The following is a 144,179-nucleotide window of genomic DNA, read 5'->3' on the forward strand; positions in this document are numbered from 1 at the left end:
TCAGGTCACATTACAACATTGTATGTGTTCATGTCACATTATAACAGTTTATGTGTTCATGTCACATTATATCAGTTTATGTATTCACGTCACATTATATCAGTTTATGTGTTCAGATCACATTACAACATTTTATGTGTTCACGTCACATTACAACAGTTCGTGCATTCAGGTCATATTATAAAAGTTCGTGCATTCAGATCACTTTACAACAGTTTATGTATTCAGGTCACATTACACATGTTTATGTATTCAGGTCACATTATAACAGTTCATGCATTCAGATCACATTACAAAAGTTCGTGCATTCAGCTCATATTATAAACGTTCATGCATTCAGATCACTTTACAACAGTTTATGTATTCAGGTCACATTACACCTGTTTATGTGTTCAGGTCACATTACAACAGTTTATGTGTTCACGTCACATTACAACAGTTTGTGCATTCAAGTAATATTATAACAGTTCATGCATTCAGGTAATATTATAACAGTTCATGCATTCAGATCACTTTACAACAGTTTATGTATTCAGGTCACATTACACCTGTTTATGTGTTCAGGTCACATTACAACAGTTTATGTGTTCACGTCACATTACAACAGTTTATGTGTTCAGGTCACATTATAACAGTTCATGCATTCAGATCACATTACAACAGTTTATGTGTTCAGGTCACATTACAACATTGTATGTGTTCATGTCACATTATAACAGTTTATGTGTTCATGTCACATTATATCAGTTTATGTATTCACGTCACATTATATCAGTTTATGTGTTCAGATCACATTACAACAGTTTATGTGTTCACGTCACATTACAACAGTTCGTGCATTCAGGTCATATTATAAAAGTTCGTGCATTCAGATCACTTTACAACAGTTTATGTATTCAGGTCACATTACACCTGTTTATGTATTCAGGTCACATTATAACAGTTCATGCATTCAGATCACATTACAAAAGTTCGTGCATTCAGCTCATATTATAAACGTTCATGCATTCAGATCACTTTACAACAGTTTATGTAATCAGGTCACATTACACCTGTTTATGTGTTCAGGTCACATTACAACAGTTTATGTTTTCACGTCACATTACAACAGTTTGTGCATTCAGGTAATATTATAACAGTTTATGTGTTCAGGTCACATTACAACAGTTTATGTGTTCAGGTCACATTACAACAGTTTATGTGTTCACGTCACATTACAACAGTTTATGTGTTCAGGTCACATTACAACAGTTTATGTGTTCAGGTCACATTATAACAGTTTATGTGTTCAGGTCACATTACAACAGTTTATGTGTTCAGGTCACATTATAACAGTTTATGTGTTCAGGTCACATTACAACAGTTTATGTGTTCAGGTCACATTACAACAGTTTATGTGTTCAGGTTACATTACAACAGTTTATGTGTTCAGGTCACATTATAACAGTTTATGTTTTCACGTCACATTATAGCAGTTTATGTGTTCAGGTCACATTACAAAAGTTTATGTGTTCACGTCACACTACAACAGTTCGTGCATTCAGGTAATATTATAACAGTTCAGGCATTCAGGTCACATTACAACAATTTATGTATTCAGGTCAAATTACACCTGTTTATGTATTCACTTCACATTATAACAGTTTATGTGTTCAGGTCACATTACAACAGTTTGTGCATTCAGGTAATATTATAACAGTTCATGCATTCAGGTCACATTACAACAGTTTATGTTTTCACGTCACATTACAACAGTTTATGTGTTCAGGTCACATTACAACAGTTTATGTGTTCACGTCACATTAAAACAGTTCGTGCATTCAGGTAATATTATAAGAGTTCAGGCATTCAGGTCACATTACAACAATGTATGTATTCAGGTCAAATTACACCTGTTTATGTATTCACTTCACATTATAACAGTTTATGTGTTCAGGTCACATTACAACAGTTTATGTGTTCACGTCACATTACAACAGTTTATGTGTTCACGTCACATTACAACAGTTTACGTATTCAGGTCACATTACACCTGTTTATGTGTTCACGTCACATTACAACAGTTTATGTGTTCACGTCACATTACAACAGTTTGTGCATTCAGGTAATATTATAACAGTTCATGCATTCAGGTCACATTACAACAGTTTTTGTATTCACTTCACATTATAACAGTTTATGTGTTCACGTCACATTACAACAGTTTATGTATTCAGGTCACATTACACCTGTTTATGTGTTCAGGTCACATTACAACAGTTTATGTGTTCACGTCACATTACAACAGTTTGTGCATTCAGGTAAGATTATAACAGTTCATGCATTCAGGTCATATTATAAAAGTTCATGCATTCAGATCACTTTACAACAGTTTATGTATTCAGGTCACATTACACCTGTTTATGTATTCAGGTCACATTATAACAGTTTATGTGTTCAGGTCACATTATAACAGTTTATGTGTTCAGGTCACATTACAACAGTTTATGTGTTCAGGTCACATTACAACAGTTTATGTGTTCAGGTCACATTACAACAGTTTATGTGTTCAGGTCACATTATAACAGTTTATGTGTTCAGGTCACATTACAACAGTTTATGTGTTCAGGTCTCATTACAACAGTTTATGTGTTCAGGTCACATTACAACAGTTTATGTGTTCAGGTCACATTATAACAGTTTATGTTTTCACGTCACATTACAACAGTTCGTGCATTCAGGTAATATTATAACAGTTTATGTGTTCACGTCACATTACAACAGTTCGGGCATTCAGGTAATATTATAACAGTTTATGTGTTCACGTCACATTACAACAGTTCGGGCATTCAGGTAATATTATAACAGTTCAGGCATTAAGGTCACATTACAACAATTTATGTATTCAGGTCAAATTACACCTGTTTATGTATTCACTTCACATTATAACAGTTTATATGTTCAGGTCACATTACAACAGTTTATGTGTTCACGTCACATTACAACAGTTTATGTGTTCACGTCACATTACAACAGTTTATGTATTCAGGTCACATTACACCTGTTTATGTGTTCACGTCACATTACAACAGTTTATGTGTTCACGTCACATTACAACAGTTTGTGCATTCAGGTAATATTATAACAGTTCATGCATTCAGGTCACATTACAACAGTTTATGTATTCAGGTCACATTACACCTGTTTATGTGTTCAGGTCACATTACAACAGTTTATGTGTTCACGTCACATTACAACAGTTTATGTGTTCACGTCACATTACAACAGTTTATGTGTTCAGGTCACATTACAACAGTTTATGTGTTCAGGTCACATTATAACAGTTTATGTGTTCAGGTCACATTACAACAGTTTATGTGTTCAGGTCACATTACAACAGTTTGTGTGTTCAGGTCACATTACAACAGTTTATGTGTTCAGGTCACATTACAACAGTTTATGTGTTCAGGTCACATTATAACAGTTTATGTGTTCAGGTCACATTATAACAGTTTATGTGTTCAGGTCACATTATAACAGTTTATGTGTTCAGGTCACATTACAACAGTTTATGTGTTCAGGTCACATTACAACAGTTTATGTATTCACGTCACATTATAGCAGTTTATGTGTTGAGGTCACATTACAAAAGTTTATGTGTTCACGTCACATTACAACAGTTCGTGCATTCAGGTAATATTATAAGAGTTCAGGCATTCAGGTCACATTACAACAATTTATGTATTCAGGTCAAATTACACCTGTTTAGGTATTCACTTCACATTACAACAGTTTATGTGTTCAGGTCACATTACAACAGTTTATGTGTTCAGGTCACATTATAACAGTTCATGCATTCAGATCACATTACAACAGTTTATGTGTTCAGGTCACATTACAACATTGTATGTGTTCATGTCACATTATAACAGTTTATGTGTTCATGTCACATTATATCAGTTTATGTATTCACGTCACATTATATCAGTTTATGTGTTCAGATCACATTACAACAGTTTATGTGTTCACGTCACATTACAACAGTTCGTGCATTCAGGTCATATTATAAAAGTTCGTGCATTCAGATCACTTTACAACAGTTTATGTATTCAGGTCACATTACACCTGTTTATGTATTCAGGTCACATTATAACAGTTCATGCATTCAGATCACATTACAAAAGTTCGTGCATTCAGCTCATATTATAAACGTTCATGCATTCAGATCACTTTACAACAGTTTATGTAATCAGGTCACATTACACCTGTTTATGTGTTCAGGTCACATTACAACAGTTTATGTTTTCACGTCACATTACAACAGTTTGTGCATTCAGGTAATATTATAACAGTTTATGTGTTCAGGTCACATTACAACAGTTTATGTGTTCAGGTCACATTACAACAGTTTATGTGTTCACGTCACATTACAACAGTTTATGTGTTCAGGTCACATTACAACAGTTTATGTGTTCAGGTCACATTATAACAGTTTATGTGTTCAGGTCACATTACAACAGTTTATGTGTTCAGGTCACATTATAACAGTTTATGTGTTCAGGTCACATTACAACAGTTTATGTGTTCAGGTCACATTACAACAGTTTATGTGTTCAGGTTACATTACAACAGTTTATGTGTTCAGGTCACATTATAACAGTTTATGTTTTCACGTCACATTATAGCAGTTTATGTGTTCAGGTCACATTACAAAAGTTTATGTGTTCACGTCACACTACAACAGTTCGTGCATTCAGGTAATATTATAACAGTTCAGGCATTCAGGTCACATTACAACAATTTATGTATTCAGGTCAAATTAAACCTGTTTATGTATTCACTTCACATTATAACAGTTTATGTGTTCAGGTCACATTACAACAGTTTGTGCATTCAGGTAATATTATAACAGTTCATGCATTCAGGTCACATTACAACAGTTTATGTTTTCACGTCACATTACAACAGTTTATGTGTTCAGGTCACATTACAACAGTTTATGTGTTCACGTCACATTAAAACAGTTCGTGCATTCAGGTAATATTATAAGAGTTCAGGCATTCAGGTCACATTACAACAATGTATGTATTCAGGTCAAATTACACCTGTTTATGTATTCACTTCACATTATAACAGTTTATGTGTTCAGGTCACATTACAACAGTTTATGTGTTCACGTCACATTACAACAGTTTATGTGTTCACGTCACATTACAACAGTTTACGTATTCAGGTCACATTACACCTGTTTATGTGTTCACGTCACATTACAACAGTTTATGTGTTCACGTCACATTACAACAGTTTGTGCATTCAGGTAATATTATAACAGATCATGCATTCAGGTCACATTACAACAGTTTTTGTATTCACTTAACATTATAACAGTTTATGTGTTCACGTCACATTACAACAGTTTATGTATTCAGGTCACATTACACCTGTTTATGTGTTCAGGTCACATTACAACAGTTTATGTGTTCACGTCACATTACAACAGTTTGTGCATTCAGGTAAGATTATAACAGTTCATGCATTCAGGTCATATTATAAAAGTTCATGCATTCAGATCACTTTACAACAGTTTATTTATTCAGGTCACATTACACCTGTTTATGTATTCAGGTCACATTATAACAGTTTATGTGTTCAGGTCACATTATAACAGTTTATGTGTTCAGGTCACATTACAACAGTTTATGTGTTCAGGTCACATTACAACAGTTTATGTGTTCAGGTCACATTACAACAGTTTATGTGTTCAGGTCACATTATAACAGTTTATGTGTTCAGGTCACATTACAACAGTTTATGTGTTCAGGTCTCATTACAACAGTTTATGTGTTCAGGTCACATTACAACAGTTTATGTGTTCAGGTCACATTATAACAGTTTATGTTTTCACGTCACATTACAACAGTTCGTGCATTCAGGTAATATTATAACAGTTTATGTGTTCACGTCACATTACAACAGTTCGTGCATTCAGGTAATATTATAACAGTTTATGTGTTCACGTCACATTACAACAGTTCGGGCATTCAGGTAATATTATAACAGTTCAGGCATTAAGGTCACATTACAACAATTTATGTATTCAGGTCAAATTACACCTGTTTATGTATTCACTTCACATTATAACAGTTTATATGTTCAGGTCACATTACAACAGTTTATGTGTTCACGTCACATTACAACAGTTTATGTGTTCACGTCACATTACAACAGTTTATGTATTCAGGTCACATTACACCTGTTTATGTGTTCACGTCACATTACAACCGTTTATGTGTTCACGTCACATTACAACAGTTTGTGCATTCAGGTAATATTATAACAGTTCATGCATTCAGGTCACATTACAACAGTTTATGTATTCAGGTCACATTACACCTGTTTATGTGTTCAGGTCACATTACAACAGTTTATGTGTTCACGTCACATTACAACAGTTTATGTGTTCACGTCACATTACAACAGTTTATGTGTTCAGGTCACATTACAACAGTTTATGTGTTCAGGTCACATTATAACAGTTTATGTGTTCAGGTCACATTACAACAGTTTATGTGTTCAGGTCACATTACAACAGTTTGTGTGTTCAGGTCACATTACAACAGTTTATGTGTTCAGGTCACATTACAACAGTTTATGTGTTCAGGTCACATTATAACAGTTTATGTGTTCAGGTCACATTATAACAGTTTATGTGTTCAGGTCACATTATAACAGTTTATGTGTTCAGGTCACATTACAACAGTTTATGTGTTCAGGTCACATTACAACAGTTTATGTATTCACGTCACATTATAGCAGTTTATGTGTTGAGGTCACATTACAAAAGTTTATGTGTTCACGTCACATTACAACAGTTCGTGCATTCAGGTAATATTATAAGAGTTCAGGCATTCAGGTCACATTACAACAATTTATGTATTCAGGTCAAATTACACCTGTTTAGGTATTCACTTCACATTACAACAGTTTATGTGTTCAGGTCACATTACAACAGTTTATGTGTTCACGTCACATTACAACAGTTTATGTGTTCACGTCACATTACAACAGTTTATGTATTCAGGTCACATTACACCTGTTTATGTGTTCACGTCACATTACAACAGTTTATGTGTTCACGTCACATTACAACAGTTTATGTGTTCAGGTCACATTACAACAGTTTATGTGTTCAGGTCACATTATAACAGTGTATGTGTTCACGTCACATTACAACAGTTTATGTGTTCAGGTCACATTATAACAGTTTATGTGTTCAGGTCACATTACAACAGTTTATGTGTTCAGGCCACATTATAACAGTTTATGTGTTCAGGTCACATTACAACAGTTTATGTGTTCAGGTCACATTACAACAGTTTATGTGTTCAGGTCACATTACAACAGTTTATGTGTTCAGGTCACATTATAACAGTTTATGTGTTCAGGTCACATTATAACAGTTTATGTGTTCACGTCACATTACAACAGTTTATTTGTTCAGGTCACATTACAACAGTTTATGTGTTCAGGTCACATTACAATAGTTTATGTGTTCAGGTCACATTATAACAGTTTATGTGTTCAGGTCACATTAAAACAGTTTATGTGTTCAGGTCACATTATAGCAGTTTATGTGTTCAGGTCACATTACAAAAGTTTATGTGTTCACGTCACATTACAACAGTTCGTGCATTCAGGTAATATTATAACAGTTCAGGCATTCAGGTCACATTACAACAATTTATGTATTCAGGTCAAATTACACCTGTTTATGTATTCACTTCACATTATAACAGTTTATGTGTTCAGGTCACATTACAACAGTTTATGTGTTCACGTCACATTACAACAGTTTATGTGTTCACGTCACATTACAACAGTTTATGTATTCAGGTCACATTACACCTGTTTATGTGTTCACGTCACATTACAACAGTTTATGTGTTCACGTCACATTACAACAGTTTGTGCATTCAGGTAATATTATAACAGTTCATACATTCAGGTCACATTACAACAGTTTTTGTATTCACTTCACATTATAACAGTTTATGTGTTCACGTCACATTACAACAGTTTATGTGTTCAGGTCACATTACACCTGTTTATGTGTTCAGGTCACATTACAACAGTTTATGTGTTCACGTCACATTACAACAGTTTATGTATTCAGGCCACATTATAACAGTTTATGTATTCAGGTCACATTACACCTGTTTATGTGTTCAGGTCACATTACAACAGTTTATGTGTTCACGTCACATTACAACAGTTTGTGCATTCAGGTAATATTATAACAGTTCATGCATTCAGGTCACATTACAACAGTTTATGTATTCAGGTCACATTACACCTGTTTATGTGTTCAGGTCACATTACAACAGTTTATGTGTTCACGTCACATTACAACAGTTTGTGCATTCAGGTAATATTATAACAGTTCATGCATTCAGGTCACATTACAACAGTTTATGTATTCAGGTCACATTACACCTGTTTATGTGTTCAGGTCACATTACAACAGTTTATGTGTTCACGTCACATTACAACAGTTTATGTGTTCAGGTCACATTATAACAGTTTATGTGTTCAGGTCACATTACAACAGTTTATGTGTTCAGGTCACATTATAACAGTTTATGTGTTCAGGTCACATTATAACAGTTTATGTGTTCAGGTCACATTACAACAGTTTATGTGTTCAGGTAACATTATAACAGTTTATGTGTTCAGATCACATTACACCTGTTTATGTGTTCACGTCACATTACAACAGTTTATGTGTTCAGGTCACATTATAACAGTTTATGTGTTCAGGTCACATTATAACAGTTTATGTGTTCAGGTCACATTATAACAGTTTATGTGTTCACGTCACATTACAACAGTTTACGTGTTCAGGTCACATTATAACAGTTTATGTGTTCAGGTCACATTACAACAGTTTATGTGTTCAGGTCACATTACAACAGTTTATGTGTTCAGGTCACATTACAACAGTTTATGTGTTCAGGTCACATTACAACAGTTTATGTGTTCAGGTCACATTACAACAGTTTATGTGTTCAGGTCACATTATAACAGTTTATGTGTTCAGGTCACATTACAACAGTTTATGTGTTCAGGTCACATTACAACAGTTTATGTGTTCAGGTCACATTACAACAGTTTATGTGTTCAGGTCACATTACAACAGTTTATGTGTTCAGGTCACATTACAACAGTTTATGTGTTCAGGTCACACTACAACAGTTTATGTGTTCAGGTCACATTACAACAGTTTATGTGTTCAGGTCACATTACAACAGTTTATGTGTTCAGGTCACATTACAACAGTTTATGTGTTCAGGTCACATTACAACAGTATATGTGTTCAGGTCACATTACAACAGTTTATGTGTTCAGGTCACATTACAACAGTTTATGTGTTCAGGTCACATTATAACAGTTTATGTGTTCAGGTCACATTATAACAGTTTATGTGTTCAGGTCACATTATAACAGTTTATGTGTTCAGGTCACATTACAACATTTCGTGCATTCAGGTCATATTATAATAGTTCATGCATTCAGGTCACGGTACAACAGTTCATGTATCCAGGTCATATTATAACAGTTCATGTGTTCAGGTCACATTACAACATTCATGTATTCAGGTCACATTATAACATTCATGTATTCAGGTCACATTATAACATTCATGTATTCAGGTCACATTACAACAGTTCATGCATTCAGGTCATATTATAATAGTTCATGTATTCAGGTCACATTACAACAGTTCATGCATTCGGCTAAATTTCAGTGAAAACGAAAAATAACTGAACAAACATTCAACCCTTTATATCTTGCCGTTGTACAAAATTTAACCCAAATCTGTACAATAATTTCTGTAAAATAGGCAGAAAACTCGTAAAAAAATGGCTACCAGTCTACCATTTTGAATTGAATCAGTAACCCACCATTGAATGAAATCGGTCAAAGGTCAACCAAATCAAAAATAAATTGAAGTGCACATGTCTCCCATTATGACATATCTTTGTATCAGCTTTGAAGAAAATCGGTCCGGGCGTCTTTGAGAAATGACGACGGGTGCACGGACGGACGCACGGACGAACGGACAAAAAATCGCTGACAGACTCAGCACTTAAACATTGTGAATGATAAAACATGTCGGAGGTATTTGCCGAGAAAACACGTGTAGTTATTTTCAATCGGCCATAAATAATTCATACTTACATCGTAGGCAAGGGGTCGTCTTTGTTAAGTTGTCATGCACGGAACTAAGATCGCGCGAGATCCAGTTAAGAGGGCGTTTTTTAAAATTAAAGTGGCAACAGAACGATAGTGTACTTCGCCAGTAGATATTTCTTTGTAGGCTGTTGCTCTGTTCTAGGATTGCATTATATGACAAAAAATAGCAATATATTACCCTTCCGAAATGCAATGGGCTGCCGTCAGCACCCATTCCGGATGAATCAACGTTGCCCCGCAAAAATGGTAGTCCTGAATCTTCAGTTGTGCTGCCCATGGCCAGCTGTGGGGATTTGCTGGCACCCCGCCAACGATTGCCGTACTCGGATCTGCTGGCGCTCTCGGTGTTATTGCTTGTATCCCACACGACGCAGTCTGTGGAAAAAGTATTACTAGTAAACAAAAACTTAGTAATGTACAACTGAACCACAACAGTGATAACCTCCGGATACGGGGGTCATCTACGTGGAATAACTTGACGATATGTACAGAGACGCAGCTTACATTTGCTGTTTCTTTCAATTATCAAAATATTAAAGTGTCAATTATTCACGGAAGCCATTATATTGTTGTAAACAAGCATCTTATCTTGGCATTCTCACGAGAGCTGCTCTGAAGTGAATCCGGTTACCTTCACCGTGACATTGATGTGTTAGAATCGGGGAGAAACGTAATATTGTTTACTTACCACGATCGTGGTTGAAATAGCTAAAAATAAAACTGTGTTTAATTAGTACAACTTGAAACAAACAAACAAACACAAATTCAAACAAAACAAATACTATGATCGTAAGTCCATTTTCTCAAAAAAACTTCATAGATTTAAAACGTTCTTGTGTGTATAGGTATTTATGTGAACAAACTAATGTGTGTAATACAAAAATCGGGCATATACATCCAGTTTTAAAAAAAAAACAAGGAAGTTCATGCTGTACTCTCCCGTGGGAACACTCGAGCCTACCCCTCCCCGGACAGTCCACTAGGAGCATAGACGGTATGTGAACAGACTAAAATTTGTCAACTAATGGGTTATATATTTATTTGAACTTGACATACGTCATGACCACCACGGTTTGTCGCCGACAAAACACATTTCCAGCTCGATAGACAGTTGATTGCATTGAACCAAAGCATTCATTGTTTACGGTTTGTCGCGATGGTAACAGTCTCACAACACAACATGGATTAACGCCATACAGCGGAGACTCACCCAACATGGAAGTGACGACAGCCACTAAAACGGTTACGTCATTTATCAACATCTTGGCTCACAGGGGCTGGATTTAGACAAAATAGCTAGTAAAACCTCGACAATTAGCCCGTCACAGTACAGTCACAGTATACAAATAGTAGTATGCTAATATGACCTTATTGAACTACATGTATTATTACTTTATGGGTGTCAATAATATAAGATCATATGTGAGATTACGCCCAGAGTGTGGGTTTAGAACTACGACATAAGATTTGACACAGCAACAAAATGAATTCAAACAACAGACATGTTTGCATCGGTCACATTACGATAAAAACTCCGTTTTCGACATTGTGAATGAGCGATATAACAAGGGTGTATCAAAACTGGAATCATATACGTGTACTTATGTTACGTGACATGAAAGAAGTGTCGCATTATTATTATTACTGCATTATACTAAAATATGTTAACAAATTCCCACTTCCAGTCCGGTTAGACTTAAAATACACCACGAATATTCACTTTTGAGATATAATTTGTGGTATGTGTTGGTTCTTCGATATTTCAGCTTCGTCGTTCTGTACCTCGTTTAGTAATTCGAACTTCCCAGATTGCGTAAAAACGGATAATTTCACGAATTCGGCACCGAAAATGCCTTGGCTTAATTATTTGCTGGGGACGGCCGCTTAGGTATGTGCTCTGTAACTTGCAGCACATGAACCTGAAAGCGTGTTTATTTATCCTTGACTATTCTCTCTCCAAAGTGAATTACATCACGAATGTGTGTAATAAAACTAAATTCACGTCCTAAATTCATAAAGGTGTGTGTCATTTAATGCCTCACTGGTCACTGCGTGTCCCGGAATTTATTGGGTCGCTATCGCCGAGGTAAAAAGTCTCTCACCCCTTGGTTATTATCACCGTTTTCGTCGCTGGAGGGATTCACTTCACAAATTTTAGTTCCCGGGCACCTCTAATAATTGACGATGGTAACAATCATGGTAGATTGGCCTCGAACTTCACCGCTCGAAGAGGCAAAGGCGCCAAGTCTCGATTTTTCATAGACGCAGGTCGTTTAGATCGGACGGTTACTTTTATTTCAAGTTTGTTGTTGTTTTGGGTGAATATAGAACATGTTTAAACCCACAAATGGAGCAAATCCCAAAGATAATACACTAAATGAGGCATTCCTAGCCAACAAAACTATAAAGATTACTTGGTTTAAGAAAATAGTAACAGTGTTAAAAAATGTCAATAAGAATGATTTAATTCACACAGACAAGATTTATCAGCACCTTGGAAATAAATCAACTCAATGAAAAAGTGCATAATATGTACCTGTTACTGTAACAATGGAAAAGTGACATCATTAATGACAATAAAAAAACAATAACTCAAAGAATAAACTCAGAATATATAGATTGTTTAAAAGCAATATTGAAACTGAAAATTATCTCATTGATCTAAAAACAACAGAATTGTGTGAAACTATGATAAAATTTAGACTCAGTAACCACACTTTTAAGATAGAAACAGGTCGTCATAACAAGAATCCATTAAATAACAGAATATGAGGGGTCTGAAACACAAATGAAATAGAGGTTGAGAAACATTTTGTGTTAACATGTCCTCAGTACTGCACCCAAAGAGATAAATGTCTCATGGCTTGGAAAAATAATGCTTTCTTTTGTCCCGGTTATGTGATAGATATTTTGAGTGTGTATGTATTAATTATAGTACACATGCAAGTTAACATATGTGTGTGAATTTGTATTGATGGTGGGAATTTCCAAGCCAGTTTATAAAATTGCGAACAAATATTTTCGTAAATAACACTTAACGCGAAAGGCGTTTTCTCGTTAGTGTGTATCATTTATGCATATAATTACATATTCATATAATACTTTGAATCATTTTAATTATACATGGTATTCCCATATTAACCCCGGTTTTTAATGACGCATACAACATTAGATTCTCAATTCGATGAAAAGATAAGTTCTGCCACTTACCGCGAAAGCCAATCATCGCGAAAGCCAATCATCGCGAAGCTACTAGTAAAAGAAAAAAATACGCCCCACTACATGTTGAGACTTTGTGATGAAATACCATCCTTTTACGTTGGCGGTGTCAATTTCATAGCTCGTGATGACGGGCCTCAAAGACAACATAAGTGCTACATCTCCGTTTTAACGTCTATTTCATTGAAATCAGTGTGTCTAGATTGTGATTTAATTAGCTATCTTAAAATTCGATTACACGTGACAAAACTCCATATTGCCCCGTATTTCTGTCTTGACTAATCAGTGATGTAGCATATTGTGATGATTGTCTTATAAGTACAAAGTACTATAGTAGTTTATGGCGTCATATCAATCACTATCCCCATTGTGTAAATTATACAAAGTGGGTCTTATTACTGCCAGCCAGTTGACCCTTCGAAATTAAAAATAGTGGTAATAAGTTTAAGAGGTTATCGCCCAATATCGGCGATAGATGTGATCGTATACAAGCGAGTGTTATTTATTTTATTTATTTTAAATAATTAATTTAAATATCATTTTTTGTTGTTTTGGAATGTTTATTTGACGTTTCATCGGGGGACGTTTTCCCATGATTGGATTTGGCTGTGGTCAGAGCCTTGCGAGCGCAACAAAACTACACGAAATATAAGTATCGAAGCTTTGATGAATCGATTCACCCATGAATCGTGTAGCCCTACGTATAGTGTTGCGTTTATCAGAATGTACTACTGACAATATTTCTATTGCGATCAAGGCCCTCTATAGTTGAGATCAGTTTATTTATTTCCGTGCTATTTTTGACGCAGAGGACGAATGTCGTGGTAGCTGATTGGCCTCGCCGCCTGTATGTGTACAGATGAAGTATATTGACAGTTGTCTGATGTTTATACGGCATCAAAATAGCCCCATGACGTGTGGCTTAAATTTGATGTTTTTGGCGGAACAGCCACTATATGAATTCGGGAGCTGATCTGTGTATGCAAACAAATGTGGTTTCAGGTTCACTTTTGTATTACTGTTCATCATTTGTTCACTGTATCATTTTATCATTTGTTCATTGTCTCATTTTTACCATTTGTTCACTGTATCCTTTTATCATTTGTTCACTGTATCATTTTATCATTTGTTCATTGTCTTATTTTTACATTTTTTCACTGTATCCTTTTATCATTTGCTCACTGTAACATTTTATCATTGTCTCATTTTTATCATTTGTTCACTGTATAATATTATCATTTGTTCACTGTGTCATTTTTATCTTTTGTTTACTATATCATTTTATCATTTATTCACTGTATCATGTTTATCATTTGTTCACTGTATCATATCATCATTTGTTCTTTGTATAATTGTTATCATTTGTTCACTGTATCATTTGTTCACAGTACCATTTTATCATTTGTTCACTGTATCATTTTAACATTTGTTCACTGCATAATGTGTCCACTGTATCATTTTTATCATTTGTTCATTGTATCACTTCATCACTAGTTCACTGTATCATTTTATCATTTGTTCACAGTAACATTTTATCATTTGTTCACTGTATCATTTTATCATTTGTTCACTGCATAATGTGTTCACTGTATCATTTTTATCATTTGTTCATTTTATCACTTTATCATTTGTTCACTGTATCATTTTATCATTTGTTCACTGTATCATATTATCTTTTGTTCACTGCATCATTTTATCATTTGTTCACTGTATCATGTGTTCACTGTATCATGTGATTACTGTATCATTTTATCATGTGTTCACTGTATCATTTTTATCATTTGTTCATAGTATCACTTTATCATTTGTTCACTGCATCATTTTATCATTTGTTCACTGTATCATGTGTTCACTGTATCATTTGTTCACTGTATCATTTTTATCATTTGTTCGCTGTTTATTAAATAATTTTAAAATTGATTTTATGCACCTTTACCTTTGTCTGTTTATTTTGTATATAGTTCACCGAAGTGCCACTGTTAATTTGATTTGATGTATGTTTAATTCTTTTAAAATAGCGCTCTCACTCAGCAATAATTAGATGAGTGGTTGGTCAAAAGTTTTATGAGTCTGGTGCATCTATTGACTAAGTTTGTTGTACATAGATGCAAATGAGTATAGGAACCATTAATGCTGTAGGGTGTACTGGGAGGGGTGGAGGATTTCATGTTTGTAATGACTGGATGTAATGTGCTATCTCGTTGTTTTCTGGATGCAGCCTGATATTTGTTGCTTTCTTGCTTGGTTGGTTGTTCAACTATGGCTAAATTTTGTGTGGTGCGTAGAAGATGTGTTTATTGGTTGTTGAATCATGGCTTAGACACCCTGCAGCTTGAAATGGTATTGTCCAAATCAAAAAAAAACATGGCATCAAAATGAGTTCTGTGTATCTATTACTATTGTAGATCCTGAGAACTAGCCACTGAATATGATGTCGGGAATAAATGGTATTCTAAACAAGCTTTATTAGTTATTGCTGGCAATATTCGAATACGAATTGGGAGCAAACTGTGACACCAAATCTAGTCGTTGTATTATGCTTCTAAAATATTTTTTTTTCAAATGTCTTGAAACAGATTCAAGTATAAGGATATGGATTGTAAAATATTAAGATGAAATAGTGTTCAACAAATTAGTTTGTATATGGTAAATTGATTTTAAAGAATTCAGTGAAAATATTATACAATAAAATAAATTAAATAGAAATATTATGTGTACTTTTGTATGTGGAAACTTGGCTGGCCCACTCAAAATTATAAAGATGTGAGGTCGGCAGTTCTTTGGTTTTTTTTATTTTTTTTATTTGTGAAAGAAAATTGTATTATAAAGGCTGCAAACAATAAAACAGTTCACCAAAATGTCTCTTCTCTTGAAATTACAAGGTTTAGTGACTACTTCTTATTGTTTTAAATATTAGAATTTCTTTTATATGAGAAGGTTCTTCTGTAAAAATGTAATGAATTAGTTTTAATATTTTATTAGACTGCACCCCCCCCCCCGCGGGTACAAGTTATAAGTCCTGCCGCAATATGTTTTAAAACAATTTAAAACTTTTCTGTCATAAGATTGAGTGTGGTTCAGTTATCCATTGTACTAGCATAATCTAGAAATTGTGTTAAATTTGTGTTCAATATAAATTTGTTTAACTGCAACCTTGCCTTTTCAGTATTCTGTGATGTAGCGCCCTCTAGCCATTTTATTAGATTTAGTGTATAGCGCCACTTAGTGGCAGAATTTTCTCCGTCCGCTTCAGTTGTGTTTCTCTGGTTGTTCGATATTTTTCTTCTCTCCATACACTTCCCTTTTTTCCCGTCCCCATAGCAATGTTCTTTTTAGTCTAGGTAATTTCTTACCTCCATGTTTTGGTCTGGGATACTTTGAAGTCTTTTTTTGGAGCTAATTTTGTATTAAAGTATCTCCTGTCTGTCAAACAATTTGTGTGTGTGTGATTTAATTATCCGTTGTGTAAGCATATTATAATAATTACTGATGGACAAGCTCCTAATAAACATTGTAAATATTCCATTACCGATTCCGTACCAATAATTTGAAAAGAATAACACATTTTGCCGATAGAACAGATTTGTGTAGATTATTTTATGTTCTGAATGTAATATAGGAAATGAAATAGTGGTTATAAGTCATGCTTCGACTTTTAACATTGTTTTCATATAATCTTCAAAATATGAAACCTGGATTTAAATATACAAGATGAGAAATAATACAAGTACAAACCCTGGACATATACAAAAAAAATATTAGCATATCAGGGAGACGTGCGACGAACGCAGATGGTATGCAAATATAAAAGTACTCTTAATAATGTCTGATGTTTTGGTTAGCATAAATCGCTAAGTTTTGATGTTTGGCCAAGTTACTCAAAATAGATAGAGGCATTTTCTGCAATGAACAAAATTCTAATTTGTAATACCAAACTATAATACATGTATTTTAAAATGCAAAATCTGTTATATTTAATGACAGTTTATATATAACATAAATATGAAGTAATATATATTTCATTTTAATATATTTATAATACACACACAATTAAATGCAAGACAATTGTCAGTTGTGATGTACATTTCATAGATATGAAATATGGGAAGGTGCTTCTACCAATTAGGAACATGATAAAAAAAACTTTTAAAAATACAATTAAAATACTGTATTTTAACAAACGGTTAATCGAAAACAAAATCGTTATATTGGCTTATTTAATTATTGTACAACAACATGAGATAGCTATTTTCATAGTTGAGTATTTTTTGCCTTGATATGTGATTTGTATAGCCTTTACTCGTGACACTGTGCATGGTATTTCAAATTTACATATTCAACTGCCTGATACAAGAATACGACAAACGTAATATACAGTACGTAATATCCTTGGTGACTTCATCAATAATGTCTTAATGATAACAATATGTAAAACACTTACAAAAGTTAATTAATTTCAATTTAGAAAAAAAAACAGAGTATTAATTATGGAGTGAAAAGGTTCAATTCAACTTAAATCAATTTCATTGGAGTAACGCTTACAGATTTGAAGCAGTTTCCTAAAGGCCATACGTCGTAGAGTGCGCTCACCATATTGAAAATATCTGTTGTATCGTCCGCCTGCCCAACGGTGTTGTTCCTTTTTGACATTCTTCCCTCCCCATATCACATGTTTTTATTAATGTTTTTGTGCTAGGCGACAGTTTCTGACTTTGAATGTCACTGTTGTCTCTCCTGATTTTGTTTGTGTACATGTGTATGTGCAAGTGCAAGTGCAAATGCTGACACATAGTGCATTTTGCCACAGAAATCATTTCCTGTTTGGGACTACATGACGGGGCTGTGCGGCCATCTTCCTATCAAATGGTAATTTAATTTTATCCTGGCGTCAACCAGGCTCGGTCAAATACAAGCACCTGCAGACCTTAACCAAGGCTCCCCAAAGTGGCATTCGTTAGTGAATGAATCTCGGCCAGTGGAATTGGCCTTCCCATTGAGTCTGTGCCACACTCACCCAGGGTAGGGGTCGACCCTTTTGATGTTCAGCCTAAGGTAGGATTTGAACTCGGGTCTACCGATCATGTGTCTGATGCAACAACCACTAGGATACCAGTGACAAATTTACTGACCAATAGAAAGCTTTGTAACAAATTACTGCCAAAAAACGTTTTGAATTTTGCATTTCTGATCATGTCTTCATCTTTGGCTTCATTTCTGCCGATACATGTTGTAGTGACACCATGAGTTCTGAGGTATAACACCTGCTCCTCCATAACATTCAATAGTGGTGACAACACTATCACCACGCTCGATGGTCACAAGGCTGGTAAAGCATGATAACATAATGATTCACCATTTCCAGTGCGACCAACAAAGAAAACATCAGACTCGGAACTAATTATAGCTAGAATAACTTTAGTCTGAATATCTGTGAGTTGTATTATGTTTGGATATCGTCAATGTATTGCCTCGACATCCCAGTCAACACCGAATTCCTGTTATGTACGTAAAAGCATGAGGTCATCATCGTTTTAGTTGAACTTACGCCGACTTAACTTTCTAGCGAAAACACGAAAATGTGTATACTGACTGTCTTTAATGATATGGGAAGATTTAGAGCGCATTTGGTGCAAGAGGTCTTCTGCGTCTCAAACTCTTCCTTCTTTTAAATTGATGATCGCAAATACAAGTAGGTTGACATGGGAGCTTGAAAAAATAGTCAAACAAATAAATTACGATGTAGCAATAGTGACACGTTGACATTGCGACGACGCGGCAATTCGAGAGGCGCATATTATTGGATTTCGTTTCTTCTCCATGAAAATCAAATCAATTCAGCATTACGTTATTACTTATCATTTACTCAAATCTCCAACTTAGTCTGACCTTTAAGAAAAATAGACATTTAACGATACTATCTGTATACATGTATTGATAATATTATAGTTGTGTGTTATATGTGGTGTGGATTGTTTTTCTTTGATTGTATGAATTTAAAGTCTATGTTATCCACTTAAATTCAAGCTCATGATCTACCGCGGTATAAGAAAATGATGAGTTGAATTACAACTCGTTTCCTTTATTGGATTAGATATATTTTTCAATATAATGGTTTCAAACGTGAACTTGACAGTTGTAATTTGTTGGTCGATCATTATCTTCTCTATGGAATCTTGGGTTAGATATCTAGGAACTATTTTGTTGTCCGAACACTAATATCTTTTTAAATGATCAACAGAAATTCGAGACATCCCCAATTGTAACAAATAAAGAAGCACATGTAACATGCATGTAGCTAAGTAGGCTGGGGAAGATTGACGAGTTGATATCGCTGACATGATTAGATCGGTCGCTGAGTAACACTACAACGTAGCGAGCGGCGTTTATCACAACTCTGAGCTGTACTTATTATCGCTCCCTCAATCGTCAGCATAGCAAAGTGAAGGTGGCACACAGCAATAATGTCCGGATCATGTCCACAGCAAAATATTGTCAACGTGGAAACACACAAATATAAGTATGTGATTATAGACCGCCCCGACTGATTCTGCACACACCGTATTACTTGGTCGTTGTTGGTGTATTAAATAACACTACAATTTACGCTAATAATGTAGCGGTATACTGTACATAATTAAACGTGCCCAAAAACTAGCGTAGAAAATCAACTGATTAATTTGAAGGATGTTATTACTTGTGGGAGATTCACGGACAAGGAACTTTTCTTGTTTATTTCATCTTATAAATATATGTCGTGCAATGTTCACGTGGACATTGTCTTATCGATGCCGCTCATTATTCGCGTTTTTTATCGCCGCCCATCTAACGATCTGTATACGGAAGAGATATTACATGACACACTTAATTGGCCATGCGTTTCAGAAATTCTCTTTGTTTTACACATATAAAAAAAATAATGTTTTTAAAAAATGCACGAATTCCCCTTGAATCATCGATGAATATGCAACGTAATGAAGAAAAGTAAAACAAAAAAAAAAAAAAAAAAAAATTGAATAACACGTTCTAGCAAAAACCAGTTGCAATCGTGACAGTCAAGAGGATTAAACGTTGTGGCATACAACTAAAGATGAACCTAATCGCGACTTGGAAAGTTCACTTTTAGGTACCTGGAATATAAAATGTCAAGGTGTATGGCAAGATTATATTGACACTTGTACCACCACTAAATGCAATAAACAACCCTATTCTTGTAACTACGATCGCCCCTATTTGTAACAACGATCAATAATATTTGTAATATGAACCCTATTTGTTACTACAGCCAGCCATTTTTGTAATACTAACTTTTTTTGTAATAACGACCAACCCCATTTTCAATCATGATGACGGTCAACCATATTTGTAATAACGGTCAACCCTCTTTCGCTGAAAATGAATATCTTAGACTACTGGAAAAGGAACAATTATTTGTCACAGCGCAAATTGTCACGTTAAATGCAGTTGTGATTAGATTGAAGTAAGAACGGCTACGTACAACAAGTCTTGTATTAAACTGAACGAAGTCCAAACAACGTGAGTTGGAGTCCCGCAAGGTCGCCCTGTCTTTGACACAATGACCTAGTTCAGCTCACAAGGGCTTGACGATTTATTCGTCTCAATGCATAGACGTCTATGGGGCCGATCGACTATGTCCCGGTACAGGACCTTGGCCTTGCTCACAATAATAGAAATTATGGAATTAAAACAGTTTAGTAATGTAAAGCAAGCATATGTTATTAAATTTAATCATCACGCTCCAAAACCACGAAAATCACTAATATTTGTTTCCGGCCGATCAGCTTGCACTATATATACGATAAAGGAGGAAACAAAATGTGCACACATTTTTCTAGCTGCCGAAAATCATACCTCAAAATACAAAATACCTTGTCCAAACCAGTTACGAGTTCTTATAAGACACTGGACTATCGAAAAATGTTGTCCGATTACATATAAATCATATATTTTTCCAGATTTTACGCATATATGGCGAAATTTGACAATTTATATTCTCTGTGATACCAGCCTTCAGATTGTGCCAATCTTAATTCCATAATTTATATTACTAGGTATTTTGAGCAAGGACAAAGTCCTGTACCAGGACATAGTCGATCGGCCCCATAGATGTCCACGCATTGAGACGAATAGATCGTCAAGCCCCTGTGGTTCAACTGCACTGCTTAACTGATCAACGTATACTGAGTTGTGACATAACTGAATATCATACATGGTCAATCTATTTGAACAAATGAATATAATCAAATATTAACTAATCAATCGCGCGTTTCTACTGCGGTATTCAACAAATGATGAACACATGGCATACAGTGGCGTCCACATGGGGAGCCAGTGACGCAGGTTGCTCGTGCGCATGCTCGTAATTCTTCGTGTCTTGTCAGTCCGCTATCCTGCATCTCTATGGTGTGACATCTGATTGGCGGGTATATGGCTGGAACTAACGAATATTGTGATCGGTTATACACAAGGAAGATGACGAATAGAGCCAAATTTCTGCTATGATGAACGAAATGACAAAGATAGTAGCGGAAGGGAGAGGTACACAGCAAAACTTGGTGTGGTTGTTTGTCAGTTGAACTATACAATTTTCTAAAAATACACGAAACAAACACAAAAACCACTACGTGGTTACAAACGGACAAGTACAGATCAGCAGGTTGAATCTATGAACGTCATACTTGCCCGGCGTTCCTGTCAACCGGGCCAGCTACATTACATAACGCTCGTCGCTAGAGGGCGCCACAGTTTGAAAAATGCATTTTCTATTTTTTCGAACCACATGATGATCCACCTCATGGTTGGTGCATCCGACTCATGAACAGACCTGCTTTCAAATTGTACCAGAGTTGACGTTGAACACTGATATGGCCCGACCCACAACCCGATAGATTGTGACAACAATGGATCGACCAAATCCACTGAGACCGAGATTTATTCATAAATGCATCCGACTCCGCGAGAACTTGTCGAGGTTGGCAGCCCGGGTTGGCAGGTGGCTGGGTTTGACCAGGTCTGGTTGGTATGAGAATAACCTTTACAATTGACGTAATTCATATATGAAAGGAAGAACTTCCTGTCACTTATTTTTGCACTAACAAAATACCCTCTTGCAATAAAGGTTGTCAACAACATATTTATAATATATTTAGTAGTACATTGTATTCGTTGTGCAACCGGAGCAAATGTCAAAGATCAGCCGAACAGTCAGGAATTACATATCACGTAGAATGTACCCATGTACACATCTATCCCATCTTTGTACTCAGGTCGAATCGCATGAAAACTCCAGTGGACAGTTCATCTACTTCAACTGCACAAATGGCCGCCATTTTTTTATCAAGCATGCTTCATTGAAATAAAATAGCCGGCCAATGAAGTGAGTATAGCAGTAAATTTAATAATCTCCTTCAAATAAACTACTGAAATTATATGGACATGACATCAAAACAAATAGTATCTGATCTTTCAAACAGGTGTTTTATTCAAAAAAAAAATATTGCGCATATCTTACTTTTCAAGCTTTTTATATAATTGTATGCAATATGGTATGGAAATGTAAACTCAATACTGCTTTTAGAAACCGACATATGGAGAAGCAATAAAATATATACCCCGGATGTTGAGAAAAGTGCAACATTAGTTTATATTTGTAGACACCAATTATTGTAAATTTAAATAAACTCATTAATCATTAAAATCTGACACAAAAAGCCGATTGTACGTTTTCCTTTTATTAATACAACTGGTTCTAGTCATTGCAAATATATTGAATGGTTACGATTTCACCTGAGTTGTTAAGAATCAAACATATACGAAACTTTCGTACATTGAAAATGACCTTATCAGTCTACTAGAATTTTCATTTACAATCATGTTGGTCACTTTCTGTCCGATTTCTTTTTTTTTCGTGTGGTGCCGAATGTAAATAGATTAATAAAAAAATACAAGTTACAACGAAAATTCTTTTATTTTACATTTAGGTAAAAAAAAACAGAGATTTTATCCAGCTTTATTTCCTAATGAGGTATTTTGGCAGTTATAATACTATAAAGAGCTTGTGGTTAAATGTGGTAAAACTGTTACACGGGTGATCTCATGGAGCAACAGTGTCACTGTAGACCACTAGGGTTCATAAAAAAAAAACTCGAATATAACTCCAAATGATATATGGCGGATGTACAATATGTTCCCTTTTTGACGTCACTTCCGAAGGTCCTTACATCTTTCTCTGATTGCTTCATTTGTATGATGGCATAGAACAATTGCGTTGCACTTGATCTAGGACTGCGTTACGTCACGTGTTTTTCAGTCAAATTTATCATACACAATTTATCACACTAGCAAGATTAAGTAAATCCACGTCATTGACGTATCAGGATGCAAATATTTTCATTATAATAATCGAAATCAGTCAGAAACGAGTAATAATTAATCCTCGATATTGAACTAATGCACCGTCACAGATAAATAAATAAATAAATAAATACATGTTCACTCTGTATAATATGTTTGTCAATAATCACCCACTGTTTTATGCGATGGTAATTGGGAGATAGTCTTAAATATATTTGTCAGAATATGTCGTGAAGCATCTATATTGTCCGCTCATTGTTCAATAATTCAAGGCCCATCTTTTAGTCAGCAAAAATAGGCTAGAAAGTAACCAGAAAGCAAATCTTGTCTGAGATACAATTCTGAAAATTATTTTTATTAAATACGATAGGTTTGTTGGTGTCACGTCGTTATACCGTTGTTAGTGGATTCTATTTCCGATTCGACGGTAAACATAGGATTGTCCAAGCCATCGTTGTCACCCAGGGTTTGCATTTCGTAGCCGTTTTTCACCACCATTTCAACATCCTTTTCCGAAAAGACAGATTTGACATCGCTAGTTACCTCTTCCTTATCCTCAGAGCTGTTTTTACATCTACACTTTGCTTTGCATTTACCGCATCCAACCATGCACTTTTTAATCACCGAGTCATATGGTTCTAGAGAACGCATGAATTTGGGTAAGAAGTCCCATGTACGCATAAACTTTGGAAGACAACAGGGGCATTTAGCCTGAAGAATTTTGATTGTGATGACGACGAAGGCGATTGTGCCAACTATGATAAGAAATATACCAACGTATATATCACCAGCTATGGAAAGAAGGAGCACGGTTATCGGCAATGCGAGGAAAACTATTAACAAGTACGCTAAGGAAAACCATCTGTATACAGCCGTTGTATTACCGAGAAACTTAGCACCTCCGATGGGAGGCCGGCGCATAAAAGGAATAGGATAAAAAATCACTATTGCAGTTAAATTGAAGAATAAGTGACATAATGCTATCTGGACACCTTCTTCGAAATCTTGTGAATCGGAGCTTGCAAATGCAGCGAGTAAGCTCGTGAATGTTGTCCCGAGATTCGCTCCCAGTGTCAACGGATACATTCTGGCCAGTGTTATAACACGCATGCCCACGAGCGGAGTCAACATGGATGTGAAAACAGAACTACTTTGCAGTAGCATTGTGAAAAAAGCGCCAAGCAATATGGCGACGTATCCGGTCAACCACGAAAGATACCCTGGGAAATTTGCATTTAAAAGCCTTTTGGTTGCGTTGGCGGCGCTGCCGCGCAGCATTGATCCAAGCACTTTCACGATGCCGAGCAAACATCCCATGAGAAGTATTAATGACATAACCAATAGAATGACCCCAATAATTTGATCAGCAAGGTCGCAGTGGGCAAACAGGAAATCACCTGAAATTCAAACATACCGACATTGCATTAGGCGTTTTCGAAAAGCAAATACATATATTTATTAAAGCGGGGAGTCGTTACCTGCGCATGCGCCAGATGACCATAGCGTGTCATTGTTTACAAACAAGCGTCTCCCCATGAGCCTTTGCATTTTAGCGTGTGTTCTCACACTCGCTTGGAACTCAATTCCCGCGCGTGCGCAGGTGACGTTCCTTTCCTTCTCTCTGTTGTCAAAATTTTGTTTTTGAAAAGCAAAGTTTGACAGAAATGCGACAACCTTTTACGTCATGCATGAATATTTAGTAATTCGATATACTCACATCTCTCAATGTATATTGTGTAGTTGTACACTTCTACAACCCCAGTGTAATTAGTACCATTGACCGATGCGAACACGGTTGTATTGTAATACACGTCTTCACACTCACACCATCTATCGACCAAGCTTTTTTCACCGGGTTCCAGTAATCCTAAGGCGATTCCTTCTAAAACTTCCATGTCGATCTAATTTTCAAACGAGAACGAGACTTAATAAAAACAATATTTTCCTGGGTGATGCCTTTTAGGACGGAATTCACAATCTGTGATTTGGGCTTACAGGGACCAAACTATACAGGCAAGGGGCTATACTTTTCATGTAAGTATATACACGGCTGTCGTCATCGTTGGTGCGAGTGACAGTCTGCAGTAAAATAGCAGCGCCATTGATTAAGCGTGATGGCTTAAATAGGAAGTGAATACACAGTAGTTTTTAAGGCGCAACACAAATTTGCTTTGTCAAGGTTAAATAAATGTTGTAGCTGCTCACCTGTATGATTTTGTTCACGACTGGGTCGGTGATCTTCACCCTATCATCAGACCCAAAAGACTCTAGATTGGAGCCCTCAACGATTGCTGAAGTCAGATTGTAGAGGTAACCAGTTGCCAATTCAAGAGGGAGCAATACCAAAACAGCCAACCAGTTAAAACAATCGTGAACGGTAGCCCCAGCGAAGGATAACCTGAATGTGTCTCGGTCTCCTGCCTGTCCTCCGGCAACGATTGTGTTGGTAACCGATGTGCCAAGATTGGCTCCCATCACCATGGGAATGGCCTCTTCGACTTCAATCACTGTGAAAAAAAACAAGAACAAAAACACAGTGATTGTTAATTTGTGACTGGCTTACATGTGCATGTATCTTCATTTTCATCACCATAGTTTACTATACTTACTGTTGGCTGCTACCATGGCAACAATAATAGATGTCGTGGCGCTGGAGCTCTGAAGCAGCACCGTAACCAACATGCCAACCATCAACCCCGTGATTGGGTTCTCCAATAATGTAGCATCTGAGAGAGCCGCACCTGCTGCCGAGCCTCCAATAAGCGTGAAAGCGTCGCCCATTAATGCCAAGGAGACGATGAAGAAGTAGACGAAAACGAATATCAGAAATGGTTTTAGTATCCACCCAATCAAAATGCGTTTCACTTTACCACAAGTTGTTAACTCTGTTAAAGATAATAGGTGTGAAAAACGTGTTAAAAACTTTTTAAATATTTTACTAGTGAAAGCACAAGATGCAATCTGAGTCCTTTGTTAGACTCATAAACCTTCCTTAAACCAACTTAGTCAAACATTTATTTAACTTACCAGACCATTTCGGTTGATTTGACTGTAAGTCAGGTAGTAAGCTCCATGGATCAACTTCTTCCTCTTCTTTCTCCGTGCCATCATCTTCGATTTGTTCTCCATTGCCATCCTCCAGAATTACGGTATTGCTTTCCAACTCTGTAGGTACATCGGGAATTTCCGTTTCTCCAGCCCCACAAGCACCATTACACACTACTTCATCTGACTTTGAAGAAGAACTCACTCCGTTGAGATGTTTATAGTCTTTCCCGTCGTCTACAAGGTGTTTACAAAGTGCACTCACTCCGTTGAGATGTTTATAATTTCCCCCGTCGTCTCCAATGTGTTTATAATGTCCCTCCATCTTTTTTTTTTCAATTTCCTGTGTGAACCGAACGCAAGAAAATCGTTACTATAAGCGATCACCGTTAAAGCAGGCATCACAGATAAAACACAACGCGCTTGTGTCTAATCTCCCTTTGGACAGTTTCGTTACGAGGAAATTTAGTGTCGTCAATCACTTAAAATGCACATCAGTATACATAAATGTACTATTATTCCATGTCCCAACTACATTCATCGAATCTATAAATCGGGTAGCTAGTTAATGTACGTAATATGTTGAGACCCGTGTAAGAGCCCCCCCGCCCCATAAATTATATTGCAACTATGTCAGATGAATACATTGTTCAGGTAAAAAGAACAACTAAAGGTGAATTCCCTAGAACTATTCCACGAGGTATGCAAATGAGTCAAGTCACCACTCTACTTAACATCATGTTGTGGTATATTACATCTCACCGCACTGCACTAGGTCATATGACATTACATTACATTACATTACATTACATTACATTACATTACATTACAGTTATATTAATATTAGCAAACAAGTATATCCATGCATTTAATTTCACATATATACAATGGTAAGATTTATTACTGTCATAATTTATCGAATTACTAATCATGGGTAATGAGTTCGCGTGAAACCATCACAGCCAATGTTGATGAAAATAATGTGGTGCTGCGTAAGTCTCGCATCGTTGGTTTGTACCAAAACGCTAAGATAATGCCAACGATTTCATTTTTAAGTTATACTGGTCCCAAATTAGTTAATAGTATTTGTACATGCATGGTAATTATTTTGGATACATACGCCTCTTGTGAACAGTTCATAGACAGATACAAAAAATACCCCCTCCCCTACGAAAATTTATTTCTAGTCATCTCATATTATCGATAGGCGATGTAACATGAAACATTTACTAGTTTTGGTCATAGTTGTTTGGCGATCCCTCAGTTCAGTATTCGGTTTATCTTGCGACCCAAAAGTCCGTACCATCGTATTTTACCGATTAAGTATGTCACAAACAGTGCGGCTGCTCGTTACTGTGTCGTGGTGGCAATACGTTCGGAGTGACTCAAATTCACTATGTATAAACTAACGTTTCCAAAGTCATGATTGTTTGCGTGTGGTGCGAGCTCGAGAACCATGCATATCATATAAAAAAGTGAAGAAATAGTTTAAAAAACGATACAGAGAAAAAACTGCTATATTTAAAAGCCACGTGTATGTGGAAATGAGCGGGTCTGTCTACGATTAAAAAACGCGTCACAACGCGCTTAGCCATGCTTAGATAATGTGTGTCTTTGTTTTTCACGTGTTTTTTGTCGATTTTTTAAATACTTAACTAGCATATTAGATAATGTACAAGTAATGTTACGACAGTCAATAAATTGATTTCTATTGAATAATGTACGCACAATTCAAATTTCACCATTAAACATAAGGTAGATAGTGTTACCTGATGACAGTATATTATTTTATTCTACAGTCTGGTAAATGCTTTCAAGGCGCTCGTTTACTGTCCTGCCGAGTTACAATGTGGTACACAGCTGTGAGATCAGATGTTTGCGACGATGATATGTCAACTATACAGACAGCAATGAATTGCAAACTTTTGGATGTCCGAGGGATTGTTAGCAGTCATATGTCTTCATCACGGAACAAGCAATTGCAGGGCTCGCTAACTTCAACGGAAAATTCACTTAGCGTATTCAATGAGCGTGGTCAAATGATCTGATCGTCCAACCCGGCGACGACTCTTTATCCGCTGTGACTATTAACATGCCGGTGTCTCTAGTAATAATTCAACCTTAGTGTCCACGTGAACGGCGTGTGGTTGAATGACATATTGGGCGGGAGATTGAATTCAATTGAAACGTTTGAAGTCCATTCTAAGGAAGAATACATATATACCGAGGTCAATCGCACCACTATATTTAGACGTATTTAAAATGTGTGTCAACTTTAAATTAGACATATCCCGTCCATGATTTTACTCCTGACCTAGTGGACTCAAAAATGATCGCTCTCAGATATCTCGTCAAGGCGAAACAGACAATAACTTTTTTTTTTCAACTGGAAGGCGCACTGCAGAAACAAATTTTAACATGACAACACTGCTGAAATGGCTACAGAAGACTCGCAGCAGCATTCACTACGCAGTTTTACTCGGAAATACTCGATTTGTTAACGTAATTTCAATTTTCATCATTGGTTAAGGCCGGGTCAAACCGCCCGAACTTTGTTGGAGCGTTCCTGGAGCTGTGAAAAAATGTCATCACCGCTCGTTACCGTTCACCACCGTTTAACAGAGGTTGGCCCCCGTTAAGACAACGCCGTATACGCTCGGCCGCCGCTGATGGTCCCTTCTACCGCTCCGAAAGTTTTGAGCTGCACAAAATATTGCGAGCGGTGAGAAGCGGGCAATTTTCCGCTCCGGCAAAGTTCACCACCGCTCTAACAACGCTCAGTAAAGTTTTGCACCAATAGACGTAAGTTCGTGGACGCTGGGGTCCGCTAGGCAAACCTTGAACGCTGGACCACCGCTGCTTCGCCAGCTTTGCCCGGGCGGTATGCCGCTAAACCAACTTTAAAACCCCGCCGAGCCAACGCACGCATGCGCGAAACGCCGCTCTATCAACGCTCGCGTCAATGCTAAACCAACGCTCGCTGCCGATAAACCAACGCTAAAGGAACGCCGGCTTCAGCGGCGCACCTCTAAGGCAACGCCCGTGTTTTCGATTTTTTCCCATTTTGTGCGCGGTGACGAGCGTTGTCTAAATTCCGCCCCCTCTCTACCGTTGAAGGAACGCTCCAACAATGTTCGGGTGGTGTGACCGGGCGTTTAGTGATACCCTCGGTCGTTGCTTTTAGGAGTAATGCAGTCGGAATATCGTATGAATAAACCGCTTTCATTTTTAAATGACACCTACAATAACATACGAACATCATAGCGCGTTACAGTGTACGCTACCACGATGATGACTGTCTTGTTTTAAACAGTGAACAACTTGAGAGAGCAATATTGTAGTTAACAGTGCCACAGTCGCGACGCTACGAATTTCGTATAAACAAACAATGCATATTACACGCGTTGTACACATCGCGTGGTATCCAGCCCAACACACCGCGAACCGACGAATGTAGTATTAAGAACGAGTTTTGTAATCTGAGAAAATAGAGGTTGGATGAGTGGTAAGTATAATTTTGCTCAACGAATCAGATATGGAAATCTTGCCATAAATGGTAAGCGAAACTTTCTCTTGAAACTGTTTAATGATGATTGTTTGAAGTCTCGAGAGGGCGTGGTCTCACGTACACTGTATTCCGACCATTTATTTACACTTCGGTATTTCAATATAGCTTTATGTCTATTGCAATGCAACTTTTTAAAACAAATATACGGACGTTTGAATATAGATGTTAAATACAAATTCAATCTTTTTACCCACCTTAGTTAGCTCAAAGTGTTGGCCATTATGTGTTTCCGGGAGGTGGGGTGTTACAACGAGGTTTCCTTTTCTCATTTGGTGATGAAGTCCGATGATTTGAAGAACTTTGCTCACCAACATTTTGCTCAATGTTTATCTACCCCGAGACAATAATTAGTGAAACAGTACCATGCAATTTTGCAGAAAGATTAACAGGGAGTGGTATATTTCACTAAATTGTGGAGATAAAAAAAATCGGCGATCGATGGCGCAAATTTACTGTACCCATTGTTTGGGACGTAAACGGCTGTGGCAGTGTAGCCAAATATTACCGACGTGGTCAAACAAAATGCGATGTTTTAAGTCAAAGTACGGATTGAAACAAACCAGCTCAACTGAGGACATTTAAAGGTAATAAACTTGAAAGGAAACTTGCGAGGATCTAAAACAGCATGGAATGTGACAACAAACTGGATTGCCTTACAACCATAGTAGATATTAATAGACCATTTTCCGTTCACCGAGATCTCGCATATTGCGTGAAAGGTGCGAACCGAAAATCACAAAATTCGAACGATTTGATTTTGAGTTTATGTTTCCTTTTTTATAGCTCAATGTCGTAATAGCGATCCTTGCGTTGAGATACCCTCACATTAACCATCATCAAGTGTGGATAGCACATTATTAAGCTGGGAAATACCCATCAATATTTTCGCGTTTGACGCGAAGCACGGAAGCAACTACGACGCTATGATTTTTGTTTGTCCTGTTTTTTCGTTCGATTTCACGCATAACCCGGGATCTCGCAGTCAACAATAATTGTATTATTTAAACAAATTTGCATGATACATCTCGAAGATCCAAACATATATTGTTTTACGCTGACAAAATATTGAAGGTACTGTCATAGTATGTATGTTGAACATTGAATTGAAAATAATCGCAATCTGTGAATTCATGATCACATCATCAAATTCATGTTATTTTAGCAAATATTCAACTTATTATTATATTATATTCTTACAGTGCACGTTGTATTTGTTCAGATTCTAATAGCATAATGTTTACCTAATGTTTACCATTCCCCGGCAACATGGTTCATACATACGTTATTTCAACCGCCCTTACCCCATTGGGCCCCAAATTCGTCTCGCATACACACATACTAATTTCTCGATGTTCAAAACTCGTCACATGAATGAGTAATGCAACATATATACGACTATTATTCGGAAAATAAATACCTTCTAATGAAAAGCTTAACGCTGGAAGACAGATGGTTTACGCAGACTATGGATAGATACAGTTGGGTTATGCTAGCACTGTTCACAATATGTACTTGCTGGTCGTAGTCTATGGCAGTTGCAAGGCAATATATCTAAGCAGTTGCGGCAGCTGAAGTCGACCGCCGACAGTATCGGTAATAACAGTAGCTAGGTGTGTGCCGATATGAGAGGCAGTCACTGACTGAGCCAACTGGTACGGAAATGGAAAACTACCCGCAAATGTGACGCATGTCAAATTCTTATCGAATGCATTCGACTTTTAATCACAGTGATAGGTAGTTAGCTAACGTTTGAATTAGAGTTCGGACTCATTTTGTCTGAAAGATAATCTCTTCCGACAAAGGACCTGTCAATAAATCGCACCACTGGGTGCAGCACAATTGTGCATGTGGACTCCATGAGGGATACTTTGGGTGGGCGGTGAAGTGATTCACGGGCCTCGAACCTGCATTTGCATAACGCAAGATAAACTTGTTTGTTATGTTTTAATTGCGGTAACGAACAAGCATGATAATTGTAATCGTGCAGTTTATTGTCAATATATTTTTCGTCATGACAATATAATAACACTAAAATAAAATAAAATAAAATAAAATAAAAAAAATGAAAACAAATCTTCATTATTCCCCATTTGTTTCGTGCCTGTCCGAACTGAGGAATTGTGGGTTTGACGGATTTCCTTCTAATGCAAGATCATATACAGTTTCCAGGGCCACGTTACGATTCGTATCACCTTAATTGATGTGTTGGTGGTGTAACAAAACAAAATTAACCGATACCCCGCCCTTATTATATATTAGACTCTTCGTCTCATATTGCTGATGAATTAAGAACAGTAATTACAGGTGACTAACTAAAATTTGACAATATGTGCTTATATTTAAATTTGAATTATTTTGATAAAATATGATGATTTGGTCTGTGTATATGGAAGTGCCGCCTAATTCTGAAATGGTCTCATTGAAAGCATTGAACTATATTCTCATGTGATTACGAATCTTTCAAGACAAAGCAGGAAGACGACGATTTGTGTAAGCGGCACAGAATGACCCGAGTCTTGTAGCGCCCTCTATGATCACATTAAGCTCACTGTGTTACATAGATCGCAATATGATGACTGTTAGTTCTCACTACATTTGTATAAACATTACATGCCTACAACATAACAAATACTTTAGTGGATGTGACGATAAATGCATCAGATACAAATATAATATTATGAGTAAAATGCTTCTAAACTATTGAATTTCCGATGATCATTTCTGAACACCCACCACCAGCCATGGATCTTGACAACATAGAAACAGTCACGCTTACTCTGGCGCCAGTGTTCTACATACATTACGCATCCTACTAAAACTCATGCTTCCATTCCTTCCAGAAAACAAAACGAAGCAATATACAATTCTTTGAATACCTATCACAATGTACGGACGAATATAATATATCATATTTCAAATCTATTGATCAGAACGAATATTAAATGTGCTCATATGTTAGTTCATATCTAACCGCAGTTCAAAGTTGCATTTGCATTTGGCATGATCTCGCCCCCCCCCCCTTTGCAACGTAGGCATCACAGGGACAAAAATGAATGCAAATAAAATAACATGCAAATGATATGGTGTTTTTATATCAATGGAAATTATGTTCGATTTTGTTGATTAGTCATCATGGCCATGTTTCTGTCAAATACAGGTTAGTAACAGCGCTCCATTATTTCAGAATTTGTTGCCATACCAACTGATTTTACCATTTTCATGGTGATCGCGAAAATCAGAGGGAGTTGATCTGCTTATGAGACATAGTGGGAAGGCAGTTTTAATGTGGGGCCGAAAGTTCCATATTATTTAAGCTCATAACATTTGTTCGACGTAGTTTAATGTATCCAGCGTTTGTAAATCGTATATTAATAAGTCAGTCTGTATTAAAGAAGGTCAATAAAAGGCATGCGACTAATTTGAAAGTTTAAACTTAGGTTTATTCACTTACCGATAATTTCTGTCTCAATCGGGTAAACGTAGCAGCACTGAGAAATTATTATTGAAGAAGACGTATGACGTTCTCTTGTACCTGCCGGCGGCTGGAAACTCTCAGATATGATCATGTCTATTTGCTTCGGCGTGCGTATATATATATACACATACCTACCCTGAAACCATCAATCATAACATCAGCGTGGCGTGTGTTGTGTCAACATGTGTCTCACACGGTGTCACTCATCCCAATCACGTTAGAGACCCCTGAATCGTATTAAGTGAGTCCAGAATATCGACCTTGAGTTCATGTTTCTAGCACAGTATAAAATGTGCCTACCTTTCATACATATTCTTTCACACAATGAGTAGGTAGGAATAGTATATGACATATAAAATAAATCAACTTGAATTGAATTGAATTGAATTAAAAAAAGTCGAAAACTGTTCTGCGCATCAACAAAATAATGTTTGGGTTCCACATATTCAAGTGTGTATTATGCATACCTTCAGGAGGCATGTATTGGTGGTTGTGTCACTGGATACATATACTTAACGCCAAAATTATAAATGTATCGAAAGTAAAGCAACTATCACAACTTTTAACTATATATTCTCATACTACTAAGGGGCTTGGAAGCACTGACACACGTAGTAACGTGTCCACGCCAAGTATGGAGAGCAAAAAAATGTGATAGATGGTGATAACCTGACGATATTTCGAAATAAATCATGAGGTTATAGATTCGTCATTGCAAATTGCTCAAGGTTATAGCATCAAATATACATATGTGAGGGGGTTCATTATTCGAGCAAAGGCACCATTGAAAAACGTACGCACTTCTAGCGTAACCTTCACCGACACTTCAGTTGCTGCTGTCGATTTTCGTTCATGTGTGTCTATTCTTATTTGTCAAGTCCAGACTTTATTACTTGGAAATTCATATTTTGGTGTTTCAGAAAGGCAGCGGCTTCTGAACAAAGCTACCTGTTTCTAAATCAAATTGACAACTTCCAAACTTTGCAACGAGACTACTGTATTCACCTGTTTACCACGATGGACGTAATGGTAACGACTTATTCTCATGAACCGTTCACCACAGAAAACGCCACCAAGTGGTGGCATTCGTACTTGCGACGGAGGGAGAGGGTGGATACAGTTACGAGGAATTTTGGCAGCGCAGTACATATTATTGTTGATTGTAAATCGCGTGTCACGCGCTTACCATGTGGACATAATGAATCGACTATCATGACGAGTAATTCAGCAGAACAAAGACGGCCAGTAACAAGACCCAATTTTAAATCTCAATGAGTTATACAAAATCTGACCCTGTTTGTTATTCCGAGAAAAAAAAATCTGCCGAAAAGAATGCATGCGGTGTCTTTTCTCCTGGGTCAAATTGTAGTTGTGATTGTAACTGACAATGACAATAAATTGTACTGTGAGGCTTACTGTGTGGTGAGCAACACGTGAAAGAAGGTTGCACCGTAGAGCAAACAGGTTCGAGCCATATTAGCATTCTAAGACTTCTAATTTACTAGTAAGCAACTTGACTTGACTGATATGCAAGTATGATGAAATTATTTGCACGTATCTGTTAATCGACTTAATTAGCTGATTACTAGCGAGTGGCTGTGTTATGTCTGTCATCGTTTAGGCCCATGCAAGGTTCTGGACGGAACTTGGTTCAGTGATTTGGAACTAATTACGATATAACCGTCGCTATTCGGACTACTATTTCTGACAGTTACTAATATAGTGAACGATTAATCAAAAAATATGACGTGTTCAGTACTTAGTGTGATTGGCTGTATGATTGAAGGCCACGCCTTAGAGTCTTTTAACTGCTTTGTAATTGGTTAAGGTTTTGAAAGTGAATAAAGAGAGTTTAGTTGGTCTTGGCGAGTACACGAGGAGAGACTCAGTCTGAGGCAGTCTAAGGTAGTCTTGACGCAGTCTAGAGTCTAGTCTAGGAGAGTCTTGGGTCAGCCTTGCGATAGACTTGGGAACTTTTCCCCAGGGCGCTGTGTCTTATAAACTGCTCGACTGACCGACTAAGACGAGAGTTGAAACGTATTTTGTTGTGTGCGTCTATTTGACTGTAAGGTTTAAACGACTTTCCCGATCCCGTACCTCAAGGGGACGTGTATAGGGACAGAGACAAGATTCCCCCCTGACACGTGTGGAGAACCCAGAGGAGAAGAATTTTCCCCCTGATACAAGTGTCATGGAACAATAATTAATTCGGGAGGTTATTGTAATGCGATTTTAATATTTCAAAGTTATGATGCGTGTACATTGCGGCCATTAGATATAACACAGCAGGGTAGTATGCAACAGTTTTACATATACACCTTGTTTACATAATGACACATTTACAAACGATACCTCGACTTACTAACTCTTTCTAAGACAAGTGATGTTTTTACAGTTTATAGATAATTATATGCAATCGTTCTGAAAACTCTAGAATAGTGGAGTTCCCCATCAACAAGTCGGAGTTTTTAAGGTTCGGACCATTGGCGGATACAGAAATTCGGTAAGGGGGGGGGGCTCCTATTGACGTGGGCTGGGTTTGTTAATTGATTTGTCATTTTTTTTGCGAGCTGAAGTATTATTTGCGATTCGGCATGCATTCGTTTGACTGGACTGTGATATTTTCTCTCAGAAATTGAGACTTTATAAACAAAATAGTATACTTTGGTAACGGTGAAAGCACGTATTGTTTTAGGGAAATAAATACTCTGGACTGACAAAGTATGGGCGGTAATTGTTTTTGACATTCAACGCTATGGCGGTCACGACGTGGTCTAATACTTCATAGATACATCACATCATTATTGTATTCACATGCTAAGTTTATTGTCTTGTGATACTCTCACACTCTAACGCTGTCGACGTTGTGTTCACCGTTATATATCAACGATGAAACCGGCCTGAAATGATCAGGATCTAACGCTATTAGGAAATTCATAAATGTTGTGTTACAGACAGGGAACATATTTCTAAAAACTAAGGTTGCTTCTCTGTGTCTTGCAAACGGCGGTTGGTATTCAGGATAATAAAAATAAGTAACATATTTTAGTGGACAACTAAATTTAACTCAACGGTAGAGATTAAATGTAACACACGAATTGACAACATCGTCAGCCACTGGTACTTTTTTGTTATATTCTAAGGCTTGTGTGTATTCTAAATGGCAAAACTAACCTGCTTGCCCGTATATAATATCCACTGTATGGTGTGGATTTATATAACGTGAGTGAGTATAATTATATAGACAACTCCGCTTATTTGAAGAACCCGTGTATTAGTACATATCTACCAAACTGTGTCTCTTGCGGTGACTTGTCAATCACGATAGCCATCGAGTTATTCATAGCGCCATCAAGCGGTGATATGTATTACTTGCTGGATGAGTTGATATCTACCGGGTTTGTACAAATGGTTCAAAATAAAGTAGAACGTCTGTGCTATGCGTATCGCTGATTGTAAATCACGTGACATGTGCTGACCATGTGGACTACACGAATCGTACATCGACTGTATCACAATATCTGTGATCATTTCAAATGTTGAACTGGTCTAGCGTAAATGCCCAGCGGTGTTTCGAATGTATGACATGTTTTACCATGACAAGTATTGGTAATATAGACAGCGCACGTTTTGATGTTGCATGAGACAATAAGAAATAATGTGAGTGCAACATGACAAGCGTTTGACTCGACCTTATCACCAAAACAAGGCTCTTGATGTGGCCTCGTATTGGTCGGACTACGTGAAAGCCATAATATCGCAGTATCAGAGTGCAACCGACGAACAAGGACGCTATTTTGGATCGATTTAATTAATGCTCAATAAACGTGTCTCGCAACCATATCAAATTTTACATCTTAATGAAGGATCAGTACAATTGGGTAGTTCCAATCATGGTCTAATGTGTTATTTCGCCGAGTTCTCCTCCGAGAAACAACTGAGCAAATTACATTCAGCGTCTTTAGAACTCAATCATATTCTGAAAGACGAAACGTTGTACAGTTGAGCTAATATTTAAGCCGTACTCCGATCCCGTCTTCTTATTGAGACAAATATGCTGATATTGTAAGTGTAATGGATTACAAAGATCGCTATTATGGAGAGATTTTAAAATATCAGTTCAATGACTTGGTGTTTGAAATGCAATTGGCTTTCCGCTTAATGTTATGATTAATATGTTTATTACGACACTTTCGATCAAGTAACCAATTTCTGGCGAGTTAATGTCTCAAATTGTATAGGTTTTTAGTCATCAGGAGAACATGTGATTTTGCTGTAGTAATTTTTTCGGTGGCTGTTCCCTTGAATTTCGCCCAATTTCGCCGCATATATTCGATAAATACAATATTCACTGTGATTTATTGACGTCGCTAACTGATAATAAATGTTCGATTCCACACCACAAATCATGAAAGCTTATTTAAGACAAATTACATGACGGTAATTTATATTACGATTAAATTGACGTGAGATCAAGATTGGGTCGCCTCCAATCTTACTAATTACTGCTTACTGCCAAATAATGATACATTGACACGATATATTCACGTCAATTATATAATTGATGCATGTCAGCGGAAGGTCTGGTTATTTCTGGATTCTCGTGAAGCCCGGATTCGCGTTACTTGGTTCGGTTTACAGTTTGTTCGTCCCCATTATAAAACATTCTACAGAACAACCCTTATAGAGTCTTCCCGTACAATCGAGTAATTTCATTTCAACATTCATGACTGACTAAACCTTAGATTCAGCGTTGTTCAACAAAGTTCAATTGCTTGTTTAAACATTGATTATATACTTTATTACGGTCCCCTTCGTCAACAATGAACGTCTTGACGAACGTCTACCAAGGGCGCGCGTATCTATGTGACTTTCGCAGTAAGCCTCATGCAGTGCGCGGACAAGCGGGACCCGTCTAAATCTGAGGGAAAAGTGACAACATCTGCTGCGAAATCATATTATTTTGCCAACAGCTCATGAAGACCAACCGTAAAACCATGCGATCTTAGTAAGTTGCCTCGTTGCTACTGTTTTTTTTTCAAATAGTACCAATATCACTTAGCAAAATACACGCGATATCAAGGGTATTGCCGTCACGGTTCTACCGGTAATGAAGGTTGTTCATCTACTAGTAGTCAGGCTAGTGTGCCCTATATTCATGAAAGTTGTTCTCTAGGTGTTGAGTTAAAGAGCCTTCAGTTAGTGCGTGGTTGTGAACCCTCCATTGATTCTAGTCAGGATGACATTGTTGAATTTGTACAGATCAGAAGTTAGCTGGAAAAAGTCCATTATGTAGGCTTATAGTTCCGAATTGCATAATAAGTGTGATTCCACATTAGAGCATGCTAGGAAGTTAGTGAGTACAAGTGAGGAGTTGATCACAGGTCGTAGCAATCGGGCAAGGTTTGTGATGAACAAGGTGCTAAAGTATAGAGAGTTTCAGTCACCTCATGTTGATAGAGTACGAGTGTGCACCCAATTAGTTATACCATTGTGTTACCATGATTAAGTACTAGCAGTTGCTCATGAGTCAGTTATGGCAGGTCATTTGGATGCTACGAAGACTACATGTAGAATAGCAACTCAGTTTTATTTGCCTGGTAAGCAGGATGATGATATTAGATATTGCAGGTCATGTGATATATGTCATAAGACCACTCCTAGGGGTCGTATTAGCAAGGTACCATTAGTTCCATTTCAAATTATAGCTATGGATCTGATTGGTCTGATCAGTCATAGGTACATTTTAAGTGTTGTAGACTATGCTTCACGATACTCTGAGGCTGTAGTGTTAAAGAAAATTACTTCAGAAGTGGTTGCTGATGCTTTAGTCAGTATATATATATATATAGTCGGGTTGGTGTACCCGAAGAAGTTTTAACTGATTTAAGGACACAGTTTGTATCTGACATTATGAAGGAATCGATTAGAATGTTGTCTATTATACAATTAGTAACTACTCCATATCATCCAGCATTTAATGGTTCGGTTGAGCGGTTTAATGCTACTTTGAAAAGCGTGTTAAAACGCAAGTGTCAAGAACGGCCCAAGGATTGGGATAGGTATCTTGACCCAGTATTGTTTGCCTATAGAGAAGCTGCTAAGAAATATTTAGGGTTTTCACTCTTCGATCTTATTTATGGCAGAACAATGAGGGCCCAATAATGATTTTAAGAGAGTTGTGAACAAAGGAGGCCACAGCTTAAGAGGTTGAAACTACATACCAGTATGTCCCTGGTTTGCGAAATCGCCTTGAAGAGACATGTGAATTGGCTCAAGCTGAGTTAGCCAAGGCAAAATTTAGATACAAAAAGTATTATGGTAGGAAAGCCAACCTGATGACAAAGTGTTAGTGTTACTTCCCACTGACCACAATAAGTTGTTGATGCAATGGCAGGGATCATTTGTAAATAAGGAGAAGGTGGGTATGATGGATTACCAATTGGATGTGAAAAACAAGGTGAAAATTTACCATACTAACTTGTTGAAAGCATATTATGAAAGGGACAAAATGAATCACAATAACGTGGTTACAGGTGTGACGAACTGTTTGTGCACTGCAGTTGTTTAATCTAATATTGCCGACAGTACTGGGTAATAGTGATGTATTGGAGACTGTGTCATTCAGTGCAAGGAAACAATTGTTGATTGTCATGTTGGTCATGAGTTGAATGTCGACCAACATAGAGAGATTGGTGGAGTTATGAGAGAATGTTGTTATATTCTCACTGATTGTCCTGGAAATTGGTGAGCATGATATTAAATTAGTAACATCTGAGCCGGTTAGGTCAAAACCATACCTTTTACCATTCGCAATGACAGACGTTAAGAGCATGTTAGTGATGGGTATAATTGAAACATCAAATTCACCTTGTGCCTCACCCATTTTTTTGTAAATAAGACAAGATAAGGTTAGGTTTTGCATCGATTCGCATCAATCGCAAACTCAATCGAATCACAGTGTTCGATGCAGAACCAATGCCATCATCTAAAGACCCATTTTCACGATTAAAAGGGGGTCAGTACTGGCAGATCCTTATGAGTGAGGGGGGGGGGGCTAAAGAAAAGACAGAGTAAGTGGAGTAAGTGATAATTGCCTTGTCGCCTCCCTCCCCACTTGAGCACCGAATTTATTATAAATGTATTTCACTCCTACAGCGCCATAACTCACAAAATAGTCACAATCTTGTTTGCCGACGAAGCGGTGTTTCAATAGTTTATAACTCGGCACTCACACTATATATATATATTGTGTCAATGTGTCTATGTGAGATCGACAGAATGCATGCAATATAACTTCCACGTCTTTAGGGAGATATTACTACAATTGTCCTTTGGTAGGAATAACCCCCGGCCCACATCGATTGTGTTTGCATGATGTATATCAACAATTTTGATTTATATGTTATAATCTAGTTATTATCAATAATTTATTGTCAATATAATATTTTAGGGTACGTCATGACAGACAGCCAATGACGGACACTCAGTTAAGGAATTCTTTTTAGAATTGACGCCAGATAAAATCATATAAATATAGGGGTCCCCGATATGAACATCTACTGAGATGGACGACCGATGGGCCGAGTAGGATAGACCGATTACCCGTGACATCGACAGCCAGTGTTGAAAACGTCTTCAAAGCCGAATTCATGTGAGTAGGTCACTTTCACCGGGAAAACATAGATACGGATAGATTGCTACTGGTTAGATCCGGCCATCACATATTTCTGGGATGATCCTGTGTAATGATAGCATACATTATTAGTTCTCACAAGTGGTAGAATAGAATAGAATAGAATAGAATAGAATAGAATAGAATAGAATAGAATAGAATAGAATAGAATAGAATAGAATAGAATAGAATCATATTCTTCATCACGTGGCGGCGAACTTTAAATCAACTACCGGATTGTTTTGTACAACCTGATTCGGGTCACATAAAACTCACCACCCTATGTTTTCATATAGTAGTGATTTACACAACACTATAGTGCGGTATTTGTACTATGGGAATTGAATATTAACACGTGCAGTCCACATGATTGGAAATATGGCGTGGTAACATAAATTATGTCAAATAAATCATATTTTACCACGTGGCATATTTCAGTTTTACTAGCCATGGTTAACCACAGGTGCGAGCATTTCAGTTATTCTAGTACAGTTTACGTTCAGTGACAATCGTGTTGCTAACATGAAATTATCAACAGAAAGCGAGTACTCTACGAAGTTCAATGAAGCCATGGATGCTACCAATGTCGACAGAAATAACTTTCCATACGTAAATACGGACGAGGAAGCATACTGCGCCAAGTTCCCAGTTGTTTCCGTTGAACCGAACAATGAAACGGAGGACACCTACGACACGCCAGTGGATACTGGGAAGAAGAAACAGGATGAAATCGACCCCTGGAGTTTGGTGCCACATATAGAATCGAACCAACCAAAATGGTCTGGTGAGTTGAATGACCTGGAGGATTTAACCTTCAGTCTGTGGTAAATAAGGCCATTTACCAACTGTAACATGTAGTTTTTATTTTTTTAAATTCGGGATTAAATTCATAACTTGACGTGAAAGCCACATTTGACAAGTGAACAAATTTATCTCCGTAATTTAACGAAGGCAAGGTCGTCGACCTCTGTAGGCATGGCCCCAGTTTTTATTGGCTTAACAATTTGAGCGCCAGAATATTTCCCGCTATTTTTCTATAATGTTTTTTTTTTTCAATGCTTTTTTAATTCAAGATCTCGATCAATGTTGCAGAAAAATACGATAAAATTATACAGTTTATTTGACTTTGGCCGTCAAGCGGTTAAAATGGCGTGATATGCGCGATCGCGTTCGTGTAATAGTAGTGCGTCAAATAATTCAATTTGTATAGATGAGTATTAAAAACATACGCCCGCCATATATTTATGACCAATCGGCGCTTGTATTAGAAGGAGGCCCAGACCGACTGCTTCCACCACTTCCATTGATTGATTGGCCGCGTGAGATGGGCCTATTGCACACTGGTTGTTACATTCGTGGGTTACTGAATACTCACAATATAGGCATATTCGAGTAACTACGGCTCTACTGTGGTAATTTACCAGTAGGTACCTAATGAGACCGGGGTATTACGGCCATGAATATTACAGGACTAGTTTTCGAGTTTATTCAAAATTTCAAACTAGATAGAATAATGGATTACAATAAAAGCTGTCATTGTGTATTTTGATGTTAAATTATTATGTGCGATTGTTCTGCTGAATGATAAATTCTGTAATCTTTAGCAGAAATCAAAGTGTTAAGTATATATATATATATATATATATATATATATATATATATATATATATATATATATATATAAATATATATATATATATATATATTTATTTTGACAGAACATGGCTTCATTATACTTGTTTTTGTTTATTTACAATAAATTCAAATTATGCAAAATGTTTCATCCGTATCGTGTAACACATGACATAGCATCAACTTTGAGGAGCATTATTCCACGAAAACATATTTGATAAATTTATTTGAGTTTGTCTTACTTTTCACAGTCTTTTGTTGTGTTCTTTATACATTTGATAACAACATTCTTTCTCCATACGTAGAGTTAACAACAAGTGGGAAGGTGAAACGTGTTCTGATTGGATGGATATTGAAGCCAATCCTGATATTCTCGTTTCTCTACTTCTTTATCGTCGCCCTGGCCTTGATGGGTGACGCCTTCACGCTGATTGGTGGATCGGCAGCAGGTGCGGCTCTCTCAGACAGTACATTATTGGACAACCCAATCACGGGATTAATGATTGGCATGTTGGTTACGGTGCTACTCCAGAGTTCAAGCGCTACAACGTCAATTATTGTTTCCATGGTAGCAGCCGATTGTGAGTATAAATACCTTTATTATGCATCTGTCACCGTCACGCCATAAGTATTGCACTGAGTATTTTCATCCTACCATATTGGGAAATGCGAATCCCAAATATTGAACGATTACGCACGTAAGCGTCCTCTAATAATACAAACAAACATGGCTGCTACCAGAGTTTGACCGAACTCCACACAAAGAAGTTCACTCAAACTATTCTAAACGTTTTGTATTTCGGCATTCCCACAATGTATCCGTTGGAGGAAAAGATATATAAAAAATGTTATTAGGAGGATACTTTCGGTATGTTCGTAATAACCTTATTGTATACACATTATTAATGTAATTGATTATGATGGACATTTCAATGGTAGTTAATATATGATATTCTCCTTAATTGTAATACTACAACAAAGAACGTGCCATTGGCACACACGCATATAGAAAACTCACAATGCGGCCCCTTTTTCGGCAGTGATTCAAGTCCAGGAAGCTATTCCCATGGTGATGGGAGCCAACATTGGCACATCGGTTACCAACACAATCGTTGCCGGGGGACAGGCAGGAGATCGAGACACATTCAGGTTATCCTTCGCAGGGGCTACCGTCCACGACTGTTTTAATTGGCTGGCGGTTCTCGTATTGCTCCCTCTTGAAATGGCAACTGGCTACCTCTACCACCTGACATCGGCAATCATTGATAATTCTAATTTAGATTCGTTCGGATCTGACGACAGAATTAAAATAACAGACCCAATCGTGGACAAAATCATACAGGTAGGTAGAAATGTAATTCTAATATTTATTTATAAATATGGTTTCAATATTATAAAGAAATAATATCTAATATTTAAATTTATTGCCATTGTTTATTAGCTTGATATGGGTGTTTTGGAGAAGATTGCTTTAGGAGAACTGGAACCGGGTGAAGAAAGTTTAGTAGATAGATGGTGTGAATATGAAAATGTGTGTTACAATACAACCGTATTTTATTCGGTTAATGGTACCAATTACACAGGGGTTGAAGAAGTATATAACTACACGATATACATTGAAAGATGTGAGTGAATCAAATTTATTTTTCTCAACGTTTCAATTCCTTATCACTGTTCGGCGGTGCGAATGTCGGCCGACTGGAACTCTCGCCATGGTAGTAACGTTAGCTGGTGCATGATACAAACACAAATTTTATTAATTTCAGGTGACTTCCTGTTTGCCCACTGCGACCTGGCTGATGAGATCATTGGTCTTATTCTGTTGGTGGTGTCGCTGGCGCTTCTCATGGGATGTCTGATCGGCATCGTGAAAGTGCTTGGATCAATGCTGCGCGGCAGCGCCGCCAACGCTACCAAGAAGTTTTTGAATGCCAATTTCCCAGGATACCTTTCGTGGTTGACCGGATACGTCGCCATGTTGCTGGGCGCGTTTTTCACAATGTTACTGCAGAGCAGTTCTGTTTTCACGTCCATGTTGACTCCACTTGTGGGCATGCGTGTTATAACACTGGCCAGAATGTATCCCTTAACTCTGGGAGCGAATATCGGGACAACATTCACCAGCTTACTCGCGGCATTTGCAAGCTCCGATTCACAAGATTTCGAAGAAGGTGTCCAGATATCACTATGCCACTTATTCTTCAATTTAACTGCAATAGCAATCTTCTATCCTATTCCTTTTATGCGCCGGCCTCCCATCGGAGGTGCCAAGTTTCTCGGTAATACAACGGCTGTGTACAGGTGGTTTTCAATCGCGTATCTATTAGTAGTCTTCTTCATTTTCCCATTTACAGTCTTGCTAATTTCTATAGCTGGTTGGCAGTACCTTGCTTTATTCTCTGCCGTATTTGGATCCATCACGTTAGCTGTTATAGCAATCAATATTATGCAGGCAAAATGTCCTGGATGTTTGCCTAAGTGTATGCGTACGTGGGATTTTTTACCCAGATGCTTGCATTCTTTAGAACCATATGATAATGTTATCAAGCAGTGCATGGTGGGATACAGGAAGTCCAGAGCGAAGTGTAGACGCAATGAAGACAGTTTAGAGGATTGCGCAGTATATGTAGAAGACAAATGCATAGGAACTGATATGATGGATGTAGAAATGATGGTTAAAGACGAACAAGCAAGCAAAACTACCTTTGATTTTGATAATTCTGCCTAAAGGTTAACAATGACCTGTTAAAATTTGTGTCATTAAATGTATACAATTAGATTCTTGATCATATTTAGAACATAGCCTAGTTCACCCTTTATACACTGATAATTGAGGATATTGGCACAGCATAACTTATAAAAAAAAAAAGCATGAAAAGATAACAACTAAAACTGTTTCAGATGTGTATAAATCTACTAGATATATGTATTAATGTGATTATTCGATGACATACAGGAAGATTGTAACCCACGTTGCACACAGGAAGTTCAAATTTCTTTTGTCTCAGACAGAAGTTGCATGTCCATGTTTTCTAAGGTCTATGGTTTAAACACTAGGTAATCATTTGCAATATTTTTATATTTTAAATAAGAGTTTGATTTCTGTCAATGCCGTTTAAGCCCAGTAATGTATATAACAGATAATTAACACTGATTTGGGTAAAGTGCGTTTTTGTGTATCTGTCCGGCGAACACTTTCATGGACTGTCATTTTTTTGATTTTCATTATCAGTATGTACACAGCTACAGTGGAATTGAACGTCCATTTATTTTTGTCTTATTTTGTCAATTTGCATCAGAACATTGATTTCTTCCGGGAATTAATTTTATAGTATTCCGTGGTTTCAATATGTATTGCCAATGAAACTGGAAATTAAAATACCGTCTTTATTAGGAAGCAATGCCGTATATGTGGAAGGGAAGTTCCATTTCAATCAGGGATTCCTTGGTGGATGTTATAGAAATAGAAGAGAGACAACTGGCCGACGAGATATCATGCAACTCTATTTGAGGGACAACAAGTCGCGTGGCTCTCTCGCTGTCAACGAGATCTCGCCGGCGAGTTATCATCCTCTGTCATGTAGCAAATTGAGCGGACCCCGGGCCCTGTTTGTGCGGACGAGCATGAAGCATCAGAGTTATTGCTTCGCTTTGTGTTCGGTGTAAAACGCGAGTAAAATACATAACACGAACAAATATATTCATATATATATAAGACAACTATACATATATTACTAGTAAATGTGATCAAACATACGATTAACATGAACATTCAGCTACCAGGGTGTTAGCAAACCAGAAGTGTACCTAACTCTGTCATACGAGTGCACAAGCCGTTCTGTAAGGAAACACAGATTACAAATCAATTGTTTGACGGATACTCGAAACACATTATCTACTTTGACAGTTGGCATTTACACAATGACAGGTGTGTGTATCACATCAGCATCGAATTGGATAGTTTTGGCTGACATTTGTTGAAAAAATGCCAGCTTTCTGTCCAAGTGTCTGAGGTCCAAAAACAAACAAATCTAGGATTAACATGGCATTAATGAAGTCGCACCTATCCCATGAATTCCGTTTTATGTAATATTTGCCATAACGTAACAACAAGTTTTTTAAAGAAATAAGTGTACGTGTACGTTGTATTTAATAACTTGCATTTGCACTTTTCATTCTGTGACAGAACACGTATTGATTGGTCAGTTGTTTGACGAACAATAACACTTGAACAACTTTGGCAGTTACATAGGGACATGTGTGTCTATTATGCGTAGATTAATTTTCATTTGATTGACGTTTGTTTAAGAATGCCAAATTTCTGTTTGAGGTATAATGACCCATAGTATAGACATTACCCCCCCCCCTTCCAAAAAACAACAACAAAACACAAACTCGTTCTATGTTTATTTGGCCCACACTATCAATATTGCAGTAAATTAGAACGTGTGACCTCTATCAGGTTTATGCGATTGAGTTCTGTCGTTTTCCACGACGTTCAAGTTGCATGAACAAGAAACGGCGTTTTGATGTTCGAAATGTATTCCACCGTAGTGCGGTAAAAACAAACTGAGTTAAGGGGTTATTAGGTGTGTTACTGCAGATTTGAACATAATTCAACGCATGGAAACAGCGAAGTAAAATAAACGGGGTTAGATAGTTCTCGCCCGACTGTTCAGAATTTGATTTTCGACAGATAATACAGTTCTTCATTAGTCACTTTACATTTTTGTTCAGATACAGACAGTGAAATAACCAAATTTACAAGAATAGCCTGGCTGGAATGTTGTATTTGTCACTATCCCACCGGTTTGAAAATCTCACCGTAGTGCGTCCTCATCGCTCTGAAGGGACGGGAACTTTAGATGTTATCGTATGATTGGGGATCAACTATTGGTCTGATAGTGTACCTCTTGCATTGGCTGTTGTACAGCGTGGCTAGACTCAAATTAATTCGGTGTGTTTTATTTTCATTGTCTGACAAAGGACAATACGCTGCGTAACAATTTTAAAAACAATTTTAAAACTAAGAGTGAATAAGGTAGTGTCCGATCTGACCGACTAGCTCCCAGTCTGGTATACTTATGATGCCATCAGATTATTAAGGTTGGTGACAAATGCCACTCGTCGTATAAAAAAATGCCTAAATTTTGTACACCGATTCTCCAAAGACATGCCACTGTGACACCTCACGCATATCTATTAGACCCGTAAATAACCTCTATGATGCAACGAATGTCCCCAGACAGCTGTAAGGTGATTCGTGTTATTTTGTTTGTTTCTTATTGACACCGACAGGCTTGATATTTAACATCGGTATATACGTCTCTTTGGTCATTTGGTCATTTGGAAATTTCAAGGTCATATATCAGTTGTTGAAGCATTATCCGACTTGTTTATGTGACAATATTTTGTAATATTTACCCAACGTACAACTGAACCATGTCAAAGAAACAATCCTGGGCGCTCTGTCTGGAGGTGATATCTTGACACAACTGATTGTCATCATTCAACCAAAGCCGAAATATTCAACTGAATAGATCAATATGGGTTATCGATAATGCTTGTTTTAGTTATCAAACAGGTATTATTCATTGTTTATATCTCCATACCGTTTACCTTTGAGCCTTTCTGTCAGTCTCGATAGCTGAGTATGGTATCACCGTACGCCACTCAACTTTTAAGCTGCTATCGCTGTTCTTGTCACATTGATTTTTTATCAAATTGTTGATATCTACCAATAAGAAATTAGACAGAACTGATACGAGTATAGAATGATGAATATCAAACGATCATATGTGATTACAAAGGCGTATGTTGTCTTATGTCATCGTCTACCATTGTTCGTGAGAGCAAAATATAGACCACCAAACGGACAATGGCTGGTTACTACACCATGCATTTAAAGGTTTAAGGTAGCGGGACTATTATTTGCATACTTGTTTTCATCTTCTAATTGTGACTAAATGACTACAAATAAACCCGGGAAAGTATATATTTTTAGAATCGCCAGACTTCAAGCTTTTCACAAGTGTATTTTGCATGCCCGTATCTGCATTCTACGACGCGTTACTCAATCAAAGGTGAAAAATTACTTTTTCTGTAAAAAAAATAATTACGCATTTATGCTGGCGATAAGAAGTATTTTTTTCACTTTTCCTAGTTGTTCAATAGTCTGGTAGATTGAATGTGTCTGGTCAGTTTTATTCAAGCAACGCGTTTTAAAAAATAGTGTGCTGAATTTCAATTACTGTTTTAGTCGCATTGGCCCCAACTCAAACCACAACTCGTTGGTAAATAATCGATGAAATAGTTTGTCTGGACACATTCAAGTTCCTCTCACTGTCACCTTAAAGCTGTGAAAATTTGGTGTTAATCCGACGACAATAAGTATACTTTATTTTTTGTTAAAGACCTTGTATTTTGAAAAAAACATAAACTCCTAGAAAACGTCCATGAAGTAACAGCAAAGATTTTCAAACTTGTTTTTCGGCACAATCAATTTGTTTCCCCATCAAGGTCTGTTTCAACATGTGTAGGGACATCCAAATGTGTAAGGCTATTGGAAACTAAAAAAAATAAAGGAATGGGATAGCTATAATTGGATAAATTCGGCATATGAGAACACCAAAATCAATGATTTTTTTTCAGTGGCTGTATGACCTTGTGTCTGACACATTCATATGCAAATGACTAATCTGTGAAACAAACATGGGCGGAGACAAACCACTCAAATGTTTGGAAACACTCATTGTGTGTCAGATAGCTACAGATAACACATCCTAACATTACTTTGTCTTGAGTTTATCTTTGAAACTTATAGGCACACAGATTAAACCTGTGTTGTTGATTTTGGCAAAACACTACTGAGGCTGCCCTGCTTCCCTTCAGAAAATCTACATTTTAACCAACTTACATGACATTCTATGTTATGTTGACTTTATCACATGAAAGTTTATAGTGCATTTCAGCAATTAATAAATAAATGTGAAAATCGTAATTTTCAACACAAATAATAGTCTCGCTACCTTAAGAACTGTTGTCTGTATATATATATGAGGTGTTTACTATAGGGGATTTCCACGACGTCGTCATAGCGACATAAAGATTATATGGCCCTGATGCAATCATGATAAGAAGATGACCACAGATCCCGGTCACGTTGTCCTTCAGTTGATCACTGGCGGCGTAATGCATCGAACTCCAAATCCTAGCTGGGCCGGGGTGGACCACGTAAGGGTGGTCCCGTTGGGTGAGTTTGCCACTTACTCAATGTCCGAGAAACATCCAGTGGCGGTTGCGAGAAGAGCCTTGGCTAAGTTTTATAAGTGCTGTGCTCGACCGCGCTTGGTTGACGACAGAATAGCACATTTTATGGCCATGGTGAAACGATAATCACGTTGTGTCGCATTGTGTAAACATCGATTATGGGTTTTCGTTGCACAAATATACGTCACGCCTGGATTTATATTTTTCATGTAAAAATCCAGTAAAGGAAAAAATCAACATCAATGTCTGTAACAAAAAAATTGACCAATGCACAGGGCAGTCAAATGCAACCAAAACGTAATCACACTTAGCTAACTCATATTTAAATATTATTTAACGTCTGTAGTTGTGTAGAGTTGAGGGCTCAGGCGTTATGTTGAAACTTAAATCGACGGAGCAGCTGTATGTACCTAGTATAAACACTAGAAGATGTCGATGACGTGACTTGGGTTTTGAATGTAACTTTCAAGAATGCTGGACACCATTTCATAGATAATGCAAGACAATTTCAGTTTTACATAATCATTATATACATGTTGATAAATACCTTTTGTCCTTTATGCGATTATTTATACAAATAACACGAGGCATCCACGTTTTTTTTTTCATTTCCAGTTATATTTTTCAATAACGGTAATATTCTGGCTTATGGTATTATTATGGAGTTTGTTGTGATTATATTGGATTTTTTTTTGTGATTAAAGACCATAGATACGAAATGAGTTCATGATCATTTCCATATGTTGGTAATGTCTCATTAACATAAGTGACTAAACAATAAACTTGATAGTGCGGTCATTGTGTTTTACAAACACATTGACTGTACCCGGCCTGTCTTGCGCCCTCTATTTGTGCTTTCGTTCTTTTAAAGCCTGGAGCCCTATGCGAGAAAGGCTTTGAGGATTTTGGAAGAAAATCTGAGTAAAGAGAAAAAAAAATAAATATTAGACGACGCCTTCACGATAAAAATAATACAGACGTGAATTAAAATTGTCTCTTGTACGAGAAAAAAAAAGTTTGCTTTTTGAATTAGAATTAAGCTGAAAGCACATTACAATAATATTAGCTAAGAAATGCAAAGTCTGAAACGAAACGAAACTGTGGCACAGCAATAACATGTTTTGGTCATTATTTTTTTTTCAAAATATATTGTTCTGGGTGGCATGGAAAATGAAAACATCAACTTTAATGTTTTTTTAAATATAGTTGTTAACGTTACAGAGGGCGTGATTTTACTTCAAAGCAAATTCCATTCCATTTTTTTTCTGAGAATTACTTCAACACATTATTTCTGTGACCAATATTTTATTTGCAACTTTGGTTTGCTGGGACGACGATGTCAAAAATAAAACCAGAAAATATTCTTTGATAAGAGGATCCATCCTATATTTTTCTAACCCGCCGATATTGAACTTTTAAAATTATACGTCGTGCGTTCACGAGCTGAAACGCTTGCACGAGCAGCTTTCCATAATGTGAACGAACCAATAGCAAGTACTGGTTGTACTATAGCTACAAGAATAAATTTCATACACGTGATCACCAGAAGCTCAAATAATGTTGGCGCCCAGGTTCATGTGTCATTTCACGTATTATAATGTCGATTACGTGCAATGTAATTAAATTAGTAGCTCGTGTGTTATTATGTAGATTACGCATGATGTAATTAAATTAGTTGCCGACGTGGTATTATGTCGATTGCGAGTAATGTATACGTAATTAAATTATACACCGTGATGGCGCTGTTTGAAGCTGTTTTGAATATAAAGACGAAGTTATTTTGTGGCATCTACTAATGAAATAGTTTTTCTTTTCGCAAGTTGTTTATTGTAATAATAAATTGATTCTTCTGAATCAATCAAAAACTATCACGACTATCAAACCTTTTGGCATAAATAAATAAACAAAACACAACAACAAACAACAATCAAACTGATTTAATTTAATTTAACTCATCTCCAAACAACTAGGAAAATTAAAAAAAAATACCGAAATTCACAGGTACTATTTTCACAACGAAAACGCGGCTGTACAAAAACGAACAGTTTTGTGCATGTCGATAATGCAATGTACACGTGCGAGTTTCTTGTGTATCCAGTTTATCACAGATTAAACAACAAACGTCAATGTTTCCTATTAATAGATGACCTGAACCCGAACCTGTAGTGTACACAAAGACAGATACTGTTTGATAATTATTAATAGTACTATATGTTACCATAGCAGCGGCATAATCTATGTCATAATCTAATGTAAACTTGTTGACGTATTGTGCTATACTTGTAAGTATTCGATGCAGGACAAGGGTTAAAGTTAACACGTCTAACAAGTAAGGTCAATTTCAGTAGATAGTATCATAAAACACGCGTTCGGTGATTTCAAAGTAAATGTAATTATTTTTGAGTTGTAATTATAATTATTATAAATAATTAATCTGAAAGATCTTATTTGTGTGATACCCGATTCGATTTTGAGGGGGCCAAAATAGTTGCATTTTTGACTGCGTGAGTAACTGCGCATGTACTTTTAATTATTAGTACGTAACAGTAAATCGATCTAATATGATATTCTCCAAATTTCGCTCGTCTATGTTTTCCCGTTACTATTATAGCGGTCAATTTCAAAGAAAAGATAACAGAGTACTTCCTGCGCGATGTCCTCAAGTTTCTTGAGTCAGAGCTCGCAAGTGCTGCTAATAGGCTAGTGAAAGTGGTTTCTATGTTCGCTCCTAATGTTAAGGGGTTAATTCAATTTGGCATTTCGCAGGTGAAAACCGAACGCAATTTGGAAAATTGGCGTTCAAAAACCTCTCACTGGCGTTGGTGGCGCTGCATGGTCCCTGAAATATATATAATCACTAAACACAGTTTTAAGTCATATACGTTTATAAAGTCACGTGTCTGAAATGATAATGACACATTGTATGTTTACAGTATTTTCAGTATATTACGACGACGACCTGTTATAATCAAAACAGATCTCACAACAGTGACCCAGCTGTGTCATGGAATCTGAACGATCGTGATATTAACTAGGGATTCCGCCCGGCAATTCGTGGCACTGTAACTGGGACAAGGGAATCTTTCAGGTACCACTTAGCAGCGCCACATTTTCACGTCAAATAATCACGGTATGTAGAGGTTACCAGAAATTGCATTCACTATGGTAAACTAGAGCACACTGTGTAATGGACAGGGTCTCAACACTGCGATTGAAGACTTTTCGTTTTCGACATTGTGAAATTCTTGCGTTTTTATGTAGAAAAAAAAAATATTTATTTTTACCAAATATAATCCTATTTATTATTTTGTTGTTGTTCATACATGAGTTGTTGAACACACTAAATAGTGTGTCATTTCATTCAGCTTCTTTCAGTCATAATTCAAGACAAATAAAAGCAAAAAAATATAGAGAATATAAATTTATAATAAATAATCTTTTTTCTGTAATATACTTTTGTATTCGGTAATTATATGAAAATAATTTATGGGTGCGTAGGGAATATGTTTCATAAATTATTCTTAAAATAAATTTCTAAATTATCTTGTCAAAATCATTTTTTCAGGGGTTTTCTCCCAAAAAACGAAAGAATTTCACAATGTCGAAAACGAAAAGTCTTTATCTTAGTGTTGTCTCGTTTAGTTCAAAGAAATTTTCAAATATTAAATTGTAGATTTTCTGCTCGGAATTTTAGTTTAATCTACGGTAAACTGTCATGGCTCACTTCGGATCTAATGTTTATATTTGATAAAACCGTCGATCCATGTGCATACAGGTCTGTATTGAGAAAACCGTCGCTGTAGGAATGTGTAAAATATGTACATGTTTAGACTAAGCTTAATGATTTTAATAACATTTCTGCTGACTAAACTAGCTGTTTTTTTAGTTTTTTTTTTTTTGCGAATTAATGGTTAATGTGTAGTCGGACACTCGGGCATAAATTGATACACTACTTTAAGACATATCACCCTGAATTTGTTTTTTATCCCTTCTTTATATTAACGCTCACTGGTAAGGTGATAGCAGTAGAACTCTTATATGTATCTATCATTCAGGGTGTATATGCCATACAAGCTCTATATGTAACACTTCAGCCTAACGACTTCAGTTTAAATATATCCGTATAATAATATATAATTAAAAATAAATAATTAAGTAAATCGAATTTACAAAAATGGGAATACTGTGATGTAATTAATTGTCGATCAAAACAGGTGCTAACTGGTAGTAGAGTACTCTAAGGGGTCGCCATTGTTTATTAACGGAATGTTAATTAACAATTATAGCGACGAAGTTATTCCGTACGATTTTTTTCTGCAGCCCTGTCGTTGCTTGCGTGTTGTTGCGTAACCACTTTTTAAAATAAGGACAATAGATATAAACATCGCACCTGATACGTAAGTGTAACAGTACAGCACGTGATGCACTCACCCACAACTCTCCTGCTCAGCTCATTCAGTAGAGAGACCATGCATCCACACAGCTCGTTGTTCTGGAAATCTTTGGTTCCAATCTACGGTGTTTCTGCTCAAGAAAATAACTTTTGAGAAGTAATACTTGATATAAATTAGCTACGATATAACTTCAACTGTACATACTGGCACTGCTGCAAACTATGTATGATATAATTTATTGAAAATCAATCAATCAATCACTTACAATTTATATGTATCATGGCAACGGTATTGTGTTAGTAAATGCAAGTTTCATAGCTACCATTTCAACAGACGATTTCATTACACACTCACACATGTCAAAGTACCTGTCTAATTTCAACTGATACAATGTTACAAAGTGTCTTTGGGTGGCCGATACCGCAGCTGCAAAAGTCTCCCTAATAATAGATTCGTACATGTAGGTCATATTTATTATTATTTCACCTTACGAGCATCATGTCAGCATCAAGAAAGTTTTGTTGAAATAATTGCTGATGTCAAAATTCAGGTGGCAGTATTTATTATGGTGCAATTATGATATACTGTATGATCGATACGACGATCCACGACCTCAGGTTTTCTAACAATATCACTACTTCGCACATTGTCTTATTGTACAAATATATGCATCTTTCCCGAAGAAATATTAGCGCTAAAATACACAAATCTCTACAATGTTATGTATAGCAGGCAATTCATTATTCAAGAAGGAAGGGATTTCGGAAAAACTTGTCAAATGGCTGAAAGAGACGAATAAAATCATCCATGTAACTCAAATATGTACACCAACATTATCTATATGTTATTCGTTCGATCATATTCATTGTCACGCTGAAAATACTAAACCCTTTATGTACATAATAGATAATTATTCTCAAAGTATAGATTCAAGAATCAATAAATAACATTGTGATCTTGCACTGCATAGCTACAAAATGATCCACAATTAGAAAAACAGTGCTATTTTTAGACTAGTAATTGCACTGAATGGCACTACTACTACTTCTACTAAGTGAACGTATTTTCACGTGAGCTTTGATCCTGGAAAACATCCTCAATAACTCAGTTAGCTAAGATAATTGAGGTAACCTAGATTTCAAAAATAATGCCGTATTACCTCGAAAAATAATTTCCTTTTCAAATTTCCTTTTTTTTGTACAACTATACAACTGTGTACACAATTGCTTTATCTTTGCATTGTAAATATGTCCCTTTTTATATAATCTATTCTGTCTTCACCATTACACCATTACCCGTGGTATGCCTTTCAGGCTCATCATCGACTTCCAAAGTAGGATTATCTACTCCAAGTTCAACGTCGCCATTCGATTTCGTGACCACCACTTTCATGTCTATGTCATCTGTTTCACCACAGTTGCTATCCTCCGAACTGTCTTTCCCACACTTACATTTCTCTTTGCATCTACCACATCCTACCATGCAATGCTTGATCAGAGTATCGTATGGTTCTAAAGAACGCAAACATTTGGGTAAAAAGTCCCATGTACGCATAAACTTAGGTAGACATCTGGGGAATTTGGCCTGTAGGATCTTGATAATAATGACAATCAGTGTAATTGATCCAAATATGATGAGGAAAATGCCAAGATATATAGAACCAGCTATTGAAAGCATCAACACTATAACTGGTATTAAGAAGAATACAATTAGCAGGTATGCTAAAGAAAACCACCTGTACACGGCCGTCGTATTACCCAGAAACTTGGCACCTCCGATGGGAGGCCGGCGCATAAAAGGAATAGGATAAAAAATCGCTATTGCAGTTAAATTGAAGAATAAGTGGCATAGTGATATTTGGACACCTTCTTCGAAATCTTGTGAATCGGAGCTTGCAAATGCCGCGAGTAAGCTGGTGAATGTTGTCCCGATATTCGCTCCTAGAGTTAAGGGATACATTCTGGCCAGTGTGATAACGCGCATTCCAACAAGCGGAGTCAACATGGACGTGAAAACAGAACTGCTCTGCAGTAACATTGTGAAAAAAGCGCCAATCAATATGGCGATGTATCCGGTCAACCACGAAAGGTATCCTGGGAAATTGGCATTCAAAAACTTCTTAGTGGCGTTGGCGGCGCTGCCACGCAGCATTGATCCTAGCACTTTCACGATGCCGATCAGACATCCCATTAGAAGCGCCAGCGACACAACCAAGAGAATAAGCCCAATAACCTCATCAGCCAGGTCGCAGTGGGCAAACAGGAAGTCACCTAAGACAGAAAGGAAAAGTCATATCTTATTATTTTAGTCTGTATGCTTGTCGGAACAATAAACTGATATATTATAATCCAAAAATATAATCAATTAAATTAAAAAACTCACATCTCTCAATGTATACGGTATAGTTATAAACTTCGTCCACCTCTGTGTAATTTGTGCCATTGACCGAATAGAAAGAGGTTTCGTTGTAGTACACGTCTTCCCATTCACACCATCTATCTACCAAGCTTTTTTCGCCGGGTTCTAGTTCTCCTAAAGCGATTCCTTCTAAAACGTCCATGTTGATCTAATTTGCGAATGAGAAAATGACTCAGTAATATTTTTTCCCGGGTAATGGTTTTTAAGAACTACATCAATAACCTCGCGTGCCAAAGTATACATAAATCACATTCTATGATTAAGACATATTTAGCGCTTTTCGACAATTCAGAATACTAAGATGCGGAATATTCTGTTTTTGAGCATGGCTCATCTTCTCAAGTCCGATCTTTTTTTTTTCTCAAAAAATATCTTCAACGAGTTTTAGTTATCTCAAAGCATCTCTTCGAAAACTGTTTAAACGATCTAAAGTATGACATGGAGAACACATTAATATGTACGGATGGCGTCAGAGACAAGCCTTGGGATTCTTGACATGGTATTACTATACACAGGCTTGTTCTGTGACAGTTTATATGGGAACCAGCAGAACAAAGACGCATTAATATTAGTTATTAGTTAGTGTTTGTCTCCAAAGACTGAAATTGAAAAATATTCTCATATACCTGGATAATCTTATCCACAATTGGATCGGTAATTTTGACCTTGTCGTCAGACCCAAACGAATTGAGGTCAGAACCTTCAACGATAGCTGTTGTTAGATGATAAAGATAACCTGTCAATAGCTCAAACGGAAGCAATACGAGAACTGCCAGCCAGTTAAAACAGTCGTGGACGGTGGCCCCTGCGAAGGATAACCTGAATGTGTCTCGATCTCCAGCCTGTCCCCCGGCAACGATTGTGTTGGTAACCGATGTGCCAAGATTGGCTCCCATTACCATTGGAATGGCCTGCTCGACTTGGATCACTATGGGAGAAAAATAACTGTAATTTACGCAATTTTCTTCACAACTCCTGTTTTTATCATACAAACTCTCACGTCTGAATTTTTGCATTTCCAACTTTTCAGATTTCTAAGAAATGAAAGATTATCAGACCAAACATTACGGTATTGAATGAGAGGAAACAAGTGTGCTACTCACAATCGGCTGCTACCATGGAAACAATAATGGACGTTGTAGCGCTTGAACTCTGGAGTAGCACCGTAACCAACATGCCAATCATTAATCCCGTGATTGGGTTGTCCAATAATGTACTGTCCGACAGAGCCGCGCCAGCTGCCGATCCACCAATCAGCGTGAAGGCGTCACCCATCAAGGCCAGGGCGACGATGAAGAAGTAGAGAAAAAAGAATATCAGGATTGGCTTCAATATCCATCCAATCAGAACACGTTTCACCTTCCCACTTGTCGTTAACTCTGAAACGGTATAAAAACAACTATTATGCACCAGAGGAATTAAATTGTAAATAGGGGGTAAATTAAAAATATATATTTGATGTCAACATTGATATTATTCAAAATAACGTTGGGCGGTTGTTGATAGGCGACATCCCCGGGAAGCACAATAACAGCACAACATTACTAATTTACCAACTTGAATAAACTAATCGGAGGTCATGTCTAGTGACCTCGTTCAAATATGCTAATCTAATCTGTTGTTCTAACTAATGGCATGAAGGTGTTCCGTTTCGTTGATGTATTTGTAATATTTGAATACATTTATTGTGTTAAGGGAGGTTGTTATTTGCTGCTGAACATGGCTGACCCCTGACTCAGTAGCTACATACAGGACCAATAATCTCGTTACGACATGTTTATTTTATTGAAACTCACCGGACCATTTAGGCTGGGTGGATGCAATCTCCGAAACTAAGGACCATGGGTCAAATTCTTCTTCAGTTTTTGTCTCATCTTCCTGGGCTTTTTCTTCCGTGCCGTTTTTAGGCATGTCGTCATCGCATGTAGAATCTTGCGATACATCATCGCTGCATGTTGTGTTACTCTCATCTGAACCCCCACTATGACCATCTGTTGAACCATCATCACCCGTCTTTGTAGACTGCAATCCACTCATGAGATACAAGGAATTACTGCTATCATCTTTTACAAGGTGGTCGTTCATGGTATCAAACTCCGACCTGCCCTATTTCGGCGACAATGTGAAAAAGAAAAAGGTCATTTACCTAACTCACAGATTGAAAAGAACCGGCACTTCTCTCTCACATTCATATAATCTTACAACAGTGGCATGTCGCGTATATGCACGTAAATTATGGGCGGCACGGAAAGTGGTGCTTTCCCGTCTGCGTCAGAATTTGACGATATGTTTAGACAATAAGTTTAACGTTTTTGCAATTAGTTGAATGAATCAGAGGTTACTTACTTTATTTGAGAAAATAAAGAATGTGAATGACGTCACGGTCGTGAAGGTACTGCCCTACAAACAGTTCGTAAATGTGTAAAACTTAAACTCCCTTAGTGGCAAGTCAGTATTCTACTTTTTAATTTGTTTGTTTACTGAGTATTCAGAACCACAATAAGGGCCTGATAATGGAGTGTATAGAACTCATTTTTCAGAACTCACTTTCAATCCCATTGAAAACACAGTCATGATAAAACACTGTTATGCAAAAATCAATTTTATATTTATATTCCTTAGTCTGTTGTAAACTGTTTAACAAGTCATGCAGAAAGTTATGAATATCGATGGCATTACAACTGCACCATTTGTTTATGATGAAATACGAATTCATCCCAAATCTTATTTTTTTTTTCTTCAAAACGTTAGGTAACATTCAAAACTCAGTCAATTAGTATTAACGCGACGCTGATCAGAAAATCAAAACAAAATGAAATTTAAAATGTTATTCAGTGAAAATGTTCTTGTTTATGAAGATAAATGTTATCACAATGTTTTGACGAACTGATTTAATTTGTAACCTCAATGATACAAACCACCGGGTAAGTAGTTATGTTTATTATTATGCCATTCATGGTATGATTTGTGCATAAATACTAACCTTTTTGAGTCCGGCTGAAGATACACTGTACGTTGGCATCACTGGTGACTTATGATACACGTCGATTCTCACAGCTGTTTGATAGAATAAAAGCAGCCCCACTTAGTTGTATCTGAAAACAAATACATATATGTGTGTGCACATATTTTCATTGGTGATGGGTAGTTGATAGGTTATACTGATTGTGTTCATATTTATTTGCAAAGTGTGCTCGACATTTGACTGAAGTTCAGATTGCCCCACGCGCATAACATTAGTACGATTCGAACTTGGTTATTTTCGTTTCTGTGTCTAGACAAGACGGATTGCCAATTGAATCATCAGTGTAATTACGTGACAATCAGCATAGCTTTCTTGTCGCTTTGTCAGACATTACATTAGATGTACGAACAGTGTGGGGATCCAAGTTCAATTACTTTTATCCTCAAAATTGTTTATGATATTTAGAATGGAGTACCTTATTTAGATAACTTGATGCGAATAAGCCACCCTGACACTTGCAAGATTGTCGTGCCAGTACGCAAACTAGTCGTAAACTGGCGTGAAGTGTGCGTAAACCCGTCGTGACTGCATGCCATGTCGGGACGAGAATTTTGAAATGGGTCGTGAACTATGTGCAAACTGTTCGTGACATCGTCGTGAACTCATCGGGAGGATGCGGGAGGATGCGTGCTAGTGCGTTCTAGTGCATGGTAGTGCGCGCCATGCCAAGACCGTCACGAACTGTCACGAATAGTTCACGAATAGCTCACTCCGAATTGCGCAAACTCGTCGTACCAATGCGGGAAGTGCGTAAACTATGCGCAAACCATGCGCGAACTCGTCTTGCCAGTTCGTGTCAATGTGGACACTGATGGGCACGCATTCGTGAACTATTCGTGAACTCGTCGTGAACAGTGCGGGGGCTTCCGAGTTCGTGCCCCAAAATCGCACGACTTGCCACGACAAAATCGTGGCCAAAAATTTGGCCCTCAAAATGCAGGAAATAGCGTTTCGACGGAAGGGTCTAGATTTCAGATCTTGCTCCCTCATGCAAAATTACGTTCTGCCACCACTGCTGCGTGTTTCTATCCGAAGCTTGTCTACGTCATCAATTTGCCTAGCTAAACGTCACTGCGAGTCCGGTCCCGCTCCTTCGGCCACCAGACTTCCCTGCAAAAAACTACGATATTGCAATAAAAGGTGGGGGATGATAGGCCACTTGATTTAGTTTGCGGATATACGTATTGTTGTTTATCGATTGTAGTTAATTGCATAGGGCGTTTCTCTAACTGAGACAAGCTAAACAGATCTGGGTAAACAGATCTGCTATATAATTTAAAACAACAATCAGGCGGATTTACTCGTCAATGAGTGTTTAAGGTAGTAAGGTAAGCCAAGTCATATATCGCATGACAATGTACAATCATGAAGCTAATATCTCATGGTACAATAAAATAAAATTATTTTGTGTGTTACAGTTACGCTTTTTGAGAAACGAGTCGTAATATTTCTTGAAAATTGTTATTTTGAGAACAATTCCATATAACACAATGTTAAAGAAAAATTGCATTTTTTGACATTTTTTCAAACCCGGATTTTTTAAATAATTTAGGACAACAAAAGGTACTGCATAATATCTCTGCAGGAACCTGTGGTAAAAGTGTTAAAATAGTGTCAAAATGGCGACTTTCCACTAAAAAAAAAATACAATCATCAATTTCTCGAAAAAAAGGCTGGTGACTCCCAACTGTTTTTAGGTCAATAATCTTATATTGCCTTGGCGTACAATTCATTGCGAAATGAATAAATTCTGGTTTTTTTTTAAAATTTATGTGTTTCTACCTTAATATAAAAGCAAATGACCCACTTCATATCATTGTATTATGTTTTTAAATAGTTATGTCTTTGCATTTTTGCGATAAGTTTAATAAGTCAAACATAAAAAGTTCGATGCAGTAAGTTCAACAAAATACACTAGATTATACCGTGACAGGCAACTGTGGCAAACATCAAAAGCAATAGAATGATGATTCTTTCGACGTCTGGCGATGCGTACGCGTACTAAAGTACGCGCAACGTGCACGTGCAACAATCCTACGACCGCCTTGTTACATATTTTTCAGTAGTTAAGTTAACCCGTTTTTTTTAAAAATATTCTGTATCAAATTCGCACAAAAGCAGTGTTCATATACACTGTGGCGTAGAATAGTTTTGTTTGAGATTAGACAAATAAAGACATAACATTATAATCGCATACTTGCATCGAGTAACGAAGAAATTGTCTTTTTAATTGTTAATTCCGAGCTGTTTCGTGACTCGTAATTCTAAAATACGATGTATCCGTTCTAATTCCACTAATAGATTCGCCCATCGTGAACTGTAATTGATATTTTCTTGGGTTGTGTATGTATGTGGTGCAACTTTGTCGTCGGAATATTTAAACGCATCGTTCAATTCACATTCTAGTTCCAATAGGCGTGTCTTTAGTTAAACTACCAATCGTGTTTTAGCATGCTGAAATTTTAATTTGCGTTTTTTTACTACAAAATAAAAGATTAATCAAAATAAAACAGTGACTGAGGTCATATAGATGGAGTTGGGTCTTGTTTCAGTACTTTCCCAATAATAGCTTCACCGTTATGCTTTATACAATTAAATACGCGGTTTTAATGGATTAGTTTTCAATTGAATTCAGCACGTGTATAACTACGTCACTCTGAAACTTATCGACTTGATTTAAAAATGTCGTGTGCATACGCCAGGCCGTAATCATGATGTTGCCGAGCGAACTCCGACTCATACGTTCAACAACTGTGTGAGCGTAGAAACGGGTGCATACGATTTTACGTGAATTCTGAAAGAAAGGCTATATTACCTGGTAAAATTTGACAACATATGACGCGGGGTCGTCGGTACACTTTATCTATGACGTCTTACCAGTTTTGTTACGGACTGCGCGGCTACACTCCGCGTTTGGGACACTGCCGCTCAAAAACGTTCAAGACAACAGTTAAAGCTTTTCAGAAAACCAATTCTAAGTTAGACACCATCAACATAATTCCATTCGGCACACACCTTTCGGGTTCTGGCGTGAACTACGAATTAACAATTTGTTATCTTTCTTTGACCCAATGTCAAATCAATGTCAATGCCAACCTCTATGCTAAACACGTGGTACATCCAATCGTCCACGTGGACATGGCATGGCATGCACTAGGAGATATCCCACTCCAAAAGATAATTGGTATCCATGTATCGTCAAGTTCACTTCATCAGAAACGGAGCATGCGCTATTTGTCAAATACTGGGTGAGTCTTTGAGATGTTTCAATTTGGCGATTTGAGACTGTTGCTGGAGAAATATATATGATAAGTTTTAGCCAAAGAGTGCGTCTCCTTTCATGAAAGCTTGGCCGAGCTGCTCAATAAACAATGACGACATACCTTTGACGCAAATGACGTGTATTGAAGAAAGATCGGTACGTGAAGTGGCGTAATTGAAACACATGGAATCGGTTGTATTTGAATTGATGACATTATAAACAACGCTGTCATTGAAAAATAAATCACATTTTTTCAACCTATGAATTAATAGCCGTGTTATATATAAGTTGAATATATCCCGTATTCAGCTGCATGTATTCTAAGGTGCATAGTGCGCGTTGAAATGTTTCTTGAGGGAATTTGATGTTAGTAATGTCTAACAGACATTATCATTTCTACATCAATCAACTATTACATTCATTTCGAGATACTTCCATGAACAGTAAGAACCTGATTACAGTGTACAAATGCTTTTCTAAACAGTAGAAAACTTCTCTTTTTATTTGTCAGTCATATTTCTGTTCCGGGTTTATGAATGTCATCGGACATTCTGGGTAAACATGTTGCGGTTGTTTGCGCGCGTAAAATGCAATCTCGGCCACACTTTGGTGTATAGCACAAGCACATGGCTATACCACTGTCCAGCACAGCCTTGGTAACTAACTTTTTAATCAAGCTTACTACAAATCTGTACAATTTTCCAGCAAAGCGTAATGTGAATGTAGGAATCTGATTAAAAAGGTTTATGGCAATTTACGCGGGTTTGTTTTTCAAAAACCAAAAGATACGTAGCTACAGGCTGGCTCTTTTTGCCGTTCACTCCTCAAGATAAGGCCAGACTTTTATTATCTCTCGTTTCGCGAACTCGCCGAATGAACAGGAGCTGAAAATGAAGTAAAAATAAAATTTTATTTCAGCGTAATTTCTCGCGCCCGCCGACTTGTGAGTGAAAAAAATTGCTAAAAAAAATATTTTTTATCTTCATTTTATTTCCGCCCGCCGCCTAACATATACAAATTGCATTTTCGTGGGAGTATCATGATCAAAGTACCGAAGTCTCGCGCAGCTCTATACTTTATGCGCGTTGGTTGACAGTGAATCTTTGCGTGCTGCTTGAGAATACTAGGCGAACATGGCGGCGGCGTGATTTGTGGTGAAACGCCGTGAAACTTGTCGTCAAAAACCGAGAAATAACTCATTAATTCCGAAAATTGTGCCACAATTGGCGACATTTCCAATCAGGTTATACATGGAATAACATTTTATTTCATTTCTTCTCTCCGATCAATGATCTCACTTACAATTCTTTGAGAATCACACAAATCTAATAGAAAAAAGAATTAATTATATTTTTATCCGCCCTCCTCAAAAAATATTGACTTATAAAAACTCGAGAAACAAGGAATAAAAAAAAGTCTAGCCTAAACATTTCTGATTGATATCTTTCAAAATCTGTATAGAACCGTTTTAGTAACTTTCATCTCCTGGATAAAGAAGTTTTTTTTGGGGGGGGGGGTATTTGGTATTAATCATCATGGTGAACGCATTTGATGATTCATAGTACACGCTACAACATGTGATATGGATTTTACTAAGGGCGATTCATTTGATGATATAAAAGACATGTTAACTGTCACAAAGTCTGCATTTACGATCAGAGCGAAGCAGTCAGCTAGGAATAAACAAGAAAATTCGGATGGAAACGGCTAGCTTGAGTATAGGACCTGCGGTTTTAAATACATCCATTCTACACTGAGGGTCATTCATAAAAACTCCAATGCTTCCATTATGTTAATAATTTGTTAATTTCATCATGTTAATTTCATAAATGGTTACAGACTATATATCGGGTGTAGCTTTACACATTGTAAACGTTATATTGACATATACGACCAGCTTTGGTGATATACTGTAGAAATTAGTTGGTTAGACATTTTTGAGAGGAACGCCCTCTCAGTTCGACAATTCTCATTCTTTTTGCCACCTTCATTGTATTGTATTCGCTCAAGCTGAAGGTCAATGTCAATGTCAAAATTGTTTTACGAAGTATGCACTTGTGTGTTAATAGCTTTAGGTGAAGACACTATATTCAGGGTGCAGGTTTTATTGTGTGTTGTATTCTCTTGAAATTTGGAATATTTGTTTTTCATATTTTATAAGATTAATAATTTAATACTTGTTTATAAATGAAGATTCTCACTAGATCAGGAGGAATTCACTAAATGTTGTGTCCGGACAAAACGTCCCAAAAACAAAAGTATCCGTAAATATATTATTAATTGTTTCAGTATGAATACACTGCATGCATCGCCCAATCAACGGTTCATTGACGATAGCGACTGAATATAAGTGACTCAAATGAAGCAGTACAGTGAATTGGTGAGTTTAAGTTGCTTTTTCTGCTGTCCAATTGCGGGTTCCGTGCTTTCACAGCGTACGGGTGCGTGTGTCATGTAACTGCTTTTGTAGAAAGAAAGACAATGGACCAATGACCCGTACATATAATAAAATGATATCATCAGTTTGTTTGGATACCACTCTTTGTCTTGTTGCTGTTATTCTAACCATGCCTTCTTTATCAGATAACGAAAGTACTATCCAGAATTGGCCAGTTTCTTCGTGTTCACTAGTAAAATTGAATAGCGTTTTTTTTTTTTGCGTTGATACACACTGGCACTGTCCGCGTTTACAGTTTAATCAGGTATTTTCAGGCTCAAGCACGCTTTTTTTTCTAGTAGCCACACCTAGAACACGAATCACATTTCTTCCGATCAGCTTACCTGTGTAATAGGTACTCGACCAAATGATCTAAGCAGGCGACCGACAAGAATATGCAAGGAGTGGCCCGTGATATTACACATGCATTTTATCAGGTGTGTCGTGTATATCCGAGTCATTTGTTTCTGATCTGATCATCACATTTATATTACACAGAGTGCACAAAAAAAACGGCATTGTAAAGCTACGTAACTTGACATGTCTTGTGAGCCTGTATCTTGTATCTTATACCTTGCAGCTCGGCTAATAAAATGGCTAAGATTGAGCAGTGCTATGTAGAATCTGTTCCAGTATCTTGCCGCTGCGCTAGTTTTATTCAGCCTCGCGGGCGTCTGGCGAACCGCTCAACCTTCGGCACCGTTAGGTTTGCGGCACCTTTGATGATTGTCACCGGTATGGGGTTCAGTGGACGGTGGAAACATGGTCTGAGAAATTCCCAAGAAAGTAAAACCACATACATAGTGCCCAGTGTCGGATTTCGAAGTCTTCATCACTTGAACAGGAACACTCACCGAGTAAGCTGACTTATGGAACTCTGGTTGACCCCGTTTTAAAGGAGGGGACCTGGCTGGCAGCTAATACGGCGAATCACGGATCAGCTCCGCCTCTGTTTCAACGTCTCCATGGACTTTGCGCCTATGTCACTGCTATTCAAATACCACGGTATTTATAGCAGGTATTCATTTTGACCGCAAACTCTGTACTACTAGTACTGTTATTAAACAAATATGTACTAGTCGAAGTTGTCAGTTGTATTTTGCATAATATACAATGCACACAACTGAATATCGTGCCTGTGTTAGTTATTTGCGTCTCATAGTATTTCCGTTACTGTAACAATAGGAACCAGAAAGTTATTGCAACATCGGGAACCCGCTCGTAACAGCAGCTACCACGATAGAAAGTTGGGTTCGAACCACCTATTTATTTTTTTAGTCGTCGAAGGAGAATTTACAGTCCTCTCAAGTTCACATCTCATTTACGGTAACGTTAAAAGTAACTTTGGAATTTACATCAAACGAAAGCATGTTTACATGTCTATTTATGGTGGTTTAAGTGGTTTATTAATTTGAATCTAATCGAAATGACGGATAACACATTCCTACCACTCGTCATGTGTAGAGCACATGCTCTCCAAACGTGGTCCACATGTACGCGACAATTTCAATAAAAATAATTACTAGGTAATAAAACTAAACGGTGTCCACGTGGGTGATACGTGGGGCTGGACAAAGTAAGGTCAATTTCTACTAACATATGTAATACTTGAGCTCACTACGTAAAACTACACATTTAATGGTGTCGACCTGATTGAAAAGAATTGCACGAAAAAGTCGATACGAATTAAATACGGGAAGCTGTTTTCGGCTTATCGTCAAGTCGCATCAATTTGGGTCACCTTGGCTTTGAGTCGGAGTGCTTCGCAGGGACGTTGATTGGACTTTTGCTTTTGGCTAAACAATTGGCACTTTTACTAGACTGAACTCTTGTGCTCAACTAAGACGACTATTACCAGCTTGCAAATAATAACCGCATCATCTGATTGGCGATGAGTCATTATTCTTCTTTTCTATAAATTATACGGTGCAGAATGAAGCTACCAGGAGTTCTAAAAACGTATTTTGACACCGACACTGGCACACACGCATACAACGACAGACTGATGTATGATACAAAGTTACGTCTAGAAATTTTATTTGCACGTAAAGAAATGTACTAGTAACAATTAATAAGACAATAACTCCGAAGAAGAATACACACTGAAGAAACAGCTTTGATTTAATTGGAAAACATATAACTAAACTAACATACTAAAACTTATACTTAATCACGTACTATGTCGACAACTGAAGCAATTACACATGTGTCGCAGTTTGGAAATAAGACGATCTAGTGGTTCCAGTGAATGAAGACACAATGGTAAAAAATCCCAATTACGCAGAATTCTTGGTAGACAGTTCGGCTTTTTACTTTGGAGGACGTTAACGGTGATGACAAACACCAGTAAAGCTAGAAATGGAACTCCAAATGCTACTAAATATTGCCATCCTGCCACCGACAATGCAAACACGACACCGGGTAATAGGAAGAAAACCAACAAAATGTACAAACTAGCAAACCATCTATATTTTGCCGTAGTGTTTCCGAGCATTTTCGCCAATTTTATCGGAATTCTCCGGCAAAGCGGAACTGGGTACCACAGGATTATACCCGATATATTGAAGAAAAAATGACACAGAGCGATTTGTAGACCGTCCTGGAAATCCTTGGAATCCGCGCTCGCCAATGCCGCTAATAGCCCTGTTATGGTAGTACCGATGTTTGCACCAAGCGTCAGCGGGTACGTCCTTTCAAGCGTCACCACCCCAACTCCGACCAGAGGCGTCAAAGTCGACGTGAAGACTGAACTGCTCTGCAGTAACATGGTTAGTCCAGCTCCTACCAGGATTGCAAAGTAGCCCGTTAGAAATGAAAGTTTACCGGGAAAATTAGCATTGATCACTTTCTTCGTCAATTTCGCGATATTTCCTTTTAACATCGACTGGAGTAGTTTGACGAGTAGGACAAGACATGCCATCATGAAGGACAACGATACAATGAGTAGAATAGCACCGATAACCGCATCGTTTAGCGTCGTCTTGGCGAATATATGGACACCTAAAAACAAAAGTATAAATACATTCACAATTAAAAGAGATGCATTACCAACGATATAAAAGAAATCAATTTGAGATAATTATCAGAGAATGTTTTATAATACAGAGAAACACAAATTAACGTATAATTAGTATCAATTGGACATATTGCTGTGAATATTTAGGAGCAGGAGTCATAATTGGAACAACAGTTTGCCGGGTGTATCAAAGTCCAATATTAGGTGTGCTTATGATACACACTTACATCTTTCAACGTAAATTGTTCCATTTGTTATTTCTTCCGTGACGACACTTCCGTTTACCGTTCTGGTCACATTAATATACAAGTCCTCTGTTTCACACCATCTTTTAACTAGACTGACGTCTTCGGATTCTACTACTCCTAACGCGATGTCGTTAATCAGTTTCTTGTCCAGCTGTTAGATTAGAGAAATATGTATTTATGTGTTCGTAAAAGATAAGATTATTTCTTCGAGTATATAGCTTGTTTGAGCGTAGCAGCAAAATGACATAATCAACAATGAAACATAATTTAGTAATTATTCCCCAAATCACGTAATATGTCTACTACTGAATCATCCGACTGTATTTCAATGTGGAACACAAGTCCCTTACCACCTAATTATATTTCCATAGACTACAATCTTTACGGTTTTACGAATATTTTAAAGTTAAAATGTTCTTTTAAAATAAGAAATTGCTTTCTAGCTAAATTCCCCTTTAAAATTCATGGAAACACCACACAGATTTGTAGCCTATTGTACCTTCACGATTCTCTGAACACTAAAGCAAAGAGTAATCTCGTCTAATCGACAGGTGGGTAGACAAAAAGATATGACGGCTGAATAAAACGTGATTGGTGTCAGCTGCTGTCCTCGCCGACGAATACAATTTCAGTAACTAACGCACGAGGGAGCGCATTTGTCCACGTTTAAAGTACACATGAATCAACATCGCTCGAATAAATAACATCAAACCTACCTGTATAATTAAATTTGTGAGTGGTTTGGTAATCACTTTCAAAAAATCAACGGACAACTCTTCGTTAGCGTCAGCAGTCGTTGTACCAACGATAGCTCCTGTGAGTCTGTAGAGGTATGAGGTGGCGACCTCCAGCGGTAGAAGTATAATCACAGAAAGCCAGTTGAAACAATCGTGGACAGTAGCCCCAGCAAATGCTCGTCGAAATTGGTCACGTTCGCCTACCTGTCCCATTGCGACAATAGTGTTGGTTACTGAAGTTCCGATGTTAGCACCCATTATTATCGGCACAGATTGCTGAACACCAAGGACTGAAAGAAAAAAAAGATTTACGACCCAATTTTCAATTAAAAAGTTTGAATAATAATCACTTTTGCTCAATAAATTTACATTGTAATGGAGCTGATTGCTATTTTCATGACCGAATCTTTTTGTACTATTACCGTATTATTTATTTATTTATTTATTTATTTATTTATTTATGTATTTATTTATTTATTTATTTATTTATTTAGTTATTTGTTTGTTTGTTTGTTTGTTTGTTTGTTTGTTTGTTTGTTTTAACGCAAGTTTTATTGTTTTTAAACTTAGCGGCTAAACTAAACATTACTGAATTAGTACAACAAAACCGTACTCACTGTCTGATGCTACCATGGAAACTATAATTGATGTAGTTGTACTTGAACTTTGTAGTAAGGCCGTCATCAGAACTCCGATCATCAGACCTGCTATCGGATTGTTTAAGAGTTCGCTGTCGGAGACCGCCTCCCCCGCTGCTGTGCCCCCGAGAAGAGTGAACGCGGAGCCCATGACATCCAATGAACAAATAAACATGTACAGAAGCGCTGCTAATAAGATTATTTTTAGGAATCCTAGTGCAAGTCGCTTCACTTTTCCTCTGATGCTCAGATCTGAAAACAAATAAAACCAAATCGTCAATGTTTTTGGGTGGGGTGAGAGTGTTCGTAACATTCCTTATTACTTATCATTCAGCTATTGGAAATAAAATGACACAATAACTCATTATAATTACCTGACCAATTAGGTTCATCGTTTTTTAAATCATTATTCATTACATTCCATGGATCGCTGTGTACTTCTTCTTCATTGGTTGATGCGTTGGACTCATGGATATCCTCAGCAAACGGGACTATAATCGTTACATGTTGTAAATAGGATTCCTCGTCGTGATATACAGCATTGTCATGGCACTGGAATACTGATAATTTCTTCTCACCCGGTTTACTGTAAGGTACTGCATCACCGTTTATTTTTTGTTCTGAATCCCCATCACATCCAATGCTCTTGCCTTCGTTTGGATGATAATGCTTCGGTAGACAAATTCTGTCAGACATGATGTCACATTCGCCGAGTCTGTAAAAGATGGAAATGTATACGAAGTCAAACTAACTGAAGTTATGTCCAAACACTAGTGTGCAGCGAGGCTTGGTAAAACAGAGATAGAACGAAAAATAATCAATTACGTGATGCCAGAAAGTTGGGTAGGCCATTTTGACAACCTTGGCACCTTATTTACCCATTCTGTCATCTATTGCCAAATTGAAACACAATTTATAGTAATACAGTTGAATGCAATGCAACACAAATTCATGCTCAGCCCGTGTTTCGTTTCACAACAACCAGCACAATTTATATACAAGGTCCGTATTTGCGTAACTGCGTGTTATGATTATTCTTATGAACACGTCACGAATGCAAATGACCAATCAGCTCGTGTTTCTCGGGGGAGACTACAGATCGTTCATTTCTTGTTCAGTAGATTGCTTGGTACCGGGGACGCGCTGATTAGCATTATTGCAAGCTAGTGAAAAGTACAATGTATGTGTATTTTACCACGGCTTACATAAAAAAAACATCGAGTGCGGAGATTTCACGACGATTGAGTAAACAGTCACTAATTATTAACAATGCAGGTAATTTATTTCATAGCACCAACACTAATCGTGAAATAAACCCAAAAAAACTAGTACTGAAATATCACATTTATTTGCATTGTCTGCTCAATAATTTGGGTGATGGATCTTCCAGACTTGCATACAGTCTCTTATTTTGTTTTTTTGGTAGTTTGTCAATAAATAAATATCATTTGAGTGATAAAATATTATGTGAGTGTGTAAACGGCGAAAGCCTGGTTACCGCCAAAGTCGTGTTACCGCGAAACTAACAACAGACATGTATTCCTTACAAGGATTCTCCTGCTATTAATATTAACGAGCATTTCAATGACATCACAATTTCGCGTAACGTACATACGTCATGATTTGATGAGCAGAGCATGCGTATACTTTTCAAGGTGACGGGCCGGTGTCAGACAGCACGCCGATGAAAGCGGGTGTCACAACTGTCGTATCGCTGAGGATTCCCGAATGCATTTTCATTGTATGTTGGTTAAATATAGAAGAATCGTATAACCTTAGAGAAATGTTTAAAACTGACCAAAACTACCGGCGGGTGCACTTACAAAAACAATAAGCCCGCCAATCACTATATCAGGCACTGGGACCCAGACCGTGATAATCATCACCGGTGTCATGAGAGGGCGTCTAAAATGTTTTTTGTTTGTTTCGTGATAACCCGGCTTTCGCAATGACCGGGCTTTCGGAAAATAAACCCTCGCATAATATTTTATCGAGAAAAAATGATCTACTGAAACCAACTCGATTATGATCTAGTAATATGAATTTATTTGTTGTAAATTAAGTTTTTGACAATTATGACCACTTTCCACGTGTAACCATTATCAGCGTACGACGTTGATTGGCTGACAAATATTGCACGACACTTACGTATATATAAATAAGAAGTTATTCCGATCATTCGACGACAGTTGCCGGGCAACCGATATTAACCATAGCGACGAAAGTATACCGTCACGTTATTATTTATGGCACCCCGTCATTATTCATGGCGTTACAGTCACATTGGTAAATGTGCCAAATTTTCTCAGCTATACCACTGAGCCATTTTTGGAAAGCACCAGTTGCTTATTCTCTCAAACAATTGGGTTGACTACGACGCAGAAGGCAGTAGAGGCTGCATTATTCTATTTTAAACGACATGTATAGTTTCTCAATGAGTCGATAACACCCGCGAAGCAATTTTAATTTATATTGAATAGTGCTGTTTATACATGGAAAAGGGATCGTAGGGGGGGGGGGGGTCCTGGCACTCTTGAAATAGCATGACTGCTCGCACCGATAGCCGTGGGAACATGACTAAGTCTTAACAATATGCCCCCACAAAACGGAGCAAATTTTAGTATTAATAAATTACTCCGATTGTCGTACAATGCAGATTCGCAAATTTCGGTGGGATCGCATTCAGGTTGTTGCTTTCCGAGACAGTCAGTTGTTTTTTGTTGTACTCAAACTTCATTTATGAAACGTAGTGATAAATGAATGACCGCCATTTTTCTGAAACGTCTGCGTCCACTGTGTATATCGTTTTGCTCCCAGAAGCGGTAAGCTGTTGAGCGTTATGTAGACTGTGATTAGCCCAAATATATTGGCGAGAGTATTCACCTACATGGGCTACGTGCTGAAACACATGTGCACGTGTGGTGTTTCCAATAAGGCCTGAACTTTCATTTTGAGCAAAAAATTATTTTTTAGCCAACAAGTGCGTGAAATAGGTTTGGCCAAGAAATGATCACAGTTGTAAAAGCAATCGCAATTCGAAGAAAATCGTACACTCAGACTGCAACCCAAACACTCAAATGCAAACTGAACAATGATACGCATCTGTTAACATGCGACTTACTACTACCAGGTACGCTAACTTTGACTTGAATAGATCGCACGATACATTATAATTTTGTATACTATCAGGTAGTATGACTAATTATATGGTATCAAGCTTGACTCATTGCAGCGTCAACTGTACTCTGATTTTCTAATCAGGGTATTAAATTATGCGTTAAAAAGCGAGTCCGACTTACCTTGTGGATTTTAGTATTTAGCAGTTCCCGCCAAATGCCAGTGATCGATGGCAAATGGGGTACACGTACGTGAGTGCAGTGATTACGGGTTTTCTGAAAACAACGCAAAACTCACAGCCCCTTCTTCAAATAGCAAACCGCTGAAAACAGGCCGCTATTATAACAGAATGGTCTGGATGCGGTGGATGTATCAGTATTTGTAGGAGAAAATGTTCCTTGCTGCCCACCATGCGATGGAACTGTGGAAAGGAGTCATGTCAGGTCAAGACGTAGATTTATACGACACCACCGTGACCAATAAATCATTTAAAGAATATAAAAGTATTGTGCGCACCCTCGTGGTGTCCACATGGTCTAGCTATGGTACACGTCCATATAATATAATAATAAATAATTTGATTATATAAACAAAAAAAAAAAACATAATTTCAACTAGCCACGTGACCATGATATTCACATCCGTATTATTTTTATGAAACGCTTCTTAGATCTAAAATTGACCTGAATTGATAAGTTATCTTGACAAGATAAATAGTTACAAATATAATTAAAAAAAGCAAAATACAGCACTAAAGGCAGACGATTTTTAAATCATATTTGTGTATGTTTACTGTTTGCACACTCTCCATATAAAGTATTATATTACCCATATCCGTTATAAAATACGTATATTGTAGGCATCTTCCATCTGATATGTCACTGTGTAAATGTATAGACAGGGTATGGAACTTCTATAGCACATCGATATCTCCAACAGTATTATATATGAGAAATATATATATATATATATATATATATATATATATATATACATGTATATATATATATATATATATATATATATATATATATATATATATATATATATATATATATATATATATATATATATATATATATTGATATATATATATCAATAAGCATTAACAGAATCTTAAAGAATAACATCCCTCATGTTTTGTTTACGACACAACCTACAATTCGAATACAATACAAGCGTTCGATGTTTTTGATTGATTGCTTCAAATAAAGGTCACGATATGCGCGTAAGTTTGCCAATAGTAATAAAATTACTTGTGTTGTTCTCTCCCAAAGCTGTCCACGTGTAAAGTGCGTGGTGTACAAACTAATCATGTATTTGTCAAGAAATTAAACAAGCCATAATTTATACCAAGGTCTTTAGCCGCGATCGTGCGATATATTTAGCTAGGTAATTCTTTACGATGTGACCGACTTACTCGAGAAACCCTGAGTTCAGTCAGGATTTTATTTGACGTAACTGTCGAAAATCTTATCATGAATGGTTTTACGTGACAATGACCCACCAAACACGAAAACCTTGTTGATTTCGAATTTGATTACTTTTTAATCTTTAAGCATAAGCAACATGCATGAAAACGGACGAATATTTTACGTTTCCAATGTCTCGAATTACTACAAAGTAACGTTTGGATCTGCGCAGTTGATCTTATTCATCAATATTCCGCATAGTTCTCGCGCATTGTTTTCTACACAAATCATTACTGTTTTGCTCTGTTTTTGTATATAACATGCTGTGTCGATTTCCCCATATTCGTTTTTTTTCCTTTTTTTAGCTTTTATTCTTCAGCTGCAAACAAAAATTACTGATAAGTCTTGGCAAGATAAACCGTCAAATATTAAAAAACAAAGCAAAATAAAACACTAGAAGCAGACAAATTTTAAATTGTTTCTGTAGATTTAACAAATTGTGTTTGCCCATTTTCCAAATTTAGTTCTAAGCTGGCGCAATTTAATTATGCATAGCTCCTCGGATTTCGTTGCTTGGTCCCAGTGGCAAACTATATCACTCAGTAGAGTTGGGTACGTATTAGTTTTGTAGGTTGATGGTTAATGGTTAATTATTGATGGAGAAGAATGAATTAGACTGCATCCAAATATGAACATTCGGTGTTCAGATTCCATCACCGTTAGATTTACAGCAGTGCACAAAAAAATACAGACGTTGGTACATAGCTCTTGTATAGTGGTGACTAAAACGGTCGAATACGACACAACTCCAAGCATTCGACGCTTTTGATTGGTTACGAAGTCTGACAATATATAAATTATCTTTGAAAGTTTATTGTTTGTCTGCTTTCCAAAGTTCGTTCTTCGGTTGCGCAGTTTAATCATGTATAGAATGCAAATAATGTTCATAAACTTTATTCAAGGAACATCATTTCAAAATGCAAATGATACGAATGTGCTAAGAATCCTTTGACGCGCTCACATAGTTTACGTTTGCGATGTATTTATGATGACTAAACAGATAAATGGCATAAATAAAATCTTCTATTCGTGACCGTGCGATATCGGATTTACTAAACTCTTTAAATCATTCACGATTAAAGCAATTATATGACTACACGAAATCGTCACTTATATTGTGGATACTAACGTTTTAGTAAAGACTGTGTATGTTCTTGATAATGTCCGAACCATAGAGGGCGCCTGTTATAAAAAGTACAAGTTAAGCTACAGATTGATGATGAGACCCGTTTTCGGTAAAGTTACATTGTACATACCTCCCCTATCGCACGTGCTCATATATTGAAATTGATGAATGTGATGTGATCAACAAACGTCGGCGTGGCACCGGCGTTTGTAACATCGTTGTGCAAAAAATAGGTGGACCAAAAGTATCGCCTTTGCACTTAGAAGGTTAAGGTAGCCATCTCTGCGATCGAATCGAATCAACCTTTAAAAGTCACGTTTACTTTCACACACATACACACACCCACTCATGAATAATTAATAGCAGTCAAATGCCCGCAGATGCGTCCAGTCGGGATTTCTTTAGCGGTCAGGTTAGTTTTCGCGATCACGCTAAAAGGAGTAAAAGAACGTTACATTTATTCAGTTTATAATTAAAATTGTTTTCCATGAAAAAACATGAAAACCAGTATACCTGTATGTACGAAGCCAGTGAATGTTATTCAAGCCAAGGAAACTGCATCTATTTATATAAATACACATGGACAGAGAATATTTTTTTGGAGCACTAAATGTGACAATTGCCCTACTGTCTGTGATAAATATACCACACCAGCTACATAGCGCCCAACGAGTAGCTGGGTAGGTAGTGAAGAAAAACATTGACTGAAGCCTTGCAAAGGACTGAATTGTTGTCAATAGCAACAAACATACTGGGAAAGTCAAAGACAGTGAAAAAACAACCAAAAAAACACACAGGCATATAAATACTAACTTTCTAGTATCTTTATTGACTCAAAGTAATCCAGAGTAGAACTTTGAGGAATCAACGCTATACTCCGCCATCTTTATTTTAATATTAGATGCAACCATTATTTTATAGGGTACAACGTGTCATAACTTGAGGGGAGTTAACACCCATGATTTTAAAAATGCCTTGATCAATAAGAGTCTAAGTTACAGGGAACCTTAATTTGATTTTTCAGTGGACCAATAAATGCATTTGACCGGAAAATATAAAAACTCTACCACAACAGCAATTAAAACAGCTCGCTGCATTAGAAGTATCACTTCCCTGTCAAAAAACTAAGAAATATAAAAGTTAGATGAAAGTACTGATGAAAGTATATTCGTTCAAATCATTCAAAACCACTTGTCATTTGTACAGTTGAGTCGCTGGGATTTTTAATTTGGATAAAGTACAGTACAAGTGGACACTCTGCCGATCGATTCCAAAAACACCACTCGCACAGACTGGTCAATCGTCTAACATTGCTCATTTACTGCCATTTATGGCTTTAACGCCAGGGAAAGAGGGGTTAGGTTATAAAAGGTTGCTCGGCTCGTTTCGACAAATTAGAACACCGTGTCGACTATGATACTATCCCCGCTGTCTTTAACTTCTTAACCAGTTCTGAAATGGCTTCTTTCACGGCGTCGTCTTCATTTTCAAAGTGGTTCACCTTTGCCTTGATTTGACTCTGTAAATCCATTGCCCAAGCGTCAAATACCCATGGTTCTTTGAAGCTGTGGATTCTCCCATTAGCCTCGTACATGATGTCACGGTTCCCTATTTTAATCTGCAATGATATTATTATTTAAAAACATGCGTCAACTCAGTTTGAAATGTCGTATTGAGTTTAAAATGTCCTTGGATAATGATGAGTGGCAACAATGCATTCTGGGATACATAGCATGGCGGCAGATATACTGTGCCTGATTGGTTATCCATCCCTACCATCTAACAGTCAGGCCAATCAGAGAGCAGCATGTTTGTTGACATATGCTAATCGATGTATCAAATTCTGCCTTATATATATGCGTCGACTGCACTGGTGTCATGTAGTACATTTGTAGTACCGCTTTATGATTGTGCAGTGTTATTGGCGAGCGAAACTAATTATGTGCATGCGCAGTGTGTAGAATTACATCACTTGATCATCGACATTTTATTTTATTCATTTTATCTCTTAGTTTTGTAGATAATACTATTTTTGAAAATCGATTTATGTTTGTTTTCCAGACACAAAATGCACTTTTGAATAACTTGTTTACAGTTGTGTGTTATCAATATTAAGTTTGAAGTACTATGTGAAGTAATATGTGTACTTAAATGAACGTTACGGTGCTCGCAAGATGTTTGCCGCGTTCTTGCAAATAACCGAGAATCACCGAGCAGTTCCGTGGATTAGGCTGTGATGGAGTTTTCAACATCTTCGGGCGTCATCAAGTCACCGAATTGCATGTGGAATTTTCACTTCGACGACGAACATTATAAAATCAACCTTTCCTTACGAATTTATAAGACCACTATTTTACCGGTGTTATTATGACGTCAGAACGGGCTTCAAACAAGATGGCGTACGTCAATTTGGCACAGCAATAAACGACGAGATTTATTTAAGTGAAAACAAATAATAACTTATTCTGAAACGAAGCAGCACGTCAGCTTTTGATCAATAAAACTCGCGAACGTCTTAACGCATTGCGATATTAAAATACAATTGATATTGTTTATTGAAAAAGGCAAGTATCCTACATGCTGTACATAGTACAGAGCAGTCTTACACATTTTTGTAATGTCCTTCTTTTCTGACGATATCAAAAGATTGTTTTAGAATAGAAACAGAATGTGTCGTGATTGACACAAATTCATGATTATTCAAGATCATCCAATCATGTAAATACACACATATATCCACAAAAACAGTCGACGATGTCATTAATTTAACTTGAACAGGCACTGAGAATAACGTTGAATTTTCAAAGCTCTCCCCACAATATTGTAACATATAACAAATTATTACACACCTGGCCCTTGGTACCAATCGCCGAATCCAGAGCTTTAGCAAGTAGGGAATCGATGTTTATTTGTGGTGTTGGTACGACATCAGGTGGCTTGTAATCTGGCGACATGGCGTCATTGGTGTCTAGAGATGTGCCCACCAGTAGAGTGATCGTATAGCTGAACACATCATATCTATAGCACATTGCACATAGTACGCTGCACGCGGCTACGGTTACTGCCAATCGGAAATAGTACGCCCCGGATCTTGGTGATGTACCTACTGCCACTGTTAAGAATGGTGATAATTACGATAATTAGTTAAAGCGGGAGAGTCGTCACCTGCGCAATCGCCAGATGGCCATAGCGTGTCATTGTTAACAAACAAGCGTCTACCCGTGAGCCTTTGCATTTTTAGCGTGTGTTGTTATCGTCGCGTGCGCAGGTCACGACCCCCACGCTTTAAGTTATGAGCGTATTTCTCGGAAATCAAGAATATAATTGTTCATCAATAATTTAATTTGTTTTTTCTCTGAAAAGTCTGTGTATTCTTATCAAACGGTAGTGATTCTTAGACAAATACACAATGCGCCATCTACCGACGATGTCCTTCCATGGCATCTACATGACTTAAAGTGTCGTAAACAACATCTTTCAAGGCAACTCATATTTGCTATTGGTAGACGATCACGAACCAAACAATATATAGAATTTGTACGGCGTCCCGTTTACCTATTTACGTCAGACAAACACTTCAGCTCTAGAGGGCGTGGACGATGCGATATATTCATTATACGACTAAATGACATTTTTGATAATGGAATAACTATTAGTCAACTATAGCGAGTTTTAGTCGCCTTGAAGTTCATTTTGTACTGCACATGTAAATGGTATCCACTTATATTCGTTGCGCAAGATTTGCTCAGACTAGTAACGAAACAAATAGATGCGAGTATCTGGAATAGAACGGCATCAACAAGAAGATTACCAGCGTCAATGATAAAATATATTAAGTATGTGATTTTAGATGAGTATTTGCAAAACTTGGGCAGGCACCCAAGAAATAAATCACATAATTTCGCAGTTTGTGCATTGAAGAACAAAATTTTTTGGCAAAAAATTAATAAATAAGCAAATAAACAAACAAACAAACAAACAAACAAACAAACAAACAAACAAACAAACAAACAAACAAACAAACAAACAAACAAACAAACAAACATACATACATACATACATACATACATACATACATACATACATACATACATACATACATACATACATTTCTAATTTTTATTCGCAGGTATAAAAAAGATATTTACATTTCTGTTATTACATAACTAAAAAAGATAAAAATATAGGTTTACATGAAAACCAAGATATCAAATTCGAATAAATACGACGAGTAAGTATTGTTCAGGTAGGTAGTAAAGATACTATTTAAGTATTAATCGTTATAAATAATACAGCTCTCATTGTTATTAACAAATACGATGATGATAATGTTCATAAGGGTGTTATTTCAAATAATCCGCGTAGACGAGTATATCTTCTGCAATGGATGCCAGCGCATTGTTGTTACACCACCGATACTTGAACTGGTCAACGGTATGGTTGAGATAGTGGTAGTTGTACTCTGTGTTAATTCTCCATTTTAGTCTCGCCTTAAAGGCTTGAGTGACGTCCGTTTTCGGTAGTCCTTTCATTTTCTTTACCCGTGTCACGTGGATAGCTGCTTTCAATGAGACGAGTATGTAGCATAGTAATCTATGGTTCTGTGTTATGCTCTTGCCTCTAGTGGCGCCTAGTAGATACTGTGATAGTGGTATTCTTTCTCCGTCAAATAGATTTTGTATGATGCTGTTGAACAATTTGAAGAGTGGTTCAAGTCTTGTACACTCTACAAAAATATGGACGAGATCGTCTTTATCCTGGCAAAATGGACAGTTATCTGTTTGTTGTAAACCAGACTTAACCAGAAAACCTCCAGTAGGGTATGCCCCATGAAGAAGTCGCCACTGTAAATCTCCATCTTTTTTCGTTAGCGGTGCAATGTAGCAATCTTGAAATATTGGTTTGTCGGGGTCAAGAGATAACAGATCACACCAAAGTGTGCCTGGGTGGGTGGGATCTTTTATCAGTTTTCGGGTATAGATTAGAAATTTATAAATTGTGCCCTTTTCTAATTTATACAGTGGACAGTTTATTAATATGTCATTATCGTCATCTCTATAGATTAATTCAAGAGAATATGTGGTAGTCGTGACATTCGTATTTGGCGCATTGTTAGTTTTTTGTAATATTTCTTTAAATTGAGCTGGGATTGCTTTGTGTATTACATTCAATGCGATATTAAGAACACGTTTGGAGTACATATTAATATGAGGATGGAGCAGTTCAGCTGAGCGCCATTCATTACCATCGATGAGATCACCAATTTTTGTGAAGCCGGCCTCGATAAAGTGTGTGAGATTCAATGGCGTTTTATGTAGATGGTGTAGGATTACATACATACATTTCTAATTTTTATTCGCAGGTATAAAAAAGATATTTACATTTCTGTTATTACATAACTAAAAAAGATAAAAATATAGGTTTACATGAAAACCAAGATATCAAATTCGAATAAATACGACGAGTAAGTATTGTTCAGGTAGGTAGTAAAGATACTATTTAAGTATTAATCGTTATAAATAATACAGCTCTCATTGTTATTAACAAATACGATGATGATAATGTTCATAAGGGTGTTATTTCAAATAATCCGCGTAGACGAGTATATCTTCTGCAATGGATGCCAGCGCATTGTTGTTACACCACCGATACTTGAACTGGTCAACGGTATGGTTGAGATAGTGGTAGTTGTACTCGGTGTTAATTCTCCATTTTAGTCTCGCCTTAAAGGCTTGAGTGACGTCCGTTTTCGGTAGTCCTTTCATTTTCTTTACCCGTGTCACGTGGATAGCTGCTTTCAATGAGACGAGTATGTAGCATAGTAATCTATGGTTCTGTGTTATGCTCTTGCCTCTAGTGGCGCCTAGTAGATACTGTGATAGTGGTATTCTTTCTCCGTCAAATAGATTTTGTATGATGCTGTTGAACAATTTGAAGAGTGGTTCAAGTCTTGTACACTCTACAAAAATATGGACGAGATCGTCTTTATCCTGGCAAAATGGACAGTTATCTGTTTGTTGTAAACCAGACTTAACCAGAAAACCTCCAGTAGGGTATGCCCCATGAAGAAGTCGCCACTGTAAATCTCCATCTTTTTTCGTTAGCGGTGCAATGTAGCAATCTTGAAATATTGGTTTGTCGGGATCAAGAGATAACAGATCACACCAAAGTGTGCCTGGGTGGGTGGGATCTTTTATCAGTTTTCGGGTATAGATTAGAAATTTATAAATTGTGCCCTTTTCTAATTTATACAGTGGACAGTTTATTAATATGTCATTATCGTCATCTCTATAGATTAATTCAAGAGAATATGTGGTAGTCGTGACATTCGTATTTGGCGCATTGTTAGTTTTTTGTAATATTTCTTTAAATTGAGCTGGGATTGCTTTGTGTATTACATTCAATGCGATATTAAGAACACGTTTGGAGTACATATTAATATGAGGATGGAGCAGTTCAGCTGAGCGCCATTCATTACCATCGATGAGATCACCAATTTTTGTGAAGCCGGCCTCGATAAAGTGTGTGAGATTCAATGGCGTTTTATGTAGATGGTGTAGGATTACATACACACATACATACAAACAAACAAACAAACAAACAAACAAACAAACAAACAAACAAACAAACAAACAAACAAACAAACAAACAAACAAACAAACAAACAAACAAACAAACAAACAAACTAATTAATTAATTAATTAATTAATTAATTAATTAATTAATTAATAAATAAATAAATAAATAAATAAATAAATAAATTAAACGAAACAAACAAACAGACAAACAAACAAACTAATTAATTAATAAATAAATAAATAAATAAATAAATAAATTAAACGAAACAAACAAACAGACAAACAAACAAACTAATTAATTAATTAATTAATTAATTAATTAATTAATTAATTAATTAATTAATTAATTAATTAATTAATAAATAAATAAATAAATAAATAAATAAATAAATAAATAAATAAATAAATAAATAAATAAATTAAACGAGCCAGGGATAATTATCACCGCAATTAAAATATCGTTTAATGAATGACAAATTACCCCGTAACGCCCAAGAGTGTCACGAGAAACTCGTGCACGGGGTATAGTTATTGTGAGCATAGAGGTAAATAATCCATCTTGTGCCAGGAAGTTGTCGTACATCTAATTGTATTCAGTTCAGAGTGATGGATACATCGTCTACTACTTACCAGACCCAGTATACTCGTTTAAATCCTGTTCACACCTCTCCACTAGCTCAACAAGAGGAGCGCGGTCAATTTCTTCTAAAATTTGCTTCAGAAAAGTCAGGTCAACACTACTGATGAAACCACTGTCTTCGAGTTGACGGAATATACTAGCAGCGCCGCCAAGCGTTTGCATGTCCCGTTTTGATATCTGTCGACCTTGGAGAACAATTTTTAATTTATTCACCTCTTCAGTACCGAGCGCGCCATCCAATTGTCCATACAGGCTGCTGAGAGGATGGATACGCTGCTGGTTGGATCTCGTACGCGATCCAGTCATGATTCGTTCGCCAAGGTCACGTGATAGCGAAGATACCGCAGATACCTAATGTGCCGGCGATATTGTCCGATCGTCTGGAGATATTAAATACTCAGGCTGCAATTTGGCGTCAATGGAGAAAGTTGCCGAGTGTGTATATTTCCATGATATGCTTTTGTTGCTTCCGGGTTCACTACACTGATATAATGAACATCTACGTCAAGTCGGTATTAAAGATTACGGACATCATACGCCATAAAGAAGGCAAACTCAATATGGGCACACACTATCAACAAATAATTACCAATAAGCAGCAACGGCGCCAAAAGTATACGACAAGCGCGATACGACGCTTCACAACAAAGATGGCTGAAATTAGTCACTGTAAGGAAACCCTGTGATGTCATTACTTTCGCTTTCTATGCTCTTTGTTCGCCGCGAAGGTCGTTGCGAACTTGAAATTGCGCCCTCAATGACGATTTATTTAAATAACAAATCTTTTGGGGTGTTTGGTTACCATTGAAACTCATCGCCAGATTGCCTGTAATTTTACCACATGGTTTTAATTTACGTGGCTACTCGCAAAACTACAGATCAAAGGTATATATGGTCACCAGACTACTTTTCAGTTATAATTTTATACCAAGTCCAGTTGTCTTAGACTCCCGTATCCTTTATTTTTTTTCTCATTCGCTCTGCGCAAACACGTATTTAATTTATTTTGTAAAAAATCATTGTCTCAGATTACGATCTGTCTCAAAACAATAAACTCAAATTGGAAAAAAATATATCAAAATGTCGGTCGAATTGTATATCGTTGCTGACGCTTTACTTCTCAGGAATATGTTGCGCCCTCAACGTATGAATGTTACACATTGTATGTACTAGTTTGTACCACACTTTATGATAAAGTTTAACGTCAAATTAAACGAATTGGCGCACATTCTTGTTATTTTTTATTATATGGCCGGTAATAATACATATTTAATATAATATAAACTGGCTTATTTATTTCATCTGAAACTTGAAGAAATCCGATTGTCAGAGATGCAAACCGACTCAATAAAAAAGAAATATGTTTTCCCAAGCAAGTTGAGATTGAAACTGAAAATTGTGGTTATAGTTATTGTCGTTAAAATAACAACTCAGACTACGTTGTAACACGAATTCTAGGCTCTGTTCAATTATGACAAATGATAGCGACGCTAGGTCATGGATTTAAAATTAGAGTATTCCATAAAACGGCGCATGCATCTTAGAACTAAACGTCACGCCATACATGTATGAGTGAGTATGCGTACGATTGACACAATCGGTGTGAGTGGACTGAATAATTCACGAAAGTTACACATTTGTAATGCAACACGCATGCGCATTTACGTGGTTAATCATTCCACATAACGGGTACTAATTTGCGCGCCACATACACTGTGTTTCGTTCTTGGTAACTTATAATACATATATTTTTTGTTTTTATTATCATACGACATTGTACACAAATTAAAAAAAAAATATATATATATATATATATATATGATAAAATTGCCCAATTAATATCTTCAATGTATACTCGCATGGCGCCCTCGTAGTGTCGCGTAGGTGGACCTACGAGTATCTTATCTGATCATAGCACTTGAAGCGCCACCTATAGTTATTTTCAAAACCGATTAATCGACATTCACGTGTAGCGTATACTATAACATAACGCCGTTCTATATTCGGTGGCTATTAATTATTATATAAAAATCTAAACAATTATCGATTCCAAGTTGGCTGAAATTGTAGGCTGCTATTGTCAGTTACCATTGACACCATTGCCCCGGCGTTAAATGGGTCATGTACTCACAGCGATATAAACGAATAACAAAATAACGAACACGTTACTTTGAACATGCATGGGCGTTAAAAAACCAATACTGTCCACCTTCGCAGAAAGACAAATCTAAAATTGCAATTCCAGCTTTATATTGTTTTATACAAATTAACTTTCTAACATATTGTTAGAATGCTACTAATGACACCGCGTGTTTATTACATCCGATCTTCTAGCAGTAACATTATTTTCTGAACGTATATCATTTCTTGCAATATTTATCTTATTCTGGAATTCATGATCAACGCACTCGTTAAATTTATAAACGTTAGTTTAAATCTAACATGACCATTATTCTACTTTGTATATATTAGTTTTATTCGCAGTTATTCCTTTACAACTGTTCAACAATTGACCATCTGAGGCTGTGGTTATTGCATTTTCCGGCATACGGTCACGTTGTCCCTTAGTAACGCATTCTGTTATGGACCAACGCCATATAAACCGTCTCATCTTATTAATATCGCTATGAAAGCCAATATAAATTGCATAAACATAGTTTTCTTATCGCAACGTACAAGTGGCTAGTTCTACTAGTGACATGCTGTATAGAGGTCAGACTCTATGATTATATCTGAACGAATCATGCGATTACTATCTGTATTACATTATCGTAGTTACAGCATATACTTAACTTGAGCTTATCTCTCTGTATCCTTTTTTGGTACAACTATGACGACGTGTCTCGTATTCAAAACCGACAAAATCCGGAGCATGTTTCGTTGCATTTCCCTAAAAACAACGTGTCATTACCTTTATGAGTATGTGTGTCCGCATAGACAGGCAGTACCTGTACTGATGAGCAAATGAGTCAGTCAACTAATTAAAAATCAATTTTTATTATCAGAGAAATAGACAATGTTTTTTTATGTTGTCGTTATCACAGACGGTGTTAGTTATTGAGATGAACGGGTCAGATAGAGTTCAGCTTGAGGAAACATGATCTATGTTTTAGTTTGAGTACTTTCTGTAACACACCAGATGTAAAAGGACATGAACCGCGTTTGTTTGCTCATTTTTTTTAATTGATGTCATACTTGTGTCAAATGTGCTATTGTACTATACTTTATGATATATTGCCACGTCTTTACTCATTTGATACCACAAAGGTAATTCTGTCTCATTACTGCATATATTAGTCTAAGAACATGTATTATATAATGCATAATGAATCAGAAACCGAAAATCCCCAAAAAATCATGGAAAGAAAACTTTATAAAGAAACGACGTTATTAATACTTGTTTATGTGGATGGATCATTCACACACAAGAAAGTACATCTATTATATACTGATATTAGTTAAGGTAGCGAGACTATTATTTGTGTTGAAAATTACGATTTTCACATTTATTTATTAATTGATGAAATGCACTATAAACTTTCATGTGATAAAGTCAACATAATATAGAATGTCATGTAAGTTGGTTAAAATGTAGATTTTCCGAAGGGAAGCAAGGCAGCCTCAGTAGTGCCTATAAGTTTCAAAGATAAACTCAAGACAAAGCAATGTTAGGATGTGTTATCAGTAGCTATCTGACACACAATGAGTGTTTCCAAACATTTGAGTGGTTTGTCTCCGCCCCTGTTTGTTTCACAGATTAGTCATTTGCATATGAATGCGTTAGACACAAGGTCACACAGCCACTGAAAAAAAATCATTGATTTTGGTGTTTTCATATGCCGAATTTATCCAATTATAGCTATCCCATTCCTTTATTTTTTTGGTTTCTAATAGCCTTACACATTTGGATGTCCCTACACATGTTAAAACAGACCTTGATGGGAAAACAAATTGATTGTGCCGATAAACAAGCTTGAAAATCTTTGCTGTTACTTCATGGACGTTTTCTAGGAGTTTATGTTTTTCAAAATACAAGGTCTTTAACAAAAAATAACGTATACTTATTGTCGTCGGATTAATACCAAATTTTCACAGCTTTAAGGTGACAGTGAGAGGAACTTGAATGTGTCCAGACAAACTATTTCATCGATTATTTACCAACGAGTTGTGGTTTGAGTTGGGGGCAATGCGACTAAAACAGTAATTGAAATTCAGCACACTATTTTTTAAAACGCGTTGCTTGAATAAAACTGACCAGACACATTCACATTACCTGACTATTGAACAACTAGGAAAAGTGAAAAAAAAATACTACTTATCGCCAGCATAAATGCGTAATTTTTTTTTTACAGAAAAAGTAATTTTTCACTTTTGATTGAGTAACGCGTCGTAGAATGCAGATACGGGCATGCAAAATACACTTGTGAAAAGCTTGAAGTCTGGCGATTCTAAAAGTATCTACTTTCCTGGGTCTATTTGTAGTCATTGAGTCACAACTGGAAGATGAAAACAAGTATGCAAATAATAGTCCCGCTACCTTAAATCGATTATTGGTGATGTTTTTTTAGTCCCAGTTCTGACGTATATCCTTATCATGCTTTGACTGTTTATGTTCAAATTTTATATATTCATTGTGCATCATGACATAGGTATATTGGTTTGTATATATGATTCAAAATGGCCAAATGGCAGCCATTTTTGTGCTAAAACAGCCTCACAAATCAAGCATTTCTGACATTCCAGAACTGGATCTTGACGTTTATTGAGGGTTTTTGTTCAAACATGGCACATACGTAAAATTTGGACATTATGGAACCTTGATGTACGCATTTGAGAGATTTTGGGTTCCTGATGTACGTTATTTTATTTTTCAGATCTGATTAAAAATTATGCAGTTCTAGTTCCATATCTCTGCCGTGTTTTGACTGTTTATGTTCAAATGTTATATATATTTACTATACATCATGACATAGATATATTGGTTTGACTATCTGATTCACAATGACCAAATGGTAGCCATGTTTTTCATCAAAATCAAGCATTTCTGGCGTTTAAGAACTGGATCTTGGCGTTTATTGATGGATTTTGTTCAAACTTGGTACATACATTAGAGATTTTGGGTTCCTGATGTACGTCATTTTATTTTTCAGATCTGATTTAAAATGGCTGACTGGTGGCCATTTTGTTTTAATGAATGCAGTTCTAGTGCCATATCTCAGCCATGCTTTGACTGATTATGTTCAAATTATATATAAATTCACTATACATCATGACATAGATATATTGGTTTGACTATCTGATTCAAAATGGCCAAATGGCAGTCATTTTTGTGCTTAAAATCATCAAAATCAAGCATTTCTGGCATTCCAGAACTGGATCTTGGCGTTTATGGGTGGATTTTGTTCAAACTTGGTACATACATTAGAGATTTTGGGTTCCTGTCGTACGTCAATTATTTTTCAGATCGGATTCAAAATGGCTGACTCACGGCCATTTTGTTTAAATGAATTGGCTTCCAGAGCCATATCTCTGATATGCTTTGACTGTTTATGTTCAAATTTTATATACTCGTTTTACATTATGTTATAGATGTATAGATGTATTCAAAATGATCGACTGTTTTAATTAATGATGTTATGAATTATTTAGCAATTTTCTCAATATGGATATGTACTCGTTTGACGATCAGATACAAGATGTCAAACATTTCATAATTAAAAATCATCATAATCAAGCATCATCTTTTGGATCCATATTTCTGACAAGTTTATGTTCCAACTATATTACTATAAACAAAACTATATATGTTAAATTTGATAACTAACGGGGACTGTGTTATGCATGGCTTGTTTTATTTGTTTAACCTTTCCTTCTATCTCACGTTTCTTAGCGTGAAGTCAATGCACAAAAATACAAACAAGATTATATGTGACTCAACCTGCTCCAATGTTTTCTCACATGTGTATGGATTATTTAAACAAAAAACTCTCCACGATTCATGCACGCTAGAAAATCCTGGTTCAATCTATCTAGCAAACTTACTACTTGACGTGTTTTTGCAAGTCGTTTGACGGTGAACGGTCTACGGTAACTGAAATACTAGTGCATACAACGCACATAATACACTGTCATTTTCCCATTCTCAAACTACAACTGCACGTATATTATATTACGTATATTCAACTCAACACTGCCTAATATTGCGTGATGTCAGGGCTCGCACAGAGGCGTTAAATAATGGGCTCGACTGCGTCTCGACTATGTGTACATTCTCGTTCTTGCCTCGTTAGTTACACAATAATAAAACCCCCACAGCGCCACATTGGGCGAGAAGAAGGGTCTATGGCAATATAATGTTTGAGGCATCTATACCTTTTTTCGAATCTAATATGACGCCGTCTGGATGCAATATTGTTGGTACAAATCACCATCGTCATAAATAAACAAAATTAGGTAAATTTGCTTTTGTTGAAATGAATTTGCTCGCGAATAGAGGTTAACATTGGCGTGTGGTAACGTAATATTATGAAGCCATAAACGACTCTCGTTCTGATCGTTGTGATTTATAACACATACTAATATGCAGTGCGTCGTGCTTTCTGCTCCCAAACATGCATCTGTTATCAGCAATTAAATCTGATGTTTAAAGTAAACAATACATTGTGATTTTTTTGTGATTCACACAACCTTCTTTGACAGACATAGTTTGAATGATTGATTCTGTGAAAGGATTGCTTGCGCAATGATACGAATGTGGTTAAAGGGCGATAGTCGTCGATCCACGCATGCGCGAGATATACAGGTCTCATATAAACACAGATGGCGACTTTGACTGTTGCGCAGATCAACGAGTACGAACTGAGTCGTTCCCAGGTAATTTTCATGTTATTGGAAGATATCGAAGGAGTCGCCGGCGGTAATCAGTGCAAGACGCGCCCAGGTCAAACCTCATACTTGTGATTTCCATTTGAAGAGCGCATTGGATTGTGGGAATCTCCATGTTTATCAACACAAATGTCGCACATGCGCAGCGTGACGACCACCGCGCTTTAAAGGGACACAAATAAACTACTCTTTATTGATGTCGATGCGTTATTTATTGATAGCATTTATCCACACAGTCCATGATTTGTACATTGTAGTAGTACATTACGTGAAACACGTTCGAGATGTAGAATGTGCGCTTGTCACATTCGTTAGCATGTCAGTTTTTAATTTAATCTTGCTGATTAATGCGCTTGTTATTATTAAAGCAGGGCACCGATTACTAAACATGTGGAAACAGACACGAAAAAAAAAACACGTCCATGCAATGTACGGTCCATACCCATCGAGGTCTACCTGTCGTGATTATTTTGCTATAACACATTCTATAATAACCTAACGCAATTTTTAATATTATAACTTTTATAGACGAAATTAATAATAACACAAATGACATTTCATTTTACTTTGATATGAATTATGGTATTTTATTCATATTTGCATTGATTCTTCGTGGTCAGTATGGAAACGCATGTACCTAAACTGTTACACACGGCATACAATATCAGAACATAGTATAATTTATGGTTTCTCGTAAAAAATGCTGATTTATGGGTAACACACTGCTTGATTTAGACAAATAGTATTATCAACCCTTATTGTCAAATATGACTGATTTTATGGGATCGGCTTTGCACGATAATGCAAGAATATTTTTCTTACCATCTGTTTTTCATTTTATTACACATTTTTTATTTAGGTTTAATTTGTGTTTAGGTTTATTTGTTTTTTTTGTTCAATGATCTATGTCTTTGTCAGTTCAATGCACGCAATAAATCGGGCAAGGAATATTGGCGAATATACTGTAATACTGTTACATTTGCGTATGTATTTTTGGACTTTAGGATTGATTTGGCGTGTTTATATACTTATTTCAGCTGCACCTTCCTGCGTATTGAAATAATGGTATGTACTTTCGAGTCAAAGCGCATGCGCCTTTAAGAGACGCTGATCACAAATTACTTTATTATATTAAAATATTTAATTTTTAATAAAATTAACATTTTAAATTACAATCAACAATAAAAAATTTACATAAATGAAAACAAGTGATCTGATAACACATTGTTTTTCTGTTAAAAAATATTGTATCAGTTTTAAATGCGATTTATGGACAGGACAGCTATCGTATAACGGTTAATTAAAAATTTAATTTAGGTAATTGAATACGTTAACGTTGAACCGATGATGACGGGTCATGTTCAATTATTTCGCTAGGTAGACGTATTGTGGGATGGTTGATTGAATTAGACTCGTGTACCTAAATTAACAATCGCGTCAGTCACGCGTGATATACTCCATTTGTGTTATAACGACCAAACATCATGATTGTTTGTACATGTCTCGCTAAATTATTTGTTTGACAGGACGAAAGTGGAAATTAAAAAAACAACGCTTTTTTTTAGAATTGTCGAGAAATAATCACCTTCTATGTTATTTATTGTTATTTAACCTTCAGTGAGTCAGAAATTTTGATTATTCAAATTGACTGAATGCTCTACAGATCGAGTTCCATTTTAGCTATGAACACCACTTGTTTTCACCTATCACAGTGTGTATGATTATGGCTCGGAAATAGCCAATGTTTTATGCTGGCTTTAAATTTACCAAGCATTTAAAACCTTGCCAAGCTAAAAACTTTCGAACGAAGATGAGTGACAGATCTTCCCGAAATAGCTAAAAAGGAAAAAGGAGCTTTCAAACACTAAACATTTTTAAGATTCCACATTTCTGTAACATTTGTTTGTGTTGTTCGACTCGAAGAGTATGTCATATACATAATTTTGACTGCGTAGAAATACTGGACGCAGTCACCTTCGAACAACCAAGGGGAACATTTCGCATCAGCAAAATATGCTTCGGCGAATTCCACATCATCACGACCAAAGAGGTCAAAGCGAATGAGGTTTAAGGAAGCTCACTGGTGTTAACTTTACTCACGTTAACATCCACAGGCGAACATAATGCCGTCTCAATGATTATTTCGACTCGTTGTGTGGTGCTTATAGTGATACAGATGGTATTGGTGATTTTGGCATTTGGTGTGAATATACTAATCTATTTCACTGCAATTATTATATATTTTCGTGCGATTAGACGCAACATTGTTCATCGCATGATATACCACGTTTTGAATGACACGTCGCTTGTTCGCTACCGATACTCTACTAAGGTTTAAGTTCAGGTTATTATACTCGGGTCGTTTATTCCCTTTTTGCTGAAGCCTTAACACTCACATAATACATGCCTTTATTTCCACATGTAGAACATAATACACGATACGAATAAGAATACAACTGTATACAATTCCCCAGGGAAATTACGAAAAAAAATGGTGATTTGACATTCTCGCAGTTTTAAATTGAAATCCGTTTTATGACGACATTATTCTTCTGACTAGAATTTCAGACTTCTCCGAAATGCCGCGAAAATGACAAAAACAATGTTTAATGGCGATTATATGGATTATCGGGCCTATTTTCTGTAGCTTTCGTAAGCTTTAGTAACGCATTTCATCGCATACATGTCATATCTGGAGCATGAGTTGTTTTATTGATTAGCATTAACAACGGTTTAATACCAGATGTTGGACGAAATTGTATATCATGCCAATTCGGCGTTCACTCTTATTTCTTCCAAACACAAACTAAATATTTCAGAAGATACAAACATAGTTTGTTAATGTTATAAAACCAACTATTAAAACATTTAACAGATAAATTAGTCTTGATTCTAGGACGATATGATCGATCGTATCTTACCATTCGGTAGGATATACGCTCGAAAAATGCTTTCTGTTGACGATTCATCGCTTACCAAACATCGTGGGAAAGAAACGTGTACGTAATTCTCGATCCGTATGATGATATCCATATCTAAATTGGATGTATCCCAATGTTTTTTTTTTCGAATTTAGATCAGTTTTTTTTCCGATTGATACCGTTTATTTTTTTCAACATGTTGAGCGTTTGGCGTATTCGACAAGGTGAACGTGAAAAAAACACACCACAAACAGCTATCGATTTTATAAAAGATATTGACATGCATTAGATTGGAGCCAATTTGTCTGAAGCGAAAAAGTATAAGACATCAATTCAATTCCTGTCTACTCACATGTCATGACTTTGATAGTAAACAAGGGACACTTTCAAATGATTTTGTAATCTGGGCAGTATTTGTGTTATGACCCCCGTTAATCCTCATAATTCTCTACAAAGTCTGAATCTTAATGCCAAATACCAAAGCCGCCAACTTGGCAAATGAAGGTCACTAAAACCGTATTAGACCTCTGAGACGTCAGTAAACAACATACAATTTGCTGAGAAGGACGACCGTGTATACTACTCTATAATAAACATTAGCGATATTGGTGCTTTGGGATCATGTCTGTCAGAGCTGCCTAATGCAGCTGTAAATCAAACAATTGTACTTCTCCCGGTGCATTGCTCGTATGACTTCAATTCCAATCATCGGTGATTAGGGAATCTCAGAGTACAAACTAGAAACAAGAGTCGGTTGCGAGAGAATAGTCATCACTGGCACGATATGTAACTGACAAGTTCATTCACATATCAGAGTATGATAGAATGGCCGATGTTGGTAATAGTTATATGTGTTAAAAGAATCTCAAAACTGACAATGATTTGCTTTTCAAAGTGATTTCAATTCGTAGCATATCGCATTTTTATCAGCGTTGGTTGCTGTATCATCATCACTATTCTGCAAAGCATTTGTGTATGTGTACTCGGCGTAGTACGCGTTTGAGCAAGAATCTTTTGGTCACTGCCATTAACTCAAAGGATATGAGAAAATATGGCACTAACTCGTCTAAGCATTGCTGTATAATATATAAGCATCACCGATTATAACAAATCCCTTTGGATCAGCAGCTACTCAGTCGAATTATTCCGCTATGGATACGATAAGAGACGCACAAGAAATATATCGATTGACTTGGTAATATGACATACCATATTATGCATTGCATTGCGTCATTAAGATTATTATTATATGTGGTTTCATTGACCCGAAAACTGTGTCGTAAACGAAACACGGCTATTTAGGTGTTCAGTTGTGAATTATTAATAGTGTAGCAAGCTAACATTAACGCCATTAAATAAATAGAGGATATTCGCCTAAAGTGTTATTTTTTGTTTGGCGGTGAATAACTCGTTTATCATACATGCAACGGCTCGTATTACTCGTTAAAACTAAAAAAAAAGATTCGATTTCACACGAACCTCGACATGAAATTTGGGACGCGCGGATTGATATGTAACGCAGTCGTGATATGGCCGTTGTTGCCATTGTAAACACGTTACGGAATTTAATAGATTTCACATTTATATATAACAAAAAGGTATTTTCAAAACTGGCACAAATGTTGTTTATTTATACCTTAATAAGTAGTTAAATTGCCAAAATATTTATTGTTACGGCACTATTGCATCTAAGTCCACAGGAGACATGATCTAAATTCAGTGAAACATGTTGTAAGGTCGCAATTGCGTTCCCTGCTGTACTGCTGTACTTAGACGTGACGTAAACATTCAAAACTGAACTTTTTTGAACATTTTTACAGTGATATGAATAAATTCGAAAAAAATAGATTTAGTGTTAATATATTCTGTCAATCGATTTTATTAGTTTTTAATTAAAAAATAGACCAACAAATACAAAAGCTGTCAGTTGGAATGGCTGTCATATATTACATAAGACGTCGACGTACACGCTTTCTCTCGATCGGGTTGATATTGATAGAAGAAATAAGAGAAAAGTAACTGCATGTACATGAGTGATATTGCCCCGAGTATGCGACGTATCCATAGGCTAAATCACAAAATTCTTTGTTGGCCATTATTTGTTGCTACTGTTTTGTTTTCCAGCGTAATCAAAACACGAAGACTTTCTCCGGCCTTTGAGACTTGAGTCTTAAGGAATAGCTTTTCATTAGCCAGCCGACAAAGACGCGCTAGCACAAATTACATGTATATAGATTTGATGGGAATAAACATCTGAAATACTTGCATATAACCGAGGAGCAATATTTTAATTTGTTTCCTCCTGAATGCATGACGTTTATTTACACTGCAAAGCTGTTCTGTTCTGTTCATGAGAATCGTAAAGGTAGTACCTCAGAGTGAAAATATAACGCGGCTGATATTTGCATTTGGAACACCACAGTAACGCGTGGTACTGTCACCCCTATAATAGTAGAATTCAGCGAATAACACCCTTGCACGTCTACAATGAATAGTGTATCAGTGCCAATATAAATTCGGGGAAAAATATAACTTCAATTGCTTGGTCGCCAACCCAATTTAAGGAAAGTTGTTGTTAGAATATTATTGTCTTTGAATTATCACGTTCAAGTACAAAATAGCTGAGCAAATATATTGAAAGGCAATACATTGTAATCGTCTAGAAGAATCTTGTTTAAATGATCAAATGCTATCAGCGGAAAATTACATATATGTTAATTTATTGAAATGCAATCTTTCAAGTATATCGACTACTAGTACGCGTGTTATATATTAATGCTCTCAGTGCAGCTTAAATATGTTGCTAAAATGGTCACAATCACAAATACCTTAGTTACATATGTACTGAGAGTGATTATACTCTTCGTGCGAAATAAATCTGAGCTCAACAGTTTAACCATCTTAACGTAGTTTGAAGTCCAACGACATGGCAGCGAATGGAGTAATCGATAAATAAATGTTACATTAACACGAACAGAGAGATAAGTGCATTCAAGTGAACATGCATTTCAAGGGGGACTGTGTGATGACGTCTAAGTCGTAATTACTTACACGTGTCGTCAACCTTGCCACAATTTGCGAGTGTGTTACACGAGGCCATAAGAGCTGAACACAGTACGTATTGTGAAGAGAGATGACGTCCAACTCCATAACAAATTTCTGGTTTACTCAGCACAAACTACTGATACCTAATTCAGTTTCAAACATAAACTACTTGATTGTGACTTTGAAAGATATGTGGCAGATACCGCTTGTGGCACAGGACGTGCTCACACGATTCGAATCCCCTGACATAACTCCATGTGTACGATGGGGTCCATATGCATATATATCTATCTCCTACTGAATTAACTAATTTTTCAAGTTCGTGTCATGAACGATTCCATGGAAATTTGTTATATATTTTCAACATTTTAGTCTCATAATAAATTAGATAAACCATACCATAAGTGTAGATACACTACAATGATGTTTGAAATTATTCAGATCATCAAATGAAAGTGAATCCTTTTCATCGAACGACGTAATTGAATTTGGAACAACAGTAGCGAGAATAAATATTGTTTATGTCCCAGGTGTATTTATTGCAATTGTTTATTTGAAATATTCATTCAGAAACACGTTATCACGTACAAATTACAATTTCAGTATACATTTAGATTTGTACTTGAACATATTCTATGTAGTTCAATTATTAGTATGCGTGTAGTAAGTGCTCGAAATCAAAAAATCGAACAGAAAACAACATTGAAACTTTGTTTCTGTATATTGCACTCGGACAATCTGTAAACACTCTTTTTACCGATTACAGTAACTGTGAATACTATTTTCTAGTACTGTGAATTTTCAAGAAGTACGAACTCACCGATACCAGCTCTAATTTCAATTCTGATCAATTTCGACTGGAACTCGCTGCAGTATTTGAAATCAATAATTGCCATCTTGCAGCATAAATGACGCCGTAGTCCAAAGAAACCGTTTTCTTTAAATTAGTCGATATGGCGATAGAAAAAATACTCTCACAGTTTTTTTCTATAACAATTGCTGCTCTCGAAAAAGCACATTCAATAGAAGTGCAAAGAAATCTGTCCAATTTTGTATTTGAAAACATATACTTTCCACTGTGAGTAAGTACGTGCATTGTAATCGTTGGAGAAATCACCTTTCCAAATGAATACATGAAGGAATTGATTATACTTTAATCAAGTGCAAAACTCTCGAGTCGTTTACTATCATGTTTGTACGTGACGCGTGTGTACAATCTTGAGATGTCACAAACAGGGTTGACCTTGTCATAAGTGACAATAACATTGCTGCAATCAAATACAAGTTATATGTTGTCTTATTATTTATAAACATTAAATAGCAGTATATTCCCTCTACTTTAACGTTTCCTGATGTTATTGGATAAGACAATTACATCGCTTTAATCATCGTTTTATTCGCATCTTACGCCACTGACGTATTATTGTACGTTTTAAACAAGGTCCTTAAAACATATCACTGATAATTATTTGCATTATCGGGAATAAATTATTATTTTCACCCGGACTGCGTTATGTATTTTTGAAACAATTTGGTTGCCAAGCAAATGATCAACTGCGTTATAATTAAGCACTAGCCATCACGCCACGCATATAACACGATTTCACAAGAAACACAGTTCAGAAGAGAGTTCGATTGATAGAATAAGAACATATCACAAATATACAGTAACTTTAGATTTGTAATAAAATACATTAAGACAAACCATTTATTTGTAACATCATTAGGTGTACCCAGGGCATTTCCCTTCATTTCTAAAAATTCAATTTATACACATCAATGCGAAGAATATCATATTGAGTATTTCAATGCACCATGCGAGTTGTTAGATGTAAGCTGCGTTATTACATTACTAATATTATTTTGTTCTCACCCTTTCCTTAAGCCATCATCGGTAAATACTACGTATTGATGTTTATTGTATTACGTGTGTTACTAATACAATCGCATATGCGTTTTTAACATTCCTAACCCATGATGACGCAATGAATAAGTTCACAGAGGAGACACGAATTGAATTGTAATGAACAGCATCGCTTTCCCCTTTTTACCATTTGCTTGATTTTGTTATTTTTTGTATCATACTTCAGTCCATTTAAAGCGCGTGTGAATGAATGATAAACTAAACAAACTATACCCGTATGGCTTCAAATTGCAGAATAAATAAACGATCTTGTAGTTAGATAATCCCATGGTATTACTACATACATCTGTATATATTATATGTCAATATCACACCGGAAGTGTTAACGTAAAAAGAACCGAATGAACATTTATCGGCGCACATGACGTGAAACGAAACCACCAGTAGGACTCCTGCCTCGTCACAGAGACACTGGCCAATCGAGTACGCCTTACTAACGTCGTCGCTATAGAAACCTTTGGTATATCACCGTGATAATACCTGTATCTCCAGCGATCATATACAGGAAACGGAGCCGAGCATGAACGACACTGTCAGCCATACGGTCTGCTTACACATTATTACTGTTTGAAAGGTGAGCATAGACTATTGTTGTGATAACAGTGTTGTCTTTATATCACGATATATGAAGATAATTACGTATATTGATGTTGTAAAAAAAAATTATTCATACATATTGTGGAATTAAGCTTATTATACACTCAATTAATCCAATAAATTGGTTGGTTTCGCAGAATATAATTCACTACAATTGCACCGATAAGAACGCGATAGTAGCTAGCTATCAAATAACCATCCAATGCGTAATATAAAAAATTCATTTGTCTTCGAAAGCAAATTAGTTGTTTAACTCAGAACTGTGAGCTTAGTAAATATGTACTTAACCGCCTTGTTCCGCATTTTGTTACGCTGTATACCTTTTAACATAACCCAGAACAACGATACGTCTTTACCGACGTGACATTCTCGGTATACGCACTGATCGAGCAATATTCCCAATTGTTAGTTAATCTACACAACATTAAGAAACCATGCTGCGCAATTTGAAATAATTGGTCATTATTCTACATTTCATTTATAAACATTAACGCTGACAATACTTATCAGCTCTTCATATCGTTGGTGCACGCACAAGCAAATGTGAGTGTATCGGTTCTTGGCTTCGGAGACTTATCTCGCCACTTGGAATTTTATGTGTGCGTCCAAACGCTTAATGGGAAATTACACGTACATTCGAGCAATGAACGATTGACACAATAACTGTCTAAAATACGATAAAATGTTTTCCAATCAATCTCTCCACGTACTAGGAAATAATTCATAATACATAGCATGAACAAAATAATACTAATTATCATGGATAAGCTAAATACATGTACTTAAATTGACTTGTCACTTGTTTCACACTTCTAAATTGCAGAAAAGTGAGAGTGGGTGGGGCGGCCCACGGCTAACGATATCTAGGGTATTTAAACGCAGCGGAGCGTTCATTTATTAAAGGTGGTTGAATGCGGTACACGAAGCGTGGTTAATTAGACACGCGATACAGTAATACAAATGACAGCAGTAAATCTGTCATAGGCCACGAGTAGACAAAGAACGGTATTCATTGTCTGTCGTAATTTAGGTTTCTTTAAATTAAGGCGTTATCGATTAAGAAACAAATTACTACTCTTATAGCAAAGTAACACTGTCTTCACACCTCTAAATGTGTTATTTTATTACGCCGCTTTTCCGGACCAACATTTCGGCATGTAGTTATATGTCTACGCCGTATATGAAACACTAGTGGCTATGATAAGTAAACATCATTTGACTGTCGCAAAAAAAGCATATATATCTTTTCTACTACGAACAACACATTTTTTGTGAGTTTGGATTTATATTAAATCATAGACTGGGGCAATCAAACGGAGTTTAGAATATTACCATTATTGTGTTCTTTCAGCCACGTGACTGTGGAATTTATACCGTTGATTTTTATTAAAACTATCGGTTACTGCTTCCAATTGTCTTCGGCGCATGACTTGTACAACTTAGCCAGAGGAACACACTTCATTTATATATGAAACTAATTAACGTATAAAAGATGATCTGACCGAAAAAAACAGTAGATATGTTTCAGGGATTGTATGCATTTATTATTAATATCTCATATACTACATATTGCAAACACGTTAGCCATAAAACAGCTTGAGTTTGGATATGAGGTATACTATTTGCATTAAACAACTGCTGTTCAACTGTTTAGCTTATTTCTAAATCGATTGCATGTAGTTTCGAAGTCCTTAACGCGTTGATATCAAGATTGGATGTCGGTTGAGTTTGTGCAGGTTAATGGTGTCCCGACTAAAGTATTATAAAACTTTCAGCTTAGTCGCCGGAAGTTATTGTAAGCTCCATGAACAAAATTTGTTTTATTGGAGACTGTTATATATCGCTATTTACATGTTTTTCTTTTACTTAATATTCGTTTTAATCAGATCATATTATTGAATATGTCGGAATACGCAGAATACAGTGATGACGAATCTTTCTCATATGACTATGGCGCATTGGAAGAGAAAGCTGCCAAGTTGGACACACCACCACCATTGACAGTGGCATTTGGAGTTGTGTTTATGATAATGATTATTGTCGGGAACATATGGGTGATAATAGCCGTGTTTCGTCAACCCAAATTGAGGAACTCCGCAACAAATCTGTTTATTGTCTCATTATCGGTATCCGATCTAATGATAGCGGTCTTCTTCATTCCTTACCACGTTGGACATTTTGCGTACCGTCTCCCGATATCCAACAGGGCGGTGTGCAAGCTATTGGGATATCTACACTGGGCGGCACAGTGTGGGACTACGTTTTCACTTATCTGTATCGGAGTGGACCGCTATAGAGCTATTGTGCAGCCTATGAGGCCTCGGTTCACCGTGCAACATGCCTTGATTGGATGCACTATAGTATGGATTTGCTCCCTGGGATACTCCTCTTTCAAATTATCGGTGAATGATGTACTTTTTTGGAACGAGACTTTTTTCTTTGAGCGTGGCAATGAAACATTTTACGAAAGTGAAATAGTGTACGAATGTTACATCGAAGATGAAAACACGGATTATTGGTTTCGCTTAACCGATTTAATTTTCATTTACGTTGTTCCACTATTCATATTGATTATTTTATACTCAATCATGGTGTTCACCTTGTGGTTCAGCAAGTCACCGACTAATTCAAGCAGTCGTAATAAAAAGAAAGCCGTGAAAATGCTTAGCTTCGTCGTTCTACAGTTCGCACTAACGTGGCTCCCAAACCACACCCTTCAATTCTACTTCACCTGGGCTGAAACCTTTCCAAAAAGTCCCTTCTTGTGGTCGATCGTTCCAGCAAATTTATCTATTTTTATTTTTCTCTGCAATAGCTGGATTAATCCGTTTCTTTATGCGTATTTTAATGAGAATTTTAGAAAAGAATTCAAAAAACTCTTTCCATTTTTTTATAAATGTCGATCACCACAAGTACAACCGGAGAGCACAGCCACCACGCGACATGTTGTGAACAGTCAGACTCGAACGGGTAATAGCTTTAGAACAAAAGTAACAACGGTCAGTGGTGAGGCAATTTGAGCAGGCCAATCAACAATGCGCTCTGATACATGAACAGAGTTGAAATGTTTCGCGGCTTGCTATTGGATAATGAACTTTCAGTATAATATATAATTGTAGTTAAATTATGATTAAGATAGTTATGATGTTATGTTATCATATATAGTTATTTTATGAGTCCACTTCAATTTATAAAGACCCCAGCATTACATTATATATATATATTAAATTAAGATAATATTTGTGTTAAATTATTATTAGGTGTAAGTTTGTGTAATTAATTTACGGTTGATGAAAATTAAACACATTATGTACATAAACGTTTGGTTTATTTGTTATTTCTTGTACTGTTGTCCATATTCTGGCATTCGACAAATGACAGTGCAATATCAAATCTTGTAGTTATTGACACGATAACATGTAAGTCATTACACGAGTATAATAACATTATAGACTCACACATTTAATATCCTGTGAAATTCGTTTCGCGATTTTTAACGCCAGTTCACCAACTGGAACAGGGGATCATTTTTATTTTCAGTGTCATTAGTATATTCATGCTTTCAGAGACGCATTGTTATTGACATATGACCATTGTTCCTACCAACCAACACATTGAGATTTCGGCGTATTCTGAGAACGTCATCCATGATTTATTATATGAACCAATGAGATTACTCTGTATCCGAGAAAATCAAAATATTAAATTGACTTCGTAACGAAAAATCAAGTAACCTTACGGTGATATGAGAGTTAAAGTTACAAGCTAAATTAAATAGAGACTGTATCAAGAATGTATTAAGGCTTAATAAAAACGGTTCCCGGTCTAGGTTCTCTGCGCAAACCTTTTTTTTTTTTTTACATTTTACATAAAGGAGACCAGTTCTGATAAATAAATATGCATAACAATGTACGCAATAACTCCCAAGACATACATACATTATATCACATAGTTGATTAGTATTAACGCGTTACTTGGGTGTCCATTAATAATATGCCCGAGTGTATATCCTTTAAAGACGAGCTGGAGTTCATGTGCATGATATTAATATCCTTTCTTCTGTTCAGCACGCATTGAGTGCAATACAAATACGGTTATATATACCATATGACATTTTTCTATGTTATATAGAATGTCACTTTACAACAATACTCACCATATTGTAGATAATAATTCAAGTGTGAGCCTCAGGATGGCAAATACAAGCATTCGTATAGTGCAAAATAATTGGATCTATATTCACACAGTCGATTATGTAGGTCAATCAAGATTTCTGATAATTGGAATAAGAACATCTGAATGCCCCGTCTTTTACGAGGGACTAGGGGGAAAGATGGTAAGAGCGTATGCTAGGAGAATTTTATTAAAATAGAGCATGTCAGTTTATGTACGAGTGGTCAAAGGACATATAGATTGAAATTACAGACGCACCCCGAATATATTTTTTGGAACGGAATGATTACTGGAATATTTAATCGTTCATAGTAAAGTTAGTATACATAAGTAAATTCTTCCCCACGAAGATAGTCTATGTTACCACGATCTTAAACCTTACAAAAACAATTCAATACATTGTACATGTAAAGATATGATTCGGACTCACTGCAATCGCGTCATCACTGAAAACAGATGCGCTACTCTACGTGTTACTCACTGCGATAAATAACAAAATATAAAGCTAAAATTATAAGTGAGAGCTTTCTTTGGGGCAAAATTTGACATGTGAAAATGTGCGTATTTTTTTATCTCATTTCTAAGTGTCAATCTAAGAAATATATGCAGTGTAGTTACCCGTCAAAAGTGTGCTTCAAACCAAGCTTACGGCGTCTAGTTAACTTTCATGGTATGTAATCTCACTTATTGCAGTGCTATTTCTCATCAATATAAGTGTCATAAACTATGAACGTATACGTCATACATACAGTTAGATAATCAAAATCCCCTCTCCCTAATATATGTCACGTCTCGACACAGTGTTCAACAAGCTTCCAAATTGAATCATTTAATCTTTGTATGAAGACTCGTAATACTCTTTGCCTATATACAACTACACAGTGAGTTAATAGGTGTGAATCTGTCCAATGAAGTAGTACGTATTCAATGCATACAAGTGGATGAAATTACGCGATGACACGAGGACAATATCACAAATGTAAACGCATCGCTAATGCTGTGTAATGATAAATTGCACACGAACCTCTCTCGCCATACATGACATAAGTTGTTAATGTTAATACGTAGATGAACGGTGATCTGTGTCGAATCTACGATAATTGCTTAATAATGTACTGTAGATTTATTTTCTCCAAGTCTTCACCAATAAGTTGATAGAGATGCGTGTTCTGAATAGACAAACAATTAAATACTGTGCGCGTATAAATGTGTTTTTTTCTTCTTTAAATCACTGTTGAAACTACGTAGTGTTCAGGATACTCAAAATGCCGTGTGTCTTTAGTATTGTCACAACACAAATTATCTTAAACTTGAAGTCAGAAACGAGGCCACGAATCGAATCGAAATATTTGAATAAATCTCGTGACAGCGTGAACACCCACAAAACATAAAACCAGTACCTAAAAAAAAAAAAAAAAACACACACTAAGGCTTTGAATTTGTGTATGCGTACATTAGAAACCATACAATTCGGGTGCGCTAGGAGCCTTTATAACAACGTTATTATCATGTGTTCCGTTCTACATGACATGCTCAGATTAGCTAGAAGCAGCCTCCCTGTAAACAATCCATAATTTCCGAAGTAGTAAGTATATATATATCGAAAACATAGACTATTATGCGCCTGCGTGGATGTCATGTTGTTTTCATCTGCACTAGTTTTGATACGTTTCGTCAAACTGTTGAAAATATGTTGCTGCTCGTCGTTCTCCCGTGGCGAGTTGGCATTCAAACATTGATACGAGGCACTCCTCTTCCATGATAGCATGCATGACAGACCTCGTAAATCACTTAATAGATTTATGTTTTCCAGGCCACTTCCCAGTCTCACATTGTCGTTGTCGCTATTAAATATTCTGTTGGTTATGGTAATGTTTTGTGGATGTCTACACGTTGTCCATAATAAACGCATGCGATGATTCTGCTGGATAATGTGATTCATTACTGTGACACCGATTTAATGCATTGTACAGTTTTTAATAATGGCCGCGGTTAGATGTTACATATATTGAATATCTTTTATTAGTTTACGTGTCACGGCAGTTAAAATAATATCAATAATGCAATCCATATCTCAAATGTTCGTATTTCAATAACAAAGTCATAAAAGCCTGACTTCATTTGCATCATGTGAACCTTGCGGGCATTGACATATGACGTACGTATTGTATGTACATGAAACCCTTGCGGCAATATTGTGTTGGATATAAAATACAGAAAGATGGTCACATATTATATGTAGTCCACTAAAAGATCGATACTGGCACAATTCATGCGTGCATGAGTCCATTTACAGCTTGTGAACGTCTCAACTTGCGTTTAGTACTGACACAAACAACACTCAAGGCAGTTACGTGTATTTATCCGTTTCAATAGAAAATATCGGCATTCGATGCGGCATGGATGCATTGGTTGCTTGTACCTAGTGTGCAAGCATTGGAATTGTAAAAACAATGTAATCAACAAAGTTTTATTTGCTATAGATGAGTCCTCATATACACCGGAATAAAAGCAAAATGTTTTTTTGTGTGATTTACTGCACCATGTGGAATATTTTTAATTTTATATTGAATACTGAAATGATGTACGTACATTTGCAAGCAATGCTCTCTTTGTTTTCCGTTAGTATACATGTATATTGATAAAAATACCCATCTGTGTCCTTTGTACACCTATCTGTATACGGATAATGCCATGGCAAATGAGTCCTGTACGCTATTGAAATAATATCGTAGTTCTATAAAACCAATTATCAACACAAAAAGAAAGTAATATATATCATTTTTGTTCGGAAAGTTGTAATAATCTTAATATGTACTATCCATTTGTGTCACCCAATTTATTTCATGTACTAATAAGAAAAATTGAATTGTCAAGAAAGTGTAGAAATAGCTGTTGCGAAACAATCAATGAAATTTCTTTGCCATAGATCGTTTCAAAAAGATGACCCAGAAAGCTCTTATTTTATATTAATTTCATTCCAATGTGTACATAATTTATGTTGGAACATTAATTTCTTCAACTGTCAGCGTAAACATACTTTAAAGACTTTCGATATTGTTAAGGCATTTCGTTTTCAACTCAAGACATAACTTAAGACTAATAACATGTAGAAAATATAGCAAATTGTATTTTTTTCCTGTAATATTCTTGAGTAATAGTAATTATGAAAATTATTATTGGTGTGCATATAGATCAAATTTCGTTTAGATTTATTCTTAATATATATTTTGATTCAGTTGATTTTCCCGAAACGAAATAATTTCACAATGTTGAAAACGGAAATTGAAAGTCTTTATCTATTTAAATTATTTACATAAAATTCTCAACCAAATGTTGTTGTTTTCCCTTTAAGTGTCCTTACTAAAATTTACGGTTTACGAAATAGTTTATACCTTCTTAAAATTCATTTAATTGATTATCATCAATATAATATTATCAAATCTCAGAATAGTTATACTTTCATAAATATATATATGTATATTTATATATAAATCACATATATTTGCGTCTGTATTAAATATGATTTAATGACGGTATATAGCGACATATGTCACCGCAGACGACGTCATCAGATTCAGAATTACGCCTAATGTATTGTGGTGTAGCGAAGAACCTGCCAAACTTCTCGGCACCGGGATATTACATGATGCAACTTTACTTTATGCCAATTTGTATATGTCTTTGAGCCTTAGCACCAGTAATAGTTCACCCGAATGGTCAGCAACACAATGCACTTTTCTATGCGATTTTAACAGCAGAAAGTATCTCAACAACCTCGCAATCTGCATCACTATCCCCAATTCAGAATGCAAGAAACATTAGCTTTGCAAAGTCTTAGATATAGTTGTATAAATTTACACATGAAATGTCAATTGCGAATATTACAGACAATGCTCAATGTCGTATGATGTATCTCGAAAGTGCTCATTCAACCACCATCAATGCAGATTCAGTCAAAGATATAATTAATAAGCTCTAGCACTTCAAGTGTTCTAATACACCCGTGACAACCACGCATTTCTTTTCAATTAACTATTCGCAAAAAGAAAAAACAAATTATGTATCCGGTTCTTGAAATAATATTTGCATCCAGAATATGAATTAGTCAGGGACGATATTCCAATTCCACTGGCTGCTCGTCTTAGAACAGTTCTTGTAAATAACAATGCCATGAGCGATAATGCTTAAGCACAGTACACAATGACTGGTGCACAGACAAATAGTATCATAATAAAACGGTTATTGTAATTAAGGTTTCGAAAGATGAACAGACCACACTCTTAACTATCACTGAAAGTCCAGAGATACCTCCAGATTTTGTAGCTGTTGGTGAGTGTTTTAGAACACTTCAGAACAAGTACATTTTAGATGAACACCATGAACCGCGAAAAGTTGATTGAAATGTGTCTCGAAAAAAGGGGATAGCAAGGTCCCTGGCAGGATCCTCTTCTTTTTTTCTAAATGTCTTACTTAGATTTGTGGACAGATACCAGCTCATGACTTCAGACTATACTGTGAGTAAGGAGTAACGCTGATGAAATTGTGTGAAATACTACCACATAATTTTGTACAAGGAAATACAGGTACTGATTCATCAATTCCTTCTTCAATAGAGACATTCAGCTGCTAAACATTACAAGCAGTGGTGAACTGATGACATAACAAATCTCAGTTTTATACCACAGTTTATCTGATGTAATTTTCAATCTAATGACGTCAACGCCCGTCACAAGTTCAAATGTATATGATTTGTATATATATATAAATTAATTTCTCAATTAGTCAGGTGTCTTGAGAAGATTCTCAAAATTGTTGTAAGGTCTAAAATTGTTCATTAAACTCATGAATTTCAAATTACAGGAAGGGAACCGAAATCAGGAAATGGCGTAGATTGTTGTGAACATCCAATAAGCATCTGGAATATGGTGCCCGGGTGTCAGCGTGTCCAACATTCACTGCTAAATGCCAGAGAGGAAACCATCCTGTGTTACTGATTCATTAAACCTCTAAACTACTTCCTCTTTTTGTGCCCATGGCTTTCTTGACATGCCGATTTGAAAGCATCTATTATACGGAACGAGATAATCATACGAAATTCTTATTTTGCCGTCTCAGTTAACACATGCCTTTCAGCCGATGACATTTATCTGTGCCTAATAGCTATAATCAAAGTAACATACTCCATAGAATTTATTTTACGCGTCTACTGATTTAGAGTATGACTACTATGTGAAACCAAATCAAGTGATATGAGAAAGACTATAACATATACTTATATCACTGATTATTTAATTTGTTTTCAATACTATACTTATATATATATAGTTATACACATAGGTGTTTCTTTGGCGTCTCTATTGAACAGTATCTCTAGATGAATTAAGGAACTTAACGACATAGTTCAGTTACAATGTTTCATACAATTAATAAAGAAGAATGTTTTACATACTTCCCGAAACACAGGGCCTACGGTCTGCGCAGTCTGCCTCGGGTATCATGTAATTGTTTTCTTCAGAGGTTATTATTTGAATGAAAAATATATTGTAATGTACGTTTAAGAGAATCCATTTTGTACAAATAATAATAATAATAATAATAATAATAATAATAATAATATAAAAATAATATATAAAATTAATTCAAATCTGGCAGACACCACCACTGAAATATTTGAAAACAACATTACTACAAAAATATGTAGCTGTGCATTGCATTGGCAAATATTTTATATGACACAAATTCATCCGGTATATATCGGTTTAATGATTCTGTCAAAAATCCACTCACGGTGAGGTATGCATATTGATCAATAATACGTGTACATGGTATTATACTAGCAAAAATATATTTTCGTCAACCGGAAGAGTATGCATTTGCTTCGACTAAACGGCAAACCTGCATAAAGTATGGTAGCGTTAAAATATGATGAAACGCAATGATTCAGTATCACAGTGCCAATCATAGTTAATACCGAAGGCAAAATATTGCGACAATAATCTATAAATTACACCACTTTTCACAAGCAAGAAGACTGGTCTGAAAAGATTCATCATTAGGTTTCAAGGAATGCCAGCTTTAGGGATTGTAACAATTAGCGTTGGATTATTCTTCATTTAATACCAAGCAATTCATGGCAAACCACAAATCTCAGTAGGTGAACTGCAAAGAAGTGAACAAGAATGATTCCATCGAGGACGGAGTGTATTGACCAGATTTGTACCCATCGAAACGTCATTGAGCCCAGACAGACAAAAGCAAACGTTGTCGATTTTGAAAAAGGTTTTTGAGAGCCTTCATCGTGACAGATTATGGAGCATCTTACGAATGCATGGTATCCCGAAGCATACATTGACATCATCAGGACCTTGTATGTCAATTTTGAATATAGAGTGGGAAATTGAAGTTTTTTTCTTTTAAGTGGAGACAGGAGTCAGACAAGGGTTGTAATGTCGACACTACTTTTCATTATTTCATTGACTGGGTTATGTTTCTGACAATTGAATATTAAACGAGAAGCACACTATGTACCCTCTTCTCAACACCGCACTCACACACAAATGCAGGATAAAAACATCCTGTCTCAGTGATTTTGCGAATAGGAAGAAGAAGTAATGGCACTGAACATCATAAACTCCTTGCAAATAATTACAATGCAAATATATGGAAAACACCTCATTAAACCAAAGGAATCGCTGATCTTGGAAGAACAGTTAGACATGACGAGAATGCATTGGAAATGCTGAATAACACACTAAGATTCAAACAATATAACACAAAGACCAAACTCTAGTAGGAGCGAGTGACATCAAGCAACTATCAATTTCCCCACACAGAGATTCTGTGAAGAATATGTAAGATTTTCGAGTCAAATACCGTAACAAAATAAGATCCACTTACTAGATACATGATGGCACCGTTGAAATCATTGCTAGACGGGACTGGAAAGGGAATGGGTATGTTGTCAGAAGACAATCGTATAACATTTCAACGCCCTGCAGTGGACATCCGATGAAAAATTATCACAGGGCGTATGACTGTGGGAAGGATATGAAAGATGACTTTAGATAGTGTCTAGAAATTAACCTAAAACAGACAAAAGAGGACAAACTTGATTGCTCAATTGCAACCCAAAAGGGTAGTGGGCAGTAACTATCTAATGTTAAATTACGTGTAACAAACATAATCTCACAGATTTTACAAATTTACGTATATTGGGATTAAAAAGATTCCGGTATATGTACTCAACCACTACTCGGGTAACACTCTAAACGGATAAGCTAGTGCATGTGAAGAATTACACAATACCATTCTCTCTGTATCTCGAATACAACACTACCTTGGGGTTTTCGGATTATTGCTGTTTTTTAATATTCTACCGAACCAGGCGTGATCTATCGTTGAACAAGCATAGCTGAGGGTCACCCATTGATTTGATGCTCTTTTCACTCTTTACAATTGTAATATGGATTTTTTCGATAAAGGTTAATGCACACTATGATTAAAAATATATATTTGTGGCACTTGTACGACATTTAAAGTGAGCCGCCTCGGAAGCAAAGAATGTTCGTATTTTTGGATCGTTCCTAAATTCTAACTGATTTGATTTGTGAAACAGTATCGTTAATTTTTTAACAAACAAACAAAATACAAAATGTATTCAACATTATCATGCAACCATTTTCAACAATATAATATTCCAATGAATATATTGCATTTGATTTGTATTCAGGTTAGGTCCTTTTGATTTATTTCCGACATCTTTCTGCCAGTTAGCAAACATCACTTCTAGGTACACTTTAATATTTAAGATCGCAGTCCGAAAACCGAATACACTGGCGTATATTCGTTTTAAAAAATATACAATATAAATAATCCGAATTCTATACTATAATAAGCGTTGTATTCCAATGTACTTTAGTTGCTGCGTATAACGGAATGCAGTAATGTGATCGCATACTCATTGGGCGTCGATAGCAGCATTTGTTTATTTCATTATGAACCCTGTAATAATGCACATAATTATTACAAATGCGATTAAATTATTCAATATATTTAAATTCGGGATGAAGGAAGGAAAAAAGAAAGGTGATATTTCAGATGCAAAATTCATATTGTGAGAATAAACTACGGACCTATACTAGCTGCGCACATTTACATGACAACACAAAACAAAAACATTCTGCTTTAGCGGTTTATGAGAACAGATCTAGTATTCCAGATTGAAGAGAAATGAACAATATGCATATAACTCAAATCCATAACTCGATCGATAGACCAAGCTTCACTAATGGGCATTCAATGAAACAGTTTTCTGTACTCCCACTTTTTGACAATTTCAGAAAAATATGTTGTTTTGTGTATATGTGATTGTTATATGGAATGAATACGTGTACAAAGAACTAGAACAAAGTGTATGAACTGGGATGGTGATTTTGCGAAAAGTACTAATGCTAAATTTATCGGAACTTAGTCTAGTACAGTACTAAGCATTCAGTCATTACAGTGTTAGCCACTAGAACGTAGGTCTGCCAAATCGAATAATTAATTAATCGAGTATGATAACCAGTTTCCATTCTAACCATATCTTATGGACTATATTAATTTTTTGGTTTGAGACTATGAACATTGCTTTACCAAACAACTATAATTTACAGCAGGAGCGCCATTTTATTTATCAGAATCTAGTGGGCACACATCGTCCAATTCACACCGCCGTTCGTGGCCTTTCCCACGAACCCGTGTGTGATCGTGTTAGGAAAAAGCTGTATTTGACCTCAGTTAAATATTAGATTTGGCGCGTCAATGAGCTAGCAAAATCAATCTGCGTTCCTATGACATCAATGCGTAACAATTCTAAAATTTAAACCAACAGACTTTGCCGTTCTATATCACGTCACAGCTCAACTGACAAACACACACTTGTATTCTAGTTTAAATTTATGTCTGGCAATATACAACCATATCAATACCTAAGTGACTGGATTCTGCAAATTTCCAAATATTATTGCCAGTAATTTCATAATTAAGTATGTTTTATATCTTTTATAACCCACTTTAATTGCACGAACCTAATAACTAGTAACTTCTACATATTACCCATCCCTTGTGGCACATCCTCGTATCCGGTAATGATATGTCATGGGACGAGGAGAACCCCTAAAATTAAAAGAAAAGAAAACAAAATAACATATTCTATTCAAATAGAATCCACTACTCAACTGGTATGCTTTCAAGTCAATGTACAATACAAGAGTGTAGACAAGTCGAAATATGTAAATTGGAAATCACCTTTTTGAGGTTATAAATTGCTTCTAGCATGGCAACCAGATCCATATCTACCGAAATGTAATCGGTAGACCTTATCAAGGGCAAACCGTCCTGGAAATGTCAACTTATGATTAAATTAACTGAACTGTTTATTAAGAACAGTTATTTAGAGCATTTTGTTTTCATTAAACGATGGGACTTTATCTACGATCTCTTCCTTTTTGATAACCACATCCTTTCCTGCAAATGCCATCAATCAATGATAATCTTTTCTGTTATGAATAAAACAAATCGTCCTCGAAATTAATGCTTCTATGAAAACTGGGTTCACATCTCAATCAACATTTAATATATCGAGTTCAGCAAAAACTGTTCAGGGCAACCTTTCCTGAAATATGAATATTTGTCTGTAAATTGTTGTGTTTTAAATTAAATACCATTTTGGGAATTGCTGTTTTAACAGTAACTATGCTCATGTCCGTTGTTATGTCAATTGCAAACTCCGACATAATAATTCATAGAACCTTAAGCTGCTTTTCATGTGCTGTTCTCTCGTAGTTTTGTGATGCTAACAAGCTGAAACAGAAAACTAATTATAGAATTGTACCTAATGGGTGAGTCAGTATTATAATTCGAAGTTAACGTAGCAGTATAGTTTTTTTGGCACTTTTCACATTTATTTTTTGAAAATCACAAGCAGAAAGCACGCTATCTGCATTGGTGTATTTATTTTATTGAAAACATAATACCTTGTACAAGTATACTATTTTTGTGTGTGTGCAAACAAATACTCAACTTTTTCGTTATCCAGTGCACACCCCATGAGTGCTTCTCATTAATATTCATGGTTAACAAACATAACTGAACTGTGGCTAAGCTATTTACAAGCAACTGATAAAATATCTCTGTGTAGTTAACACAAAGCTGATATGATATGGAAACTTTAATGGTAGTTTCGGTTTGTACTTGTACATTTACACTCTAAGGAGCAAGCAAAGACGCTCATTTCCAAAATGTTAATTTAATTAACGATGCCACTAAAAATAAAATAATATCATTATTTACATTGAATTATAACCTTGGCAATACGTTTACAGTCGTGTAATTCATCTGGTCATCTGCAATGTTGACAAAACTAAAATCCCTCAAAGTCGGATTCGTCGGTATCATTCACAAATAATTGGTGGGCGTCTGTGATGTAGAAAAAGTAAATGATTCGAAAGTTTGCCCGACACGATTCTTTACTTTCCCTGGTAAACAGTGTTAATTAATTGCATGGATTTTTTAGCTCTCATATAAACGTCAGTTTCTCTTAAAATAATGAAAGTTTACATTATTGAACTTAAAAGATAACCTGGATGTTCAAGTTCTCGTGGCTGATCAATCAAAATCAATTTCGTAGCATTTCCTGTAATACATATTGGTTTCTATCATCATCAATACAGTAGAAAATGCATGCGCATGTAAATAACAAAACGAGCAAATAAACAATGTATATCTCGAAGACGACGTGGTACTTGAACCATTGCAAATGCGCAGCATTTATGTAGTCCTTCGCTCCATTAACGTGTTCTCCCAAACATTTGTTCTACGTTTGAGAGTATCAACAAGGCTAGTAATATTACCACAGCCTTCCATTGTGGTTGTCTAGTCACTGCATATACCCCTTAAGACCTTCACTTAAATAGTATAGGTTGTAAAACAAACAAACTAAAAACAGAAAGTTTTGCTGAGATACGCGTTTTCTCTAGGCGGCATCTTGGTTATGTTTCATGTGTCTTCCCACTCAAATATGTTGATAGAAAGTATGAATTTCATCAATATGTAATGAACATATTTGAGGCGAAATGTTTGTTGTTCAAGTTTTGATCAAATCATCACCCATGTATCACTTATCTTTTAATTCTCTTGTGTATATAGTATGCCCCCTAAAACTAATAGAATATAAGTGAATTCAGTGTTCTGAACTGCGGATGACAGTCAAGTACCCTAACATATATTATTTACCTTCGGAACCTTGAGCGCTACTTGTGATTACTTTAGCTTGTGTGCCATGCAGTTCTATTTCCGCCCACATACAGATTTTAATCCGTGTACACGTTGTATTTGAAGCTGCAGCTAATCACAAACCTCCAGCAGAAGCGCCACAAATGACTGAATACGATTGTTGATTGTAATTGGAAATATGGCAAATTAAATGTCAACCATGCTTTCTTCACGCAGGATACCCGTTCAAGTTTTTTCTGCTTCGATATAACTCCCTCTAGTTATCTGGGATTGTGTGTGTTTTCAACTTATATCGACCTGCTCTAAAGAGCATATACGGAGACGATTTTAGCTTTGCATCAAATCTATCCATCGAAAGTGTTAACTAGCCTGGTAAATATGTGGCACGTAAAATTTGTTAAGGAATACTGTAGTTGTGTTTGGGAATCAACCACAAATTCAAACCCTCGATAGAATACACAAACATTAGATCCGAATGAGCAAGTATGCTAATAATATTTTATGAAATGCATGGAGTATGAATGATCTTGATGTTGACATCGGCGAGATTGAATTTAAACAAACCACTTGGAGAATTTTAACCGACTATACCAACTATATCCCCGGGATGGATTGTCCCATTGCACAACAAGTGGCCTATTTATCGAGAGAGTAACTAATCAGACATTACGTGTTATGGTCTGAAACCCATTAACCTATAGTGAATATGTATCTATTGATAATCTATTTGTTTTGCAAACAATTGTTGATAGATACATGTCTCTAAGTGTAAATTATATTATGCATTAATATACTGAGAAAGCGTTTGAAACAATTAATTATTGCTTATTGTTTTATAGGTTTTTAGGGCTGAGTTGAAGGGTAAGCTTTTTTCAGTTGCGAAAATCATCTATAAAAAATGTCACAGCTTGTGTTCAATCACCTTGAGACGTTACAGATTTCTTAAAGTGTGAGATGGGAATGCAATAAGTATACCATCTTTCCGTCCTTTCACATTAATCATCAATGATTAAGAGAATTCCGTGTCATATGATATTGCGGGTGGACTGCGGTGTTACATTATTGTTATTTACTTATTACTATTTACTATTATGTTCTCTCCAAAGTTTACACGCATAGCATGAAAACATAATGCTAATTGTACTATTTATGGTAAACAGAACTGCGATGGTATGAAATTGTTCGATATGGTCGGAGAGCTAAGCAGTCAGAATGAAGCGTACTTAAGTTGCATATATTTTATGGAAAGGTTTAACGTTTTCCGGGTAAAATAGTATTTTTCTGGATAAAATAGTATATAATATTGGTTATATAGTATTCATTTCACCGATTGTGCATGTTGTATGTGAAGGGTTTTTACTAAGTCGTTGTTTTTACTTCAAAATCGTTTACTGAACGACTCTAAAATGAAAGGTGGTTTGACTTTATTTAATTATAAGTTTAATTATAATTACATATCACAGAAATGATAGTTTTAGACATGAGTGAGGTTGTGTAATAAAATAACACTTGTCTCATCTTGAAGAAGTGGAACAACCACAGACATCAATAGATCCGTATGAATATTGAGCATATAAACAATTACAAATATGTTTGTTTTTTCTGTGCGTTAGAACCAAAGCAATTCTGACATGAAATATAATTGAAAAATATGCATAGAGCAGACCTACCACTTGATTTCAGAAAATGAAATATTTTGTGCACGCAAGAGGATCTAATTGTGTATTTGTTCACGACTCATACAACCCAACTCATACAAAATGTGAGACATAAAAAATATGATATTCTTAGTCTCTAGATGGGATTTGTTTCATAGAATGTGCTCCAAGGGCTCATTACTGCGTGAAATGTCATTCTTGATAGCTTTCAAAATTATATCCCCAGGCACACGATAATTATCGTGAGGTAATCGATGTAAAGAATAGATGTGACCTTTGTAGAAATGCATAGTACCAACCTATATGCTAGAAACTGTATCCTGCGTGTATCCTGCGAGAAAGCTTATACAATGCAATGCTATAGCCCCCATATAATTATTTAATTTGTATTAATAAATTTCAAAGCAAACCGACATAACTGAATCTCATTTAGACGTTCTTAAATAGAGCAGGCGTCAGTCATTCCGGGGTACTTCGCTACCCAATGCAGCAAGGATATCGTGATATTTCAAGTCAGCGCATATGACTGACAGATTTCTTCCACCTTCAATCGTAAGTTACGTTCTTCTAATTGATCCACGCACATGTTTTGAACTATTATTAGCTTAATTGGTTATATAATAAAGCCAACATCAGCATCTCCCTATATGACGTCAGCTGTCAATCTTGTTGAATATACAATTTCATTTTTTTTAACCAATTTGAAATAATTTCCTCAATTTTTCAAGTTCCCAAAAGTAACTTCAAATTCATATTTTATTGATGCTTCTTTCATACGTTAGAAAATAAAGATGTAGAAATTTAATATTAAAAAATGGTAATTGCGTTCTACACTCTGTAGTACGTCATCCCTCAAATACTCGTCGAATAGCTTCAAGTGAGTATAATATACTTCATGTATGTGCTGAAGCCAGGTTCTTCACTGATTTGACTATGTTGTGTAATTCACTTGCCAGTCATCAGTTATGTGTGTTTGGACTTATAACTTCTCCATACAATAGTCAAAATTCCATGGTTTGGTCTGCTATTTCCATATTCTACCAGATTCATGCATTCACGCATCTGCTATGCCGGGGCATAATGCATATGCGAAGTGATTCAGGAGACATTATTTTCTCCCTAGAGTTTTCTAGAATATTGTAAGGGTGTATCACAAAAATCTTGATAAATATTGCACTGACAACCTACAGTATATTCTATGTGCTGTAGACAATGGGATATGAGACAACAAAATGTGGCCTTTAGTTTTTAACATTTTTTTTGCTAGTGAGTTTACATAATGGTCTGAGAAGCCTAACATATTATTTAATGTTATGTTTGTTATTTTGTTTATGAACCTGGTTGATTGTTACGTCCGAAGTGTAATTCATTCATTCAATTTACCGAGAAGTAAATTCATTATATCCATGGAAAGTATGGTGGTATGATATTACATTTGTCAGAATAAAAACATCATAAATTGGGTGTATGCATTCAATTTGTCAGCGTTCCTGTCAACAAATAACATATCAATAATAACATTGTTCAACAGCCTGTTTGCTGAGAGCCGAAAAGTGCTGCTTGCAGCTGTTAATTGAATCAGTAATTGTGAGAATATTTAAAATAATTGAATATGGAAACCGTGATGTACTTAGATGTTGATATATCCCGTAGAAACTCCTTTAATTCGAAACAGCAAAGCAGTCTTACACAGTAGAAATCGTGAGATTGTTGCCCTCAATGATAACTAACTGTATTTCATGTATATTTCCAGTACACAACTTGTGCTGCGTACGTTTCCTTGCAGCAATACTACGAGTACAATGTCAAAAAAATAAAATATTGGAAATTAATTCAATATACATCATTCTAGGAAACACCTGTTTATCATTGTGATTTGTACTTTGTATCAAACGCGTGTTTTGTTAGTTTTATGGGATTGCAATCAATTAGACTCGTGTGCACACAATATTGCTTAAGGTAGCGAGACTATTATTTGCATACTTGTTTTCATCTTCTAATTGTGACTAAATGACTACAAATAGACCCGGGAAAGTATATATTTTTAGAATCGCCAGACTTCAAGCTTTTCACAAGTGTATTTTGCATGCCCGTATCTGCATTCTACGGCGCGTTACTCAATCAAAGGTGAAAAATTACTTTTTCTGTAAAAAAAATAATTACGCATTTACGCTGGCGATAAGAAGTATTTTTTTCACTTTTCCTAGTTGTTCAATAGTCTGGTAAATTGAATGTGTCTGGTCAGTTTTATTCAAGCAACGCGTTTTAAAAAATAGTGTGCTGAATTTCAATTACTGTTTTAGTCACATTGCCCCCAACTCAAACCACAACTCGTTTGTAAATAATCGATGAAATAGTTTGTCTGGACACATTCAAGTCCCTCTCATTGTCACCTTAAAGCTGTGAAAATTTGGTGTTAATCCGACGACAATAAGTATACGTTATTTTTTGTTAAAGACCTTGTATTTTGAAAAACATAAACTCCTAGAAAACGTCCATGAAGTAACAGCAAAGATTTTCAAGCTTGTTTATCGGCACAATCAATTTGTTTTCCCATCAAGGTCTGTTTTACCATGTGTAGGGGCATCCAAATGTGTAAGGCTATAGCTATAATTGGATAAATTCGGCATATGAAAACACCAAAATCAATGATTTTTTTCAGCGGCTGTGTGACCTTGTGTCTGACACATTCATATGCAAATGACTAATCTGTGAAACAAACAGGGGCGGAGACAAACCACTCGAATGTTTGGAAACACTCATTGTGTGTCAGATAGCTACTGATAACACATCCTAACATTGCTTTGTCTTGAGTTTATCTTTGAAACTTATAGGCACACAGATTAAACCTGTATTGTTGATTTTGGAAAACACTACTGAGGCTGCCTTGCTTCCCTTCAGGAAATATACATTTTAACCAACTTACATGACATTCTATGTTATGTTGACTTTATCATATGAAAGTTTATAGTGCATTTCATCAATTAATAAATAAATGTGAAAATCGTAATTTTCAACACAAATAATAGTCTCGCTACCTTAACTACGTTAAAACGCATTTATGCCGACTTTTTATGACAACATACATACTTTGATATATAATCCTTTGACTTTTGAATAGTATACATATATAGTACACGCAAATATTCTGCGCTTACATTTGTCATTTAAGTTAAGGTGCTTGTGATACACATCTAAATGAATAGATAAATAGTCTTAAATTATAGGAAATTGCGACCACCTACCTAGTGACATAAAGATAGTTAGTTGCCTATACAATCATTTATAAAAGCCAGGCACGTAGCCGTGATATGGAATTAAGTCATATCATCTCACTAGTCTAATAACTTGACTCCTGCTGTTAAATTATTATCTCAAGATCCCACGTCAAATAGCGCTCAGTGGGGATCAACTTCTAAAGAATGTGACTAAACAGTTAAATAAATCGCTTCCGAATCTATAACAATTCATCTACGAATTAAACACAATCTGGCAGTGCGTCTGAATAAAACATATGTATTACCGGAACGATGGGTTCTGTAGAGTTGTACATTAAAAACACACGGTCATGCATTTGAATAACTGTGCATTAGTTTAAAGAGGTGAATATCACTTTCTGCTAAAATTCCCTGGTGACACATTGCTAAGGCAGGAGTTAATTTCAGGTGAACTTGCATGACGTTCTAGCTCTATATACTATTACAGATACTAGTATTACAAAAGAGAATTTGTCAACACCAGAAAAGCCATCTCAAACGTCTTACGTATCGTTTTTGCCTATTTTATCCTTCATTCATCTGATATGATACATGTACGTTTATTTATTGTATTTCGGTATGGACCAGAGGTGTTGTCAGGATAGGTTTCCGTTAACATGGAGAAAGTATGTCAATTCGCATCCTGCAAACATACTTTAAAGCTAACAGTATTATTAGTGTTTTGTCAATCATTAGAAACATGCATGCACTATTTTATATCATACATCATGACATATTGTTTGATTAGTAATACATGACACAGAGCACATGAATATTCATAAGATAAGACATGGTTCAGCAGCAATATTTCGCTCCAGCGCACAAGGAAACAATGGATATGTGCACTAAAATTATAAAATTATAAATAACATATTCTATCCCTTTCAACGTACAAACTAATACACGGACACTCTATAGCTGTGCGACAACCATGCAAAATATTTGCTATGTCATCTTATATGAGTCGGTACAATTTATATGGTTTTACATAGGCAGGACAGGAGTCGACTCAAAATAGTTTTCTTACAAATTTAAAACCCTTTGCCGATGATATCACAGACAGCCGTTGCGTAAACCCGGTACTGACTAACTGACTACGTGCAAGTTCATACCTCGAACTGCGGTAGTAAATAGAATACATGAATATAGTATAACCCACTGATACATCCAAATGAACAGCGAGGTCTGCTACTTTTTGAACAAAAATATCGAATTTGTCAGCCGGGTTTCAGCCAAAATATTGGAGACTATTTTAAGCGTATAACAGATAAAACCTTATATAATTCAACATCGTATAGATGTATATTCATAAACTGCTTGAATACTAAATTGTACCACCTTGTAAAGCTATAAGGTGGTCACGCAATGTCTCGTCTCTCTAAAAGTATATACATACGGTTAAAACAAGATCAATCTGCATCTATTACTTCGACAGATAATGAATTTCACGCGTTGACGTTTGCTGCTAAATATATTGCAACCATTTTCTGCGTTATACACTCGTCCCAATGCCAGTTGTCTGATTTCAACATATTGTTTCAAAAAGAAATCATTTCTATGTAATATATGATGAAAAAAATAAGACTGGTGCAGAATCTTTTTAAAACACATACAATCACTTAATGAATACTATATGACTCATATGTCTTTCTCTTACAGATTTGACCTTGTGTAATGTACTTTAAATTAAATGTTATATTTCTTTTTGAGATTGTTCTTTCCCCTGATTGATGTAAATTCCCTTATTTGACATGTGTTTAAAGATCTGTGTGTAGTTGCGGTATTTCCACTTTTTCTTCACTCTCTCACATGCGCCAAATGAATCTGTTACCGACTGACACATACGTAGTACGAATTTTATAATATCACATTTATGAATAATAATGTTAGTGGAAAATATACATAATTCATGAGGATACACGCGCGTACATACTTGATGCATTTAGCTTGCAGCATTATATAATTGTGCAGCTTTGACTCTGTAACGTATGAGAAAGATTAACTTGCATCAACGTAACGCTGAAATAACTTGAGCAACCACGCACCGCACGTATAAGTTTTTAGGTTATAAGTTAAAGTAACAATACAACTCAAGAAACTCGGGAATTACAAATATTGCACTGTGATACTGAACACTGTCTCGTATTCATGCTATACAAATAGCTGCAACCAATGTATCCTCGAGAGCGGAGCTACGTCACAAGACGTTCCACGTTACTAAGACGCGCACCACTGTACATGTATTTCTATGCGCTCTGTGTGCACTGCTGTGGAACGCCGGTCGAGCCGGTGAAAATTCGAGAAAACAACACAAACTCAACTTTGAAGTAATCCTGAACAACCAAATTTACATATGTTACACACATAGGGCTAATCTTGTTACACTGTTCAACAACCATCCCAATGTACCGTTTTCTGCGAGTTTTTGGCCTTTGTTTTCACCGCGAGGGTTGCCAAGCGGTGAAAAACGCCCGGATGTCCGCCCCCGAGGATAAATACCATGTACAGAAATATTACCTTTTTTAACAAATATACTAATACTATAATAATAATTGACGAATATATAACATGATTATAATCTATAATTAGTTATTGGCACCATTTGTCCAACACAATTTACTGAACAACAAAGAGGTCGCTATTCCAACAGTGATTATTATTATACATACATAGCCAAGAAAAAAATATTTGTTCATCTCATTCGATAAATCATTTTATCGAGCGCCCTCTGTGCTGTATGATGTCGTATTTGTCTTATGATTTATGAATCGCTTAATAACAACGTATGTATATGAAGAGTTAAAAGGGGATATTAAATGACTTTAATAAGTGGTGTAAAATTCAATAACATGTTATGTTTCTTCTTGCCGACATAACACATTTAACAATGTGAGTGTGCAAATGAACAATAATGACAAGTGTGTATTCGTCGTGTTTTATTAGTTTCCTTGAAGGAATTATAATATGAGAAATTGGACACCTGCCACTTAATTCATTCATCACATTTCGTATTCGTACCACGGTAGGACTTTATAAATCAAAGGGAGCTTTTGTGCACGATGTTTGATATGAGCATTATGTATGTAATCGCACGCATAGAGTGGTGTGTGTCGTGATTTGAACTATCGTGCTGCGTATATAAATTAATAGCAACGGTGATATCCAAAATTTAATGTTTAATGTTTTATTAACAATTCTCTTGTCTTGAATACTCTTAATAAATACATAGATTAATTCTGCATTTCTCTATCATCGACAATTCAGGTTGTAGCGTGTTCATTTCTTCATCATTTGTAAATGTGTTGACTTATACTTGTCCAATGAATTGAATTGCCATTGAGTGTTACATACAGTAATTCTAAAAATTGTGATGACCCGTGGAGTTTTTGTTCAGTGTAAAAACAAGTAGACGAATAAATATTTATTAAAAAAAGTTTAAGATTCACTCAACTGTACAATGCAAAACTTTTAAATTTGTAAACTTTATACAACATTTTGTCTTAATTGTCAGAAAAAAATCAAACTTCCGCGAAATCCTCTAGTCTGTAGTTTTCTTCAATCCCACTGGTCTTAATAAACAGGCGATATTTAAATACATCTTTCCCTTTCCACTCATTTCGTATGTTCATACACATTTGCTCCCAGCTGTATCAGCTGGATATGTATCAGCCAATGTTGATTGTTTGGGTAGTTAAACCTTAATTCCAACAGACTGCTAAGTTTACAATTGATGATCTAGGTAAAAATAATGCAAAATAAAAATAAATAATAACGTCCATTCAAACAATGACAGAATTGCTAAGATATAGGGTAAAGCTCGTTGAAGCAGGTATGCTAATCAGCAATCAGCGCTTTGAACAAGTAGGTATGAAACACTGGTATAGAATTATATTTCGTTGTTTCCGGTTGTTGCTCCAGCAATACATCACGTATTCTTAACCTTAAGCACAATCGATATTTTTTCTGTCAAACACAATATTACTAACAAATTTAAATATGAAAACATATCACCAGCCCCATGAAAAAAAGAATCGAAGTATCCAGAATGCACAGCATGTTTCAGAACGAACTCGATACTTCTTCTTATTCATTTCAAGAATATTTTCGTTATTTCCATCATTTGAAATAAAGTAAATTTATCGAATGCTCTTATTTGTTATCTGTGTTATTTTCGTGTGAAAATCATGATACGCCCGCTTACTTTTGATTACTGAGAATATATCCTCGAAATTTAGTATAAACATGATAGACCAAAACATGATCCCTGTCCTTATTCGAAGAAAATAATAAGAAAATGACGGAATGTAAAGGACATGAATTGTTTTTATTTATTTGATTGCAACTAACGATGTGCCAATTTCTATTCTAAAATCCGTGATTCAATATAAATTGTTATTTATTTTAAAATCATAATTATACATCGTAACGCTGTTTAATATTTAAGGTAACAGTAGCTTTCAATAGTTACTTAAAACGTGAGTGAAGCCTTCAAAACGTCTAGTGTTTGAGATAATCAAAACCGAAACTAATCCATAGATGCATTTATCCTTTTGTGTTTATTGACGTCATTGCATTACTCATAAGCGTGTATATACCCTGTGGGCATTGACATTTGCCATTGTCGTACGATCTCAGTAACGTGCGATGTGTTGCATCCATGAACACACATTCAAAGTAATTTAAGTGAAGCAATAATGCTCATCTGTCGCATATTCAAATCATTACCTGCGATCATATTCGCAACATGTTCAAAAATACATCCAATGGAAATAATGCACTTATCGGAAGAATATTAATTTCGGGCCTCATGAATGTGTTACTTTACATTAAACTGTCATTCAATAACTACATGTGTTGTTATTATTAGTATTACGATTTAACAGGCTGTTTCATCTATGTTTTGCCTGCTATGTCTGAATCACACAACACAAGTTACTGCCGAGAATATTTATAGTAGGTAACCACGGTTACTTTGTGATTACGACTAGTAAGCCACGGGCTCGCAGACATGGGGAGGGAGGTTTCGACCGATTAAATAGTCGTCGCTGTGAATACGCTTAGCCTGAGTGTTTGTTATTCAAATCTCATATACCATACCATAACCAGGTTACACCGTATAACCACGGATATTCTAGGAACGTCCATTAGCGAATTCAAGACATTCAAGGTACAAACAGTTTGTAATCCTAAAAAGCTTTTGACTTAATACACATAACGGCAACCAATGACGACGGCTACGTTTATAAACTTCATTCACATTGATTGATTTTTCTTCTCGAGTAAAATTAGTTTCCTACATGTACAAACAACATTACCATCTTTGATGTAATAGTAAATTTGATATGACGTTCAGTTGCGACAAAGGACGGGCCCGTATCGTGTTGTATGCGGGCTTAGTAGAGAATCTACTCACGTGTGATATAGCTGACCTCTCGAAGCATTAATCTTCTACTTTAAGAAAAAATGTTGTCGAAATATTACATGTATCTACAGAATAATCAAGGTATTTTGTCTAATTCTTGTTCAGTCTTCATATGTATTTCAATAATTCGAACAAATCTATAGGGAGTTACAGCATCCATACCGATTTTACTCCTTCGCACAAACAAATAACTGTGCGTCTAAAACACGAATATAAACCTACTTCTAAAATATTTATAAAATTCAGACGGAGTAAACTAAGTCAAAGTTGAATATTTTAAAATCAGTATTCAACTATTGTATCCCATAAAACACATATAGAGATGATTGAACACATACGTGGATTACGTCTGTACACAAGGCGCGGCGTTTGTCAGACAACAAAATAACCAATCTAGAGTTCGAGAAATAAGAGCAATTTTACTGTTGTAAATATATTGTAATCTGATGATAGAATTTACCAATCACAACATCACTCCTTTACATGGTCATAATATGGCTGGAATTAGTATTACTTGTGGGTGCACACAAAACGTATACTAATATTTTGTCGTTGATTACGTTATCTTCTCAGAGACGTTTTCAACTAACGTCGTTTAGTTTGTTGTAATAGACGTCACCCGGAAAACCGCTACTAGGCTGTAAAAACGGCAGGATGTCAACCATTTTTTAAATCACAAGCGAAGTAATACACCTGCTCAATCCTTGGCTCTGTATAATGATAATAGATGATTTAAACTGACCATGTCAAACATTCTATGTTAATTATGTTTCTTCAGAAGTCCTTGTTTCTCCTGCGTACACAGTTATAGACATATAGTACAGTAATTTATGTAGTGGTGGCTCGATATGTTGGCTTAATTTGGGCGTTTCCTTAATATTTGAAATATCAAATAATACAGTTGAATATTTTTTGAAACTTCTTTAATTTTTGAGTAACTTTTGTTGGCAGACAGAATATTTGAATTTAATTAAATTAACCTTACAAAAACGCTAATAGATTAACACTTAAAAATTTAAACAACATTTATTAAATGCCTGTCACATAAAATGCGTTCACGTAAAGTAGCATTTCAAACTATCTCAAATTGAACTTGTCAACGCTCAAAAATGTGTTTCATCAAGAAAAAGATCGTGGATTTCGAAAGTGTTGACAATGCATCTACGATTCTTACTTAAATCAGAGTTAAGCTATGTATTTATTTGTATAACACACCAAATACAAATAATTAATGTGGTTGGTCAATCCGTGTTCACATTAGGGTTACATCAACCCAATCACCGACTTTGTTAGTGGATTACATAGTTGTATCAGAACTCCCACGGGTTATAGCAACAATGCTATCGCGATGTAAAAAACGGTAATTCACGCATGTACCTACAACAAAAGAAGACGGCCACTGATGTATGTGTATATAATATACTCACGGAACAGTTTTGTAGGCCCGACTTCCACTTCACATGGAAGCAAGGGTATGCTACAGATGCGTCCTCATAGAGAAAAATATGTTTCGAAACGTATGTGTCGCGTATTGTATGGTGCTATCATGCACGTGTTTTAACGACCTCATAACTACACAATACAAGATTCATTTATGAAAGGCAATCGCTAAAAACATTTTCAATTAATTTAAGCACACAGAAACGCAGCAAATCATACAGCGTCATTTGTTGTTGTGTGCTTGTATTATAAAATTTCATCGAGTAATTTGGAACAGGTATTTGAAAAGTATATTATACTCTTGATGTAAGCAGAAACACGTGATTACAGCCATTAGTAAGGACACTTTTTCCCTAGGGTAGTACTGCCACAGCAATCAAAGATTTATATTGGCGTTATTTTGTATATGCATGCATATAATGACGAATGAGTCCCAGTCACAATGTTTCAATTTCTGTTACTGGCCCGACAGAAGTGCGGGAAAAAAACATTAGGTAGCACAGTTCTCCATAGATGGAAATCAAGTTGAATGTTTGTGATAGATTCAAAATTTTTGTAGATATTTCGAATGTGACCTTGAGCACCACACACTGATCTCTGTCGATTTGCGTGGTAACTTGTGATAAACACTTTATCAGAAAAATACATTAATCCCGAACACATCACCAATATATTCATCTTTCAGTTAAATTTTAAAACCAGAATGATATCTAGGGACATATTAGTGTGATCGTAATTTCATTTAATACGGCTGTTAATAGACATACTCATACTATAATATAGAATAAAACATAATAAATATGTAAAGTAGAAATTGATTTATCGCAGACATTAATAATAGCCGTATATTATTCAGATTGTAACCAAGGAAATGAAACTCTAGTTAAACAAATATTTGACAGTAACTTGCTTGAATACAAATTGTCATAGCATGGTTGTCCGTGCACTCAACCTAGACAATGTGTAGTAATTTGCGCTTAAACAATGTAACGAACTTGCACGATAAAATCAATTTCAGAACATTGTCAAGACTAAGGTCGACGCTTTTTACCATATTGAATTGGTTTGAGTATTGATTGAATGTCTCAAACAAAATATACTTAGTAAAATGTAATATAAAGAGTGACTTTTTGACGACAGTTCCTATAAACTATTAATGATACTACCATTCTAATCCTCAAAATTACCTTATCATCCTTAGGCATAACTCTTTAGATGATACGTTTTTTGTATTTTGCCGCCTAGATCTGGGAAGATGATTGTAATTTTGTGTAATTATGGTTTATTCTAAGTCTAGATATTTGACAATGTCAAATATACTTGTCCAAATTCTATATCCAAATATTTGCATAAATGAATACTTACCTAAAAAATGGTAACTATTTAAAGAAAGAAGGTAACAAATATACCGGTGCATTGAATATTCGGCAACATGTTTTATTTTATAAAAATACCATTCGTATTGTACATATAGAGGAAAAGGGATTGACATGAACATGGTTATTCGAAATATATAACGTACAAAGAACGTAATATCCAATCGACGTCAATTAATTGAAAAAAATAGAACATAAGAACATAAGAACATACAGAACATAAGACAAATAAACACATAACTGAGATACTAACCTACAACAAGGTGTGTATACCAACAATCCGATTCATAAGAAGCATGAAAAACGTATCGAACTTTCACGGTATAGATCAATGTCAGTACATTTTCAAAATTTAGTTCAACGATTTTGTCATATTGAATTGGTTTGGGTATCGATTGGATGTCTCGAACACAACAAAGCAATATTGCGAATATATTTATATATATATTATATTTATATTTATAGCAGCGATTCGTTATCTACTAATTCAAGCAAATATTTGAGGTTAATAAGTCAGATCTATTTACAGTATACCCTTAAAAGAATGGAAATAGTTGAATGAGTGCCATAATCTTACCATCAATAGTGATGGTAACGTTGAAATCTCGTCTTTTGTCAGCATATTTGAATGACAGTTCGTGTGTTGCATATTTATATGCTCGTACCATATCTGCAATTGTTATTGACATCTGACCATCCGAGCCACATACATGGCAATGTAGCATGAATCAAAAGAAGCTTATATTTGTACTTGCCCTCGAAAAGCCAAAAAAAAAAAAATAGTGCCAAATAAAGCGCGGTAACCATTTAAGTATCATGACCTGTATTTCATCTCCAATGTAACATATATTCAACGCCATTTATCTGTGTGATAATTACGTTTGGGTTTGACAGCTATCAATTATCTCGACGCTGTATACGCGTCGATGATTCAACTATTCGCTGTGTAAAGCACATACTTTATTATCTAGATTTTAAAACGTACATTATTATGCATTGTATTGCACTATATATATGATTCGTTATAAAATAACATGATTATATTATTTACTTCAAGGTTTGTATATAATAAAACCATATTATCCCAATTATTCAAGTCACGGTAATAAATTGTGTTACCCACACGTTCATTTACAATATAAAACTGAATATTTTTTGTTTACAATATATTATATTTTATTTAGCTATTAGTATACATAGTTAAAAATTATACGACTAAAAAACAATAACAATTGTACTGGACTGACAATATCATTAAATATTAAGCTTATATCAATTGATCAAATACGTTAATGTGTTTGTCATTATCTAAGGCTCAATTGAAATATATACATGGTGAAAGGTACTAGAATATTAAAAGTGTGTTTATAGCCAGAATAATCACAGTAACAATAAAGCAGCTGCTGTTTCTGCTGCTAAGAATATGCGGAGACAGACGATGTTAAGGGACGGATATTAAAAAAATCATTTTTCATTTCTTTTATTTCACAATGCCCGGGGAAATGTACTTTTGTGTTGAATTATATAATGTGTGTTTTTGAACATTCTCAGGATCCATGCTTGGTACGTATTATCTTCGATGCCATACACAGTATTAAAGACTTTCTCCCTCGACAATGGTAACATGTTTCGTAATCTGTGTTTGAGATGAATAATCTGCTTAACGTTTGATATACATCAATGCTATTCAATTCGAAACATAGATGAAAGATGATAGTTGATTCTAATTGGATAGCACAATCGTAGCGGAATGAGACCTTCTTTGGCTCTGATATACAAATAAATGTTCATTGTTTACTGTGCTCTTTCGCCTGATTTGAGGTCGAGATGACAATTTGGCGTTCGATCTATGTACGACATAGCAATATAAAACAAACGAGCATACCGTCGAATAATGGCGTTAAATGAAACATGAATAATTATTGTAATTGTTATAATTATGTTTGACTGTTGCACTTAAATAATTGAACATTCTAACAAATGTGGTAGTTTACTCGATGTTCCGCATTTACTTTTCATTCATTCAAAAAAAGTCAAAGACAATTTAAGATAAGGAGATTTCTCCTATGTTGTAGTTACTACATAGATTATAAATTCTCCTGTTGATTTGCTTCACAATGAGTGATTGTGACTAATCATTTATTGATCTTAAAATTGAATGATGATGAGTGATTCAAAAATACAACTATTACATTAGATTTACCATATGTATTATAGAATTTACTATTTCATATTCCAATAAACATGTATTTACATTGTTTATCAAGTAAAAGATAAATACTGGTTCAATATTTTGATTTTTTTTTGATAAGTATTATTGAACCGTGGTACTGATAGATGATACTAGTGTTTTTCCAGTATAACCTGTGCGGCTTTGACTAGTACGACCTGGTCGCGACGTCGCTGTGTCATCGGGTACAACTTTCGTAGACTTACGGCATTTATACAAACACGGAACTAGTTTTTTGAACTCTTTTCTGAAACTTTCGTTGAAATACGCATACAGGATAGGATTTATCCAGCTATTGCAAAGAAATATAAATATGGCCAAATTGGCAGGAGCGTTGGACCACAGAAATTCACTTTTAGGAAAGGATTCCGCCCACGTGAAATAAAATTGTAAAATGTGGTTAGGGAGCCACGTCAGTGCAAACTGTAGAACGACAAAGCTCAGCATCTTCACGGCTTTCTTCTTGTTACGACTGCTGGAATTCGTCGGCGATTTGCTGAACCATAACGTGAATACCATAATTGAGTATAAAATTGTCAAAATCATGAGTGGTAGAATGTACATAAATATTAAGTCAGTTAAACGGAACCAGTAGTCAGTGACTTCGTCTGCGACGTGGCAGTAGTAAATCAGTTCAAACTCGTACAACGTTGTGTTGTTACGTTCAACAGTTAAAGTCTCGTTCCAGACAAGAACGTCGTTCACAACTAACTTGTATGACGAATAACCGAGGGAACAGATCCAGACCATGGTGCATCCGATTGCAGCGTGGTGGATAGTTAGTTTTGGCTTCATAGGCTGAACGATCGCACGGAAACGGTCCACTCCAATACAGATTAACGAGAATGTCGTACCGCACTGGGCGGCCCAGTGAAAGTAACCAGCTAGTTTGCACAATGCTCTGTCCGTTATCGGGATATCATATGAGAAGTGTCCTATGTGATACGGTATGAAGAATATAGCTACCATTAGATCGGATACTGACAATGACACAATAAAGATGTTCGTAGCCGACTTCCGTAGTTTTGGCTGACGAAATACAACTATGATCACCCAAACATTACTTAAAATGATGAAAATCATAAACAGTATTCCAATGGATAGCGTCACGTTAGGCGGAGTGTTCAGTTCGGCTGCCCTCTCTATAAGACCGTAGTAATCATATGAATAAAAGCTGGAGTCGTCGGCCATTGTTCGTTATGTAGTTTACCAGTTGCGCAGATACAGCCAGAAACGTTATATCACCTGCCGCTGATTTCCCCAAACTGCAGGTTTGTTTGCGTAGACATACAATAGCAGCTTAAGATTTTACGATTCTGCTATTGGCAGGAACATTGTCACGTGACATTTACAAAAAATCTTTCCCATTATATACATTAATATGCGTTAATACTCTTTGTGAGTTCAGACTTTCACACGTTGTTCTTGTTGCATTCTTATTTTTCTATCCCCGTCCGCAACACTTATCTTGCGCCACCAATTCGTTGAATTGAACAGTTCTGATTTTCTCTGAAAAAAAACAAAATAAAACAATAAAGGAATAATCACAATTTGTTAATAAAGATTGCAAAAGCAATACGTATATTATAGATCCTTATAATTTTGGTGGAAGAATGTTTTATTTAATGATACCCTGCAACTAAAAATAATTGAATTATAATTAATATATAATTGCGAGTAATTATATACTCCAATAATATAAATAATCTACTTAATATTATTGTACATTTAACATATATGTATACCTTAAAGTAGAAAAGAACATGTGACTCAATGTAATAAGAAGAAACCTTATATTTAACCGGAGTTAATTGTAACGCCAAATAAGTATATTTCTTCATATGACATTTGCTACTTTGGATTGTACGTGTTGATATGCGAATTGTTTTCTATATGTCGTTTTCACTTGCGTTATTGCATCAGTCACTTCTCCAATCGTATGCATCAGTGAACTTGGCAAATGTTTAAACACAGATAACTGTTTATCGAATACCGAATGCTGTGCGGTTGATCATCCGGATTTTTTTTTACATCCAGCGATCAAATGCTTTTGGATGAGATTAATGACTGACGATGCGTAGAGCGTCGGGATTACTCTTGTAAAATTAAACCCATTCAACTGTAATGACATTTAAGACTGTGATGACATTCACATAGCATGAAGAGTGTCTAGGTGAACTTGTCTCGAAACCTTTCATGAGCGTGATTTAATTATAAAGTGTAATCAACGTGTTCCTGTAGGCGTTCAAGTGTTATAATCGTATGGTGATTGGGGATGGGACGATTAATACCAAATGTGATGGAATGTGGTTCCTTATACGTTACTTGTGGTGACATAATTGGAACACATGTGGTAATGCTTGTTTATATGAACGCATTAAGTAAATACAGTGTCAAATTGTATCGGAACTAACCACACGGGCTCCAATTAGCGAGTAATGCGAGTTGCCATCTGTGTGTGTATATGTACTTGTTTCAAAATGTGAGTATTTCGTTTTTATTTACAAATTGATACATTTAACATGGGACATAGATTTCAATAATATTACAGTTTGTACGCGCTGCGTGGCATGATATGTCTTCATTGGAAAGTTGCGTACCGCGCTGAAAGTTAATCATTATTCTCGATATTCAGAATATTCGCTGTTGCACCCTGGGTGATTTTAGCATATTTGCGATAAAGATCTCTTGCAGTTAGCCGAGCAAAAGAGCAAAAATGACATTATGTTGACATTGGCACATGCATGACGTATTTGACGAATTACCTCAAATGTAAATTTCATTTATTCAACTTGGGTCAGTGAGACTTTAAATGTTTAATCGGATCTCAGGTCATATTCGATTCAACGATTAAGACCTGATTAAGACGATTATGATATTGTTTATACTTGTGTGAATATTCAATATACCATGGTGTAGATGGTATCTTGATACACAACTGTAACATTTATTTATTTATTTATTTATTTATTTATTTATTTATTTATTTATTTATTTATTTATTTATTTATTTATTTATTTATTTATTTATTTATTTATTTATTTATTTATTTATTTATTTATTTATTTATTCATTTATTTATTTATTTATTTATTTATTTATTTATTTATTTATTTATTTATTTATTTATTCATTTAGCTAAAGGTTAAATGATTTAGATCAAGTAACATTGCAGTTAGAACATTCGGCTTGTATATTTTCGAATGTCTAATTTTCACTTCATCATTGTAAAAGTTATCATATATTTAGATCATAATGTTATCAGAAAACTATCCTTTTGTCCAAATTAGAGTGTTAGTTGGCAATACTAAACGACGGATATTACGGGAATGTTAATCAGCATCTGGTGTCGGTGTGTCAGAGTAACAGTCACACGATTGGTTACAGAACAGTGACAACGATTAAGTGACAATGATTGCTTTTGAAGGATGAGAAAAACATGTTAAAATCAATCAATATTTTATTGTCATTCTTATTCACTATGATCTACTGTGGACCTAACTGATAAAAGCGCACCATGTGAAACGCAGTCAGGAATGAAATGGATTGTTATTCATCTTTCTCTCTTAACTTTAGACACTAACAATGCCCGTGTTTAACATGGCGTATACTTATAGACTCAAGAAACAAATCGATCCATCGTTAAACATGTAATTACCACATGCAAGCCATGCTTATTATGTCGTCATTCATAATTCTGCATTCGCGTATACTTATGAATGACTCTGAATATTCATATATAATTATTGGGCGGAACATCATAAATAAAGATCTCAGTAACTGTTGCAAAGTCACGTGACAGTCCTCGTGTTGTTTCGTATGTTGTTGTGACATTATCGATGATTGCAAGACATGCTAAACAACGTACACATATTGACAGTATGTGATATTGCAGTTGGTGTTTCGGTGCTATGACGTGCGTTTAGGTTAAGTTAAAAGGTTTCAACACGTTCTATTACGTTTAATGTTGCATTATACTGAATAGATTCGTAGTAAAACAAGGTCAAAGAAAACACGTTTGTCGCAAAAGTTGCATACAGTCCTTAATTGCCAAGACGTGCGTCAGCAGACTGCGATCAAAAGGCGATGCTTTCCTTTATATTCATTAGTTTGTATGAAACATATAATCATTGGATGTCTAGTTATTTATCGTAGCTTTTATGCACATTGAGATATGGTCATTGGGTCAGAATTAGGCTTCTTCCGTTTCACGTTCTTCCTTCCTTCCTTCCTTCCTCAATCGTTCATACCCCAATTCGAGACTATTTACGAATGCAGACAATAATTTGCGTTCACATCGTAGGATTAAATCGGGCTTCATGGACAGTCTGCATACTTGCACGCGTGTTTATTTTGATTTAACTATGCTCTAACAAACAGGTTTTACCTCTAAAACACTTGCGTATGTTAATAGTCATATCACGTAATACTAGAGCAGTATCATGAATGTCCATTCCGACATTCCGTAACTTATATTATGATTTTGAAATCTAATTTATGTTTTAGTGGTTGTCCAATCGTATTGTTTTCGTTTTACGAATATCATTGGCATACGATTATTTATTCTCCCAATAGGGCTATCTTTTATAAAGCAGCAGTTAAATATCCACAATTTGTAAGAAAAATAATTACAAAGAGCGATTTAAAAATCATTATCTCGTAGTTAAAAGTTAAAATTTGAACCGATTCATCAACATTGGTATTGGCGAAAAGAGAAAAAAATGGCCTAGCAGAATATTCTAGCATCTCAGTAAATCAGTTTGATATACGAGCGTGTCTTCCTTTGCGATTATTTTTTTTTTCAAAATAGAGAAAATTGCATTCAGTCCGACGTGACCCTGCGCTTCGATTCAAATTCTGTCTTAGTGTGGTATATGATTGGAAAGCCTAATTCCGGGGAAAAAAAACATTTGTTGTTAGAATTTGAAGTTGGTTAGGCAAACATTGTATTGCTCGTAGAACTGATTGGAAAGATGAACGTCAAGGGATACATTATTCATGGTCTGATGAAAGTTGGATAAAAGTGTGCATACTAATTTTTAATATCCATGAGTCCCTGTTTATTCGTGCATATAAGCAGCATTGACTTTGGATGTAATCGACCTGACATCTAAAGAGACCCCAAAACTCGCGTGTTAAAAGATAGCAGCATTGTAACTTCAATTGCTCTGTTTGGGGAAGTTCGTCATACTTTTAAATTCGTGCAATACTCATTCATCGCATATGCATAGCATCGATAAACCCATCGAGATCAATAAAAATACTGTCTGTAAATATTATTATTGTTTGTCCCTACAATATAAGATTTTCAAAAATCGTTCACTTATGTAAGTAATGTGTCTCCTGAGTTATTGACGCAGCCGTCCACTTACCGTTAATGGACGAATTTGACATATTATTCTCGCGATTGTCCCTGCGTGAGTTGCAATGCTCGAAAAAAATTTATAACCCACGCGTCGACCAACCTTAATTACGAAATGTACATAAGATAGCAAGCTTTAGCAACGCGTCGTTAGAATGTTAATGTTAGTAGTTAGGCTGTGCGGCGCGACATGGGGTATTTAGTCAGGCAATCTAACGCCAAGATGTTGTCAAGTCAGTAATTTCGTCATTGCGATCATTCTCCTTCTCTGAAATATACTTTAAGTGGCACATCAAGAGGCAATATATGACAACGGGTAATCAAATTACTGTCATTTGTACTAAAAGTAGTCATAGCATTAAGAAGATAAGTAACTCATTTGGTACATTAACAACTTGACCGAAATGTTATCAATGTTTATAGTTTTTTTCTTAAAAGAGCGAGTATATTGATTTTCATAGACAGGAAAAGGTTTATAATTAGCCTGACATTTTCGATGTCGAAATTGATTTGATTAAAATAATTATATATATATATAGATTTGAATGAATCATAATTAAGGCACATCCATTACAACTACAAATCTAAAGATCGCCAGTCTTGTGCACTTTGTATAATAAACATAATCATTAAGAGTATTGATAACGTGTTATTTCGACTCGCGATAATTTATTCGTTTTCGACAAAGAACCAACGCTAAAAGAAGACGGCGACATGATTTATTGTTCACCCTTAAACGGTATATTGCAATGCCCTTGGGTGACTACAATTTCAAATATGTATATTCTAGATATGTGCACGTTAATTATAATTAGCAAATTTATAATTACATATTGATAATTAATTAGTGCTATGCAAGACATGAGGTAAAATTTAACAATCGTTAGTTTTTAATATATTTTGTGTCAATAATTTGGTGAAGCAAAATCGCTTGATGTTTTATAGTATCCCCCGCGTCAAATATTTGCGTGATTCTCAAGCATAACAAGTACGCACAATGTGTTCGCTGCCACTCTCACTGTTCTCGGCCGATACTTTTTCTCTATCCCTCAATAATCGTCGGCAGTTTAGCAATTTCCTTGTCGATGCAGTAGTACATATTGTAAAAGTCATTCGCTGAAAATACAAGATATAACACATGATTTTGCAACAGCAATGTAGGTATTTTATTGCGCGTGTAGCGCGAATAATTAAATTAATATATATTGTTCCAGCAATACCAAACACTATCTGCATTATTAGCCGCAAATAGTCGTTGAACATTATATAAAATATTTAATAACTGGAGATGACAGTACAATGTTGTTTTGTATGTCATAAGTAGGTAGTTAAAAACCAATCGAGAAGTTTGCGATTTAATTAAATAATTAATTAATATAATGTTTTCATTTCAAATCATTCAACAATTAACAAATCATATCATATATAAAGATATGTAATCTTCTGTCTCCGGTATCCACTTTCATGTCTGCGGGTTAATTTTGATAGTGAAAAATAACAACTCGAACATAAGCGTCAACGCACTGATTTCCGTTGCATGACAAACCGGTACAAACATAGGAATACGGTCCGCTTACTTTGACATGTCAGAGAATAATTGTATTGACAGTTTAGTTCCAAAAGAACTTACATAATATCTTCAAACTATGTCTAGTAGGGAATTAGAAACATTGTGTTCACGTGCAGATTCACACGCTTTAAAACGCTGACTGTTATCGCAATGTGTTTTGCATTGTAAGTAATAGGAAAAAACACACACACGTTTTTATCATTCAGCTTTTGACATGTTAGGGAGAAGCAATTACGTCCCATTACCCGGCTATACACTACACTATACACATTGCTATAAAACACGTCGTAATATTTCCATGACTATTAGGGAGTATTTTCAACAAACCAAACAAACAATGTAGACATCGTATAAATTAAGATACATTGCAGATGTCACGACATTTGCATATCATGTAAATATAGTAATACTCCCATATGAGTAATTAGGCGTACACACAATGCCGATTTGAATTCATGACACAGTATATTACCTTCATACAATTGATTTGTGCAAACAGAATTACACTGTGCTTTATAATCATACACGTTTTAGTTTGTGAAACAGTATAATCATTGGTTTAACTACTAGGTAATAACATCTAATAAAGTATACACATATTTCAATGCAAGACACGGTGTCCTAAACAGTCTTCGTTCACGCATAACTTTGGAGCAAAACATACAACAACATATGCCGAATAAATTAATCTTTGTTAGAAGCTGATTATCTTCATTAATGTAATTTTAATATATATTGACAGCCATACGTTTGTTTTGTAACCTAGAGAATAAAACAAATCTTTACTCACCGTCTCTATAAGAAAATGTAATGCTTGTAAGAGTTGTATATACCGCCTGCTACCCGATTTGCGCGTTTAAAACTGATCGTCGCAGTGCGTTAGTATCTGCATTATACCATGTAGTTGCTATAGGGACAATGATAAATGCCTCCCGATTGGCTAACGACTGCTTCTTGTAATTTGAGACGCTACATTCTAGCTACTGCGGTACTCGCTCGATGCACGCACACGTTGAATTTTACATGTCATTCGAGGAGGCCAGTTCGGTAATTATCATAATAACTTTGATTGCGATTCAAGTATAAGCCGAATATGTACGTGATCTCAGTTTTGTACGATTTGTAATTATGATACGCAAACATATGGCAAGCGAAAAACAAAACAAAACACAACACAATACAGCCCTATTCACAAATGATGCTGTAAACCAGGTTAATACATAAGCGTCGTGTCTCTATTTGATAGCATGAGTAGTGTAACCTAGTTGGATATACGTATTTTTTTGATTTGGTGGAATGCCTGAATAATCGCATAATGAGTGTCATAGACTAATATTGGTTTCGAAAAGCAATTCACTGTCTCAGTGATATAACGGTATAACGGATAAACAATGTCTCTGCATGCAATAATAAACTTAGTTTGTTATTTTGTTTTCACAATTGCAGTAATAATAACACCATTGGAAAAGGCTGGATATGTGCGTAGTTGGCCTTAAACGACAGACATTGAAATCGGTTCACTTTGACATAATAAGGCATTGTAAAAAGATGCGACTACATAAGGCACTGGGCGAAATGCCACATACAGTGCTGGAATACTGTACGAGCCAATTACGAACTATTGAATGCTGCAACACCAGCAATTAAATTAAACGTGTTATTGCTTCACTGTGCATCTCCAGTTTGATAACATATTCCGCATTGTAGAAATTATATTTGCAATACTATGTTACTGGTATAATTTGTATATTGATGTGTATATTGCATCAAATCCGTTGCTGTTTCTTTGTTTTCCCACAAGAACAATGCGTGAATGATTCCATGCATCAATAGTCACAATATATGTTACTGATTCTACGAATCATCATCATCTATCTCGTTTTTAAATCCAGTGACGGTTTTTCTATAAGGAATACATCTGTTATTACATATAATTAAAAATATTACTAAATTACTAATTCAATCATTTAAATGTAATATTTGCTTCATATGTGGCATGTACTCGAATTACATTGCTGACGCCCGTAACTACAGATCTATTATTATATCAAATCATTGCAAAATGTGTGCACCGACATTTCCCAGGACTGTAATACTTTGCATATAAATTGTAGTGTTTCGACGGAGATCATTACTAAACGTATGTTGTTCTGATAGTTTGAACGTTCAATTGAATGACTGACAGATGTCCATAAACCATTATATTGTTGATATAACCTAACAAACTGATTGGATGCGGATTACGTAATTACAGGTTTGAGAGTGTTAGTATATGACAAAGAGCAGAGACGTTCTCGCATTATCGAGCTGTAGAGGAGAAAGATCGTGAAAGATCAAGTCACGTAATGGGAGACACAGTATTTCCACGCAAGCATCGTCTGATGTTTGCATCTTAAAACAGAGAATGAGAGTAGAACAGAAACGCTCACCTGCTTGGTGGCACTACTTTAAGTTATGTAGCATGGCATTCCCACAGTTTATTCAGCGTAGTCTCAATTTGACCTAGCGTGCCGTGTCGTAATTAGCTGAGTAGAAATGTTGAAAAAAAAGATGATTTTTTTTATCATTCATGTATATCCAGGTAGCTAACAAAACATGTTTTCAAGCAGGATGTAGATTGTATTTTGTTTTAAAATTCCGTGAACTTATACAATGTACATGCGATTTCACATGCAATACACGGTTTACGAGATCCTCGACGTCTCAATCATTTAACACATTGTGTGTCAGCTGTGTAATTCCCGTTTCTAGCAATCGAATCCATTGAAAGACAAAATTCGATTTCCGGTTAATCCAATGTCACTAGAGACAGCGTTGGTTTCTCGAAGTGTAATGATGTTCCATACACTGTATCCATTCTCGGCTTTCTAATTATTTACAGTTTGTCTGATTTTCACAAATCTTAATAATATATGGTTTATACTAGAAAACTGTACACTAGGTATTCAGTTACGATACCCTTAATATGCCACAGTGTCGTGAGTCATGTTGTCAAAATGACTGCAATCATACCCAGAGCATGGCAGCGACGATAACACATCTAACGAGTCGTTGACTGACATCTGTGCTCGCTTCAAAGTTGATTAGTTTATTTTTATACCATATTCGAGGACAGAGTTCGCCGACAGGTATTTATCCTAACAACCGAGTGTGTAGTGAAGTCAACCAAGCTGATTATGTATACCTTGTTGAAAGGTTGCCTTTTTAATCCGTTCGATTATTAGCCAATGACAAATTTGTATTTCAATGTCAAATAATATGGAAAATAATAGTCAGTTGATGCATCGGACTAAGACGTGGATGTTGTAAAATTCATCTGTCAAGCAAGGGAACATGACATCCCGCAGAGCACTCTGAAGGTCGTTCCATTAATTTCTATAATGATAGGTAATATTGATAAATAATTGGCACACACACTTTTATTGAATCAGTGAGCCAAATATTTATTTATTTATTTATTTATTTATTTATTTATTTATTTATTTATTTATTTATTTATTTATTTATTTATTTATTTATTTATTTATTTATTTATTTATTTATTTATTTATTTATTTATTTATTTATTTATTTATTTATTTATTTATTTATTTATTTATATCGCAGAAATAATGGAAAATAATATTCGAATGAGTTACAATGTCAGATTAACAAGATAATCACTGACATGTTACATTTATTAAATACACACTGCGCATATACAGCTGAAAATATACTTTAATTGGATAACAGAATTTCGTTCTTTGCAGCTGCATGTGACATCAAACTGTTTTATAAGAGCTATAATTTCTGCTATGTTGCTAAACGTGTACACTGAACAGTGTAATATGGCCCCGCCTGTATAAAAAACATAATATTGTGAAAAAAACAAAATAGAAAGGGACCGAAAGTACATATTCAATTTAATCATTTCAATTATATGACCACCTGCAAAGCTACCAAAATAGCTTGAATTATAACGAGCTTAATCAGTTTTACTTTAACTTGAATCTGAAGATTATGTTCTGACTCGGCATGTAGTCTACATGTTTTGTTTTTTTAAATTTCCGAATGTCTACAAAGAACATCATGCATTTGTACACAACGTGCTTTCTTATTAATTTTACATTTATTTTAGTACTCGTGGAAGAACTAACATTACCGCGACTTGACCGCAATCAATACTATATTTTGCATGTAGGTTATATGGACGTTGGATCCGCCGTAACCGTGAGTATTTATTTCGCCATGTATCATCTGGATCTCTATACTTCTACACAATTGATGACACCACGATTTTCTTGAATACGTATAATTATATATGGAATTTCAGTGAAATGGCATATTATCTGCTGAATCTTTTTTGGAGGCGCATTTGACTCTCTTGTAAACTGACGTAAATGGAATTCTGCATAGTAGTTTTGTTTACCAATTTCGATAGCGTTTTTACCAAATTTAGTGTGTTGTTAGTATAGGTACCTTAAACATGTACCATAGACGGATTATTCCACTGTCCAATTCACTGTCGTAGTATGTATTTAATACATTGTCTGCTACGCTAGTTTGATTACCGCCTACGTCACGTATTTCTCTACACCTACTGCCAGTGCAATATTAAAACGTGATAATTATTACGTACATTCAGAACGAAAAATAACGAAATTCCAAGATGTGAATGAGATTATTGAATATCCATTGTAACAATTCCCTTAATATAATAGTGGAAACGGGTTTACCATTACCTGCTACACAATTAAAACGATAGTATTGATGTTCTTCTAAATCACACAAAGTCACCCAATGCTCAGGCATCAACTGAAAACTAATAATAATTGTTTTGTTATTATATAATAGCGTATTATCTGGTGAAGCTATGTTAACTCGATTGACACTGATACTGACTGAGACGAAGGCAGAACAGTTTGCCTTTAATCCATGTGACCCAGTAGGCATTTTTAAGAACACAATCGTGTTTGCATCTCCACATATTATATCCATACTTCACGTGAATTACTTGTATCATTAAACAACATTACTAGAAATATATTTATACAAGTTATTTGTTTCGTGTTAAATATTGTTCAACTAACAACAAAATTCACGATGCATGAATTACTAACACTGAACGTTTCAACTACCCTTATGTAACATGCAACTTTGATTCTATCAAAACTGGAACCAGTAAGTAGGTTTAGGTACCGTGAAGATTGGAAGTTCCCAACAATGATTGCCAAAATAAGGTAATTGAAACAAATTGTATAATGAATATCAATATAGTGTTTGGTTTTGAATTAACATATTTCTGTCATACATTTGGTGCATCGATATCATACTAGATTGATATTCTCAAAAATTCAGCATTTTTTACAGTCACTCAACTTATATCAATTAAGCATTTTTTTTCGAAGATATAATTCCATCGTAATGAGCTTAGTACTAGCATTGCTTTTTAAAAAGTCAATTCTGAAATGTCACCATTAGGCAAATTGATATTTATAACGTTAAATACCCGCCAACATGAAGGTTGACATGTCTGATAGATGACAGCAAGTATCGTGACGCATCGAATATCAATATCTTTTCTTGGGGTCTGGTAAATGACTATTACGCACAGAGTTGGGTATTACCCTACCAACGCTTCAACCTCAACAACTTATTTAACACAATTGATTCTAATAACATTGTTAAACGTGAACATTTTGACGACGAATTTCAATAAAATTCAACTTAAACGTTCGATTTTGTAGTCATTTAAATTAATGTTAATGTATGTCATTGATACCTATAAATCCAAAGTATCTCCTCGTTTATGTATAGACTACGAACTGATACGCACTTCTGTACACTTCTGTATATTATATGCTGGATTTGTATTCATACGAGGATTTCTGCCACATATTGTAATATAAGAATAACTGAACTCCATTAAAAATGAGATTTTAAATTTCTCGGCTTATACAGACAAATCTTCGAATTCCATTGCTGACCTACAGAACGCGCTTACAACATTCACTACAGCAGCTCGTGTGGCTGTGTATATTACACGTTTTATCGGAATATATAGTTTGGCTTCACAGATGTATATCATGAATAGTACGCACAACGTAGTTGAACTGATTGGTCAGTACTTGAACTATAAAAGATCACACGTATTTACCGAGAACGTATGAATAATCACTCTGTTCATTTCTATTCTAAACATGAATATTAATATACATCTTGGAGGAAATATAAATTATCCATCGTTCTTTCATGTAAATATGAGACAGACATTTGCCAAAGTCAAATCGATCTATAGAGTATTACTGTGGTACAAATATTAATATCAAACAATTTGTGGCATGTAATTTGAAATGAATATACCAAGGACGGATAAGTATTGCGAGATTTGTGTACATTTGCGCTATGAAATAGATATCATATTAGCGTGGCTTTATTAAGAAATATTTGTGTTGCTGAAAAACATGCCTAAACAAAAATATATGGCATACACGTGGCACAATTATCTAGTGTCAACATTACGATGATGGTTATTCCGCGTATATGATATGGCGAGACATACGACATACGATGCAAGTACATGTACTTATAAGATCCAGTCGATACAATCACATTTTGAGTACCACAATAATGCTTTTTAATGGTGGAGTGTTAGGTTACTTTAATTCCCCGCATAGGCTAGACGCGCTTTATTTGCTGTCTTGGATGATTTCCGAACCCGCCGAATTTGCGGCTAATCTTAGGCCTTGTGAGACAAACAACAATAAAGTATATCTTTTTTCCCATCGGTGTTCCCATTGTGTTTCACAGTACGATGCTCTGGTAATAGGTATAAGCATTCACCAACAATGCCACAAGTTACAGCGCATGAGAATTGCTGCGCATGAGAATAGTTGTTGCCACCATATGTCTATAATCCACACATTTAATCAGCACAAAATCCGAGGGAACCATGAACCAATTTCATAAGTGTAATTAAACAAACATTGCCCTATATAAAACACACACACACACACATCAATGATGTAGTTTCCGCACAAGTTAATTTACAGTACGAATTAAATGGTATTCAAATACACATATGAAAGGACAGGGTGCACGCATTTAAGATTTATTGATGATCTGTCTGTGTAAATAATAGATAATATTACTCTTGACATGAGCGATGAATACCGAGTCAGTTAACCTTACTGCCCAGATCGATTCATCATGCTTTACTAACTTCACCGGGCAAACAATAACCGTTATTTGCACACTGAGGTGCATATATATATATATATCTCCTTATTACATACACACGACTCAAGATCAAATTAATTCTAGACTAATATTTAATATCCATAGCCGCATATAGAAAAACCTTGCCTAGGAAAAAAAACGTGATTAAGGAAGACATTACCCATAAAACTTGATTAATGAAGACATTACCTATACATCACAATACTTATGATGTTATTTAACAAAAGT

General features: G+C 35.9%; 8 protein-coding genes across 8 annotated transcripts in view; 2 read left to right on the forward strand and 6 right to left on the reverse strand.

The window, feature by feature from the left end:
- The window catches only part of LOC102807251 (trypsin-2-like), a 19,380-nt gene extending 7,885 nt beyond the window's left edge, over positions 1-11,495 (reverse strand). The window contains exons 1-2 of the mRNA XM_078006093.1: positions 11,379-11,495; positions 10,412-10,608 (exon numbers count right to left, since the gene is read on the reverse strand). Of these exons, the coding sequence (XP_077862219.1) occupies positions 10,412-10,608; positions 11,379-11,495 (314 nt within the window). The remainder of the gene's footprint in view (positions 1-10,411; positions 10,609-11,378) is intronic.
- A 12,654-nt stretch (positions 11,496-24,149) lies between these two features.
- LOC100376906 (sodium-dependent phosphate transport protein 2B-like) lies at positions 24,150-27,193 on the reverse strand. The gene is made up of 5 exons (XM_002741903.3): positions 26,851-27,193; positions 26,433-26,708; positions 26,029-26,330; positions 25,541-25,724; positions 24,150-25,220 (listed from the first exon to the last, which is right to left on the reverse strand). Exons 1-5 carry the CDS (start codon positions 27,191-27,193, stop codon positions 24,205-24,207), a joined length of 2,121 nt encoding a protein of 706 aa, XP_002741949.1. The 3' UTR covers positions 24,150-24,204.
- Positions 27,194-42,108: 14,915 nt separating this feature from the next.
- LOC100376754 (sodium-dependent phosphate transport protein 2A-like) lies at positions 42,109-46,087 on the forward strand. The gene is made up of 5 exons (XM_078006092.2): positions 42,109-42,370; positions 43,524-43,799; positions 44,259-44,560; positions 44,660-44,843; positions 44,985-46,087. Exons 1-5 carry the CDS (start codon positions 42,109-42,111, stop codon positions 45,944-45,946), a joined length of 1,986 nt encoding a protein of 661 aa, XP_077862218.2. The 3' UTR covers positions 45,947-46,087.
- A 9,978-nt stretch (positions 46,088-56,065) lies between these two features.
- On the reverse strand, positions 56,066-59,384 carry LOC100376604 (sodium-dependent phosphate transport protein 2A-like). The gene is made up of 5 exons (XM_002741901.3): positions 59,096-59,384; positions 58,403-58,678; positions 57,926-58,227; positions 57,264-57,447; positions 56,066-57,151 (listed from the first exon to the last, which is right to left on the reverse strand). The coding sequence occupies exons 1-5, from the start codon at positions 59,382-59,384 to the stop codon at positions 56,148-56,150; spliced, it is 2,055 nt and encodes a 684-aa protein (XP_002741947.2). The 3' UTR covers positions 56,066-56,147.
- An 8,647-nt stretch (positions 59,385-68,031) lies between these two features.
- LOC100376450 (sodium-dependent phosphate transport protein 2A-like) lies at positions 68,032-71,358 on the reverse strand. The gene is made up of 5 exons (XM_002741900.3): positions 71,037-71,358; positions 70,642-70,914; positions 70,004-70,314; positions 69,267-69,438; positions 68,032-69,023 (listed from the first exon to the last, which is right to left on the reverse strand). Exons 1-5 carry the CDS (start codon positions 71,356-71,358, stop codon positions 68,194-68,196), a joined length of 1,908 nt encoding a protein of 635 aa, XP_002741946.2. The 3' UTR covers positions 68,032-68,193.
- A 5,821-nt stretch (positions 71,359-77,179) lies between these two features.
- On the reverse strand, positions 77,180-84,250 carry LOC144343674 (uncharacterized). Its single transcript, XM_078006091.2, has 3 exons — positions 83,586-84,250; positions 79,227-79,489; positions 77,180-77,995 (listed from the first exon to the last, which is right to left on the reverse strand). The coding sequence occupies exons 1-3, from the start codon at positions 83,899-83,901 to the stop codon at positions 77,789-77,791; spliced, it is 786 nt and encodes a 261-aa protein (XP_077862217.2). The 5' UTR covers positions 83,902-84,250; the 3' UTR covers positions 77,180-77,788.
- Positions 84,251-100,868: 16,618 nt separating this feature from the next.
- LOC100376299 (galanin receptor type 1-like) lies at positions 100,869-101,987 on the forward strand. The gene has a single exon (XM_002741899.4). It carries the CDS (start codon positions 100,869-100,871, stop codon positions 101,985-101,987), a length of 1,119 nt encoding a protein of 372 aa, XP_002741945.4.
- Positions 101,988-129,847: 27,860 nt separating this feature from the next.
- On the reverse strand, positions 129,848-130,991 carry LOC100376144 (neuropeptide FF receptor 2-like). Its single transcript, XM_002741898.3, has one exon. The coding sequence runs from the start codon at positions 130,989-130,991 to the stop codon at positions 129,885-129,887; it is 1,107 nt and encodes a 368-aa protein (XP_002741944.1). The 3' UTR covers positions 129,848-129,884.
- Positions 130,992-144,179: the final 13,188 nt, after the last annotated feature.

Source organism: Saccoglossus kowalevskii, chromosome 14 (genome assembly GCF_978046115.1).
Source record: "Saccoglossus kowalevskii chromosome 14, keSacKowa6.1, whole genome shotgun sequence".
Lineage (NCBI taxonomy): Eukaryota > Metazoa > Hemichordata > Enteropneusta > Harrimaniidae > Saccoglossus > Saccoglossus kowalevskii.

Excerpts from the sequence above, each read along its gene's own strand:
- LOC100376144 (XM_002741898.3), bottom strand. The coding sequence starts at position 130,991 with ATGGCCGACGACTCCAGCTTTTATTCATATGATTACTACGGTCTTATA.
- LOC100376604 (XM_002741901.3), bottom strand. The coding sequence starts at position 59,384 with ATGAACGACCACCTTGTAAAAGATGATAGCAGTAATTCCTTGTATCTC. Across the intron at positions 58,679-59,095 it reads CACCCAGCCTAAATGGTCCG|AGTTAACGACAAGTGGGAAG; the intron begins GTGAGTTTCAAT and ends ATACCGTTTCAG. Across the intron at positions 57,448-57,925 it reads TTGTGGATAAGATTATCCAG|ATCAACATGGACGTTTTAGA; the intron begins GTATATGAGAAT and ends TTCGCAAATTAG.
- LOC100376299 (XM_002741899.4), top strand. The coding sequence starts at position 100,869 with ATGTCGGAATACGCAGAATACAGTGATGACGAATCTTTCTCATATGAC.
- LOC100376906 (XM_002741903.3), bottom strand. The coding sequence starts at position 27,193 with ATGGAGGGACATTATAAACACATTGGAGACGACGGGGGAAATTATAAA. Across the intron at positions 26,331-26,432 it reads TGCCATGGTAGCAGCCAACA|TGATTGAAGTCGAAGAGGCC; the intron begins GTAAGTATAGTA and ends TTTTTTTCACAG. Across the intron at positions 25,221-25,540 it reads CACAATATACATTGAGAGAT|GTGATTTCCTGTTTGCCCAC; the intron begins GTGAGTATATCG and ends TTTGAATTTCAG.
- LOC100376450 (XM_002741900.3), bottom strand. The coding sequence starts at position 71,358 with ATGTCTGACAGAATTTGTCTACCGAAGCATTATCATCCAAACGAAGGC. Across the intron at positions 70,915-71,036 it reads CGATGAACCTAATTGGTCAG|ATCTGAGCATCAGAGGAAAA; the intron begins GTAATTATAATG and ends ATTTGTTTTCAG. Across the intron at positions 69,439-70,003 it reads TCACAAATTTAATTATACAG|CTGGACAAGAAACTGATTAA; the intron begins GTAGGTTTGATG and ends CTAATCTAACAG.
- LOC144343674 (XM_078006091.2), bottom strand. The coding sequence starts at position 83,901 with ATGACTGGATCGCGTACGAGATCCAACCAGCAGCGTATCCATCCTCTC. Across the intron at positions 79,490-83,585 it reads AAACGAGTATACTGGGTCTG|TGGCAGTAGGTACATCACCA; the intron begins GTAAGTAGTAGA and ends CATTCTTAACAG. Across the intron at positions 77,996-79,226 it reads CGATTGGTACCAAGGGCCAG|ATTAAAATAGGGAACCGTGA; the intron begins GTGTGTAATAAT and ends ATATCATTGCAG.
- LOC100376754 (XM_078006092.2), top strand. The coding sequence starts at position 42,109 with ATGAAATTATCAACAGAAAGCGAGTACTCTACGAAGTTCAATGAAGCC. Across the intron at positions 44,561-44,659 it reads TCGTGGACAAAATCATACAG|CTTGATATGGGTGTTTTGGA; the intron begins GTAGGTAGAAAT and ends ATTGTTTATTAG. Across the intron at positions 44,844-44,984 it reads CACGATATACATTGAAAGAT|GTGACTTCCTGTTTGCCCAC; the intron begins GTGAGTGAATCA and ends TATTAATTTCAG.